This window comes from Polyodon spathula, chromosome 6, assembly GCF_017654505.1.
Source record: "Polyodon spathula isolate WHYD16114869_AA chromosome 6, ASM1765450v1, whole genome shotgun sequence".
NCBI classification, from domain to species: Eukaryota; Metazoa; Chordata; class Actinopteri; order Acipenseriformes; family Polyodontidae; genus Polyodon; species Polyodon spathula.
In genome coordinates this window covers 19,412,492-19,552,217 of record NC_054539.1, presented here as the reverse complement: position 1 = coordinate 19,552,217, position 139,726 = coordinate 19,412,492, and the positions used below count along the sequence as shown (strand labels likewise).

The following is a 139,726-nucleotide window of genomic DNA, read 5'->3' as shown; positions in this document are numbered from 1 at the left end:
CAGTATGTTAACGATGTGTTAACAGTGTGATAACTGTGTGTTACGTTTAAGTTCCCAAGTTGTGTGTCCAGTGGTCATTCTGTCTCAAATAAAGGCTTTCATTTGATTCAACTTAATAGTAATGGATAAACTGAGTCCTACTTTTTGTTTGAAGCTGTTTGAACATTGCAGCTCAGCAGATGCAACTTGTGAATATTGTTACATAGTTACCGATATTTGATTTGTATAAAAAAGAAAAAAACCCTCACCTGGCAAAATTACAAATTCTGTTCAAAATAATATTATAATAATAAATAAAAAAACTATAACAATAATCACATTTCTATTTACAATTAGTTTTATTTACACATTTATTTACACAAATAAAACAGAAAAAACATTCAAGCCAAAAATAACAAATTCAGAACAAAAATGATGAGGGTAATGGTAAATATTTTATATATATATATATATATATATATATATATATATATATATATATATATATACATACAGTATCTTATGTTAAGATAAATATAATTGAAAACTTTTTTTTACTATCACTTTAGTACACTAACCTGTGATTTTTGGTGATTATGTTGAAAACCCATACAAAAAAAATGTCTACATAAATGAAATTTTTCTTTTTCGTAAATTTCTTGGTCTAAGAATACCCTAGGGAGTCTACAATTAATACAATTCTCTTAGGATTCCTGTTTTTTTCGAATCACTAAAATCAGCAACTGGCGTAGCACATACAGATCCTAACTGCATTTAGGTGCTGGTCTAAGCCTTTGATATTGTATGGTGGAGACAATTCTGCCATAAGGTATCATTGTTTTTATATTAAAACTTTTGTATTAAAATTGTACTTCTATTATTATATATCAACCATACATCGTTTAGGTTTGTTTTATTTATTTATTTTTTTTAAACAAAGGAAGAAGTCAGGTACAGGTGGAAAAAAAGTAAAAAAAAGTAAAACAAAACAAAATCTGGTGCAGAATCTGTAGACTTGTACCGATCTAAGTGACAATGTTCGAAACAGTATTGATTCTTTCACTGGCAACAAAGACGAGCAACTGTCACAATGTGTATGTATCTTTTTAGCATATATTCTCATAATGCATGCAAAAATGCTTACTATTAAGAAGAGACATGTAATAAATTTTTGAATACTCACAGCTATACAGTAAGGTTGAGAAGGTATTTCTGAACCTTGTGTGAACATTTTACTATGGCATAAACATACTAGACTGGAGTGAGTGTACACTGAGTGTGTGAACATGTTTGAACTCCTTGTATTTGCTTATCATTCGATCCATATACTAGTAATCTGTATTTATTTTTAATGTAGAATGAAGAGACTGACATTTATGTGAATCAATATATAATGGAAGGAATGGATGAAATGCAAGAGAACAGAGGGAGAAACACAGAAACAAAAAAAAGCCTGCTATGAAAAATAAGAGTGACCTACAGTCAGCTTCTAGTAAACAGCTGATGACCACTTTGGTAAATGCACAGCCTCGTGGTTAAAGGAAATGATGCCAAAAAAACAGAGCAAGATTAGAAACACACCAGTATCTCTCTCTCTCTCTCTCTCTCTCTCTCTCTCTCTCTCTCTCTCTCTCTCTCTCTCTCTCTCTCTCTCTCTCTCTATATATATATATATATATATATATATCTATATATATAATAGCTTTTTCGGAACAATAGTTACTACCTTGCTAAAAACAAATTGTGTATTGTTTTTCTATTTTCAGTAAGCTATGTATATGTTGTATTTATGAATCAACTTACAGTATTCACAATGCATTTTTTAACCAATAAACCTTGTAGAATTCTTATTCTATTGTTATTTTTAGTAGTATCCAGGATGTAAAAAGGAAAGAATAAAACAATGTATTTCATCTATGGTACAGATTCTTGTAAAATGCACTGTGTTTTAAAACCACTGCCCATTTATAACATTTATTATCCATTGTTGCTGTGCATGTCAGCAAAGGCCAGTAGAGATCCTGGAGCAGGATCATCCTGTCATGCTCCTCTAGTTACCCTGCCTGTGCCCAAGTCTTCATGGTCCACAGTGCCAGGTGGTGTGTAGATCTTCCTAACCGAAGACTGAATATGCAGAAAATTGTGCAGAATACAAGCAGCAAGGATGAATCACTCAACGTTCTCTGGCTTCAGCTGTATTGCTTTTCTGAAAACTCTCAGACGACTTGCTAGTATGCCAAAAGCATTTTCTACACATTGCCTAGCATGTGACAGCCAATAATTGAAACTGCAAGAAGCATTGTCCAGCTGGCCTCGGGGGAATGTTATTTCAGGCCAAATGCGTCGTCTGCAACAATTAAATATGGCACCTTCAGTTGTCTTCCAGGTACTCAGTGGGTGGTGGCATTTGCAGTTTTCATTCAAAGCCTTGTACAGACCACACTTCTTCCAAACTCCTCCATCAATTACCCTTCGATTTGTGCTAACATCTATGTAAGTGAATTTTAATTCAACATCCTCCAGCACCATTAGAACTAGAGAATGTGTCCCTTCATAATTAAAATATTTGGACCCTGAGTGCTGTGGACACTCAATTAAAACACGCTTCCCGTCTAGTACCCTAATCACTGAGGAAAATGCCAAAGTTCTAACTTCTTTGCAACAGCTTTCCACTTCTCTTCAGTGTCTGGCACACACAAATAATCATTCTTTTAGATAGCTTATAATGCCTGACAAGCATCCAGTATTATATATGAAATAGCCTTTCTGCTTACCCTGAAGGTGAGTGGAACGTTTTGCCAGTTGCAAGAAACCTCAAGGTAGTAGCAAGCCTTTCTGCTGGTAAAAGCTTCTCTTAAATGTGTACCTTTATTTGAAATGAGGAGCTGGACTTCTTCCAAACGAAAGTTAAAAAGGTGTTGATCCATTCTGAGGCATGACTTGTACCTATCAGCATCTTCTAAACAGCTCTGTTAATAAATTCTCAAAACAGCCCTTTTCTCTGTAGAATAGTGTCCCCTGAAATTTGAAGCAACAATGTAAAAGCGATGTGTTGTTTATTAACGCCGTGTTTATTATCATGATTTTTCCAAAACCACTCGCCATGCAGCATAGGACCAGATCCAATGCAACTAACAACCAATTATCATCTCGGCTGATAAACTGACGATTTGTGCGGGCTGTCAAATGCTGTGTGGATGATCTTAACGGGATTCAGTTCAGTTACAAAACACCAACGTCACCATTTTTGTCTTTTTTTAACATTGTCTTATTCACAAAAAAAGAAACACCAACTGCAATGCCTAATTGATAACTCTCATCAGTCAACAATTCACACATTTTTTAGGATAATGACACAAACTGTTTTGTTCCAGTAAATAATACAAATTGTATTTGTCCTGTAGTAAACTATACGCATTTGTTTAAATGTAAAGAATGACTAAGTGTACAGTATTAAAACACTGCTCTTTAATTCAGTGTTAGTTTTCTTTATTTTTTTTCTCGCACTCGTAATGTGCTGTCATAGGCAAACATAAAACCCAGTTTATAGCATGACCCACTTTATATCAGAAATCATGATAAAGTGGGTTTATCTATCTAGTCGCCACCGCTTAGAATGGGCACTTTTGTGTTAACGTGATTTGCCTGCAGTAAGCAATGGACGGTATAAACAGTAATCAAAACAAACACGGTGCATGTGGTTAAAAATCTTTATTAAGACACTCATTACACTAATAAAAAGATGGATTATACCATAGGAATGTAATAAAAAGTATAGTAATCCGTTGCTTATCCGACTGCGATGGGACCAGAGTAAGAGCGGATATGTGCAGTGCAGTAAAAAGGCGGATAAATGAATCCTGTTTTAAATACCATTATACACAGCTCTAACAATTACTGTACTATATTATTATTGTTTTAAGATTAATTTTTTATTAGGGAGCTCCCCTAAATCCCTTGTTTAGAAAGATACAGGGTAGCCGTCTGCCGTGTGGGTGCATGCATTCGCTGCTGACAGGATGGAGATTGAGACGGAGGTTGAAGTTGATATAGCCCGCAGGCTAACAGGATTTATTTACATATTGTAGCGCTGAGCTCCTGGTTTCCAGGATATAATGAGATAATTAACAGTTGCAGTTCAAAGAAGTAGGAAACCGCATGTGCTCCTACTTAGAGATCACCTGGATTTGGTTGGTCGATTGGCACAGGACAATTTAAAATCGGCTCAGCTCTGGCAAGAGCAGCAGTACAACAAAAACTCACGCATTCAAACTTTTCAGCCAGGAGACAAAGTACTGTTGCTCCTTCCCACGTCGGAATCGATACTGTGTACTAAACAGCAGGGGCCAAATGAGGTGATTCGGGCTATAGGAAAGGTACATTTTGAAATTAAGCAGCCCGATCGCCATAATGAACGCAAAATGTATTATATCAATTTATTGAAGCTCTGGCAGGCAAGGGAGAACTAACCTTGTTGAATATGCTATTATCACTCCCCCAGGTATCACAGTCCGAGAGAGACCTTACTGGATCCTGGAACATCGACGAAGTGGCTTTAGCAAAAAGGTGTGGGTGATGCTTGAACTTGGGGTGATAGAGCCTTCCCAAAGCGAGTGGTGCAGTTCGATTGTGCTAGTCGCCAAAAAGGACAGCATCAATCGATTCTGCGTTGATTTCTGCAAGGTAAACGCTATTGCCAAGTTCAATGCCTACCCCATGCCTCGGTTCGATGAGCTCCTCCACAGACTGGGAATGGCCAGGTTCATTTCAACTTTCGACCTGACGAAGGGATACTGGCAGATCCCATTAGCCTGCAATTCAAGAGAGAAAACTGTATTTTTTACTCCTGATGGTCTGTTCCATTTTATAACCATGCCGTTTGGGCTACATGGTGCGCCCGCTGCCTTTCAGAGGCTGATGGACCAGGTCTTATGCCCACATCATGAGTATTCAGCAACATATATTGACTCAATATTTTGGATTTATTATTGGAAATGGGCGGGTGAAATCTGTAGCCACCAAAGTCCAGGCTTTGATGAACGCTGCAATCCCCAAAACCAAGTCACAGGTGAGATCTCAATTGGGGTTAGCCATTGAATGGGCTACTCACACCTTACCTTTCAGAACAGAAAATAGGAGGCACTTTTTTACACAGAGAATCGTGAGGGTCTGGAACCAACTCCCCAGTAATGTTGTTGAAGCAGACACCCTGGGATCCTTCAAGAAGCTGCTTGATGAGATTCTGGGATCAATAAGCTACTAACAACCAAACGAGCAAGATGGACCGAATGGCCTCCTCTCGTTTGTTAATTATCTTATGTTCTTATGTTCTTACAATATTACCTACCAGGACATTCATTTGATCTCGTCACGGACCATGCCCCACTCAAGTGGTTAAGCACCATAAAAGACAGCAAAGCCCAGATAACTCGTGGTATCTGGCATTGCAGCTCTTCATTTATTATATGATGCATCGTGCAGGGAAAGACCAATTTTTGTTGTAATTACTGTTGTGTTAAATATTAATGATGTAAATCAATAAAACACAATCAATACATTCATTTGAAATGGTATTTTGTCTGTATTTATTTACATACAGTACTCTACTGTTTTGGGGGGTATGTCCCCTCAGCAATGGTCTGCAGGAACTCGGAGAACATCGCCACAGTTTCCTGATGTTGCTGCTGTTGTTGTCTCATCCACCTTGACCAGTTACGCTGACAGCCCGCTGAACAGGACCTGTTGCTATTGCATATCTGGCATCGCATCCGTCTCATCTGTAGGCTTGACCGCATTTACGCTGCTGAAAGATGTTGTGATGGATGAGCTTCCGGGGGGGGGAATAGGGGGTTAAAAAAACACCATAGCAATATGCAATATTGATCGCTAATTTGACAAATGTATACAAAGTTCAATTAAACTGAAGTCACAGAAAAATGTATACAAATAAAAAGCAGAGACTCATTGTCTTGTTTTGTAAATTACTAGATGGCTAACATGATTCCGGAGCTGTCGCCAAGGGCCAGCACTAACCCAGAACAGCACTGCACGATTGTCACTGATAAACTGTATCACCCACCACGAGCACAGCTGCACACACCCAGGACTGGTGACCGTGTTAGTATTGTGACGGCGGCTTGCCGTGGGTTCAGCGAGAAAAAAAGAGACACTGCAACAGGATTTCTTTGGTGCTTGCAAGAGCCGTTCATTGCACTAGCTGTGGGCTAGGGCTGGCGCTTAAAAGTGCAGTTGGTTTGAAAAGCAGGTAAGGAAAAGGAATACAGAATATAACTCTACTCGCTGCCACTGTCTCAACACACACTCTCCAAACAGCATGCAGGCTGCAGCTTATATAGGAGTCAGCAGGGGGGAAAGAGCGCACCTGGTTGGAACCAGGCTGCAGCAGGTACAGAGACAGATGCACAACACATAATGACAGTGAACATAGCATGCAACTATTTACAAGCATTTCCTGCCCCCTAGCAATTCAATGCAGCACCAAAACCTGCCATTCATAAGTCTTGCGGGACCCGACGCTACACTGCCCCCTTCTTAAACACTTCCCAGCCTGGGAAGAACCTGCTTCAGTCCAGTAGTGGAGGGTACTCTCTCAGGCAGCAGCGTTGGAATATCTCCCTGGGCTTTAGTGATGCGGTGCCCGCTCTCGGAGGCTCTGGAAAAACAGGGCAGCCTTTCTGGTATTGGTGCTATGCTTTAGTGCGAGAGGGCCTGGGTTCATGCCTGCCCTCCACCTGTGTGTGATGCGCCTGCCTGCATTAACCAGAGATCGCTACTATATATATATATATATATATATATATATATATATATATATATGAATGGTAGCCCTACCAGTACAAGGCAAGTAAATAACTCCTAAGAAGAATATTAAGTTAATTTAACTGTTATCTGTTAGTGATACGCAGTAGTACAGAGGAGTCATCTATTTGGTTGATGACATTGTTTTTGAAAGCTATTGGAAAGGACACCAAGCTGATCAAAAGGATACCAAGCTGATTGTCCTTCAAAGGCGGGGCACTGCCCAGGGATTCTTCTGCACAGCCTCTGGTGGGAAATAATTTGTGCGTTCAGTAGTGCAGGCTACAGGTCCTGAAAGGCAGTACGACGTTAGAAATCTCACAAATTCAGACAAACACTAGGAGCGCGAAGAAATTGGGACCAGTAAGGTACCTTATTAGATAAAATAAGTTTACTCTGTATTTGTTGACATTCGTTAGTCTGAATTTGGTCATCAAATGTTGTCGTTTTTAACTGATTCACGTGTACATATACAGTATGTGTTTTACCTTGCAGCTGCATTTATAAAAATTTAAACTTTGATTTGCTGTGCTTCTACTCACAGATCAAATGCTACTATATACAACCAAGTGTGTTGGGTATACAGTATAATTTAACTGTTAGTTATAGTGGCGCAGTAACACCATACTTATGGTTAAGTAGGCTTTACATCTTAGGTCTCCCCATTTATAACACACACACACACTTGCTTCCTTCTGCTCTGACAATGTTATCCAACTCTGAGGATTGTTTTTTCCAGCAGGTCAATCAAGGTGTGGATGGAGGACCACCAGATCAAGACCCTGTCATGGCCAGCCCAATCTCCAGACCTGAACCCCATTGAAAACCTTTGGAATGTGATCAAGAGGAAGATTGATGGTCACAAGCCATCAAACAAAGCTGAGCTGCTTGAATTTTTGCGCCAGGAGTGGCATAAAGTCACCCAACATCAATGTGAAAGACTGGTGGAGAGCATGCCAAGATGCATGAAAGCTGTGCTTGAAAATCAGGGTTATTCCACCAAATATTGATTTCTGCACTCTTCCTAAGTTAAAACATTAGTATTGTGTTGTTTAAAAATGAATATGAACTTATTTTCTTTGCATTATTCATTGTCTGACAACACTGCATATTTTTTGTTATTTTGACCAGTTGTCATTTTCTGCAAATAAATGCTCTAAATGACAATATTTTTATTTGGAATTTGGGAGAAATGTTGTCAGCAGTTTATAGAATAAAACAAAAATGTTCATTTTACCCAAACACATACCTATAAATAGTAAAACCAGAGAAACTGATAATTTTGCAGTGGTCTCTTAATTTTTTCCAGAGCTGTATATGTATATATATATATATATATATATATATATATATATATATATATATATATATATTGCTCACAATATACAACAAGAAACTAGGATTTTTGTGAATACTGGTGGTGTTCTTTCTTGAGAATCAGATTGTTCTAACTAAAGTGCATTTACAAAAACTATCATGAAATTGTGCATCAATAAGAGGGGCTATTGTGTTTATTCTAATTCAACGGGTCTGCAAGCAACTTAAAGCATTATTTATTTCACAAAGGGCAACATGTACAAAGATAAATGCATTTGTATTCATGTTGTACTTTCTGTACCTTTACAAACCAGTTATTTTTGTGTGCATTGCATTTAAATCATCTCATTCGAAATGGATTTGCTTTAAGCGTGTATTAAATCAAATGTGAATGAATGCATAACTGTGAGTATCTTGCTTTGTTTAATGTGTGATGGTGCAGACCATTTAAGTTGAACATGTTTTTCCACCAGTTGTATTTTTATTTTCTGTTCATAGTTATATTCTGTGGAGGCTCTGTGGTCCAGTGGTTAAAGAAAAGGTTTGGAACCAAGAAGTTCCTGGCTTTACATCCAAGCTCAGCCACTGACTTACTCTGACCTTGAACAAGTCACTTACATTCCTTGTTCCTTGTCTTTCTTTAGGATGAGCTGTGAAACCTAGGTCCTAATTTAAGTGACCCTGCAACAGTGATTGTTGTTGCTTGTTTCACAAGCTTTAGCCTTCATAAAGTGTCTTGGATAAAGGTGTCTGCTAAATAAATAAATGATAATATTATTATATACTGCTAATATAGTTATTCATCATAAATAACATGTTTAAGCAGGAAACTTGTTTCATGTCTTCTACAATAAAATAATTTTTATACTTTTTACCCCACTCACTAAGTTATGCTTAAGTTTAAACTGAGTATAAGTAAATAGCTTGCTGCTGGCCGTTTCCAAGATTGTAATACTGTGCCTCTAGTTAGGTGTGTTAGTGCTTTGGCTCTGACTCACACAAACCTATGCATGATGACTATCATAGTGTCATGCAGTTTAAGTTTGTGTTTGTTTGTTTTAATAGTTCAGTTAGGCTGGAGCAGTGTGTTTAACATGCACTTCGTTACTGCACTATGTCAGTAGGTACGTATTTTGTATTATAGTTTACACTTCCTGCTATACTTGGTTGTGGTTGTTTTTGTTTGCAGAATATATTTATAATTGTTTCAAGTATGTTGATAAAGCACACTTTATGACAGTTTTTTTCAACTTTTATTCCTACACGTTCCTGTGTGGTTAAAATAATTCTACAGATGTGGAGACAGTAGCTAAAGTGTATTCTTAAATTCCCCTTACTGTCCAACACAGTCTGTGCTCTTCAATTAAATAAAGATAGACAAGTGGAAACGCTACCGGACCTATGCTGGCTTAAGTCTGAGTTGCAAATGAAGCTTAGAAGTGTAATAATTATTATACAATAAAAAACCTTGTTAACCCGACTAGTTTTACACACTTTGTGCCCCCTCCCCTAGAATTAATTCTAGAACTTTCTCGAAAGAAATAATTATAGGAAAACTCTTATGTAGCAAGTTTTACTTTTGTGGATGAGGAAAAAAAGTTACAAGAAACAGATGTCTACAATTATTTATTTCAGCATTTGTTTTGCAGAGGAGGATGTTTGTCAATGAGCAATTTGAATTATATATTTTGAAATATAATATAAATTGCAGTTAAAACATGCACATTTCCAGTAGGGATACCCCAAGGGATAAATCACAGGCCTTTTTAGAGCATTTTACATCATCATTATCCTGGGATTACCCTTTAGAAATAAGAGGCTGGTGCATTCCAGGTGGATTCCTCAGTGCTGTAAATGCTCTCAAATCCAGCTGTAGTTTATCCCAGAAGAGTAGAGGTTGATCAAATCAACCCCTAAGTAAACAAGACACAATATTGGCTAAATTGCATAACACAAACACAAACATTTACAGTAAACACTCCTGTGGTTGTTGGTCACTAAAAATGCCATCTAAAATGTAGGATAGTTTAGAGATCAGGATAAAGTGTATTCCGCAATTCAGATCAACCCCCATGTGCATGAAAAATGTAAATCACATTACTATCTTTTACTATTCTTATAACACTCCCCAACATATGATAGTTTTTTTTTACTTTTAATTTTTGCGTATGATGTTGAATTATTTGGATCATTGCAACAAACTAAAAATAAAAGAACTCTGGTAGTTTGAATTTTCATAGAAATTTCCTACATTTCTGTAATAATATGATTTTTAGACCCTTTGTGTTTATAGGTATGTTTTCAACAGTGCATTTGCTTCTATTATTTATTATTATTTTTATTAATTTTTTTACATAAACAGCAAATCTTTGTTATATATCTGAATGTAAAGACTATTTACAAGCAAGCTCGAGTTTCAGTTTTTAGCACGTCATTCAGCACCATTTTCCCTTAAAGGAGAAAAACAGATGTTAAAGACACAACATTCTAAATAAACCAATCTGGAATTTAAGTCACAGTCTAATAATTATTCTTACCTGCTTGATTTCTAATGTTGAAACCTTAACTGGTGTTTATTTATTTATTTAAATTGAATATGCTAATGGGAATTTGGAGTAAAAAAAGAAGTGTGAAATTCCTCCACAGTAAATTAAGGAAAGCCAATTTCTAAACATAAAACACATTTCATATACAAATATAAAAAATATAGGCGTACTTTTCCAAATGTAGGGGTTGTGTTACAGAAAGAATAATCTAACTAGATGTAGGTTTCATAACCTGTAATCAAAAACTATGTGCAGTGATTTATAATCACATTTTATGTTATATTTGTGATTCTATAGATATATCAGTTTATATCAAAATATAACATGGTTCATGTGAATCCCCGGGTGTTTAAACAAAGAAAAAAGGTCAATGTTGCTTCTAGTGGTAAAAAGCTACATTTTAATAGCCAAAACAAATCCTTCACCTTGAACAACTGTTTATTAAAGGGACAAATAAAAGCACCTGCAGTCCCTACAGCAGTTACACCCAGTCTTTTGTCAATCTCCACTGATGGAAAGTTCAGGATGGTTAGCGGCTTTGCAGGAACCTACAAAGAGCATTCAGTGAGGCTTATATGCAGCTATAAAGAATTCACATGCTTTGACAAAATACAACTGCTGATGTCAGAAAGTGAAAGGTCAGCAGCAGGCCAGCTGTGTCACGCAGGCACTGAAAGGACGGCACTGCACTGAACAAGTGACACAGCTCAGCTAAACTCACATTTACTCTCAGCTGCATATAACTGCTTTATATCTGTCATCAGCTGCCGGTATGTCACCTTTCCAAAAAATACCATACTGTTTTTATTGTAACTACTCAAGGGACTGTCTTAAAGTGATCTTTTTAAACTGGTGGTCTTTATATATAGGCTTTTAATCATTGGAAATATGGACATGGGGACACACAGATAGTCCCAACATACAGGTGGTCTTTACCACAATGCAGTTGGTAAATAGGTTTATTCAGGAGTGCAGAGTTTAGCATAGTGTTGATTTTCTGTGAAAATGCAGAGTACTGTGTAAATATACTAATATGGATTCAGACAGTTAGTCCAATGCAAACAACGTAAATCAATGTAAAGTGCTAACTTAATTTGTAATTTGTCATTATACCAAAAACAGGTCTTTATCTGGCCAGATATTAATCAAATTTATTTAACTTAAATAGCAGCCTCTTCTAAAATAATTAACATTCTTGCCTACTGGGTACCAAGCATCTACCAGTGCATGTTATTCTCATTAGTCTAAATGTGTAAAACACCAGGGGTGGTTCTGTTTTAATGAATGTAACAAAGATGTGAGTCAGCTCTACTGCTGATCAGATTGATTGAATCAATCCAAATATTTATTTACACTCGTATGTTTGTTAAAAAAAAAAAAAAAAAAAGAAAACTAGGTTTAATATAATTTTATATCCCAGGTTATTATGGTTATTATTTCTCCCGCTAATATGACTAACAAAGCAGCAAAACTGTTTTTAATCTAATGAAGCACAGTGCTGACATCTGCCATCATGCAATCAGATCCACTCTCACTGATACCGCCCAAACACATTATTATTGATGATGAGTGGCGGTTTGTGATTAATTATTGTTAGGATTTCATGTAAATAGCCTTTGAATGTTTACTTGACATGAATTGCGTATAATTCATATATTGGAGTTATTGTAATATTATTAAATAACCTGCAGTCAGACCACAAAAAAATCATAAAAGACCATAAAAAAGCAATGGAACGATCAATGCCTTTTTGTACGCAATGGATTAAGAAATGTGCACCAGAAGACACCAGCAGTAAAACTGACCTCAGCGTCACCATTCTAAATGAATCATTAATGGTATTTAACAGGTGTTCCACTTTTTAAGAAAATAAATTAATAATTTATAGAACATAACCAGTGCAAATGCACTGAATCCATAGTAAAAATAAACAAGTCTGTGCCTGCTTGTTATGGTGGCTGAAGCCATTTTAAATTAATGGCAACTTATTTAAAAACAACTCATATAATAGGTAAATTGTTGTTTTCTCACTAGCAAATACACATAGTACAAGCTGTAATGACTGCTAGTGATGGGGATAAGCAGTTGGTTCCAGGCAAGGTTTATTAAGTCAGTCCCTAACACTGTAGTTAACACTGGTGACTTGAAATGTTTTTTTTATTATTTTTATTTACTGTGGAAATTTCCCAATGCTATTAAATTAAGACTAGTATTGGCAGAGTAGTGGAGAATTATTATAGACCTCAGTGTTCAACAATGTCAGTCTGATTGCCTGAATACCATCACAGCGTTTTCTTTTTTTTGTGTGTGTGTTTTTTTCGGCTGTTGAAAATCTTAAGAGTTAAGGTTTATATTTCTACTTTATATATGCTCTATCCCTAGAATTGCATTTCAATTATACACTGTTATGCCTTTAACGGTTTTTAAAAAGTACCAAATAACAAAAAATGTGATAATTGTGCAATCATTTCATCTATCATCGATCATCACTGAAATCTACCATCGATGAACTAGTCATGGGTGTAAATAGGAATCACTTCAGTATCACAGTATCAATTGGCACAATTGAGCTTACTTACTCTTCATCATGAAAAATAATTATGATTGCATAATTAAATAATGTAACAAATATAATAAAGTTGTGTTTAACATGTAAGTCCTTTGATTTCCAAGAGATTCCAGTCGTTTGTATGTCTCTCACTTTTATGCCGTGTTTCCTTCTGCCATTGGGATTGAGTTGAACCTGCACCATTTCTACCCGCAGAGAATTCATCTGCTCCTAAACATTTACAGCACAGGTCATGTGACAGTTCTTCATGATATTAACATAAGAACATAAGAAAAGTTAGGGAATGTCAAAAGACTATTCGGTCTATCAAGGCTTGTTCCTTATTAGCACACCATTTGCCCTTACTAGGGGGATCTAATTAGCTAAGATGAGGACACAGAAATTCACTACGACACAGTTCTTCATGTCAAGCAAAGACATAGTACAATATGTTATTCTGCTTATAAATACAAGCACATGTCTATATTTAATCCCAGAGAGGTATGGTAAAGTGTATTAAAAACATGGCAAACCATGTTAAAACTATGGTAGAAAAAAAGGCATAGCAAAAGCAGTGGAAAACTGCAAAACTACCATGCAAATATACTGCGATAAAATTTTGTAAGGGTGTTTAATTGAATCTGTGTCTTCTTTAAGGGTTTTCATGGCTGCCAAAGAGAACCCTTTCTGAACTTAGCCACAAGGTTATGATCCTGTAGGTATATTTGCTGGTAACCTAACAGTAAAACAAAAGCATATTAAAGGAACTAGACCAGAGTGCCTGAACAGTGGATACAAGGTTTTAAAGAGTGTGCTGTTAGTATTGGATCAATAGCCATTATGAAACAAATAGTGACCTTTCAGTGTGTTAACAGTCAGTTATCAGGTAGAAAAGCCAATTATATTTCACTGTGCAAATCAACAAAAGGAAGCAGAAAAAAGGAAATAATATCAAGTACTGTAGTACAGCTAAATAAATGCCATGTTTTAATGATTCTTTTTTTTTTGTTAACGTGAGATAATTTGTTTAACAACAGACTTGTGCACAAAAGTAATTTAGCATTGGTACAAGTAGATGATTAAATAGTAACATAACCTCATTGAAGGCCCATTATGGACTGACACGTTGATGCTTTTAATGACTTGGATATAAACAAACAAATTAATTTGAGTTTGAAGAGTGTGTAATGTCTATTTGTAAATTACTTGGCACTAGATTATTTCTCAAGCAGAGTAAATGCAAGAGAAATTTACCTCCCTGTAGACAAGTGAGGTCCAGCTGGGTTAACTTCAAGACATTCATGTTTCATGGCACCAATCTATTCAACACCTTCAGCATAATAAATAACATGATTTTTTTCTTTTTTTTTTTTTTTTTTTTTTTTTTTTACTATTTCTAAACACACTTTATATCTTGTTGCCAATTTTGGAAGAATTCTTTGAACAACATGGACTGGACATAATGGTGGCCAGATGGCTGAAACTCCCTCTTCTGACCTTAAATCTGCATTGCAGACAACGTCTGATAACAAACTATGCCATGCCATACGGTAGTCTTAGGTTTAATATATATATATATATCTATATATTATAATATATATCATATAGATAGAATATAATTATATATATATCAGAGTCTCAGATCTAGAGATATATTTTGGAGAAGTATAAATTTTTTTATATGTTAAATAACTAGCATTTAAAGTCCACTTTTAAGGCCATAGTCAAAAAGTTTACCACTGTGCTGTTTTTGTCATTTTTTGTGAAGCACAAATCAAACTGCTACTGTAATAAAACAGTAAATGCATTGTAAAGCAAAGGTTAGCATTATAAAGCCCAGAGAGGTATGGTTAGGTAAATTAATAAAAATGGAAACTTTGGTAAATGCATAGTACAACCATTACAGTGCAAGTTTGCCGTGGTAAACTTTAATAAGGGTAGCAAGAAACAACTAAGGTGCACACAGGTAAGAGATCCTAAATAACACTGCTGACTTATTCATTTAAAGCTTTTTAATATCAAAGTTTTGTTTTGTTTTTAGAAGAAAAGCAGGTGTTAAATTCCCCAATTTACAGAGGTAAACACTTTGTGAATATGGCATCACCGTATACTGTATAAATCACAACTATAAACAGTGGTATTCATTCAAATTTTGTTAATAAACACATTATTACCATTTTTTCTTGACTCTATCGGGTCCTTTGAAAGTAATATAATATATATTGCTATTACAAGGTTCTTAAAATATACAGTATCCAGAACTTACTGAATGTTCTTTCAATCAAGAACTATGAAATAAAAATGATGTCTTGCAGATAAGCATCAGCAATAAGATTCAGGCATTACTGCTGCTTCCTGGATCTCAGTCAAGTTATCTGGCCTTCAGCATAATGAACACGATAGATGTCTCTGGACAATGTTAAAAAACGTACTTTTAATGATTGAATTAGGAAAATAGAAAATAACATGGCACTATTGTGCTATGAAGGCAGACCTGTGGGCTGCTTTATGTAGCAACCTGTTCATTACACACAACTGTGAAAACTAGTTCATCCTAAATCCCGCCAGTCCTGCCCAGCCAGTCAATCATAGATGAAGACGGATGACTGTGTGTGGAATATGGTGTTTTTCTCATGTTTTGGGAGTACATTACACTTGTTGAAGTCACAGAAAAAATAGCAATAGTACTGTGACTACGGTATAAAAGACCAGAATCAAATCTCTGTAGAGCAAACGGGAAGGTGGGGCATAACCCTGGGGTAAAATAGACCAGTCAAGAAGGCTGTCTCCCTCTAGTGGCATTCATACTGGGAAACAGACTTGACGTGTGTCTTTCTCTGTATTGGCGGATAGTAGAGATTTGTGTGCATGCCACTAAAAAAGAAAAAACAAGAAATGTTACCCAATTTTAGTAGATTACAATAACCTAATGATGTTATATGTTTATTGTATATGCAAATCACAGTTTAGAGATTCAAGGATTACCAGGAGATCAGAAATTGAAGTATTTCTTTAGCTCACCTCTGTCCATTTGCTGTATACTATTGTATCACAACCTGATGAAACTCTGGCAGAGAACAGTGTTTTAACTTACAGGGAAACTAACACTCATTTAAAGGCAGGCAGTAAGAATTCCACCAAACTTTCTTTTTAATTTCTCACCTAAATTAATTGGAACCAGGTGAAGAGCTAGACAGCCTTTGTCAAAAAATACCTAGTACCTAGTTGAACTGACAGCACAGCTACATATAGAAACACTAAAGACTAATCTTCTTTTCTGACAGTGTATCTACTAATAATAACGTATAGACATAGTTGTGAAAAGGAGTGATTGTGAAATTTCAGAAACATTTGCTGTCTAACTCATTTACAGATGTATGGAGTATATACGTCTTGAAGGAAACCCAGTCAATTACAATTGAACTGTACATATAATCTTATTATTTACTTTTTTCCTTTTTTTTACTGCAGTGATCTAAGTAGACAAAATGACACAGGTAAATGAGGTAGTGTGTCAAGCTGGCCTCAGCGGTGACAGCGGGAGCTTCACTTCTCCCCCTGGTGATGAAGTCAGGACCAGTTGTGATGCTGGGGTGGGCTACTCTGGCAGTGACCGCTGCTGCCGGGCCTTGTTCTGCCATGCTCCCCTCAGCAGTCTATGCAGTAGCGTTTGAGGAATGCCATCATCACATCTTGGTCCTGGTCATGTGGTGGAGGTGGGAGCTGCAGGTAGTCTTCCTTTGGTGGTGGTGGGAGCTGCAGATAGACTCCCTTTGGTGGTGGAGGTGGGAGCTGCAGATATAGCAATTGCTTTCTAATTATTATTATTTCATCCTCTATCTCCACACTCATTATTATTCAAATTATTCACTTGAATCTCTGCATGTGAACTAATTTGTGCAATCCCTGTGCCTAAATACATATTACAACACTCATGCTACATAGCCCAATTTATATTCCGTGGACCACTACATCCACATATAACACACCACATACAACAAAAACACAAAATACACACAGCGGCGGGGGCACCCTGCCACAGGTACACTTCTTCAGTGAATAAACCTACTTAATTAGTTGATTTGTCTAAGTTTGATCAATAATCATGTTGAGTATAACTAAACATAACCTAATTTATCAAGACACGATTAAAATAATATTTTAAAAAACTCTCAGTCTGGTAGGTTTGCATATACAGTACTGTAAAAGCTAGGACACATACCAGGTGAAGTTTACATGGATATACTGCATATTGCATTAAGCTTCAGGTTGTGAGGTTACTCAGGAATTTAATTCAAGGCCTTTAGTTATTCATCACACACTGTTTCCAGTTTTGTAACATAAAAGTGCTATGGGCTTTGTAAATTTCCCTATGGTGTGTAAACATGTGAACAATAAACCATCACTGGTTATCATCTTTGGCAGAGTACATTCAATTCATTCCAACACAATTAATAAGATACAATACTGAGGAACACCCCAGCTCTTTGTGGGTAGGAATGTCCTTGTCTTGCAGAGTCTCCACCCATGTCTATGTATGTTGTCAGTCAGATGGGGAGCATTTGCACATTCCTCATGGAATATCAGCAGTAGTTCATCAGTGTTTGGAGGGTGTGATCGTCCGTGTATCTTTCTTCTAGTACTACTCACAGTTGTTTGCAGTTTTAAATCCAGTTTGTCTTTCTAGTCTACAAAACCATTGGGAGTGTCTGCAGGCATTGTACAGTATTTCTCTAGGTTCATTCACTGGAGTGTTATCATATACTGTACTTCACAGCTTTCTTATGGTTTAGTGCAACTTCATTTCTAATGTGTGTGTGTGTGTGTGTGGGGGGGGGGGGGGGGTCCTATTCAAATCAAAGTGATGCTGTTGTTTAAATCATTAAAATAGTGCCCTCCTTTGCATTTTAAATATTTTTTACAGACTAACCATAAAGATGCTCATATGCAGTGAAAGAGGGTTTTAAGTTGGTACAAAACAGATTATATTTATCTAAACACTGGCAGCATTTGAGTCTGTCACTGTTTAAATTGATTTATTAGACTCCAGGGTGTCCCTTTTAAGAATTTAAAAAAGCAAAGCAATTTCATAAAAAAAAAAAAAAAAAAAATGTATTGCACAGCAAGTACTAAATTAAACTGCACAAGATAAAAGGTTTAACTGCACAATGATATGGAGAGCAGTGAAAAGGGCACTGAATCTAATAAAGGTTTTAGTAAAATCTTAGGGACTACAGCTAAAGCACAGTCACACATTGGGTTGTGATACTTTGGTCAAAAGCCACCATTATTTTAGCAAGTTAAGAAAATGGAAAACCCGAACAGTTTAAAAACTTTAAAAATGCTTAGAAAAAAAAGTCTTGGGGGTTGATTTACCAATACTGGCTTCATCAAGGACATCTGATTTCCAGTGTCAATATATAACTGCATCATAATAAATGTAACTAACTGGCAGCTTTGAGGACTGGATGCAAACAGGCATGCTAAGAAATCCCTTGCCCTCTGAGATGCCGTAGCTTCAAAATTGTAGTGCAGAAGAACGCACTGAATTCACATTGGAGGAAATCAAAAACTTTACACCAAAGCTGTAACCCTCACCCAAGTAAAGCGCACACTTTACTATTTTTTTTTTTTTTTTTTTGGTGTTTGGGTGTACCATCACAGAATGAAAATAAAATGAATATAATAATAAAAAAAAAAGATTGAATTGGTTGCAAAGCACCATATTTGTTTTACTTTCACTGGGTGGCCTACACTACACAGTTAAAGTAAATAGGTAAACAAATAAACCCACTGACAGAACACAAGAATACGATTCACCTGACCACTCTCTTTCTATATTCTTGCTTGTATTTGACTGAAACAAATGGCACTGCACGTGTTATATATATATATCTATATATATCATATCTATATATATTATATATATATATATATATATATGTGTGTGTGTGTGTGTGTGTGTGTGTGTGTGTGTGTGTATATATATATATATTATATATAAATAAACAAAAAGTGTTATCTCAATAAATGTTAACAATAAAACTGTATTTTTAAATAATAAAAATAATAATAATAATAATAATAATAATAATAATAATAAAATAAACCGTTATGTGGGCAATTACACCACTAAAACATTATCACTATTGTAGGCAAATTTAAAAACATCCGTGTCAAAAAACCAAATGTATTTGTTAAACTATAATGATACTTCCATATTTTTTTTTTTTTTAGTTTTCAGCAAAATTAAAACAAACAAAAAAAAAAAGGCATAGATTTGGAAGTTAACTTGGTGTTACTCTTATGCAGAATGTAGTATCATAGATATCTATATATAGATAATGTATATATATATATATATATATATATATACACACACACACACATTATACATATATCTATATATATATATATATATATATATATATATAAGTATATATTACATCTTATATTAGATATATATATATATATATATATATATATATATATACACACACACACACACACACACACGTTTTTAAATCATTTACAAAATGTCAAAATCCGACTTCAACAATTGCACAAGCACTGACACGATTGCTAGCCAGCCATGTTGTTATATTGCGAGATCTGCGTACATGTTTTCAACGGAATACTGGAAATATATAGTAACTTTTTTTCCCCCCCGTAAAAATCAGCGTTTGGACCTTTTCCTCTCCTACAATTAGACTGGTATTCCAGTAATTCAGGAGGTTTAATTCATCACATTCCCCTGGTTTACAAACCCTCCCCCATTTACAGCCAGTCTGCTCATATTTCAGATGGAATGGAACTTTTCCGTTCTAATAACCTATAATGTTTCAGTTGTGTGTATACATATATATATATATATTATATATATATATATATATATATAATATATATATTATATATATATATACTGCCATATAAACAGTATGAGATGTTTACAAAGCAGTAACATTTGTCCGTCGTCGGGGTGTACAAATATGGCAGAGTCTGAAACCAATAGTATTATAGACATTATTTACCACAAAAGCTACATTTTTAACAATGTATTACAATTAAAATGTTATAAATCAGTAAAATAGGCTGCGCCTAACTTATCTGGAAAAACAGTTTCTTTCCTGCCCTCAACATTTCTCAGCTACATTTGCTTCCTTTTTTTTTTTTTTTTTTTTTTTTTTTTTTTTTTTTTTTTTTGCTCCAATGTTACCAATTTCAGCCACTCGTCTCTATGCGTGCGTCAGGGGAGCAGCGTGGTATCCATACGCACAGGGCTTGTGCTGAATAAAAGAAAACAACCAAATAATTTATGCTAGTTGCACCTCAACGCGGGGCACATATCTCTTGACCAAAACTGACGAAGAAAAAATTGTTAACGGATGGACAGGGTAGTGGAAATTGTGGAAACGTTCGTGTTTGTTGTTGGGGACTAGATTCTGTAGAGCGGAAGGCAAAGCGGCCGGGACTCCTTCCTCGCCCTGCTTGTGTGTTGGCTGAATGGAGGAGGAGAGACTCTTCCTGGTGAATAAACAGTGACAGCTATAGGGCAGATACTTATACCCATTTCATAGCACGGGTATACACCTTATACTTTACATTTAAACAACACAAAAATGGCTTCTGACAGTAAAGTCATCGCGCAATTGAAATCTGGTGAGTAAACAGGGTTTGCAAAGCATCGGCGAAGGGATTTGTTATTTCAAAAACTGCCCCTGACGTCCCTCCTTGTATCTAATATGTGTTTTTCCCCTCAATAGAGCTGTACTTCCTAATAGCCCGATTTCTGGAAGCAGGACCCTGTCAAAACGCAGCTGAGGTGGGTAAACATAGATTGTAGGCATTTGGGGGGATTTCTGACTTAGATTATGGATAATTTAATGTTTTTATTTGCATCTGCAGGTCCTGATAAAAGAAGTGGAGGAGAATGAGGTAAGCTCCAATGTGCTTGCATTGCATCCAGCTACACTGTACTTGATGTTAATTTCAGTCAGATTTTATTTAATATTTAAAATGTCCAGCTAAGCATCTTTTTGGGTAAAAATGTAATTAAGACGCGGATGTGGTTTTTTCCAGCTGTTGCCGAAAAGAATCGACTGGACGGGGAAAGAGCATCTCGGGACTTACGAAAATTTGGTAAGGGATCACTATAACAGAGAGAAACTTTTTTTAGAGAGCAAAATATAAATTGAATTTCCCGCAATTTTCTAAAACAAAAAAAAAAAAAACACAAAAATAAAAAATAAGAAGAAACCACAAAAGATTCTGGTTGAAGGATTATGGGGAATGGATTTAAGGTGTATAAGGGTGCTATTTTGTGATTTTGGTAGCTGCCATGTCAAAAAGATTTAAGTAGTTTGGAAAAATGTACTAGAAATAAAGATACGTCATTAATGTTGTTCTGTCGGAGCAGAGAAGGACCGGGGAGGGAGGGACTAGTGCGAGCGCTCAGAGCAGCAGAACACTGATCAGTAACAAGAGATGGAGGCGCTCTAGTCAATGTAATTCAGCTGCACCGTTTAAAAATACACAACATGATGAATAACTAGTTAAAATAAGACAAACTTGGATCTACAAAGCAGAGTGACATTATTTTAAAGGGGAATTGTACATTAATCATTATTAAAGAGGGCAGATATGGGTATTATGCTGGTGGAAAGGAATGATCGCGTTTCTCAAGAGTAGAGGATGAAGACAATGTTTTAATTCCCTCAATAAAGGTCATGTAACATAAAATCAATCTTTAAATATGTGATATATATATACATGGTTTCTTTCGAGTGGATTACGTCATCAGAGTCATGACTGGCTGGCAGAATTATTGCAAGTAACAATAATGTTATTTACCGTCCATCACATTTACTTACACTATTTTAATCAAACCCCGGCCGATATCCAAAGACATTTGTGGGGCACGTTATAACTTTTTCAAAGTATTTTTTTTTTTAGGTTTGGGGAGGGGTTATTGAAGCACGACCGTGGTGTATTTTGTTCTGTGGTGTTTAGTTTACTATAGTGTTTTTTTTTTTATTTTTATTTTGTTATTATTGTTGTAATGTAGTGTGTTCTGAAGGCCTGTGCTGTGGTTGCAGATACTGCTATGAAAACGTGGTCAATATTGTTACTTTATTGACAGCTGCAATCTTGTCGTTAGTAAGAAATTAATCAATATGTATGCTGTAACAGGAAACTAGATATAAAGCCGATCAGATGCAAAGCTTTTAATAGCAGCTGGTCTTGAATAGTGCTGTTTTTACTTTCTGATGAGCATGAGATTTAGATGCGTAAAATGCACGCTTTTAATTCCGTGGAACAGTTTTCAAATGCCTAGGTAGGTGGACTTCAATACTGAAATTAAGCTGCAGGGAATTGCAATTTTTTTGTTGTTGTTTATACTTAACGTTTTTGGTACATTGTAATCAAGCATCCGTGGTGTCATCATTTTAAACCATTAATTATTTGCATGGCCTTTCGCGTAGAAGATGTATTTATTTTTATTTGGGTGGATGTGTAGACGACATTGTCATTGTGTAAGTTTTGCACACATTAGCCAATTATTTTTCTAGAAATCTATAATATTGGACATTCTGTAAGCTATTCATTTTGCAGCGGTAACACGTGTTTTTAAGTCAATAACCTAAAGCCTGAAAAATAAAAAGCCAGAATTGTAAAGCCTACAGAAGACATCATGACGTGTTTTTGTAGCTGTGAAAGCTGTTTTTTAATTGACTGGGGTAACGTTCATAAATTCTTGTGTGTTAATGTAGGCCTATTTATTATTATTATTATTATTATTATTATTATTATTATTATTATTATTGCATGTCACATCAATGAATATGAGAACTGGTCTAACAACAAGTGTTATCCGTAATAATAATAATAATAATAATAATAATAATAATAATAATAATAATAATAATTGTTATTATTTACATTAAGTGAATATAGATCTCTTAGGATATCGTTTAAACTACAAGTACAAATTAAGGCGAGCTTGCGGTTTTTTTGTCATTACATTCAGAGTAAAGCTTTGCATTCCAGTACTAGAGTGATCTAGTATTTTTTTTGTATTTATTTTGCGTTTATTTATATGACTGTGTAAAGCAACGATTGATTTATAGGGTGGTCATGGTGATAGCAGCAGCTTAGTGTGCGTTTGTTTTATTCATGCGTAAAAAACTGCAGACAAAATGCAGATTGAAGTCTCAGGGACAGTGTCTTCTGTTTATACCTTTTATTGTACATAAAATATTTAGTCATGCAGTAAAATGTGTGTGTGTGTGTATGTATGTATGTTATATATATATATATATATATATATATATATATATATATATATATATATATATATATATATATATATATATATATATATATATATATATATATATATATATATATATATATATATATATATATATATATATATATAATATATGTACAGTGAGTTTTTTTTACTAAATTTGAAATGAAGAAAACATGTAAGAAATTGATCCCCTAAAATAAGAATGGTACATTTCCTTTAATATTATTATCTCTTGATTTTAGCGGCTTACATAATATTAAATGCAGTTTTAATACATATTGTTAATTAGGGATGCTCCCATAAAGATTTTCCTGGCTGATATCGATAGCCGGTGGTTAGCTACCCATATCAGCCGCTATCGATAATAGATACTGGAGTTAAGCTATTGTAAACTACTTAAACTGTTTTATAATTATAAATGTTAAAAAAGAAGTATATCATTTACTTACTGTATTTATGACAAAAAATGAACAGGTATTGTTTACTTGTTGCATTTACTCCAGAAAATGAATACAAAGAATAACGTAGTATTATATTGTGTGCTTGACAGCAATTTTATACATTTGTTTTACAAGTTACACAAAAATAAAATTTTGCATTTGTACTAGTAAAAACACTGATGTGAAAAAAAATATATATAATGTACAATAGAACTTATGCAATGTTTGACAGCAAGTGGCTATATTATAACTTCTACCTATACAACTTTTGTCAAATTCTTATTTTAAGCATACATATACGTGACTTAAAAATGCAGCACAATTTAAATTGCTCACTTGATTAAAAATTTCTGGTTACAAAATCAAACTTGAATTTGTGACATAACAAAAGACACACAGTAATAAAGTTCTGCTTCAAAATGCCGCTGAATACAACCAATGCAGATTAAGCAAGATAAACAAAAATTACCTTTTTTAGTTTAAGTACATTGTGTAATTATTATTATTATTATTATTATTATTATTATTATTATTATTATTATATTAATTGCAAAAACATCAACCATCAGTGTTACTTAGGATTTAACCCATTTTTTTTTTTTTTTTTTTTTTAAAGCATCAGAATAATATTCTCACAGTTGATGGTTGGATTTAATGCTGCATCAAGTCTGTTCTGCTGCACACAACTCAGCTTGTCTTCAGATATTTGAAAATTAATTTAACACTGCTCTTTTGAGAAGTATTTACTGCAGGTTGATCACACGTTACACAGCACTGCAAAGAAAATGATTGTCTCAGTGTTCTTGCGTCATTAGTAAATGCGCCTGACGAAACATTAAGTTCTGTGCTGGAAGAAATTCAAGCATGAATATCGGCTAAAATAACAAAAACTGCCAATAGCCGATTGTGTTTTTTTCCTTATATCATGGTGTTGGTGCCATGCTGATACCGATAGGTTACCGATTATCGGTGCAGGCACCCCCTATATATATATATATATATATATATCTATATATAATATCTATATATATATATATATATATCATGAAGAAAAAAGTGTTTGCCCCCTGTCTGATTTTCTGCATTTTTGCATATTTGATACTGAATCTTCAACCAAATTCTAATATTAGATAAAAGGGACCCTGAGTGAACAGACAACACAAAATTTGGATACTTATTTCATTTATTTATTAAAGTAAGTTATACAACACACAGTGCCACTGTTTGAAAAAGTAACCGCCCCCTGGTTACACCACCTTCAGCAGCAGTAACTACAACCAAACTCCTCGTATAGTTATTGATCAGTCTCTCACAGTGCTGTGGAGGAATTTTGGCCCACTCCTCCATGCAGAACTGCTTCAACTGAGTGACATTTTTGGGTTTTTGAGCATAGACTGCTGGTTTCAGGGCCTGCCACAACATCTCAATGGGTTTAGGTCTGGACTTTGACTAGGCCCTTCCAAAACTTTAAACTTCAACTATTCTGATGTAGACTTGCTTGTGTGTTTCTGATCATTGTCTTGCTGCATGACCCAGCTTCGCGTCAGCTTCAGCTAACGGACGGATGGCCTGACATTATCCTGTACGATTATCTGATACAGAGCAGAATTCATGGTTCCTTTAATGATGGCAATTTGTCCAGGTCCAAGTCATGACACTACCACCACCATGCTTGACCGTTGGTATGAGGTGTTTAGTTTTCGCCAGACATAACAGGGCCCATGTTGACCAAAAAGTTCCACTTTTGACTCTTCTGTCCATAGAACATTGTTCCAGAACTCTTGAGGATCATCCAGGCGCTTTTTGGCAAACTTGAGACGAGCATTCATGTTCTTCTTAGTGAGCAGTGGTTTCCACCTTGCTATTCTGCCATGAATCCCATTTTTGTCTTTCTGATGGTGGAGTCACGAACACTGACCTTAGCCGAGGTTAGAGAGGCCTGCAGATCCCTGGATGTTGTTCCAGGGTTCTTTGCGACTTCCTGGATGATATTACGACTTGATCTTGGAGAGATTTTGGCAGGACGGCCACTCCAGGGAAGATTCACTACTGTCCCAGACTTTCTGCATTTGGACAATATGGCTCTGACTGTGGTTTGGTTGAGCCCCAGAGCCTTAGAATTGGCTTCGTAACCCTTTCCAGACTGATGGGATTCAAAAACTTTTTTTCCAGAGGTCTTCAGGAATTTCTTTTGATCGTGGCATGATGTGCGTCTAGAACATGTGTGCTGACAACTTCACTGTGAAAATGTCATTTATATTGGGGAGGGCTGGCCCAAATCGGGTCTGATTGTTAACCAAAGTATTCAGACAGCTAACCCTAATTATCCCTTTAATTGGGTTGAGTTAACCAGGGGAGGCAGTAACTTTTTCACACCTGAAGATTGCATGTTTAATTACCTTGCACACCAAACAAATGAAAGAAGCACCAAACTTTGGTGTCATTTTTTCTCTCAGACTCCCTCTATATAATACTACAACCCACAAAAAGATCTGACCAAATTCAATGTGAAAAATGTTCAGAAATGCAAAAAATCAGATGGGGGCAAATACTTTTTCACGGTACTGTATCTTGTAACTTTTTTTCCCCTAATTCACAAAAGTAAAACCATTTGCTAAAAAAGATTTTTCCTATAATTTGTATGAGAAATTTCTAGAAATTATAAATTTCCATTGGGGTATGTACATTTTTGTGTACAACTGTGTACAGTTTATTTATTTTTTAAAGTTGTGAATTTTTTTTATCGAGCGAAACAACATTTTTTCATCTGGATTTTTTTTTTTCTGTGAATTATTGTTTTTAAAATTTATATATTTTTATGTTCCTTTTTTCCTTGCCCATTTTAAAGATGATATGCTATTGTAAATACATAGCAACATGCAGTAAAGCACAGTGTGATGGTGGCTCACTATGAAAGGCAGTATATACAGATTATTATTATTATTATTATTATTATTATTATTATATTATTATTATTATTATTAAATGCAGCGAAGCAAAGGGAAGTTTGGTTAATCACAGATACAAGTGGTAAACCATAGTAAACTGTTGATAATATGTTCCAGAGCTCTTACAAAAAATGAAGGCTGAAAACTGACAATCCTAGTTTTCTGGGGATGTCTGGTAACCCTGTAGTTGTTCCCTGAGACATTTTTTAATTTTTTGCTGTATGTGTTTCCTCAGAATATGAACTGTGAAATGTTTACTTCCTAGTCAGGTTACCTTGTATAGTTAGTTTCCTATGTGCAAAAGGACAGAGTCCAGCAGTTTCACATTGACTGCAAGCGATCCAGATTGCCAAACAGATTCACGCTTCACACCAAATGTACCGAGCTGTACAGTGTGGACCAAACCCTCTAAATGGACCCGCGGCTGCTCTTGCTGCGGGTTAAAATAACGGGAGATGCATGTCAACACAGGCAAATACAAGAGAGCAAGCCCGGGCAAAAGTGTACAGGTCTGTATCGGCTAAAATGTATCAATAGGGTTAAAAAAAAAAAAAAAATCTGATTTTTTTTTTTTTCCTCCCCTCTGCAGTCGCTTTTGTATGAACTGGTCAAGGCGATGACGTCATATACGCTAAGAAAATTGTTCGCTAGGCAATTTCCATTGTATTTCTCTACTTTAAACAAAAACAAATTAGGTTTTTTAGTGAATATCTAGCTAATAGGGATAGGAATTTTAAACATTTAAACGTATAAACTCCAAAGTGGTTAAACTTTGAATAATATGCTAGACGTATAATCGTCATGTGACAAACTTCACCAAACGCATATTTTTGAATGTAATTTGTCATCATATACAGCAGTCCGTCACGTATCCTACTGCTGTGGTGCCACAGTAAGGGCGGATATTATAAAAAGGAAGGGGTTTGGCAGTTGCCTCCAGTTAGCGTTTTCATTGGTGTACTCTGGTTTTCATGCTGCAGTGAACTTGGTTTGGTATCAACTCCTTGGTGTAATAGTTAATGACAAGCGCTTTTTTCTGAAGTTTGTTATATATTTTTAATAAAATGGCATCTAAACAGAGGAAAGAAGCAAAGCCACGTTTGGAAGTATTTTGAGCAACTGTACGAGAAAACCGTGGTTTGTTAATAATTATGCCAAACAAAATTGCCATACCACAAAAACATATTTAATGCTTCACCGTTTGACACGAAAACATTAAGAAATTACTGCCTCTGGGAGTTACTGATGCCAGTAAAAAGCAAACCTCCATAATAAACAGAACACTCCAGATGGTGACAGACATTTATTGAGCCCTTACATCCATGTGAATAATGTATAACACAAGGATTTAAAAGGATTGTTTATTTTAACACTCCATAGTAAACAGAACCCTGTTAACACAAGGATTTAAAAGGATTGTTTTTTTAAATTCAAAGAACACATACGTGTAAATAAATTATGCATTGGCTATAATTTACCTGTACACTTTTACGCAAAATGATTTTAAAAAGTCATTTTATCTGTGTAATTTGTCAACAGAAGGGGACATTTAAAATAAATATAAATATATATATATGTATATATATATATATATATATATATATATATATATATATATATATATATATATATAATAATATATATATATATATATATATATATATATATATATATATATATATATATGGATTTCCCATTTGTGGCACCGATCCATGAACAGTAGCATTAATATAACAATGGGTTGGAATCTGTGCATTTGATAGATTCTGTAATATGTGCAGCTGTGTTTTTTTTATTACTGTTGGTTTTCTTTTGTTCTTTGATATAATGTAAAAACAAAACAAAAAAAGTATAGTTTAGTTTATTCATGTTGAGCCACAGGGCCATCACAGGTACATCTCAATAGTTCAGCAATAATACAGAGACACATTTACAAAGATAAAAATAATACAAGTGCTTTTAAAAAGGCCAAATTCCCATTGGGCTTCTTAAGATTTAAGATTCTATACAAAGGGTTAATTTAATCTTTCTATTTGTTTGAAGTATGCACGTGTAAATTGTATGTTTGTTTGTTTTTAACCTATTAACATAGCCTTTTAGTTTTTATATATCTTATTTAACAAGGCTTAAGAGAGAGATACAAGGTGGCTCGTAGGTTGTAGTAGTACTTTCTGTCACTGTTAACAAGCCGTTAATATGATATATAAAACTAAAAGGCTACATTAATGTCACTTTTTTCAATTTGTCAGTTTTTCGTTAAGTACTGTATATGGGGAAAACTACAAAGCGGTATGAAATTCAATATGTTAACATGACATTATTCAGCAGGTTTCATTCGACTATGAAGCAAACTTAGTTAATTCTGCAGGGTGATGCAAAACTTAAGTGTAGAAGCAGCAGTGGCGCCAGAAACAAACTAACTGGAGCAGCAACTCGTTAGAGTAAAATCTTTTCACAAAAATATGAACAAAAGAGACCTGTTTTCACTCATACACATTTACAGCAAGTGAGCGTTTTAATTGCAGATGTTTAAGGCTATTTAAAATATCTAAAGTTGGAGTAAAATTTCTTACAATGTAACTATATACATACATAACACAATAATTGTAACAAATACATTTTAGCTATTTACAGTCCTGTGAGTATTATATCTTTATTATTTTTTCTTTAGTTTTTTGTGGTTTGGAATTTTATTTGGCTGCACCTTTTAACCTCATGAAGGGGATGGATTTAGCAAAAAAGCATTCTAAATGTATGCTTGATATAAACAGGATTCTAAATGTATGCTTGATGTAAACATAGTGGCACATACGGTGCATTTACAGTGGCCGTTTTTAGGGTGGCTATGGGCTGTCTTGGGTCTTTTTTCTGGTGTAAAAGCACGTGGCCGACTCTCAGCTGTCCTAAAAACGGCCAACTAAACGTGGCTCAACGCCAGCTTAGGTCTGCCCTAAAGGCAGTGTAAACTCGCCCGTCTTTAGGACAGCTCACTCACGACGCGAGTGTCGCTCAGCTCTTCCCCCATGGAATCTAAACAGGAAGAATCTAAACTCCCACTTTGCACTTTTTGATTATAGTTGATCTGTTACACAATTGCGTTTTACATGTAATGTATAGGACTTCTGATTTTCGGTTTTAACCGATTAAAACCTGATAACGCCTGATACAAAAAAATGAGATCGGCGGATAGCCAGTAAACACCGGAAAAACTGTGGAAATGGTTAATCAATTCACGTTGACGTTACTCTATGGCTGCTTCGCCTATTTTAACAAGTGAAGAAACAGAATAGGTTTCTTTTGAAAACAAAAGGGTCTTTGTTATTACAGTAATAAACAGCACATTTACTTAATCCTTTACATAACAAATGGGTCAGGAACTGCTTTGTTGTGTCAAACACTTTAAACCAATAACTATTTTTCTCGTAGACTGCAAGGTAAGTATATATTTAAGATGAGTCACTGAGCATGTAGTGTAATTTAGATGGTATGCACACATTCGGACCTTAGTCGGCTCAGGGCACAGCCGCAGTGTAAAAGCTACGTGAAAAAATGAATCTCCGTTATCAGTTGGACCTGAGTCTGCTTCGGTCCGATATGGCAGTGTCAACGCAACAATAGATACTAAAAATGTGTTTTATCTTGTAAGATCCAACCAGCTAGCTATATCCGTGGATCTATTTTGAGCAGTTTTTTCTTTTCTATTAAATTGCGTTTGTACTATACCTTTTTTTTTTTTTTTTTTTTTTTTAAATGTACATTCACAAATTTAATGTGGTAAAACCTGGCCTTGTATGTAATTTAAGTATTTTGCACTGGAAATGTTGGTGGTATATTGAAGAATGATAAAGAATAGTTGATTTTAATAATAAAATGTATTTTACAGCATGTATTTTATAGTTATTGAGAAATGTCCTTGCAGTACCTTTTATAAAATGATGGTCATTTCTTTATCTAATCCACAAAGCAAATAGTACTTTATTTCCTGGGGCATAACTGTTATGTGGAGTATGGCCATTAAACTGGTACAACAAATTTACCAGACTTTTTGGCACCTCAAGTGCAAAGTTATCATCTAGACCACATAGACTAAGCAAATGTACCACAGTAAGCAAATCTTAAGTTTGCTGTATTAGGCTTGGAGATGCCAATTGCCATGAAGCAGAATAAGTGAAGAGTTCAGCCTAGGTGTTAAGTAAGACACTTGTCTTGCCACGTGTACACATTCACGTTTATACAAAATAAACACTGCATGGATTATTCCCTAAAATAATACTATATACAGGTTCAAATGAAAAGCAGAATGGTTAATGGATTTAAGAGAGCAAAAACAAGCGTCTCTAAAATATTTTATGTATTAATAATAATAATAATAATAATAATAATAGTATATATTTTTTTGCATTTCAACAGGTTAAGATTTACAGGCATATAGCTCCAGATCATTTGCTGCAAATATGCCAATGCATCGGGCCCGTGCTGGAGAAGGAGATTCCACCAAGTGTACCTGGGGTGCACTCTTTACTGGGAGCGGGCCGTCAGTCTCTGCTTCGCACCAACAAAAGTATGAAGTCTTACAGTTCGAAATATATATTTTTTTTATAACGTCAGTCCTTGTCAGGTTAATACATGTTTTCCTGTTTGAAACAGGCTGCAAGCATGTTGTTTGGAAGGGATCTGCTCTTGCAGCTCTGCACTGTGGAAGGCCCCCTGAGCCACCATTAAACTATGGATACCCGGCAAATATAGGTAGGATTATTTACTGTAACACACATACTAAGCTACTAAATAACATTTCATTTTATTGTGGCATATATTGTGTGGACTTTTACTTTATCCTCCTTCAGCTGGTGGGGTGATATATTTTAAGAACAATGTATTGAATAAAATATTAAGATAAAAAAATAAAACATAGCCTTTATCTTTTTTTTTTTTTTTCTACAGTGGAAACCGCCTATGGAAGACGGCTGAATGGGAGTTACAGACTTGGACAACTTGTCCCCACTGCTGTCTATCAGCATATGAAGATGCACAAACGAATTCTAGGGCATCTGTCTTCAGTTTACTGCGTCACATTCGATCGAACTGGCAGAAGGATATTTACAGTAAGTAACTCACTATAGAAGTGTGTTGTGTTTACGTACCATTGCTTTACTATTTCATAGGCTATGAATTGCATTATTGTTTGTGTCATTATTAGGCTGCCTCGTTTTTTTTGTAAATCTGTAAACCAACTGTAGTAAACTGAAAGGCAACTTCTAAACAGTATATAGAATTATATATTAATTTTTTTTTTTAAAACGCACTACTTTTCAATCTGGCGTTAAACATTTAATTCACATTTACTATGAAGCAATACATCATCCAGTTTCCCAGTAAGGAAACACATAAATTAGATAAGTTATTTGCACTGAAGACCTTCATTCTGTCAGTATAGAGCAACAGAACTAGATTTACAACTACTGGTAACCTACCAATGTTTTTACTAGTGAGTGTATCGGCTTACTAGTCACTATTTTAATAAATATATTTAAAGGGAATACATTGGTTACTTAATGTGTGTGTGTGTACGTATATATATAATATATATATAGATATCTATCTATATATATATATATATATATATATATATATATATCATCTATCTATCTATCTGTCTCCAACTATTTTAATGGTGTATCTCATATTGGTATCTTTTTATAAAACATAATGTCTTTGTAAGATATCAGGAAGAATACTGTACAGTAATCTATGACTTCTTTTACAAGGCAACAGTACAGAGTAGGCAGTGCAGAGCTGATACCTTCTGACAGGTGGGCTGGCTGCAGAGAAGTGCGTTCTTCAGACCTGGGGGTTTTGTTAAAATAATGTTAAAATAACCTCCTAAAAGTAAAACATGAGCTCAAAGTTTAGTTCCATCTTACATTTCTTTTAGTAAACAATTGTACACAACAGTCTGGGACTGAAATTGCTGAGACAGAAAACCAAACGGTAGGCTTCATTCATAAAACTTGGATGCAAAGAATTAAAAGGTACTATTTAGGAATGTTTCGCTTTCTATTGGGGAAAAGTCATTATAAATAATACAACATCGTCTGCATTGTAAATATTTATCATGTTACTATTTACTTCACACCTCTGCATAATTGTGTGCCGTTTAAAATGTACAGTGTCAAAAACATTAACCTCATGATAAAAATCAAATTAATTACTAAGTAAAATGATCCAGAGGGACTCTGTATAACTTTGCACTTGTGTTTTCCTTCGCTTTTCTATTGCAAGAAAGTAAGTAAGATGGGCCAAATGGACCTCCTTGTTTGTCATTTTTCTTATGTTCTTAGTCATATACAACATAACACCTCCATGAATCTGTACTGTTTAAATCTTTTAGCAAGTAAAACAAGTAAAGAGAGTATAATGCTAAACTAGACTAGCCTGATTGATTCATGTACACCAGCGGTTTTCAAAGTGGGGTATGCATACCCCTGGGGGTTCTCAAGTGCTCCTCAGGTGGTACGCGAGAAAAATCCTGAAATGGCGGACAACGGATTTTTATTTATTTATGTATTTATTTTTTTACAACATTGTAGTATGCGACTTAGCAATCAAGTTAACCATGTTGAATCTCCTTTCAAATAAAACCACAGCCGTACTGGTGCACGTTTCCTTTCTGTTGGGCGAGGTTAGCTATAAACACCCAAGCGGCTGCTGACAGTGAGTGAGTATTGAGCGCACAAATGGCTAAATTACATAAATAGCAGTGCGGTGGTTCTCCAGTCTGTAGGCTAAAAAAAAAAAAAAGATATATATATATATATATATATATATATATATATATATATATATATATATATATATATATATATATATATATATATATATATATCATTGTATGATGTTGCTTCTTTTAAAAATGTGTAGTATTTACTAGGTACGTTTGCTTTCTGGAGTTTAATTGTTCAGTGTTTGTAGTTTAGTTTTAATCAGTTCAGTGTGTTTTATCTAAGTTTATCGAAGTTTATTTTTAAATAAGTGTTATTGAGTTTAGCTGGCAGCTGCGCCACCCTACTTTGACAGTGAAATCCCTGCACTGGAGCATACACGACTGTGTTATCTTTACTTGCAATGCTTCTATGTGTTTTTTGACTAATTTGTTGAAGAACTCCTTTCTCGAGTAATTGCATTAGCCTACGCATGTTCGCCGCTAATTCTTAAGCTAATAAAAGCAAAACGGTATTATTATTGCAAAAATGGAATCACAGATTTTAAAAATAATAATAATAATGATAATCAATCCCTAACTCCTGGATTGAGAAGTGTCTGAAATTTGTATTCCCTACTCTAGACCTATTGTGTGTTCATATCAAATAGCAAGTGCCCATCAACAAGCTATCTGGCAGCTGATTAACATGACTATCTTGCAGTCATTTTTGACTGCAAGATATACATTGCACCTTTCTACTTTAATCAAATTTAGTTTTTGGAAATATTCACTTCAAAACAATGTGCTTATTCTGGCTGGATTCGATACTGCACAAGACACACGTAGCATTTTAAATGTTAAACCATAACATTAAATTTAAATAAATAAATAAATAAATAAAAATAAAACACAACACACACACGCACACGCACACGCACACGCACACACACACACACACACACACACACACACACACACTTAATGTGTTACTCAGTATTCACATAGTTCTGCATGCTACCAGATTTTTTAAGATGGCTGTATTTGTAAATTTTAAATAGTTTTTATGCAAAATGCCCAGTCTGTTTTCTCTCTACACTTCTGCATTTGTTTGAAGAAATGCATGACTTTTGTTGAATTGCTTTCTGATTTTGTTTTAAATTAGAACCCTAGTTTTGTTTTCAAAAGATAACCTGTTTTTGGACTTTTTTTTGCCACTTATTGGTCTGGATTTAGCATTTATAGTTTTAATTTTATTTTAATTAGTTTAACAGCAGTTTTCCATAATTGGCTGAACTCTAGCCCCTCTTCCTTCCCTATGCCTTCTGAGCCAGCAAATCGAGTCCTGTTTATTTAGTTTTTTTAATGACCCACTTAACATTTTTTGTAACTTGAAGTCCTATTCGTTCATTTTAAAATACAGAATAACATAACCTTGTCTAGGGGCTGCATTGTTTACTAATAGGGGTGTACTTTTACTGAAATCTGTATATGTATATATGTGTGTGTGTATATATGTATATATTTTTCAGTAAACATTAGTCAGTACTTAAGCCTAGTAATTTGGAAATACAATTGTTTCCTGTTTTCATAGGTATGTTATAACCCTATCTCAGATGGTGGTACATGGCATTATATTTTTGCAGCTTCTTGCAAATGCACTGTAATGACAAAATAAACAAGCAGCAATTAACTCCCTTTTGATCAGCTTCTATCGCATTCTTGTTTTGTGTGTTATCTTTGCTGTGACTTTGTATAAGTAATATGCACTGGGATTCACTTATTTAAACTAAAAGAACGAAAGAAATTACAGTAAAGGTAAACCCGCAAAGAGGTCGGGGTGGCGATGTGAAAGATGTTTCAGTAAATTGGTGGCATTTCCTCCTTTTTGTTTTTCACTTCTTTAAAACGCTTTCAACATTTTGCCTGTCCGCCTTCCAACTAGGTTACTGTTGTCATCTGGCTCCAAAATAGTTCCACACCAAGCTTCTCTCTCCGGCATTCACCATGACTGTGGCAGTTATTAAATTTTCCCCCAAACGCGCAGGGTAGTTGGTCACAAAATGAGTAAGCTTAGTTCATATTGTCTTTAAAGCACACAATTACAGAGCTTTGTTTTAAAATCTCAAAAATCACACAAAAAACAATGGTATTGGGTCACATAGGATTCTGGTATCATGATATACCGTCTGTACGAAACTCAAAGATGCCTGTCTGATGCAGCCTTAAGAGGAGGTCAGATGTGGCATTTATTTTCTGTAGATTATATATCGGTGCCCATAGAAAGTCTACACCCCATTAAACTTTTTTAACATTTTGTTGTGTCAGTGCCTCAGAGTTTCATGCATTTAAATGAGGATTTTTTTCCCACTTATCTACACACCATACTCCACACTCTAAAGGGGGAAAAAAGTTTTTATTGAGGAAAAATTGTATATTAAAAATACAAAACTGAAATAGCATAATTTGATAAGTCTCCACCCCCCTGAGTTAATACTTGGTGGAAGTACCATTGGCAGCAGTAACAGCTGTGAGAATGTTGGGATAGGTATCTACCAACTTTGCACACATAGATTTGGTAATATTTGACCATTCTTTACAAAACTGTTCAAGCTCTGTCAAGTTCCTTTGGGAGTGTTGATTGACAGAAATCTTCAAGTCATGCCACAAATGTTCAATTGGATTTAGGTCAGGACTGGTCCTCTCAAGGACATTTACCTTTTTGTTACTTAGCCACTCCAGTGTAGCTTTGGCTGTGTGCTTTTGGTCGTTGTCGTGCTGAAAGGTGAACTTCCGTCCCAGTTTCAGCTTTCTTGCAGAGTGCAGCAGGTTTTCCTCAAGGACTTCTCTGTACTTTGCTCCATTCATTTTCCCTTCTATCCTGACAAGTGCCCCAGTCCCTGCCAATGAGAAACATTCCCATAACATGATGCTGCCACCACCATGCTTCACAGTAGGGATGATGTTCTTTGGGTGATCTGCTGTGTTGGGTTTGCGCCAGACATAACGCTTTGCATTTAGTCTAAAAAGTTCCATTTTAGTTTTTGCTCCAAGGGATATTCAAGGCCTTTTGATGTGTTTTTTTTTTTTTTTTTATTAATACCTATCCCCTGATCTGTGCCTTTCAACAACTTTGTCCCGGAGTATTTTTGAAAGCGCCGTGGTGCTCATGGTTGAGTCTTTTGCTTTGAAATGCACTACCCGGCAGAGGGAGCCTACAGGAACTGCTGAATTTTATCCTGAAATCGTGAATCACTACAGTTTAACACAGGTGGAGGCCACTTAACTTGGCGTTTGATTTTGAAGGTGATTGTTTACACCTGAGCTAATTTAGGATTGCTGTTACAGGGGGGGATGGGCACTTATCCAACCAAGCGATTTCAGTTTTTATTTTTAATTAATTTTCTACAAATTTCTAGAATATTTTTTTTCTTTGGAAGTTGTGGAGTAGGATGTGTAGATAAATGAAAAAAAAAAAAAAAAAAAAAAAAATAGTTTAATGCATTTTAATTCCAGGCTATAAGGCAATAAAAGGTGAACATATTGAAAGGGGGTGTAGACTTTTTATAGGCACTGTGCGTGTGTGTGTGTGTGTGTGTGTGTCTATATATATATATATATATATATATATATATATATATATATATATATATATATATATATATATATACACACACACACATGCGCTGTTCAAAATATTTTTTTTTCTGTGTAAAAACAGGTTTAAAAGGCACTGCATGGCAAAAGGACATCAGTATTGCATCTCCAACCAAGCCCCACCCCTTGTTCGCTGTATTTTTCACATACCTCTTTAGACATGCATACTGATAAATCCTCTCCTGATCACTCGTTTTAACACCAAACTCCTCAATAATGTGATCCAAGTCATTATTTTATTAGTATAACCTCTCAAAGCTCTGCAAATGTCCGTGACTTGGTTTGTATCCCCCTTTTTTTTTTTTTTTAATTTTTTTAGGCTTCATTCGGCTCCTATCGGTCTCACTGGAAAACCGCCATTAAAGATTTTCTCTGCTTTTTACTTAGAAAAGAAATGACTAAAAACCTGTGCTTTGTGTCTTTTTGTTGATGTCGGACAGGAAAGGCAAAATTGTAATGTCGGACCTGGTCCAGCAAAGGGTTAAACAAGCAGAACCTTTGCTTTGTGAGCCATGTGGCATCCCAGTTAAAACCTTCCATCTGTGAGACATTAAGGGCTCGATTCTGATGAAACCAGTGCAATTGCGGATGCATTGATTAGGGCGTGGCTTCTCCAAATGTGCGTTTCTGATCAAAATAAAATCCCAGCGCAAGCACGTTTAGTGGACCAGTGACAGCGCCTAGCCAATCAGTACTGAGTATGTTGGGAAATTTGCTGTCCAATCAGGGCCAGGCAACAATCCCTTTAAGAGACAGAATGCACTTGCGTTACCATTTTGTATGTAGAAGTGGCGATCATGTCAAGCGGCAGTAGCACAGAGTACGAAAGAAAAGCGCAAGTCAGAACAGCAAGTAGTAGGTCACTTGTCGGGAATGTGTAAACCATGCTTCACGGCACAGGAGATTGCTATATTAATAGAAGAGGTAGAGGCACTTAAGGCAGACATGTATTATTTATAGTAATTATACAAGGTACATTATTTCATGGCATTGACATTACTACATGTAAAGTGTAAAATACTTACTACCGTCCCTGACCTGTCTACCAGTAGCAACAGCTGATTCATCTTCTAGCGGGGCATGAAGTGCCGCATCATGTTCCCTCTGAGCTTGTAATATACTAGAGCTTCAGTATAACCAGGGCTTAAATTCTCATGGAATATTTCCCAGAGCCTAACTGTCCCCTGTCTCCTACCCTGTTTGTGAAAAGATCATGTAAAGAATAAAAGTACAGCTAACTTTTTTTTTTCTTTTTTTTGTGCATCTGTGTACGTTTCAGTATTGGAGATAATGTTAGGTCCTAACATTTTATTAGCAAATAAAAAGTAAAAAGATTTAGTAGTTAAAAATAATATAGTTATCTGCAGCATGTGTTAATCCTGATCATGCTGTTTTATTCAGTTATTTGTTCACAGTGTGTGTTCAAAAAGTCAAAGCCTCCTTCCCCTGGCTTTAGAAACGTGCCCGTGTTTTTATTGTGATATGCTTAAATAAAGTTGCTTAAACAAGAAGTGTGTTATTGTCCATATCCCAACACAGTTTTCAACATAATCCTGATTGTCTGACATTTTTTCATTCACATATCATGGGTAGTAAATCGACTGGGGGAAACATTTCTTAGCCACCAGGAGAAAGAGGACAACAGTGTTTATTAACAACATGCAAGAAAAAAATAAAAATAAACTGGGGGTACAGTTTAAAAATATATTTATATGGCTTCCAGTCTGCCATGTCTAGTTCTTAAACAGAATATGTTGTTAACCCTTTAAGGAATACGATTGTGTAATCACGAGCATATTGAAGTGTCATTTTGGGCCCGTGATCGCGTAAACAATATAAACGCACTTCATAGCCTTGACTTACTGGGCCACCGTACTTTGCAGTACAACAGTACTGCAGAGTCAGTTTACAGTAACACACAGAAAGTAAACATCACAGAACTTTAAACAAACGGGATTACACTGTAAATCTGATGTATTTAGACTTAGTTATATGAGAACATTTATTCTGTTATGTGTTTTTGATAACGAGTGAATATAAGCAGATAAACTAAATTGATCAGGTATGTTTTTTCCTTATTGATAATAATGGAATGAACTGTTTTATTTAATAATATTTATTTTGTGAAAAGAAATTGAGAGTAGTGGCCATTATTGCATATAAAGACCCTGCGAATAAGTGTTTATTAATGGTTGATGAATGTAAGCAAAATGCTCTTAAAACAGTAACCTTACTTTTAATTTTCAATATGTTTTAGAAAAATAGGATAATTTGGGATACACTTTTATTAGCAGCAGCAAAAAAGAGAAATTGCTACTGTAAGGATGAACATGTAGTTTTTTGTGATTCCTAGAAGGTGTGTGTGTGCATTGTTCTGAAGTGAAGGAAGCAAAAGCATACTATTGATAGTATCCTACCAGGATCACAGTAAATGGACGTATTTCCTTCCAGAGAAGTGTGTTTGTTGGCTTGTTGCAATCAGTCTACCAAAATAAACCCATACTTTTTAAGTGTAATTACATATGAATGCAGTTTTAAAAGAACAAAACCAAATCTATGACTGAACATAGCCAGAAAAAGTATCAGGGCTCTGCTCACATGTAAAAATAAATAAATAATTTACACACAGTTTTCCAAAAATAAGTATTAGGGCCCTTTCATGCCTAGTTTGTTTGAGTGGCAGTGGGGTTGGGTAATTTGCAATAGAGTTCAGTTAACACCCAAGTTGGGTTTGTATTTACAGGTGTGAAATGTCCAAAATATTTGTTTCACTTCAGTATGCACCAAACAAGGGCACTCTGAATCACTTGAAAAGGTGGTCTTGGCTTGATTTGAGCAGGGACTCTCATTGGTTTCCCCCTCAGTCAGGCTGTGTGAAACCAGTCGCGTTAGAATTCACAACACAGCAGAAACCGAACCAAATGGTGATATAACGCATAACCCACAGTCCACATGAGCCAAGTTATTAAAAGAAAGGAGGCATAAATATAGTTTCTCACACGAGGAGCCGTTTCAGACAAAAGTGTGTCAGACATGCAGAGAGAGACCAAGTGATGCACAGAGAGAAAGACCAAAGACATTTATGTATGTAACATCAGGACACATTTATAAAGCCTTAATGGGTTTACTTGTTTTACCAAGACAGGAACATTATTTAACATGCATGTTGATTTTTTGCAATATAAATGGGGCTTCAGGTTTTATTTTTGATCATGTGATGTCGCTTTAAAGCTTATTTTGAGCTGATTTGGTTTCTAATTAAACTCCTGAAAAAGCTGTTAATTACAAAACATGGCCTTCATATCTTGATTGAGCCTCTGTTCACCTTATTTTTTATTTCAAACAGAGCTGATAAATTACATTAGTTTCGCATCCTAACTCTCATTTAATTTGTGCAGTCCCCTAATTTAGCCTCCAGTGTGTTATTTAACATTCTGCTTTTGTTATTTTCCCCACTGGTTTTTAATAGAGATGTCGTGACAGGTTTTTATTTTCAGCATTAGGCTCTAGGGAGTGTACACTGATAGCAAATCTTCATTTGTAGCAACAAAAAAAAAAACTCCTAAACCCAGTTTGCAATGAGTAGTTAAAAGTTATCTTAATTAGGATGCAGAGACGACTTATTATTATTTCAAGGGAGACAGAGGTGGAAAATGAACTAAAATGTAATCGCTTTATATAAAGCTACAGATGCACGTCTCTGGGGGAAGCTTGATGCCTATAAATAAACATTAGGAGTACTCTATCACCCACAAAGCTGGCGCCTGTGTGAAATGTGTATATATATGTACAGTCTTTCTACATATTTTTATATATTTTTTTTTTTTTTTTTTTGTATTGAGGCTTTACAGTACCGACTTATTTGCAGTTGATCTTTCTTTCCCCTTTTTACATAGCACGTGCCGAGGTTAATACTTCTGCATCAACAAAATACATATAATAAACTTTATTTACAACTTAAATTATTTTTTTCAGCTACGGTTTAACAAAAATAGAACCTTTTCAATTAGAGGTTTTTTTTTTTTTTTTTTTTTTTTTTTTTTTTTATCAACAGAAACAATTTTTTGGCCTTTCTCTGTAGTATGGTTTTCTAGAAAGTTTTAATTGCACAGTTGGTACAATCACATTCTGCATCTTTTAGCTTTTTTTTTCTAAGGTTACATGTCTAGCTACACATTCACAAATATTAGACACGCATAAAATCTCCACAAAATACACAATCTTGTAAATAAACAGTAACTATTACAAACTGAGTTCAAAACCCAAACGTTAGCCACGTGCCTCGCTCCTTAAGACCAATACATTATAAAATCTGCTTATTCAGGTGCTGAGACTGGGGCACTTTACATCATCAGTAATAAAATCACTGCTGCCATTAACATTGCACTAGTCTGATAGATGTTTATGGGGGGGGGGGGGGGGGGGGGGGGGTGGATTGATTATATATATTAATAGTTCAGTGTGTTACTGTAGCACCTCACAGAAAATGTGTTAGTGTTTTATTATAACATGCCAGTTTAAATTTTAATCTAAATTTAAAATTAAAAAAAATGCAGGATTAGATGAACATTTTATTATTATTATTATTATTATTATTATTATTAAACATTTTATTACCTGGAGACATGTTGAAGGAATCCTCATTTTTACGTCTTCCAGTTCTGTACGTAAAGTAAAAATGCCCTTCTAACTGTCTTGCAAACCACACATTTACAGGTAACGGCAGTTTATAGTCACAGCAACAGCTTTAAATTGGGCACACCGTAGAGCCCTGGGTATATCTTTTTGTTAAGTGGTTACCATATGTCAGGCTCGGAAGAATCACTGGATGATTACAGGATATTATCTTGAAATTAACCCAAGTTATTTGAGACTGGGTTTCAGATTTGAATACAAAGAATCCATTTGTGATTAGTAGTGTGCTGGTGTAATATGCAAGTCATATTGAAAGTGAAGAAAAATGTTGACTGTGTTCCAAAAAGGGATGGATTTAGAAATTAAGAGTAATTCTCAAGTTTTTTTAAAAAACATTTTTTAAAATGTTTTATAGACAAACATGGATGTAGATCTAGCACAGTGTAAATGTATTGATATATAGCTGCAACATATGTGAAAATAGACACAAATTCAGAAAACTGGTTCATGGATTTGGCAACACAGTTTCTTCAAATTGCAACCTTGCTAAAATATAGTTAAACTGTACAATCATTCTTAGCAAGCAGATCTGCAATATGACCCACATTTGGGGTCTCCTATACAGCACTGTAATCTGAGAGAGAAGCAATTTTCTGAATGCTGAAATTGTGCTGGCTGTTTTCACATTGTTGCAGCTACATACTATTATTGGGATATGTTGTAACAAATATACCTGTAACAAGTTTATTTGCTGTCTAGATTATTTTAAAAGAAATACATTTGGAATCCCGGATTTCCATGTTGAAATCGCTTACGGCTATGGTTTTGAAAACTCCCTGCACGATTGGTGGGTACAACAAAGTTTACAGTTTTTCCAAAGCAGGTTGAAATCTGTGTTTTTTCGTTCCAGGATTTGGTGAGCAGTAACGACTTAACAAAAAAATTAAATATGATTAGTTTTCTCAGAGAATGAGCAAAAGGCTTGGCTGCTAGATTTCAGAAACTAGTACACAGAAGGATCAGTTTGTTTTTAAATAAATATGAACAATGGAAATCCAAATAATGGTGTTTTCAGAAAATAAAAGTACGATACTCATCACTTGGATTATTGTACAAAATGGTATTTCTTTGTAAAGAATTCCTTGCTCTGATTGCATAAATCAGTTGGTGACTTCCAATACTTTGAGGTCCCAGAATGAAAAGGCGGGGATGTGGTCTTTTTCTTCTAATCCCTCTTAATGGGTAATGTGTGCATAAGGTGTCTAGGCTTAGACCATCCTCTTAAGAACAAGTTTGTTTATGATCTGTTTTTGCTTTTCCTGGCGCCGCTAGCAGAGTAGTAGTGCCAAGACTGTCTTTGTATGTGTGCCTATACGTTTTTACTCCTGTCTATACTTTGTCTGTGTCCAAGATATCATTTAACACTGTGGATTAAAGGAGATTAGGACAGCCATCTTGACTTTAGAACCATAAATTAAAGTTATCTGTTAACAAAATTTGGAAGTAGAATTTAATTAGTGTTTTGGTAATGTAGAATAAAAAAAATAAATAAATAAATAAATACTCCCTCAGAGGCTTACAGGGATTATGAAGAAGTTTATGCAGAAACCACACATTGAAAGAATTAAAAGCTGATGGTATTATTTTTTATGTGTGTAGAGAAGGCGGCCGTGTCTAAAAGGCATGTAAAAGCTAGTTGGAGAAGTAATCCATTGCGCAGCGATATGGCAGACTTGTTTTTGTATCTGCAGTCTCTTTTTTTTTTTTTCCTACTGCAAATTAGATGGCTTAGTTTAAGTGATGACGGACAAACGGTACAGTGGTTGTATTGTGTATTATACAGTGAGGCACAATCAGCAGCCATATAAACTGGATATTAAATGGACATACTGAAATGTATTTTTTTTTGTTAGCTATTAAAGCAGATTACTCAGTGACGTGATTTGCTATTTAGTTAGGGGCTGTCTAAGGCAAGTAGAAGAGAGATCAGGCACAAGCTGTGTGTTGTATTGAAAGCAGTAGATGCTGTGTCAGCATAGCAAGAAAAGAGAAACATGCCATAATAAAAGGTTATATTGAGGTGTGTCTGACTTTTAAACCCGTTTTTGATCCAATTTTTGTTTTATTATTCTCTTTTTGTGGCCAAAATGAGACAGGAACTTGTATATTATAGGAATAGATTGTTTTGCACTTTCCTACATATGTACATGAAGATTACAAAAAAATATATTTTTTAATATATGTTTGTTTCCATGGCAGCATAGAAATATATGATTATAATAGCTTTAAAACATCAGATTTTATCAGATGGTTGCAAAGGATCCTCAATTTATGTGCACAACCCCAATCATGATTTTATTATGAATATTTTAGTGAGGAATATAGAAAAATATCAGTGGCATTTCTTTGCAGACTGTCCTGGCATCTTTGCACTGGGCTGTGAAGTGCTGTAAAGCACTGTAATGATGGTGACACTGTATATTTACATACAAATGTGTATCTATCCCTTTTTAATACTGTTCTTGGGGAATCAATCTGATTTTGTGCATATTATGTATGAAGCCGATATTAGAAAGATTACATGCAATTTGGATTCTTCTGTCAGCCTTGTGCTGACTGTAGTTTAGCAATGACCTGAAAGTATTTATGTGGTATGAAGTTAAACTCGTGTCACATGATCTCAAACTAATTTTTGCAGCACCAGCAGTCAAATGTAGATGGAACAGAAATCGTTTTTTGTATTCTTTTGCTAAAAGACCACTTTTTTTTTTTTTTATTAACATTTGCTTTGTTTATCTTTTAGTTCTGACTTCAACATATTAATTTATTTAACATGTATGGTCTATAATTTGATCTAAACAACAGTGGCTATAATAGATAATAAAATGTGTGTACCAAGATAATGAAAATCTAACGCACTTGAGTCTATAAGAAAACGCCAGGGGTGGTCCGATATTTCATAAATGTGTATAAATGTTAACTTGGTTTGAATTTATTTTGTAAAATTAACTGGAAAACTATGCAACCTTTTATTTTGTAAGGCTAAACAGTGCAATTTTTTAAACAGTGTGTCTGGTCTGCTTATAACACATTGAAAGAAAGAAACACATTTTACTATAAGAATAAAGAATAACGGTTTTTGTGGAAAATGTGAGTAATTTCAGTTTCACAGTTCAGATGCATGCAGCAGTGTGACAAAGATATCATCAGGCTAATGATTCACAATTTCACCCCGCCATCCCCTGCCATAGCACTCCATCATACAGCGCTTTCTTACATGACTAGTTAATTAATCTAAAAATACATGTACCTGAGATGAAAATTGATGTGGAAATGTTTCTCATATTGTACTTTAGTATGTAGTGGCACTACTTCCTTCTTACCGTAAGTGGGATGGATAACCTTTTGAATTATTCAATTAAAAAAAAAAGGTTGTTACTTTATATCCTGTAATTGTTGTTTGCACAACAAAATAAAAATGCTAAATTTTAAAATTCAGCTTTGGTTAAAAGGTGAATTAACTTAAAATGAACTCCTATACAGTTTTTTAATTTTTATTATTTACAGTATTTAAGAAGGTTGTTGTCGTGTTTTGTTTTGGAAACCATCTGTAGTAAGCTGAAAAGCTAGTTAAGTTAGTCTAGATTAATTAACTGAACTGTGACATTTATAGCTTTCAAGGGGCAGCTTTACTTGTTTTAATAAACAACCATATATATATATATATATATGATATAATTTTTATTTGTTTTCTTATTTAGCTTGCTTCCAAGCTACAGTAGAACTTGTCATGAGTATAACCACTTGCTGCAACATGCAGTAGCTGAAGAATGGTGTTCTTACAGTTCATACTAGTGGCAGCCAAGTTAAGGAGCTTTTGTGTCTGCAGCTGAAACTACCTTTCAGGGAATTCCAACAAGCTGGTCTAATTTCTGATGAAGTAAAAGTGCACAGGAGGTTAAAGAAGGTTCTTATTGGATGAGACTCAAGATCAAAGGTAAACATAGATCCACCATAATACTTGCCTAACACCACATTTAAATGAATAAGAAGTGATCAATTAACAGTTCAAGTTGTTTCCCTGTGTTCAATTTCCAGTGTTAATTTTTAGGCCTGTTAATTTAGTAATTCCATCATAGCATGTCCCTAGAGATGCTATACAATGTTCTGCAGTCAAATATATACAAGTAGGGAATCAAAGTTACGAAACCGACATCTGGATAAAATTTTAAACTGAACGATACCGACCAAAAGATTATTATTTTTTTTTTTTTTCTACAATGAAAAAGCTTCGGCAGTCTTAGCATTTTTGGGAGCTTGTTGAAATCTTTGCTACATGTATCCCTTCATTTTAATATGGTAACATAAATCAAGTTAAAACAAGACCTTGCCTGATTGCCCTCAGTAGGGGTAACCGCAGCTTCAGATTTAGTCTGGGTGTTCAGATGGCAGGGTCTGTTTTTCTTTGTAGGTTTGTTGATGAAAGCTGTTGCTGCTAACCTAAATCTTTCATTTAAAAAAAAAAAAAAAAAAAAAAAAAAAAAGTTAAAAAAGCACCCTAAGAAGTAAAAAGCTGGTGCTGAAAGTTTGAGTTAAATCGTTGAGTGTGTAGCATCTGTTAAAATACCTTGTAGACCTAATGTAAAATGAGTGATGTTAAACTGACTGGCATAGAGTCTACCAGCCTGTGGAATTCTGCAGGAAAAATGCAGCACCATTCTTCCACGAGAAAGTCAATCCACTCACGCCTGGTTGGTGGAGGTGGAAAACGCTGTCTCGGGCGTTGTTCCAGAATATCCCATAAATGCACGATTGGGTTCAGATCTGGTGACTGAGAAGGTCATGACATATGGATAACATCGGTGTCATGGTCATCAAACCATTGGGTGACCACACATGCTCTGTGGATGGGGGCATTTTCATCTTGGAAGACATGCTGCAACATGGGGTGAAGATGATCACTTGGTACCATTAAGTAGCGATTAGCATTGACTTTGCCATCTAAGGAAATGAGTGCAACCAAACCATGCCAGTAAAATGCGCACCACAACATTACAGAACCACCAGAAACCTTCACAGTTGGAACCAAGCACTCAGGACTGTAGAGCTCTTTAGGTTGGCGCCACACGTGCACTCGTCCATTTGTCGAGAACATGGTGAAGGATAATTTATCTGTCGATATCACATTTCTCCACTGCTCGGTAGTCCATTGCCTGTGCTCTTTGCACCACGGGACTCGCAAACGTGCATTGCCAGGTGTGATGAGTGGTTTGTGCACTGCAACCCGACTATGGTATCCTGCTCTGTGGATTTCTCGGTTGACCGGTTTTTGATGAAACTGGCTGGTCGCTCCCCAGGTTGAAATTTGTAGTCAATTGATCTGCAGTTGCTCGCCTGTTTTGTTTTGCACTTGCACGAATTAATGCGTGCATATCACAATCCTGGAGTATGCACTTCTGCCCACTGTTGCCCTTTGCTGATGGTGTCTTTTCCTTGGAGTTCCATGCTGACATCACCTTAGACACTGTTGCTCGTGAAACATCAGCAAGTTGAGCTGTCTTGGTCACTGAAGCTCCTACCAAACACGCCCCAACAATCACCCCTCTTTCAAAGTCGCTGAGGTCTCCTCTTGCAGCCATGTTAGCCATAATTATAGGCAACCAGGCTTGTCCAGCATTTTTATACATGATCCTAAGAATGGGGCAGACGGTGGGGGCCTGATTTTTATAGCTTTAATTTTTTGCTGCTATCTGTGTGACATTTTAAATTGGAAGGGTTTCCACATCAGAAACTGTTTTAAAATGCTGCCAAACAGTAACACTGTTACTTTGCAGTCAACATGTTAAATAATACAATTTCAAAAGCCACGAGCTGCAGTTCTACTCGGACGTGATTTTCCTCTTACAACCAACCAGGACTACCAGGAAAATAATAACTAAGAAACTGAATGTCTCAATACAGTAATTTTACTCTTTCTACATTATGTCTAATTGTATTATACAGCAGTATGAGTGGTGCAATAACACTGTTGTGCTTATTTATCACAAATGTGGTTCGGTTTTATTGAAAACCAGTTGGACGAGTTGATAAAAAACAAAAAAAAAAAACCCAATCATAACTGACAAGCATCCCTGTAGAAGTATGCAGTGAAACAGCTGGAATGACTAACAGTAACTCTGGACTTCTTGTGCTCTAATTGATTTCAGGGCTCAGATGATTGTTTAGTTAAGATCTGGGCAACTGATAGTGGCCGGCTGTTAGCCACACTGAGAGGACATGCGGCTGAGATCTCTGACATGGCTGTGAATTATGAGAACACAATGATTGCTGTAGGCAGCTGTGATAAAATGATAAGAGTGTGGTGTCTTCAAACCTGTGCCCCCCTCGCTGTTCTAGAAGGCCATGAGGCGTCTATCACTTCACTGCAGGTAAGCCAAGGCAATAGTGTATTTTTGATTGATTTTTTTAAATCATGTTGTTTTATGTGAGAAACATTTTGTATATGTGGAGCAAGTCACACGTCTGTCCATTGGGTAGAAGTAGTGACGCTGTGCTGTGTAAGTAATTCGTATACAAGAACATTTCTCAGTCTTTTTGCAGAGTCACTTGGGAACTAATCTGCGATGGCGGAGAAATTAAATTTGTCTTAAAGCATTAACTAGAGTGCAAGCTGTGTAACACATCATACGTCAGTTCTACCTACCAAACATCTGTGCACTGTGACTGTGTCCCTTATAGTTCTCTGTTGTTGTTCAGCCTCTAAATGTATTGTATAACTTTAAAGACCACTGACAGAAAAAAAAAAAAAAAAAACGCCGAAACATTTTGGAAAGTAACCTAAAACAATAATTTCATTCCGTATATAAGCCTAGAGAAGAGGGGGAAAAAAAGGAAAATTACATAACTCACAAATAGCTAAAAATAAGCACCGAAAAATGTAATTAATAAAAAACGAAAATCAGAAGCCCTATGGATAATGTATGATAATTAAAATAAACACTATCAAGAGCTATATGTTGAAAAAAAGAAAACTCTTCAGCTGACAGCCTGACGTAATTAACTGGCATTAGTTAGCATTTGCAGTTAATTACACAAAAGCATACCTGCACACATGGTAAATGCCAGTTTCTAACAAAATTAATTTGTTATTCTTGTAAACTTTTTCTGCTAGCTACATATTTTGACCCTTTGTCCAGCACCAATCCAGTCCTGACAGCTCAGCTTGTACAGTAGAATTATACTGACAGTTGTGAACACCTGCCTCTGGTTTTGTTTCTAGTTTTCTCCACTGTGCAGCGGATCCAAGAGGTATCTATCTTCCACCGGAGCAGACGGCTCCATTTGTTTCTGGCAGTGGGATGCCAGGACATTAAAATTTAGGTCAGTTGCTAATTATACCTATCTTATATATATATATATATATATATATATATATATATATATATATATATATATATATATATATATATATATATATATACACACACACACAGTACCAGTCAAAAGTTTGAGTACACTTGCTGGAAACTAGGTTTTTTCCATAATTGAAAATGTTTTACATCATACACGTTTCTGTAAATACTTGAAAATGAAAACACATGCTACAATATACAAAACAAAACGTAAGGAGTATCAAAGCAATGTTTAAGAAAATTGAAAATGTTCTCTAAATCTTGGATTCCTCAAAGTAGCCACCATTTGCCTCAATAACAGCCTCACAAACACAAGGCAAAGTTTCAGCAGGAAATCACCCGACATGTCTTCCCAGCTCTTCTGCAGCAATTCCCAGAGATGTAGAGCACTTGTGGGTAGCTTTGCTTTGACTCTTCTGTCCAGTTCATCCCATACAAGTTCTATGGGATTGAGGTCTGGAGACTGGGCAGGCCAGGTCATTAGATTGAGTTGTCCTTCACTTTCCTTCTTCGCCACATAGTTCTTGCACAACTTTGAGGTGCGTTTCGGGTCATTATCTTGCTCAAGAATGAAGGACTGCCCAACTAGCCGTAATCCTGATGGAATGGCATGCCTCTGAAGTATGCTGTGATAGCCATGCTGGTTGAGCTTGCCATGGACTTGGTAAAGATCACCAACTCAGTCACTAGCAAAGCAACCCCAGACCATGACACTGCCTCCTCCATGCCTGACAGTGGGAACCACACATGCAGAACTCATGCGCTCACCCTCTCAGCGTCTTACAACTACTCGGCGGTTGGACCCAAATATTTCAAATTTGACTCATCCACTCCTCAAACGTCCAGTTTCTGTGGTTTTTTTTGGCCCAGGCAAGTCTCTTCCTCATATTCTGCCCTCTTAACAATGGTTTCTTTGCAGCAATTCTTCCAGTTAGGCCAGCTTCACGCAATCTTCTCTGAACAGTTGATGTTGAAACATCTGTACTTCTAGTAGCATTTAGCTGAGCTTGTATTTCAGGGGCAGTTAATCACCGGTTTTGCAGACTTGCGACTCAATGAACTTGTTCTCTGATTCTGAGGTGACCCTTGGCCTGCCTGATCTTGTTCGGTCCTCATGAGTGCCAGTTTCTTCAAATCGTTTGATCTTGGCCACAGCAGTTACAGACACTTGCAAAGTTCTTGCGATTTGTCTTAAAGATTGACCTTCATTTCTTAAAGTAATTACAGACTGTCTTTTTTCTTTGCTTAACTGAGCGTATTTTGCCATTTCCTGCTCCCTTACATTCAGGAATGACAAACTTGTGCCTATGCTACCTATATTTATAGTAATCATGGACCCTCACCTGTTAGCAATAATTGGTGACAAAAGGTTAATTAGGAAACATGCTAGTTAACCCAGAGAACATCTAACAAAGACACTTATGCTCTGGCTAGTGTTCTAACACCGTGTTATGTACATTTCAGACTTTTAACTGACTTGGGCTTCAGACTGAAATCCCCTTGCTTTGGGTGACCATTTCATTGAAATTGACAAGATTTACATTTTCATTTAAAAATGACAATTTTTAATGCAGTTCACTTACAATTATCAGCTTATATAAGTACATGTATCATATAATGAAATCTTAAGTGTTTATAGACAAGTTTATATAGTTAAAAGCATAGATAATCATGAAAAACCTGGTTTCAAGCAGGTGTACTCAGACTTTTGACTGGTACTGTGTGTGTGTGTGTGTGTATGTGTGTGTGTGTGTGTATATATATATATATATATATATATATATATATATATATATATATATATATATTATATAATATATATATATATATATATGGACACACACACACACAGTATTACTCTACTAGGTCACAACATGTGAAACTGAAACGGCACTTGAATTTTGTTAATGTTTTTGTAGGGATCTGATATTTTCACTTCAGCGCTGCAGCTGGTATAACTTTGTAATCAGGTAGCCTGGATACAGAAGTTAAAAATTAATACAAGATCTTAAACATGCTGTGAAACTGTCACCAGTTGTGTTAATGCTGTGTTACTCATTAATAAGTAGAAAAATTGCATGCTTGGTACAGTGTGTTTACAGAAGTGATTGTGTGCATGTTTTATTGTCTGTTTAACTGCTATTTAACAGGATTTACAAAATGAAGCAACATCAGAAGAAAACTCAATCAAAACATTGATTTATTTTGATTGTCTTTGGTATATATATTTTCAGACGCATACATACTACTTTAGTCATCTCATCATTTTGCCTATGTTGATGCTTATTCAAGAATTTAACAAAAATCTCATAAGCCATTTCAGATGTAGACTTCATATGTTCTGTATTATTGAAACTCAATTGAGCAAAATGTAATAGTACATTTACTTCAGTCTTATTTGGCTGCCATATTGTGGCCATGTGATGTTTTGCTTTCTGGATGATATAGACCAAACAGTTTGAGAGATGCTGTCAAAGCACCATGGTATTCTGTGGTTCTGTTAGTCAAGTTTATAAAAACCGTCCAGTAAAAAGTTTTTTCAGTAACCTTTACCTGTTGGTAGCACCCATTTTATGGCTGCATTTATTTTAACCTCTCGACATAGTTCAGAAACTGATTAAGTTATTTACAAAGTTCATATATACTTTTTACTCATTTTACTGATTTTTGTCACATATCCATTTAATTAGCATTTACATATCATTCTTTTTTTAGGTGCCATTTCCTCTACTGTTCCCCCAAAATGCTCTTTTTAATAATAATAATAATAATAATAATAAAATAATAATAATAATAATAATAATACATTTTTTTGTTTATTATTATTATTATTATTGTTGCTAATTGACCATGAAACTAAGTTGAAATACTGTTGTGATCGGTAAGAGTTGATAATGCTGTAGTCAAAAACACGTGGACCCCAAACGTATATAATTGTGTTTTATGTTTCTTTACTGTTTTGTAATGCAAGGCTGTGTTGACTTTTACTTTTTGTCTCACTGCCACACAATTTCAGCCAAGAACTCTTGGTTTCAAATCTCTGGCCCTCAACAGGGGGGATGATTTACTTATAACTGAATTACTTACTTCCTTTTATCCCTGCCCTACCTAGATGTAAACCCGCAGTACATATCAGGAGGAACCATTTGTTTTGCTTGTGTATTTTGTACCGTTTTTTTTTTTTTCTTTTTGTTATGCACATTTACTGAACTTTCCTTTTGTGTTTTTAGTCAGCGAAAAAGTAAATTTACAGAAAGGCCAAGACCCGGAGTCCAAATGATCTGTTCTTCCTTCAGTGCTGGTAACACTTTCACACTTTATTGTACTGTTTTTGGTTTTAGATTTCTAGTTTGTCCTCTAAAGCTAAGCATCTGAACTAGGACATTTGAAAACCAATGCTGTTGTGTGTTTTTTTTTTTTTTTCCTTTTTGGCAAATAAAAAAAAAAAAAAAAAAATTCGGGGTGGGTGTGCTAATGGCTTTTTGTTTCCTGCTGCACTGGTTTTGACCTGTTGTGAAGCATATGCATTAAAAATGTTAAAGAATTGATAAACATGTGTACTGTAAACACTATGGACTTGCAAGTTCTTTTCTTTTTTGCATTTATTGTATCTTCACAACATTTAACCTTATTTTTCATTTAAACTCTTTTTCGTACTCAGTTTCAGGTTATTTGTCACATGTTTGCTTTGAGTAATAGTTATGTAAATTGCACTCAAAGTGTGAAAAGTAACGTTACCGATTTTTTTTTTTTTTTAAGGTGGAATGTTCTTGGCTACAGGAAGCACGGATCAAATAATTAGAGTGTATTTCTTTGGCTCGGGACAGCCTGAGAAAATATCTGAATTGGAATCTCATACTGTAAGTATGGAAAACTTGTGCTTTCAAAGTAAATGGACCATAAAGTATACAAATGACAATGTGTTTTTTGTTTCTGCTTTTGATAGGATAAAGTGGACAGCATACAGTTCTCTAACACTGGTGAGAGGTAAGCGTTCTACTGTAAATACATTAACATGTATTTAAGACATCTGTTTTATCACATTTATCCTGTTTTGGGCTTTATAAATACAGCAGGTATCAAGATCCAATTGGCATAAAAAAACCCTGCATATAACAATCTGGAGTATTTATACGTTTCCAGCAACTTCAAATCATTAGCCCTAAGGGTAAATAAATCACGCTATAGTTTGCCAAAATACCCAGCAAAAAAGGTAACATTACATTTCACACTATTAACAATTTACATAACTTTATTGTTCAAGGCAAACAACATGTGACAAATAACTTGAAACAGAGGAAGAAAATTAGTTCAGGTTAAATGTCCAATGTCTGCCATCTAATATTGTGCAATGTACCGCAGCAGAGTGAAGTAAGTTGTCATGCCATGAGAGTATCAAAACTAGCCTGTCCTTTCAAAAGTCCTGGCATCTTCACTAGCTTCAAACACTGACCCCTTACAGCCTTAGCAGATGTTTTTATATATTTTTATAGAATTTATTTACCTATTACTGTACAGAATAAATCCAAATATGATCACTGCGTTTTTTTTCTAGGAGACAGCAAAAGCTGTTAAACATACTGAAACATTAGGAAACATCCAAGAAGAATAATATTAAAGGGAATACCGTTAAGTGATTTTATATGACAGTTTCTACCTGCAGCAAAAATAGCAAAGCATACCTCAGCAGTTTCACTACCTCAGTTCTCCAAATTGATGTGCAGCATCAAGCACTTGCAGTATCTCTGTTGTGCTAAGGGAAGACCACAATTAAGAAAGTGCAGCTACAGAAAACTGATATTCTATCTATCCTCTCAGGTTCGTCAGTGGGAGCCGAGATGGAACTGCACGCATCTGGCAGCTCCACCAACAGGCGTGGAGAAGCATTTTGTTAGACATGACTACCAAGTTGTCTGGGTATGTACTGTAACATGGGAAGTATGTATTAGGAAGCATTTGCAACAGTCTCACTACTGTTTCTGCCCTTGTGTGTACTATGATTTGGGCATTATAGTGGTATATTCTGTTTTTCGGTTTTAACCGGTAAAACACACCCGATACAAAAAAATGAAATCGGTGGATAGCCAATAAACACTGGAAATGGTTAATAATTCACGTTTGAATTTTCCCAAAAAAAAAAAAACCTACTACAAATATAATAATAAATACATTTCCCAGTGCTGCTGGCCAATGTCCTGCCTTCCTGACTTGCATCTGTTGTTGATTGATTCATTCTGAATACAATGACAGCACATTCCTATATTTCTATTGGAGACTCTGCTTGCGAGATTTAAAACAAGATTAAAATCAGAATGGAGGCTTGTTAGTGGGATTTAAAGCTGTATTACAGTTAAGATACAGAGGATTTCAAACAGAATTGTGGCGAAATGTACACAAATGCCTACACACAAAAACCCCAGAAGAATGTGCCCATAGGGATTTCTTTGTGGAAGACAGCAAGGGAAAGAAGGTGCAACTTAAGTGTGCAAATACTGGCAAGTAACTACTATACATATTTTGACATAAAAAAAAACGCTCAGGCATTTTGGAAAGTAACCAAAAACACTTAATTTCTTACAGTAAATGAAAAACGAAAGCCCTGAAAAAAACAATTTACATAAAACTCAACCAACAGAAGCCCTAATTATATGCCATGGACGCAGAACACTATTGAAAATATGTCCTTCTAATCTTCATGTACAGTACTGTGCAAAAGTTGTAGGCAGGTGTGAAAAAGTGCTATAAAGAATGCTTTAAAAAATAGACATGTTAATAGATTTATCAATTAACTAAATGCAAAGTGAGTGAACAGAAGAAAAATCTAAATCAAAGCCATATTTGGTGTGACCACCCTTTGCCTGCAAAACAGCATCAGTTCTTCTAGGTACACTTGCACAAAGTCAGGGATTTTGTAGGCATATAGTCAGGTGTATGATTAAACAATTATACCAAACAGGTGCTAATGATCATCAATTCAATATGTAGGTTGAAACACAATCATTAACTGAAACAGAAACAGATGTGTAGGAGGAAAAAACTGGGTGAGTAACATCCAAACTCAGCTAACAAGGTGATGTTGCTAAAGACAGTTTACTGTCAAAAGTCATACACTATGGCAAGACTGAGCACAGCAACAAGACACTAGGTAGTTGTAATGCATCAGCAAGGTCTCTCCCATGCAGAAATTTCAAGGCAGACGGGTTTCCAGATGTGCTGTCCAAGCTCTTTGGAAGAAGCACAAAGAAACGGGCAACGTTGAGGACCGTAGACACAGTGGTCGGCCAAGGAAACTTACTGCAGCAGATGAAAGACACATCATGCTTACTTCCCTTCGCAATCGGAAGATGTCCAGCATTGCCATCAGCTCAGAATTGGCAGAAAACAGTGAGACCCTGTGTGGAAGGGTGGTGGGTGATTTACTGACACAAGAGACAGGACAGTTGTACTAGGAACGCCACCCAGGTGCCAGTTTTATTTTCGGCACTTTTACCGTTTTACCCGCAGAGGGCACTGTTGTCCGTGGGCTGCCTATCAACAATGATAACCAGCACCACGGTAATACCAAAGCTGGTAAATTGAATTAACTGCAGGCGCACTCGTAGGTGCTCAAAATAATACAGAGAACAGAAGGCAAAAAGAACAAGGGAAAATAAAACAGTAATAAAACTACAAATAAAAGGTGCTGCACTCGGCAGCGTTATCCCGGTCGTCGCTACCTGCCCGACCTGGATCACCGACCTACTCTAGCGGCTCCCTGCCTGCTCTAAACAATACTCCGGGGGTCTGCCCAAGGGTTCCCCGCTGTCACTGTCTGGCTTGTTCGCCACTGTCGTTCTCCCAGCTGGTTTCTCGGTCCTCGACCAGCACTTCTGTACACACAGCGCATCTAAAAGAGCAGGCCTGAGGAAACAGTAGAACATTATCTTATAGGGCTACCAATCTCCCCAAGACCCGCCTCCCAGCCACTCAGAGAGAGGGAAAGTCCACACACCCCCTTTCCCACCTCCCCTTGTCACTGCCATGACTCGCAGAGGGTTGTTGGACGACTGCTGCCCTCCTCCTGCAGCACTGTGAATACGCCAGAAGAGTCAGCACAGATCTCCCCCTGCTACACCCTGGTACACCCATCTACTGTCCGGAGTCTGGTCAGAAGTGGCCTTCGTGGAAGACTTGCGGCCAAAAAGCCATACCTCCAACGTGGAAACAAGGCCAAGCGACTCAACTATGCACGAAAACACAGGAACTGGGATGCAGAAAAATGGCAGCAGGTGCTCTGGACTGATGAGTCAAAATTTGAAATATTTGGCTGTAGCAGAAGGCAGTTTGTTCACAGAAGGGCTGGAGAGCAGTACACGAATGAGTGTCTGCAGGCAACAGTGAAGCATGGTGGAGGTTCCTTGCAAGTTTGGGGCTGCATTTTTGCAAATGGAGTTGGGGATTTGGTCAGAATTAATGGTTTCCTCAATGCTGAGAAGTACAGGCAGATACTTATCCATCATGCAGTACCATCAGGGAGGCATCTGATTGGCCCCAAATTTATTCTGCAGCATGACAACAACCCCAAACATACAGCAAAAGTCATTAAGAACTATCTTCAGCGTAAACAAGGAGTCCTGGAAGTGATGGTATGGCCCCAACAGAGCACTGATCTCAACATTATCGAGTCTGTCTGGGATTACATGAAGAGAGAGAAGCAACTGAGGCTGCCTAAATCCACAGAAGAACTGTGGTTAGTTCTCCAAGATGTTTGGGCCAACCTACCTGCCAAGTTACTTCAAAAACTGTGTGCAAGTGTACCTAGAAGAATTGATGCTGTTTTGAAGGCAAAGGGTGGTCACACCAAATATGGATTTGATGTAGATTTTTTTTCTGTTCACTCACTTTGCATTTTGTTAATTGATAAATATAAAATATTAACATGTCTATTTTTGAAAGCATTCTTATTTTACAACATTTTTTCACACCTGCGTAAAACTTTTGCACATTACTGTACATACATAGGTACGTGCCAAAAATCTAGTCCTATAATACACAAGTTCCTATGGCTGGCAGCTTAATTTAAAAACAAACCACAGCCATTATCACTACAACAAACACTGTACAACAGAGAGAAAATAATACATTCAAAATAAAGAAATGTCCATTCAACCAAACGATGACGAGGTTCAGATCAGTGCCTGAAGAATTTAAGTTGACGTTTGTAAAAATAAATAAATAAATAAATAAATAAATAAATAAAAATGCTTGCTGATATAAACCTGATATAAACTAAATAAAACAACACAAAATCACATGTTGATATGATAGGTTCAATATAACTACCCCCCCCCCCCCCCCACACACACACACACACACTTTTGTTTTACCACCATCAACATCCCGTATGATGATTTAACTCTGTATAGGTTTTGTCAGTAGCGCAGAGTATAGCCGTTTGGTCAAGCATACAATGGGCGCGGATAGGGAGGGTTAATAAACAAAAAAAAAAAACCTTTAATTATACACTATTTTAATCTATAAGATTTGCAACTGACAAAAGTCTGATAAAGAAACGTTGGTGCATTACTGCCCAAGACAGACCCTGCGCAAATCCAGTTAATGTGATCGGGGCCTTGTCGAGAATGCAGAGGAAACTCAAAGCTAGCAACAGACACCAACAGGCTGTTAAATATATTTATATAAAACAACAGAGCTGCAATTTTTTTGTAGCTGTTGACAGTATGTGCAATAAGTAGAACTTTTTTTTTTTTTTTTTTTTTGGATGGTCGACAAGCCTACAACTTTTAAAACGCTGCAGTTGGTATCAGACAGCTAAATGAAAATAATATTAATAATGCGTGCCCACTTAAATATTTGTATTTCAATTGTCCACATATATACATATATATATTATTTATAGAGAGGACAAAGCAAGCACAGGGAAGTTTACAGTACACAACAGTTCTCCAGCGCCATTCATTAAAAGATAAGACATTGATATATGTAACATTCCTTTTTATCAAAAGTGTGTAAAATATGGTACACAAGTAGAAAAAATTAATATAAAAAAAATAGCATAAACCAAAATGAATCTCTGTAGTCAGTATTCAGATCTCTCAGCTTCAGTATAAATGTACTATAATAAAAAGCATTAATTAATTGTCTATTTTTGCCTTTTCTAGAAGAACTAATACCACTCAAGTCAGCAGATATGATATGAATATGCAAGCATGATCACTGTTTGAGTAAATGAGTCAGTAAATAATTTAATTTAAATTCAGTGAATTCTAATGAATGAGATATTACGAAATCATACTCAATTCTTTATCAATCTGTTGTTAATTCAGTATTCTTTAAAAAGAACCACGGCACACATATTTTAACACCCATTAATTTGTTCTTTAAGAAAAACCCTGCACCTGTTATGCAATTCAATAGCTTACTATGTTATTCTCTAAGTTTTAGTTGTTAAATTACACTCCTCAAATGTTAAACTAGCCCCTTTTAGAATATATCCCTTTACATTTTACAACCATCAACTTTCCTGCAAATATGTACATTTATTTAATTTCCCAAGTATAGTTTCAATAATTTATTTCAGAGTTGATGCAATAGCAGAGCGATGGCTTGGTCCATTGTTCAGACTTATTCTGGAGAGCAGTTATATACTGCAGAACTATCCTTTCCTAGTCAAGTAGCCCAGTCTATTTAATTATTATTAATTATTGTCTTCAATGGTAATCCAGTTAATGGACCTCCTATTAAGTCCTTTAAACAAAATGTGAGTTCTTTTACAAGTTAATTGAATCTTTCAGAATTCTTTCTCTGAATGTCATTTGCAGCTGGCAGTTCCAGTTGTCGTAAGCTGCAGTTAATGTATTCTGATTATTGGGTGCTTTCTAGATGATGTGTGCAGCTGGCAGCTCAAGTTGGTATCCACTGCACTTCATTTCCCTGACTGACTAACCAAACTCTGTGAACTAAGAAAGGCTCTTTACTGACCTTGAAGTTACTTGCCTGGGAATCTTAGCCGTCTTGGTTGAGCAGTGGGCCTCGCTTTATCATTTGTTGCCGTAGTTACCAAGCTAGCCCTGCTCTCATCTTCTTGTTACAATTTTGAAGATGCAGTGTAATTATAAATATATTTAAGCCAAAAGAACAGGGTTCTCACTTTATCTCTCAGGTTATCATACTGACAAGGCCAGCAAGTCTTTAACTCACTTCTTAATTGAAATTTCCAGAAAGATGCAGGACTCCCTTTACCTTTTGTTATGGTCCTACAAAGCTGTTTCTAGTGGAACTGACAGCATTGATACCAGATAAAATGCTATGGTAGTCTATATCTATCTATCTATCTATCTATCTCTATCTATCTATCTATCTATCTCTATCTATCTATATGGATTACTATTGAGATATCTGCTGATTTCAGTCCACGATGATACATTTTCTCAAGAGTGCATGACATCACAATTACTGGATCTTCTTAATTTTACTTTCAAGATGAAAAATGAAAGTTATGAATTTTAGAGAATTTAAAATGTAGTTCAGGATGTTTTCTGATTTAAAAACTTATATGGGAAAGATAATGTTGGTTTACAAATACCGCTAGTAACCATGCAATTCACTTAAATGACAACCACTGACACTCTGAGGTATTCAGTTAAATACTCCCTTAAACTGTCAAACCAGGAAGTAGATCACTTTATATAGAAAAACATTAATGTTAATTTTTCAAACAAATGTTTGGAATTGTCTGTAAAAAATAATGCTATACAACCAACCACAGATCATAGTCTCCTTTGTTTTCATTCTGGCAAAGAGAAATGAAAAGTATATAAACTTATTACAGAACAATACAGATTTACTACACCATACGTTTCTCAATAAATACAATATGTATTGCACATGTTACAATTGCAGTAAATAAACATGTGGCTCCTCTCCAGAATCTGTTGCAGGATCCTTTACAGTGCACGTTTATTGATGCTCTGAAATAGTTTATTCTTACAGTTCATCTAACCATAACTTAGCTGCACCAAGTCTACCAAACAATAATTTCTTAAGCTTCCTTGGCTGTAAAGAAAATTATAAAGCAGGAAATGTACTCTGCTGTAGACACTGCTAGAAAGGAAACCTCTGCGTTTGCTGTTCTAAATATAGAACACCCTTTACTAGGTGGTGAAGGGAAACAGTTTCTTTAAGATTGAGAAACCTTTATTTGTTGAACTTTCATGCATCATGTCTCACACAATACTAATATGTGTTTTTAGTTGGCTAATTCTTAAATCAGTTTTAGTTAAGCAGTATCATCATTTATTATAGAAGTCTCTGTTTCTAAGATTGCTACCCTTTTTATTATGATTTACATTGTAGATTTACTCTAGTTAGATTAAGTGGCATGAGGCAGGGAGATTTGGTTGATTTAGGAAGAGAAGAAAAGCTGAGAGGGAGGTTTTATATATCGTAGGGTTTTTGGTAGCAGCAGCACCAACTTAGTCTTTTTATAAATAACGGCATACATCACTACAAATTTTAAAAGCTCACGAATTACGAATGTGTGGCAATGTTGCCCCGCCCTTGTGTGTATTTCAGTTTTGTATGTTGCGTGTTGTGTGTTAATGTTGGTGTATAGTCATTGGTACATGGAATGTAAATGGGTCTGTGGAACACAAGTTGTTTAAAATGTATGTTTGTATATAGGCACGAGGATTGCACAGCACTTCACATGCAGATAAAATGTGAGCATGGGGAATTGCACTTTATTAATTCACGTGCAGTTGTACCGAGACTCCAATTGAATGATTGATTAGCAGCCGAGTCTCGGTATAGCTGCATAAAAGCAGCATGTTTTCATTCACTTGGGGTTTCGTGTTTTATGAGTGGAGAATGGGATTGGAGATGGAAGTAACAGTTAGTATAATAGTTAAATCATAATACAAGCTCACCATGTTTTGTCTGTTTTGTTTGTCTCTTTATTTTGGCTAAAATGCCGTGTCCTGTGTCTTGTTTGTCTTTCAACCTTTTATTTTCTGTCTGTTTCATTATTAAATGCTGAGCAAAACCAATCGCACAGCTTCACCAAACTCCACCTCTCTGTTTATTTGTTGGTTCCTGGTTCTGGTCTGACGTCACCCACTACAGCCGTCTTTGTGACAGAATGACAGTGTGTTTTTTCTGTAACATTTATTATGTGACATTTCTAGCTTAATATAGGAGGTGAGAAATTACATTATTGACTTCATCTTCTAACGTTTATATTCTAGGAACAATCCTCCAGGGTTGGAAGATAAAGTAACTAAAGTGAAAGTTACGATGGTGGCTTGGGATCGACATGACAACACTGTAATTACAGCAGTGAATAACCTTACACTGAAGGTTTGGAACTCCTATACTGGGCAGCTGATACATGTCCTAATGGTAAGGGACCATATGTGCAAAAAAGATAAGACAAATAAAGTAATACATGTCATTTTAAAATTATGATGTGTTTACAGATCACTAAAACATTACATTTAGGGGAATGAGGGGCTGTGGTCCGGTTTAATGTAACATAAACAATAAGGCTAGCATAACAATGTATTTGTTCAAACTGATTAGGATGTAAGACACGGTTTATTTTGGTTGCCTATTTGAATACACCATAGTTCATGGAAACCTAGTTTGAAATGTGATGGATCAGGTTTTGCAAGGATTAAAAGAAGTGTCTATTTATAGGGTATATACAGTAACCAGAGCCTGATGTGGAAATGACTTTTTGTGTCTTTGCAGGGACACGAAGATGAGGTTTTTGTACTTGAACCTCATCCATTTGATCCCAGGGTGCTCTTTTCTGCAGGGCATGACGGGAATGCCATAGTGTGGGATCTGGCAAGAGGTGTCAAAATTCGGTCCTACTTCAACATGGTAAAATAGATTTCTCCCCAAAAGTGAATAGTTTCTTTTACAGTAAAACAGTGTTTTCCAATACTGGAATTGCAACAGTCCATTTTACTTTATTGTGAAAATAACTGAGGTTAGACTTGTTCGACTTTGAGTAAACACCTATCAGTTGTGTTGGTCTTTTTTTTTTACTTTTTCCAAAACGAGTGTTGTCAGCTGTCCGCTTTCTTCGCTCTACAAGCCTGCCATGCAGCCATATACAGAACATGCAGTGTCCAAGGACCACACAGTTCTGAATTGTGTACAGGCCTGCCTGCAGGCGCTGGTGTGTGGTGAGCCGAGGACTCCCCAGGCAACCTAATCCCTACCTGCCCAGGCAGTGCTTGGCCAATTGTGCGCCTGCCCCTCTGGGTACTCCCATCCAAGGTCGGCAGTGGTATAGCTTGGATTAGAACTGCAGATCTCCAAGCTGTAGGGCACATTCTGCACTCCGGGTTGAGTGCCTTTACCAGATACGCCACTTGGGAGCCCCACTTTGATCTGTCTCAAAGCTCTGTTTTAATTGTTAACTATACAGTGGCTTGCGAAAGTATTGACTCCCCTTGGCATTTTTCCTATTTTGTTGCCTTACAACCTGGAATTAAAGTGGATTTTTTGGGGGTTTGTATCATTTGATTTACACAACATGCCTACCACTTTGAAGATGCTAAATATTTTTTATTGTGAAACAAACAAGAAGACAAAAAAAACAGAAAACTTGAGCGTGCATAAGTATTCACCCCCCCAGAGTCAATACTTTGTAGAGCCACCTTTTTCCCAGGAATTACAGCTGCAAGTCTCTTGGGGTATGTATCTATAAGCTTGGCACATCTAGCCACTGGGATTTTTGCCCATTCTTCAAGGCAAAACTGCTCCAGCTCCTTCAAGTTGGATGGGTTCCGCTGGTGTACAGCAATATTTAAGTCATAACACAGATTCTCAATTGGATTGAGGTCTGGGCTTTGACTAGGCCATTCCAAGACATTTAAATGTTTCCCCTTAAACCACTCGAGTGTTGCTTTAGCAGTATGCTTAGGGTTATTGTCCTGCTGGAAGGTGAACCTCCGTCCCAGTCTCAAATCTCTGGAAGACTGAAACAGGTTTCCCTCAAGAATTTCCCTGTATTTAGGGCCATCCATCATTCCTTCAATTCTGACCAGTTTCCCAGTCCCTGCCGATGAAAAACATCCCCACAGCATGATGCTGCCACCACCATGCATCACTGTGGGGATGGTGTTCTCGGGGTGATGAGAGGTGTTGGGTTTGTGCCAGACATAGCGTTTTCCTTGATGGCCAAAAAGCTCAATTTTAGTCTCGTCTGACCAGAGTCCCTTCTTCCATATGTTTGGGGAGTCTCCCACATGCCTTTTGGCGAACACCAAACGTGTTTGCTTATTTTTTTCTCTAAGCAATGGCTTTTTTCTGGCCACTCTTCAGTAAAGCCCAGCTCTGTGGAGTGTACGGCTTAAAGTGGTCCTATGGACAGATACTCCAATCTCCTCTGTGGAGCTTTGCAGCTCCTTCAGGGTTATCTTTGGTCTCTTTGTTGCCTCTCTGATTAATGCCCTCCTTGCCTGGTCTGTGAGTTTTGGTGGGCAGCCCTCTCTTGCCAGGTTTGTTGTGGTGCCATATTCTTTCCATTTTTTAATAATGGCTTTAATGGTGCTCCGTGGGATGTTCAAAGTTTCTGATATTTTTTTATAACCCAACCCTGATCTGTACTTCTCCACAACTTTGTCCCTGACCTGTTTGGAGAGCTCCTTGGTCTTCATGGTGCCGCTTGCTTGGTGGTGCCCCTTGCTTAGTGGTGTTGCAGACTCTGGGGCCTTTCAGAATAGGTGTATATATACTGAGATCATGTGACAGATCATGTGACACATAGAGTGCACACAGGTGGACTTTATTTAACTAATTATGTGACTTCTGAAGGTAATTGGTTGCACCAGATCTTATTTAGAGGCTTAATAGCAAAGGGGGTGAATACATATGCACGCACCACTTTTCCGTTATTTATTTTTTAGAATTTTTTTAAACAAGTTATTTTTTTCATTTCACTTCACCAATTTGGACTATTTTGTGTATGTCCATTACATGAAATCCAAATAAATTCCAGGTTGTAAGGCAACAAAATAGGAAAAATGCCAAGGGGGGGGGGGGGGGTCAATACTTTCACAAGCCACTGTACATTATGTTTTATTGTGCTGTTTGTCCATAACCCACTTCTACAATTGTAACCAGCTACATGTTTGATTTATATAAAAGCAGACACACGCACAGATATGCACACAGAAAGTTAAACTTATTTGCTTAAATTGGCATCAGTAATTTTACCACTTCTGAATAATAATTTTCATACATAATATGCACAATAATGCTTTTTGATACTGTGTTAGGCCTTTTAAATTCAATGACGTCCTCTCCTTTGTGAATGATGCGTTTCAGATTGAAGGCCAGGGCCACGGTGCGGTGTTTGACTGTAAATGCTCACCGGATGGACAACACTTTGCATGTACTGACTCCCATGGGCACCTCCTCATCTTCGGCTTTGGCTCCAGCAGCAGATACGACAAGGTAGAAAAGTAAAATGGTATATACTATGTATTTATATAATACTATGGTTTTTATTGCTGCTTATATAATTATTTCTAATGCGTACTAACTATTCCAGCACAAATTGCTTTTTAAAAAGGCCTCTCAAGGCTGACTGTGGGGAATCTTTTCATGGTAGGCATGGCAGATATTGTAATAAGCCTAAACAGTAGGGAGCCACACAGAACATGCGTGATGTTATCCCTGTAAGGTTGAGACACTTAAAATAAAATAAACTGCAGTTTGTCTCAAGAATATAATCTCTCTATCAAAAATACAACTGGTATGGCAGATTAATCCACTAACCACTGGCACTTCCCTCTCTTACAGATTGCAGACCAAATGTTCTTCCACACTGACTACCGGCCACTAATCCGTGATGCCAACAACTATGTGTTGGATGAGCAAACCCAGCAGGCTCCACATTTAATGCCTCCTCCGTTTTTGGTGGATGTGGATGGCAACCCTCACCCTTCTAGATACCAGAGACTGGTTCCAGGACGGGAGAACTGCAGGGACGAGCAGCTCATTCCCCAGATGGGTGTCACTTCCTCTGGTATAGTAAAGGGACCTATTCGAATGTTGTGTTCACTAACACCAGTTGCTTGAATTATCTTCTCTCACATTCTTTCAATGTCTCTCTCGCGCTATTTATAGTATTTATTACATTTTATTTGACATAACAGATTTTAATATTGTTCATAAGGAATCCACCCCGTAAGATATCACTATAGAGCCTGTCTGCTAAAACACTGGCTCAGATGTCAATTTGTTTAAGCAGCATTTTATTTTGTGTAGTATGTACTCAAGATCAGATCTGCTCTAAGTTTTGAGGGGCCATTCTTGTAGATGCTAAACTGCTCTTTCCTGTTCGAATAACTTCTGGAGTTTTCAAACATCTAATCGGTTGCATGTCCAGTCCTGAGGAAAAGAAAATGCTTGTACTATTTAACCCTTTGCAGTCCTATGCTGGACCAGGTCCGACATTACAATTTTCCCTTTCCCGTCTGACATCATCAAAAAGACGTAAAGCACAGGTCTCTAGTCGTTTTTTTCTCTGGAAAAAGCCGAGAAAACCTTTCAATGGCTGAATGAGACAGATAGGAGCCGAGTGAAACCGAAGAAAAGGGTGTATCTCATAGCCCCATGCACTACAGAGATAACACGGACATAACAAAGGAGGTAGCTGCTTCTGCATCCAGCAGAGCTTTTTGGAGATGTTGTAGTAATAAAATAATGACTTGGATTGCATTATTGAGGAGTTTGGTGATAAAAGTAGTGATCACGAGAGGATTTATCAATATGCATGTCTATAAAGAGGTATGTGGAAAATATACTGAACAAGGGGTGGGGCTTGACTGTAGGTACAGTACTGAGTGTCCTTTTGCGATTTCATTTTAAACCTGTTTTACTCAAAATGTTGGCATTGTTTGGAGAAAAAGATGTATGTCATAAGCAAAAGAGGAATACAAATTTGACATTGTGTTTTATATTGTAGAAAAAGAAGTAAAGGCTTAACATTTTACCCATTTTGTTTTTTTAATGATGATACATTAATAAAATTATTTACATGATGATTATTTCTTTATTTTCCCCTTAGGGCTAAATCAAGTTCTTAGTCAGCAGGCAAACGACGGATCAAGTCCCCTAGACACCATGATTCAGCGGTTACAGCAAGAGCACGATCAAAGGAGCAGCGGTTTGAACAGAGGAAGCAGAGGTCATTTCTCAGGCTGTTACACACTCTGTGTGTGTCATATATATATATATATATATATATATATATATATATATATATATATATATATATATATATATATATATATATAATGCATGTTACTGTTAATATTAGTGCTGGGACAAATATCAGAATATTCTTACATGTATTCCACTACAAAAATCAGATGTTCGTATTTGCTACAAATGACAAAAATATCTTGCACTTATTTACCGCCTCACCATGATTTGCGCGACAGTTCAAAAAAAATTGAAAATGAAAAAGAGCTCTGTGTGATATGTGAGATTTAATGTATGTAAAAAAAAGAAAAAAAAAACAGTCAACTCGGTAGCTCTTGAGCCTCTATTTTTAAGTTTTAGAGAGCAAAAAGTAAACAAATCAGATTACGCACGCGCATGCATAGTGGTCTCTACAGACATCCATCTTGGACAAAAAACGCGTTGTGCTATTTTAGAGCGAGCCAGAATCTCACAGGACAGAAAAAAGGGAGCACGTCATTCTGACTCGCATAAACAGTGTCCAACTTCCTGAATGTTGTGTAGTGATTTTTTTATATAGATTGTATATATTACCAAGGCTTGAAGTTCACATATATTTGGTAACATTTTGCTACCCAAAACTCTAAATTTGCTACGTTGTTTTTTTTTGTTTTTTTTTTCTGATACCTTACACTGCAGCATATGACCGATCTAAAGTGAACACATACATAATTACCGGTATTAGTTTTTAACATGTACATTATTAGTATCTTTCATAAAGTGAAAAATCAATCAATCAATCTTTATTTTATATAGCACCTTTTATAGTTGACCACCATCACAAAGCGCTTTACAAGATAGTGAGGAACAATGCATAATACATTAAATACAGGGCATAGTACATTCAATACAAACAGTAAAAAAACAATGCAAATACATTAAATACAGGCATATTACATTAAATACAAGGCTAGGATGTGAATTCTAAACATTGTGGATGTGCGTGTCATACAGAATCATATGAATAAGATAGAGTGAAAAAACCGAAATGGCAATTTAGGCAACAGCTAATAACAGGTGTCAGGCTTGAAGAGCATTGAAAGAAAGAGATAACAAGAGGGTCTTTAGAGTTGATTTGAAGCGAGCAACTGTTGGAGCTGCACCCACTGGGGCCATGAAGCTAAAGACCGCTCTCCTAGTGTGGTGCACTTTTGGCTTGGATATAACAAGCAAGCCAGAGTCAGAGGACCGCAGCTTGTGTGCAGGGACATAGCGGGTCAGCAGGTTGGAGAGATACTCTGGACCTGTGTGATGAAGGGCCTTGTAGGCAAGCAGGAGAATTTTGAAAGTAATCCTGAACTTTACAGGTAGCCAGTGCAGCTGGGCAAGACGGGGTAATGTGGTCGTGTTTTTTACATCTGGTAAGGATCCTAGCAGCGGCATTTTGAACCAGCTGCAGTCGGTTTATGGCGCGTGATGGAAGACCACCATAGAGAGAGTTGCAGTAGTCGAGTCGAGAGGTGATGAATGCATGACAGTGTCTCTGCGTCCGGGAGGGAAAGGTAGGAACGGACCTTTTGAGATATTTTGGAGGTGGTAGAAGGAGGATTTGTCTACTGAGGAGATTTGGGCATCAACTGTAGAGACTGAGGTTTGTACAGCCCCACGTAGATATGAGCAAGGCCCACAATGCAAATCATATTGGACAGTGGAGTACAAATACCTACAGTACTACAGAACAATGTGGATACAATTTAAAGGTATGAAGTTTATTCTATAGACCAAAAGTAAAATTTAAATAACTGATAAAAACATACAGATTATATTAGATAACGGGCAGTGACCTAATAGGATATTAAGATTGTTCAGTGTCTATAAAATGCTAATTTAATCTCGTCTTTAACTAGTGAAACGTATGCTTCAACACAATGTTACACGCGCACACACACACACACACACACACACACGGCTAACTGATGTCACTGTTTAATAAAACAAACCAGTGTATTTTTTTTTCATCCTTTGCTGATATCCCTTATTCTATTATTAATACTTAGTTAATTTCTTCAAAATTGTACAGCATATAAAAACACAGTGAAAAGGCAGGGTGCAAGCGTACATATTTATGAACAATCCAGTTAGTACAGCAAGTTGGAGTTAGCTTTCATTTTCAGAACAGCTTGGTTGCGATTGTAACTTCATAATTTAGAAGGTCATGCAATGCAGGATAGAATGATATTGTAGAACACATTACTATTTTTTTTTTTTTTAAATCGCTGCCTTTATGTTTGAATTTCTATATTCGTAGGACTATCAAAAAAAGACCAACAGGACAGCTTTTTGTAGCTCAAGGCAAACCTGTCTCTAAACAGACAATCTCTAGGTGGATTACATCTTGCATCAAGTTTTATAACCTGTACAAGAAACTGGCTGCAGGATCTGTGAGCACAATATGTCTATCCCAATTCAAGACATTTGCAATGCAGATACGTGGGCCTCTTCCAAGACCTTCATAAAACATTATAACTAAATGTGTCTTCATAGGCAACCTTTGCTCACTCAGTACTGTCTGTGGCTTTGGGCACTAATGTCTAATCTACCCCCCTTTGTCACTTCCTATGGTAGAGTTCACTCGGTGTGTGTGTGTGTTAATCATTCGAGGTTAGGAGACTAAGATTACCTGTAATATTGTTTCTTCGTACAATGATGAACTCCATAGATCTATATCCTACCCACTTTTGTGTTTGAATGGAAAGTGATGCTCTAGTAGTCGAATGGGTCAAAGTTCAAATATATTTTCCTCTAGAGGAATTGTCACTTTTTGACGTCGCTACTGTGGTATTTTTTTAATGGCTGATGATGCAAATATAACCTTCATCCGTGTGTGTGTGTGTGTTTGTGTGTGTTTGTGTGTGTGTGTGTGTGTGTGTAATGAGACACACAATGAAGGATACAGCATCACTCTTTGAGTCCACTGTTTTCAACTGTAAGGCAGTTATTGAAATCATGCATTTCTCTCCGTGAAATATGTTGCTTTCTTGCAGAGTGAAATTAGTGTCCCTTTTGATTCTTGCTCCTCAGGTTCTGTGAGCTCTTCCTCAGAGGTGCACTCACCACCCAACGTGGGGCTGAGGCGCAGTGGTCAGATTGAAGGGGTACGACAGATGCACAGCAATGCACCAAGGAGTGAAATTGCCACTGAGAGAGACCTTGTAGCCTGGAGTCGAAGAGTACTGGTACCAGAGCTACCTCCAGGCATATCCAGGTAGGACTAGTCCTCTCTGGCTTAGATGTTATAATATATGGAGCCACATGTATGCTGCAATTGAAATTACCAGCACTGGAAGTGCCATGTTGCTACAGTACAAGAACTGAGATATTTTTAATGTTTTATATTTCCAGTAAGCAGGAACAATTGAGAACTGCCAAGGGAGAAGAGGAGATAAGCATTTACAAATTAGAGAAGAAAAAGAGGACAATGCCAAGTCATATTCAGAGGGAAGCTAAGGTAATTTCTACTCAAACAGCACTTCATTTACCCCCTCCATGATACAACACTGGACAATGATTTTGTTTGACACCAATAGAGGATCTGTGCTGATCTAACTTGTATCAAACTGTATTTGTTTATTTATTTTTTATATAAAGGTTTTATAATATTGAAAAGCTTTGGTTCAATTAATCAACCTATGCACTGTTGCAATAAGCCACAAATGTAGTTTGTAAGGAAGGTGGAGTTGGTCTGTGTCACTGTATAGTAAGTGCTTCAGTTCATTCGATTCGAGAGGTCTGTATAGGTAAAAGTAAAGTTGTGCTTAAATTTCTTTCACAGTGTCAAGAAAAAGTTTGTGTTACATTTTTTTTTTTTTTTTTTTTTGGAGGGGGTAGGAATGTTTTTTTTTATATTTTTGTGAACACCATTGTCTCTGTATTGTGCGGAAAAACAGTGTTTCGCTGAGGTTTGGGATTTTTGAAAAGTTTATTTGATTTTAAAAAATATTTATTTTTGTTGTGTTGTGTAATGCAATTATGGCTGCTCCGTGACTGTCTGTGTTTACAGCGTTCAGTCACTGTATATTTCCTTAGAATAGCACGTAGTGCTGTTTGTTCAACCCAAAATCACAATTATTTAAATTTATTAAAAAAGGCAGCATTTCTCTGCTTTGCCTACACTTGCCTCAGTAAATGCATTGCAGAGTTTTTAAATTATTTAATCGTTTTGATTGGTACATTTCACTAGCTGTCTGATTGTGAGATGAGACATTTGTAAAAGATAATTTCTTTCGATTTTCTACTACTGTAGCTCTTTATAATAGTTTTTGTGTAATATTGGTTCTGCTTTCTCAGCATTGTAAACATTTGACCAAAAAAAACAAAACTTTACATTATTGTTCATTCCACAATGTGTATGCAACAGAAGCCACTGATTAGATTACAAAAACGTTTAATTAAACTTAGGCTAGGTAGTTTGTTATCTTTAGTATGTTTTTATTCTCTATTAATTAAAGTTTATTCATTGAAAAGGCAAGACAGAACCAGATCATTATTTTTTTTACGTTTGGTTTAATATAATATAGCAGGCTAATATTCCTTTTGAAGTAGGCAACAATAATTTTTTTTATTAAGTTGTCGTTCGTTAATGAAATTAATGTTCGGCTTTCAGATTTTGTTGTATAATACTCATTTAATCAAACCAAGTAGTGTAAGAAGCTGCTTGTATTGTTCATGACGTTTATCAAATCAAGTAAGCTTATTTGTGTATAAGAAACAATAGTTGCAGCCAGTGTCGTCTTACTTAAATGCGCTAAATTTTAAATCTTAAAGTAATTTTAAAGTAGGCTACAACCGTGGCAGCGGACGGTCTCTCTTTTAGCATGCAAGAACTTGTAGACTTGATACAGCTGTGAGAATTTATAAAGAAAACATTTTATGAGATTTTTAACTAGAGGTACAGGGAATATGACTCAGTGGTTATTGTGGTTCCATTGCTTATTGTTAGGGCTCTTCGTTTATGTCATCAAAAATAAAACCTAAAAACAAAGAGCCCTACTTTACAATAGAGCTTGTTTACAAGACTAGATTGCGCAGTATATATATTATATATAGTATAAGTGAAGTTTGCATGTGTGTTGCATTGAAAGCTGCACATTGTTTTGTCACTCAGGACATTTATCCAGTGCAAGGGTAAAAAAATTACAGTAATATAGCTTTAAGGTTTTTGCCTTTTTACACTTTTTACAGTCTTCTTCCCAGTTACTTGTTTTATGAGTGTGTGTTTAAGCCAAGAGCATTTAGATGTAACAGTCGATCGCTTCTCTTTGTAAAACAGCATGGAGTAAAGTGGTTTACCCTTATGTTCTGTGTGCAGTTATACTTGCAACTCCACTACAAAATAAAACTTGATGGAACAGAGAAATGCCTCCATATTCTACTGGGAGTGAGAGAGACGAATGTTTACATACCCCAATGTGTGGAAATACACGTACACTGGGGATTTAAACTGTTGACGACTATCTATATATAATATATATTTATTTGTATTTTATTAGATTTACAGTCATTCAATATGCATGTAAATACAATTTCTCTTGCCTATTGCCAGAGTAAGTTAGGAAAACGTCTTTTTAAGACAGAAAAGGAAATGTCAAACAGCAGATAGAGAGAAGCACAGGGACATTTGAGAGACTGAGAGAAAAGGAAAGATCAAAACAAAAAAAATGTATAGACATTGGTTCAGTGTAGTAGTGCAGTAGGTAAAGGGTCAGTTGGCATTAACAAGGTGTATTTTTTTTTTTAATTTGATTTCTGAATAATAATTCCTTAAGTGTACAATTAAAAAAATAATGGCCAGAAAGCACAAACTACCTGTTGACTAGGTAAAAGAGTACCCTGATTTCAAGGTTCTTTGTGAAGACAGTGGTACTATGCCTAAAGAACCTGTTGTATGCAAATACTGTGCATTAAAAATATCAGTTGACAGCGAAAAGAACCCATATGACAGGATAATAGAACACCTCCATAGTGCATGTCACATTTCTCTAAAACAAGAGGCGGCAAAACCAAGCGGTATCACAATGGTGCAATGGAAATGCAGGTCAGGCAGAGGGCTAAAGAGAAAGAAGGTCATAGTGCAATTCACTCAATTGTTGAAGCAATTTCCAAAGCTGGTTTGAGTTTACAAGTGGCTGATGGGCCTTTAGGAAAATTTACAAACCCTTTAAAAGGGTATCATGAAATTGCATTGGTAGATGTTTCTAATGTTGCTGTCTCAAACAGTGTCAGCATTGCTTTGGTTCTTGCAAAATAATTACCTCATTATGATAAGTGGTCAGGTGTCATCGCCACTGTATTTGATTCAGCACAGTACATGTTAAAGATGGTGAATGACATACGTGTTGGTGAAGGTGTCAGTAAACTCCTGCACGTCACAGATATGGCACATTTAATTCATGTTGCTGTTGACACTGCCCTTAGCTGCTCAGCAATGTCAGATGCTAGAAAACTGGTAGTCAAATTTGGTGTCTTGTTTAAATATGCCTACAAATTAGAACCACTGTGCAATGAAGAGTGTGCTAAAGTTGGAATTGCAAATGTATTGAAACTGCCAGCTGTTGTTCCTATCAGGTGGTTCAGTTTCTTTGAGAGTCTGCGTGTTATGCACATGTGGGCTGGCCTGATGGCTCTCTTGAATAATATGGCTGTCCCTGACAAAAAGCTTTCTGACCCTAAAATAAATAATTCCCACTCGCCAACAAACAGTCTATGCCAAGCTGGTGATTCTGGAAGAAAATCTTGAACCAGTGTTACCTGTGCAGAAAGAACTGGAGGGAGATGGTGCTACACTACACAAAATGTACCACTTTACTGATGTCAGGCTTTCCATTTGCTTGGAACAGAGCACAGAAGTTGTACCAACAGAACAGTGCAGTACCATTTTTGAGAATGCTGCCACCTGAAGATGCTGCTTATGTGAGGCAATCCATTGATGAATTCTGTGTAGCCCTGACTGTGAGAAATGAAAAAGAACAACTGCAAAGAATGTATCTAACACTGTAAAGAAGCTATAGGCGCAAGCAAGACTGCTTTATCTTTTCCTGAAGTCATCTCAGAGTCAGGAGTTTGACAACTACAGGGATACATTTTCCCTTGTGATAGTACTGAAGCTGTAATCTCAGAATCTAGTCAATCCAGTCACAATCCAGAACTCTTGGCAGTGAGATTTTGGAAGGATGCCTCAGCCAGATACCAGAGTCTGTCGGATTGATTGTACTTTGCATTCCGGCTGGAAAGTGCTGTAGTAGAGCGCTCTTTGAGTAAATTGCGCTATTTTCAAAGACCAGAGCATAGTACAATGTCAGAAAATACACTTAAATAACACATGATGATAGATGTTAATGGGCATCTGTAACCTAATTAGTGTAGTACAGCTGTGTTAATGTTTTGCTGTTTCCCTCTTTCTGAAGCATTTATGTTTATTGCTTTGGTGATTTTAAGATTAACAATCCTGGAGTATTCTGTTTATATCTTATTCAGTAAGTGTAGGATGTATAAAAAAAATAAGACAAAGTAGTTTTTTTTTTTTACATTTCAGTAGCGATCTCCATGAGAGCCACATAGGTTCAGTATAGTCTGAAATTGCAGTTTACAGTTGGAACAGAGAAAATGTCATGAAGTCTGTCAAACCTGATTTTTAATTTGATCTACCTTCTACATGAGCAGTCCTGTACATCCTGAGCCTTTTCCATGTGCATTGTTTTTGTGAGCTCTAGTTTCAAGGTATCTCTTGTGAAACTGCAAGTTTGAGTAGAAAGCCGCAAGTTGTAAAAAGCTTGAACCCTGAAGCTGTAGGTCTGTCTCATCTCACAGATATACTCGGATGGATGCACTCTTTAAACACTGTCAGACAGGGACGGCCAAACAGCAATGTAAAAAATTGAAAGATTTAGGGCTTGTATTACAGTAAATAAAAAAAACAAGACCACTAATTTTCTATCTACAAGTATTTGTCTTTGTTTAAGCTGGTTATATAAGAGTCAGTTGTTCTGAATCTAAAAACAAAAAAGAAAAACTCAGCAAAAAAACAAAACAAGCCCAAAGCTGAGCCCATGGTGTAGAAGTTGTTTTCTCTATTTAGAAAGTAAAACAGATATACTGTTATTGTACAGCACAGACTGTTGGATGCAAGAAAGGAACAACTAAAGGATTGTCTGTAAAGAAGCTATGGATGCAAGTGTTGTAAAATGTCAGAAAATACTATTGAGCAACAAATGATATGTTAATGGGCATCTGTAACCTAATTAGTGTAGTACAACTGTTTTATTTGTTTTTGTTGTTCTTGTTGCACTTTGTGCTTAAGCATTTGTTTTTCTTTCTAAATAAAACCTGATTTCTACCTGAATATTTATTTATTCTTTCTTGATTGTGTATTAAAAAAATCCACCTGATTTCACCCGGTTTTTAAAAAAAAGCATTTGCTGAAATTTGGACAACAATTTCACCCGAAAATCAGAACCCCTGTACATATCGTGTTGTGAACTCATCGTATACGTAGCGTATCGTGAAGTCACCCTAACGAGCAGCATCGTTTTAAACTTGTGAATACAGGGAGACTGTGCTTCTTAATGTTCATTTTGCCTTGTTCATGTGTGCTGCTGGCTCTTGTTTGAATTAGTCTATCTTTAATGTCGGGTTGCCTACATGTAGTTCTATGTTAAATATTTCCTTCAACCAAATGCCTTGCGTTACTCTTCCCAGAACCACGGACTTGAATCAGTGAGTGACGGCGTGGAGACGAGGAGAACGCAGGTAAACCAGCACAACTACCACACGAGAGCAGCGGTGGAGGAGACTAGCAGGCAGGGCGACACAGCCGAGGAAGAGAACAGCTCCTCAGAGGTAAACCGCCACACAAACAATATCCATATTATGAATAGGGGGGTCCAGAAGTACTATGGACAGATGTAAATGTACTTGCTTTCCTCTTGTTGGCATGAACCAGTCTGATCAAGCCTGTTTTGTATTATGTTTTGTAACAGCGTATGGTTTAGAGTAATATTTAAATATTTTAAACAATGACAGTGTTTTGTTCACACATTTTAGTTTTTTTTTTTTAATTTTGTTTTAATTTTGTAATGTCATTACAGGTACATTTATATACAGTAGTGCTGAGACAAATATCTGAATATTTGAATTAATATTATTTGACATGCATTCAGATACAAAAATCAGATGTTCGTATTCGCTAGAAATGACAAAGATGCCTTTATTTACCACCTCACCAGAAGCTGCACTATGGTTTCAAAAATGGCAAACAAAAAATAAAAATACATTATCAAAAAACACAGGATCAGCACAGCAGCTCTTGAGTCTCTATTTATAATTTTTAGACAACAAAGTGTAAATTAAACCAGATTATGTGTACGCACACATAGTGATCTCTGTGGAAAGCCGTCTGGGTCAAAAACGGTTTATGCTGCTTTAGAGCAAGTCAGAATACCATGGGACAGAAAAAAAAGCAAGCACGTCATTGAGTTTTTTCCCCCTTCAGTATTTAAAGTTACATTGTGGTTTTCATTTCCTTGTTCATCTACCAAAAGGCACAAGTAAACCTCCTGTTATTACTTTATGAAAAAGTGTCTATGGCCACTGTTTTACTGCGAAGAAATGACAAGGAATACAAAAAAAAAGTTTGGTGTCATTAGTACTATTTCGGGAGTAAACAAAACAATGTTTAATTTGAGCTGCTATTTGGCATCCTTTGTTTTGTAGTTAATTCAGTGGGGTAAAGTTAGGCCTACACAGCGTATTCGCTACTCCTGGGATATTTATTTTACTTTAACATGTTACATATTGTACATAAATAAAGGCACACAGACAGGGTCCACGCCCTGCCCCCGCCCCTGCTGCTGCTAATATTTAAATTATGAGCAAATATCCGAACATGAAAATCCTGTGTTCATCCCAGCACTAATAAATAGCAGTCAGCAGTGTTTATAAAATGAACAAAATAAAGGAGCTTGAATGCACACTGGAATTGACAGAAATATGGTAGAGAAAGAAAGAAGTAGAAAAGGAAAAGAAAAACAGCAGAACTGTGTGTGTGGTGTCTAAAGTGTATATACAGTGACATTTACAGATGCATGAATAGGTTAGTGAGCAAAAACAACACTCAAACTGCTTTAAACAAGGGGAAATTCTTTGCTTTAAAAGTAAGCAAACCGAAACAAGATTAATTAGTTTACAATATAGTGTTGCTGTGCGGTTTACTATAAGCCATCTCCATGCAAAGCTTTTAAAATAAATAAATAAATAAATAAAAAAATAGAAAGCAAACTGTAACCTGCAACTGATGGCTTCTTTCTTAACTTGAAGTCCCTGCCTCCCTGGTTCTGCTTTCTTAATATCTCTGTCACGGTACTTTGCACTCTTTCTTGACATTGCCAACAGCCGATAAGAATGTCAGTTTAAATATTGCTTCGGCTATTTTAAACAAACAACCGATAAGCTTGCTTTATTTAATTCAAAAGCATTTAAAAGCTACAACAACACACTGCCAATATCTGCAGCTGTGCACTCCATCATATAAACACATTGCACAAAAAAAGGGTGAAACACAAAGCTTTCTCAAGTGGTGTATTGAAACGTCACTGCTACACACAGCTGACTGACACACGCACACAGCCTGTCTCTCTTTAAAGGGGAACGCACCAAAAGGCTGACTTGCTATAACACTTGCTTCTGTTTCAATCACGGATGCTGCCAATGCCATTACTCTCATGGCCTAATTTTAATATTTATTTATTTAGCGGGGTGGTTATGTGAGGTCAGATATTCAATGTTCCACTGTATGGTAGAAGGGATATCACATTTTACTTGTTGACATTTTTTTCTTAAATACAAAAGACAACACAACAATCGATACATTTGTGTCTAAAAGAGCATTTACAAGTAGCATCAGTTTGTAGATTGAAAGGTTGAGTCAAAGAACTGGTGATTTGCTAAAGTTAAGACCTCATAAGTGACAGGTGCGAAAGCAGTAAATAACAATGCCCTTGTGATCTAATTTGTACCGGATTATATTTTAAATGACAGGAGGGTGAAGTTCGTCCGGCAAGTGGTGAAACCTCAGACGAGGAGGGGAAGGCCTGGCCAAGTGACAGCAGCAGCTCCAGGTAGGTGGAGTTCTGATATTTATATATATATATATATATATATATATATATATATATATATATATATATATATATATATATATATATATATATATATGCTCATAGCTCATGGAACATGGTACTCTAGGCCATATAGATTGCTGCACTGGCTAAGACTGTTAAAGGAACAGCAACATTAAAGGGATTATTATAAGACTTCTTGTATAACACCTTCAGCATTCAGTCACCTGAAGTAAAACATTTAGAACATTTTAAACATAAAGACTAATAATCTGCTGTTGCTGATCCCTAGAGAAGAACGTGATACTTCTCTTGGTCGATTCTCATCTAATTAACCATCTAATGTACCTATGTCTGTGACAACCAACCTTAAGACAAAGGGCTGTCCTATTCAACGTATGATTTGTTAAACTGATGCCGTTGTCTCAACACACAGAATGCTGTGTTCTACTGCTTGTAGCTCTATCCGTTTTGAAAACACAATTGATGTATATCAAATAGGTTACTGCTGTTGCATGAATTTCATTACATATCTAGTTTTCTTTGTTCATGTTCAAGATACAACTTAATATGCAGAGTCTAAGCCACCTAAAACGGTTTTCCTGGCTCTCATTCTTAGTTTTGTGTTTCAGTGACTACACAAGTGATTATTCTGATTGGACAGCAGACGCTGGCATCAACCTGCAACCACCAAAGAAAACTGTTCGACACAAAAAGAAAAATGCAAGCAGTTCAGAGGAGGATGGGGAGAAGAAAAAGGAAAAAGAGAACAAAAAGGAGAGGAAGAAAGAAAAACGAGACAAAGATGGTGCGTTACCAAAGAAAAAGAAGCCAAAGGAAAGAAGAATGAAGGTATCTAAAAATACATTTTAAAAACAAATGCAAAATAGATGTTAAATGTGCGTACAATTGATAGTTTAATTGCTGGCATGGTGAGTTTAAAAATCTTTACAGATGTACTAAACAGTGTTTTTAGTTGTAAATGGTTCATATTTCCACCCCTTTTAGATTGATTATTACTATAAAAATGATACTGACATAAATTAATTTAAGTTTTGTATCTTAAACCAAGCTGACAATAATGCTTTAAATTTGAAATTGTGCCTGCACTGAGCTGTGTTAAGCCTAGTATTGAGGCATTTTGTTAACTTCATCAGAAAACATTTTTTTTATGATCTGAATAAATGTAGTAGAAAAACCCAGTAACACGTTACAGACATTTACATTTTATAATGGGAATCCTCATTTAAACCTAAATCTGGTATAGTGTATCACAAATTTTTAATGCTTTTTTTTTTTTTTGTAAACTTTTTCAGAGACTTCCAGCGGAAGAGTTCCATGATCAAGGTCTGACTCTGGAGGAATGGCTGCCTTCGCCGTGGATCACAGACACTGTCCCACGGAGATGCCCTTTCATACCACAGATGGGAGATGAGGTATGCCTCATTTGATGTGGTGCACATTTATAAGTGTAATGGCAGTAGTATTAAGTCTGCTGTTTTAAGTCATTAAAATAGACTCATCTGTCTAAGTGGGCATTGTTTTGAAAATGTCTTTGCTAAAAAAAAACATTTCCCCAGCTACCTTACAAGTATTTAGCACCACAGGAGACCAGGCTTGTGTATTCCTTAAAGCTATACACATCAATCAGAGATACTGTCATAAAAAAAAAAAAACACATCAGTGGTTTTTAGTGAAGGAATTGTCAAATTGTAAAATTCCAAGACAGCACTGTAGTTGTCCAAGAGATGTGCATTCTATTTCTTCAGATAGTAACCTTTTGAAATGTTGCTTTCCAGGTGTACTATTTCCGTCAGGGTCATGAAGCATATGTGGAAATGGCCAAGAAGAACAACATTTTTAGTATAAACCCTAAAAAGCAGCCCTGGCACAAGATGGAGTTAAGGGTAAAACACCTTTACAAACTAATTTCATATACATAACATTGCAGAGTTTAGAATGCACGAAAGTGTAGAACATGTCATATATTAACAAACATGGGAATTGCAGATTAAGGCATTTATAAAATATATTTTGTAGGTAAATTGTTGATTTTGTGAGAAGTAATAAATCATTTTAGTTGCATCTTGGGGTGCAGTCGTGACCTCCAGTGCAGTAGTTAAGTTGAACTGGTGTATTTATCCCTAGTAGCTTAAATATATTTTATAATTGTTTATTTATTATAGGAAATCTTTTAGTCGTCAACATAAACAGCTGTTTTCACAGACCCCTATTATAAACGACTGGTTTCACGACCTTACCTAAAATAACATTAGGTCAGCCAAGATTAGTGAAAATCGGGATTTATAAAACCAGCGCCAAATTATATATTTGACTTATTATTAAGTTGTAATACTGCGTAGTTAAAATAAACAAGGTACAACTCATTTAGAATGCAATGTTACATTTTTGTCTGCAATGAAACATTTACATTAAATTCATAGCCATTATATTACAAAGCACTGCTTTTATTTATTTATTTTATTTATTGAACTAATGTTTAGGCTAGCAGATTGACAGGGTATTAGTTTCAAGGTGCAGTTTACTTTGTGGGCTACAGTGAATTGTAAAAACTACTTTTTAAACTATTTTAATATCATGTCTAACATGATTATTATTATTATTACAAAGTAAACATAAAAATATACATTTTCCATTAATGTGGGTGTAACATATACTTCTAGTAAACAGGGCTTGTAATCATGTTCAGGATTTTTTTTTTTTAGAAACAGGTTCAGATTTACTTCTAGGTCTGCTGTATTGTCTAGTGCATAATGCAGTTTTTTATCAAGGAACACAAGAAAGTGTCTGAAACAGTAAGTTGTGAAACAGATGGCAATTGTTAAATATGAAACGTGCTTAAATAAATGCAGTTGTGTGCACATGTCCGTGTATGAATTTAACAAAAAGCTCTTGGACTGTCAGTATGTGTTTTGTCAGATATATTCGATAGATGATATGTAATTTTGTGTGTGTGTATGTGTGTGTGCGTGTTAATTTCATCAACATGATTTTCATGCTTCAGCTGACAACATCAAGGCTTTTCAGGCAAAACACTCTATAGCTCATGTTTTGCAAACTTGAATGGCCACCAAATAGCTGGTATGATCCGCCATCGAGAAGGCCTGGTAAATGTGTTCCTGAAAAAATTTAAATTTCTAAAATATAATTCTGCTAAACTTAATATAATTATGTACAAGTATAAACTATATATGGGATATGTTATAGTATACCCACCATATATAAATTATATAGGGGTATTAGTGTCAAGAAGGTGTTTTTTAAGCAAAGTTCCTGTTCCTTTAGCCAGAGCATTTGCAATGGGGAAAAATTTATTTCACCAGAAAAGATGTTCCCTTAGGCGAAGTGTTCTCTTAGGTGGTGTTCCTATATGCAGAGACAACTGTAGCTCTGAATAACTTCCTTTTCATTTAGATATATCTCAGTCATTTAGAGAGATCTCTAAATGGTCAGGAAGTCCATTCAAAACATTCACAGGAAGTCATTTAGAGAGATCTTGAAATTAGTTCTTGTTCATTTTGAGATCTCGCTAAGATTTGTTATATTGTTTTATAAATGCTGCATAAGAGCAACTTCAAAATTGTCTTTAAAAAAGGAACTGTGTTACCTTCTGACGACCTATTATTATTCTACAATGTTAAAGGGATCTAGCCTAGCCTACCCATAACAACAAAAACATAAGTTTGTATAATTTGTGGAAATTACTACTTTTAGTTCTATCCCTAAAGGTAAAACTTCCATGCATTATCACTCCTTCCATTTTGCCGTACTTTAAATTACAGGAATTCTTTGATTTGTTGCTGAGGAATAGAAACGGCAAACTGGAAAGCTGTCGTTTACAGCTTCTCAGAACGCACATCTATGTTAAGTTTCAAATGTAATCTACCCCTGGGTCAGTATTTTCATAACATTTTAGGTAAAGGTATCTTAAATTAGGTAGATACATTTTTTGTACATAGAAGTAGTATGGAAGGGAGGCAAGTTACCTTAAAGTTGCTTATTATGCCAACTTAGGAAAACCAAGTTATGTCTTACAATATCTTCACCTGTCAACTCGGGACCACTTGTCACAACATTTATTTATTTGTTTATTTTTTAATTTGGAATCGAGAAATTGTTTTTTTACCCCATTTTCTCCTCCAATCTGAACTGCCCAATTTAAGCCTGGCTCACTGCTGTAACCCCCATGTTGATTCGGGAGAGACAAAGACGAGCACACGCGTCCTCCGAAACATGTGCCATCAGCTGTCCACTTTTCACTCTGCAGGCCCATGAAGCAGCTACCTTGCAGCTCTGGGCCGTTTGCAAGCAGGCATGCTAGCGGCCGGCCAGTCTACAGGGGTCGCTGGTGCCCTCCCCACCCCGGGTGGCGCTCGGCCAATTGTGTGCTACCCCCTAGGAACTGGCCTTCATGGTCGGCAGTGGATTTAAGCCTGGACCCGAACCGGCGACCTCCAGGCTATAGAGCGCAGCCTGCACGCCACCCGGAATGCCTTTACTGGATGCGCCACTCAGGAGCCCACAGCACATTTTATACAGAGAATTGGTTTGTTCTTACAGGAGCAAGAGTTGATGAAGATTGTTGGGATCAAATATGAAGTGGGACTGCCCACCCTATGCTGCCTCAAACTGGCTTTCCTTGACCCTGATACTGGTAAACTGACAGGAGGATCCTTCTCCATGAAGTAAGTATAATTTATAGAATAAGACATTTGAGGGGTGGTTTCATACACTAGCGCTAATCTGGGACTACTTTACATTCCCTAAAGTATTATTATCGAAGATTACTGCAAATCTAAGTTGTGATATCATCCAGAAATTATTTGTTGGCATTATGCTCGCCAGTTCATGACATAATTCAAGCCACTACGAAATTGAAGCCATAAGGGCTTTGTACAAATAGGTAGATTTGGGTTTGACACTAAAACCGCTGAGTTTTTGGACTTTGTACAACCACCGAACCTTCAAAATGTACAGCTTCATTTTAAAACGGCTTTGTTATTTGTGAACATCATACACAACATTTTCATGGCAGAAACTGTATTTATATTGAAAATTAACCTTTTTTTTTTTCAAAAACAGCACATATAAACATCAAAAACTGTAATAAAATAGACTTTACGCAATAAACTTCTGTGTAAAAGTGTAGGAAGCTGTCTGCACATATACAATTATAAAACATAAATAACTAGTTATAAAAGTAGCGTAAAACTAAAATATAACATAACTTATGCAAAGTGAAAGCGCTTTGAGTGAAACAGAGTTCAGTACCAATATCAGTGCATTTGCTACAGACTGCCTTTTCACAACAGGTGCAGACATCAAAAGACATATGTTTTTATTGCATTTAGCAACCTGGCATTGTCTTTTATTCCGTGTGCCAGTGGGCGCAGCGCTGGCTGAAGGTTGAGGGGCATTTGCCAGCCGGCTTTCATGTCTCTTATCAAAATGTTTCTGCCGTAGCTCCAGGGCTAGCTGCAAAATGAAGTCCCTCAGAGTGATTGTATTGCCGGTGCACTCCTTATACAAAACCAAAGCGTTGATGGCTGCCAGGTCCAAAACATTATAAAAAAAACAGCCACAGGCCACCTGCGAGTACCACCATTGACAGACTACAGCTGTGCCATTTAATCCAGTATGTCCACTTCATAATTTTTATTTTTACACCTGTACACACTCAGGGTGCAAACTGTCGTTCTGCCTGAGGAGTGTAATGGAGTGCAGGGAGGCTCGCGTGGCTTGAGCTGTTGGTGGTAACCCTATTCAGAGGACAGGCAGATGAGAAAAAGTAGAGTAGCTGTAGCACACTGTATTGTGATTCAACGTGGATATTTTGTGTCAACTGCTAATAAATAAATTAATAATAATAATAATAATAATAATAATATATGATGTGTAGAATGACTTTCATTAGTGTTTCAGCACTCGACAGGAGTATGTAATACGTTTTTTCACAATGACTTTGATTTTACTTCAAAGCCCAGACTAAATTGTCGGCTATATGTATTGGTTTGAATATGCCGCATAAACTGAGAGTCTGGCGGTTGCAGAAGCAAGTGCTTATAACTTATTTCTTTTTACGATATTGCAGCTGAAACACCGTATGGGTATTTAATTCAAATATTTAGTAACACTCAACGGGCATGCACGAGATATTCACGTATGCAGAAATTTTAATTGCAAAAGCCGTTTAAAAAGCGGCTATGTCAGTGCTAGTATTTAATAAAAAAAAATAATAATAATAAAAAAAATCATACTACAGCTGGTACATTTTTAAAGGAAAACTGAGATTAGAGAGTATAATATGTGTGCAATGTTTTAATTGGTGTAAATGCATTATTTTTATTGTGTTATTTATTTTTTTATTTTTATATCAATAGGTACCATGATATGCCAGATGTTATTGATTTCCTAATTCTTAGGCAACAGTTTGAAGACACAAGGACAATACAGTGGCGCATAGGTAGGTGCCTCAACTATAGTATTATATTGTCTTTTTTGTGGGATTTTTGTTCTAGAGATGTAATGGAAGAGCATGTACAAATCTACATGTGCCTCAAAAGTTTACACATCTGTAAAACTAGGGGATAAATTGAGGTCTCTTTCTGTATGTTTTTTATGTAGGAGACATTCTCTCTCTGTCTCTCCTGAACCTCTTGTGGTAATATGTATGTTAGTGACATAGTGAAACTTTAATTCTCCACTTTATAAATAAATTAATAAAACAAATAAAAATAATCAAGTAATAGATGTAGTTTGGCATTCAGATCACAACCTAGAACTATTTGTAATATTAAGACCATTAATACATTGAATAACATTTTCAAACTGGAGTTGCCAGCAACTTTACGGCTTCCAGTACCAGTACCAAACACTTTAGCAAATAGTGCAGAGTGAATACATAGGTTACTATATGTGTTCCATAGTAACCAGGGTAAATCAGGAGTTATAAGCCAGTTTTTCATTTGACCTTTAGGAGAGCTCAAAGGTCACTGGCAATGACATTTTTTGATAGAGCATACATGGGTTATTATATGTTTTCCATAGTAACCATGACCCTGTCTGCACTCTATAACGAGTTATTAGCCAGTTTTGTAAGATGATGATGTCATCCAACATGGCCACCATGTTTTTTTTTTGTTTTTTGTTTTTTTTTTTTTTTTAAATTGTACCAACTTCCCTTGAACAAAGTTTAAAGACAACCACTCTGAGATCATGTGTGCCAATTGTTGGTTCAATCGGACTAGTGGTTTCAGAGACGACTCTTTTTGTAAGCCGCTTTTGTATGTTATTGATGTCATCCAGCGTGGCTGCCATGTTTTTTTTTTTTATTGTAGCAACTTTCCTTGACCTAATCTTATGCTAGGATAATGTGTGCCAATCTTTGGTTCAGTCAGACTAGCAGTCTGGGAGAAGATCTTTTGTAGTTTGTGATTATGATGTCTGTACCTTGTGATTATGATGACATGCAGCATGGCCACCATACCACACAACCTGCTTCTTACGAACACCAGTTAATCTTGGACTATCCCTCAACAAGTATACCAACTTTCAGCACTCTGCAATAAGTGGTTTTCAAAAGAAGAATTTTTATATTTAGGCAAAATGCTTTTTTTTTTCCAGTCCAATATGGCAGCCAATCCATGTAATTTCCGACATATGCTCAATTAACATCTACCAGCTTCCCATAAGCATCTACCATCCTACTGAATTTTCGCAGTTTTGGAGCAACTTTTGACGGAACGAAAAATAATAATCCCAGCAATAACAATAGGCTTCCCAGCCCTATGACCTGGAACCCTAATTAATGGTAATCCACTTAAAACAGTGTAATTATTTAATTATCCCTAGATTTTGTAAGAGCAGTTGACAGCCTGAGAGATGTGCCTATCCAGATGAACAATATTTATCAAGAGTTATTAAGGGTACTAAAATCTGGAGGTATATGGAGTTTGTCTGTCTCCATCTTTGTCATATTTTGGGAGACACTTTTTCAGTTTAAAGTAAACTTAAATTTATCACAACTGAATAAGTCTGGGTTAAACGTGTTATGTGCATTTAGTGTAAGACATGGTGATTTACTTTTTCATGGTACTGATGGACCCAGTTTTGTATACAAAGCTGAATCTGGTGCTTTCCCTCATTAACCCAGACATTTCCATAATATACCATTGCAAGAACAATAATAACAAAATACAGTAATTCCTAAAACTGAAAGGCTGTATAAAGGGAATTGTAAACAGTGTTATTTGTAATTATATAAGGTAGCCAAACTTCACTCTAGAACAGGGAATGTAATAGCGTAATGCACAATTCATGTCAGATGGTATTTGGTAGTTGATTACAGAGCTGAAATAATGTAAAACTCTAAAATCCAAGTGTAAGTCACATTCAGTCTGCCACAGCTTTCAGGGAGATGTAGTTAGCCAGTGGAGTTAAATGAAGTGGCGAGTCAGAAAGGGGAACAACAAAGCAAGTTAACCTTGCATATTAACTTCGGTGGCTTTAAGTGTTAACCCTTAGCGGTCCATTTATTCAGCGCTTGTCAGGCATGTCGGGTCCAATTTATTTTTACACGCCCTGTTTACATTTTTTTTTTTCCCCCCAGAGTAAAACAGGTTTAAAAGGCACTGAATCGAAAAAGGACACTCAGTACTGCATCTCCAGCCAAGCCCCACCCCTTGTTCACTGTATTTTTCACATACCTTTTTATAGATGTGCATACTGATAAACCTCTCCTGATCACTCGTTTTATCACCAAACTCCTCAATAATGAGATCCAAGTCATTATTTGATTACTATAACATCTCCAAAAAGCTCTGCAAATGAACGACATATTCTTTGAGCGCTGGCTGCAGAAGCACCTATCTCCTTTGTTTGTTTTTTTGTTTTTGTTTTTTACGGCTTCTTTCGGCTCCTATTGGTCACACCATTGAAAGGTTTTCTTGGCTTTTTCCGGAGAAAAACGACTAGAGACCTGTGCTTTACGTCTTTTTGATGTCGGACAGGGTTCCACATCGGACTGAAAAGGGAAAATTGTAATGTCAGACCTGGTCCAGCATAGGACCTCAAAGGGTTAAAAAGGCAGATCGGATCAAGCCTAAGACCAAGATACATTCATCAGATGATGCTGTAAACCGCGATATGCAGTAATTGTGCTGTATGATAGCTTTGGGCATGGATTGAAATATTTGACTTTGGGTTGTATAACAATGTAAGATTGTACTTGGGTGAGAAGCCAATAGAGTGGTGGTTTGTGTTGTTTTGCCCCCTTTATTAAATGATCGCAATTCTGCAAATATCCACCATTACAATGCTCCTACAAGTCATGTCACAGGAAACCCTGCCTCATTTTGATTCCCGTGGGTGGTTCTGTCAAACCATATAGCTGCAATAACAAATGAATTTTTGATTATGTAAACTGGGTTTTGTTTATGACTCTTAACAGAGTGTCTTTCATCAACATGTAGGTGATCGCTTCCGTTCTGTGATTGATGACGCCTGGTGGTTTGGAACAATCGAAAGCCAGGAGCCATTTCAAGCTCAGTATCCTGATAGCTCATTCCAGTGTTACAATGTCTGGTGAGTGCAGGGGCACGGGAACTAGGGGTTCTGGGGGTTTGGCAGCGGCACCAGCTGCTAAAATCAGCTAGTCACAAGTGCCGCTAACTGGGGTTGCCGCTTTGTGAAGCAATGCTAAAAAGTGACACAGTGGCATTCTGGATGCGCCATTCAACTTATCAGCAGGCACTGGAGCACAAATCAACCTCCTGAAGTTTTCTGACCGTCCTTGTCTTCAACGACTACTATAAATAAAATAGAGCTGCTCAACCTGTTTTTACAAGTAACCCATTCTAAATTGCAGTATTTAAAGTGTATTATAACAGTATACACTACTTTTATGATTTGTTTGTTCTACACGTTTTATGGTAAGCATGTTGTAAACTCTGTAGCAAGGACTGTGGTTAAACATTTACTTAAATAGATAAACATGTGTTGGTGCTGCTTCGTTTTATTAACCTGTTTAAAATAGCAACTCGATGTATGGCTTCCATCATGTACAGGGGTTACAGTTTTGTTTAATGGCTTTCAGCACCCTCACTATAAAAATTGTTCCAGCGCCACTGGGTGAGTGGCAATATATTTATTCATTTAGATACAGTGTGTTTTACGGGATGACAGCAAATTTATTTGTAGAAAGAAAATATTTTATGTAAATATTCACATTTATTTATTATTTATTTCATTAATAGCAAATGATCATCAAATTCTGAAACTGATAATGGCTCCATGCTAGCACTGACTCCCCAAATTGCAGTTATTGAGTTAGTTACAGTCTGATTTAGTGCAGTTTCTCTGATCGGGTATGTCCTCTCTGTTTTATTTGGAGTCTATTATAATGATCTAAATGTAATTGGTACTAAATATCATTCCCTCATTGGTAACAGAAAATAAGTCTGTTTATGGAAAAATAAAATGATTTAGTAGGAGTAGCCTTCTAATCAATAAATTATATTATTTGTTGGTAGTATGGGTCAGTGAAGACACTTGCTATTTATGTTATATTTAAGGCCAGTGCTACAATAATGTGACATTTGAAAAAATATATTATAAAGAATGCTGTACTGAGAAATGTCTGTAGCTGTGTATTTTTGCGGTGCATGCTTTGTAATATTATGTATTTTACATGTTGTGAAAGTATTTTTTTTCAAAAGTTTGGGTACTGAATGTTGCATATCTTCAGTGAAGTATAGTTAGGTGCCTTAACTATAACATTATAGTGACATTTCTTGTGAGATTTGTATTCTAGGGAAATAATGGAATAGCCCATACAGATCTACATGTGCCACATAAGTTTAGACTAATCTGTAAAGCTAGGGGGATTGATTGAGGTGTCTTTCTGTATGACTGTATGTGGGTGACTTTCTGTCTGTCTGAACCTTTTGAGGGTATTTCTATCTGTAATGGTGTGGGAATCTGCTGCGAGAGATGAGAGACAGGTAATGGATTTGAAATGCTGCACCTCTGCCCAGGTTTTTTTACAATAATTTAGTCGAGCAAAGTTAGACCTTTTGTAATATTGAAAATACAAAAATAAATAATTAACGCTTGCAAATATATCATTTCCATATTATAAATGCTGGAAGAAGATGAATTAATTTTAACTTGAGACAGTCTAGATGGACATTGTGTTACTACTTACTGACTGTACAAAAAACTTGTAAATGGTAAAGGCAAAAAATGAAATGTTTGCGATTTTCTTTTCTTTTTTAAGTTCAGTTTTGGAGATATATCATATTCTTTCATATGTGCAGTTTGATCAGATAGAACTACAGATGTCTGTTTGATTTTTTTTTATTTGATTCTTTCTGTTTTTCTTATAACTTTTATATGCATTTGTTTCAATTTTAAAGGGGAACCTTAAACAATTAAAAATCTCTTCACCCTTTTAGCTGGGATAATGGTGACACAGAGAAGATGAGTCCGTGGGATATGGAAATCATTCCTAATGATGGTATGTAGCTCATTAGGCTCCATTCGAAAAATTTCAGTTTTGATGTAATGTCTCATTTTTATATATATATATTTAAGTGGCAACTTCACATTTTTAATGTGTAGGAACTGTGCAGGCAAAATCTAACGGTGTCCTTCACTTCAACCTGTGACCTCCATTTTGTGGCTTTTTGGTTTTAAAAAGATTGAACGTTTCAAGATGTTGCTTTCATAATCTGTATGTAGGTGTATTCTGTAATTCTTCAGGCTTAGTTTGATTGTGGGTGTTCTACAGAAAAAAAAATCTTTCTCTGCCGCTGTGCCAAAGCCTTGTATCTCAGGAACCATTTTTTTCAGTAGTTCAAATATGAAGTTTTAGTTGGCTTTGTATTTGCAGGGTTATATTAACCCTTCAACAACATTTAGCCATTCACTAAACGTTTAAACTAAATTCAGAGATGTCTCTCACTAAACGCATTCAGTGTTATCCATGTGGATTATTGTTACTTAACAGGTTTTTCAATGCATTCTTTATTTCTTGCTAAATGAGTTTAATTACACAATTCCTCAATGTTAGTTTTACATTTTCTTTGTGTGCGATTGTTGCAAAGCACAATCAGTAAGTGTCCAAGTGACTGGTCATGTTAAAGACTTCGTCATTGTGTTCATTTATAAGCAGTTCATGTATTTTCATTGGATGATTTAAAAAGTAATTTACAAAAACATAAAGGGTATTTCAATCTGTAATTTTCCTCAGTCATAGTTTCAGTGCCCACACAAACCTGCTGGAGTAGAAATAACAAAGCAAACACCACAGCAGTCATGTAAATGAGGGGAAATAACAGCACTTTCCACTTCAGAGCTGTCACATATCTCACAACTTGTGCCGTGCATCAACCGTGTTTATCATTTACACTGTATTAAACAGAGAATCAATATGACAATATACTCCTGTAACAGCTTGCATGCTTCTAACAAGGCTGCATAGGCACAGTAATTGCAGTTTATTACAGTCATGCTCTGAAACAATATCTTGTAATTATATATAGAGGTGGCTGCTGATGGGTGTCGCAGAAACTATATCATGTATCGTTCTACAATTTACCTTAATTTTATGGTTAACTGTATCTCTTGTATTCATCAAACATTCAATTGGTAATCCAGGCAAACCTTTTTTATTTTGGGATTAACAAATCAAACTTCAAAAAATGGTTTAGGTAGTTAATATAGTGCCAGAATATGGTTTTAGAAATGTTCTGATGTTTTCACACACACACACACACCAACAGTTAAAAGCTGCTCTGTTTTTTTTTTTTTTATTAAAGAGCTTGCCTTCTTTATCCATAGCTGAAAGCTTGTGCAAATGGCATTGCTTATTTGTGGGGTCACATCACCACATACGACACACCAGTGCAGATATTTATAACAAAACGCACAATAATAGATGATTCAGTTATACTTTTAATAAACTTTCAATTCCTCTTTGAAACTCTGAAGAACATCAGCTGTAACAGTATGAAAGATTGCAAAACGATGTACTGTATGTCAGTCAGTTGTGATTGATACATGAAGTCCCTCTTGCTTTTTCCCCATTGGCTAACAAGTCACTAGAACAGCACCTAAATATGTGAAGGATGCTCCACAAACATGCATTGAGTACTGTAGGTATTTACAGCTCAGTAGAGTGAGGATGGCCAGATGTCATATACTGCGGTAAATTACTGTATTGTAAAATGTAATATTTTTTTTTAAAACCAAAAAAAAAAAAAAAAAAAAAAGATTTCTGTGGAGCAGATTCCATTTCTTAATATGTAACTACAGTTAGTTTTTTCTTTTATTCCACTGTAACTCTGTGCTCTGTTTTTCCAGCGGTTTTTCCAGATGAGCTGGGGCTAAGTGTCCCTCTTACAGAGGACGAGCATCGGCAGCTGCTTTACATACCTTTAGAGGGAGAATGGGGCCCCCGGACCAGGGACGAGGAGTGCGAGAGAATCATTGCCGGAATCAACCAGCTAATGACACTGGGTATACTAACATACTGACATAGTTGCTGTCTATTTGGTTTTTCGTCACTGAAATGTAGCTTAAACCCAAAATATTGTATTATTACTATTCCATTGTGCTCAAATACAAATAGTTAACTGCTGTAAAACCTGAAAACTGTATGCTCAGAATATTGTGCTTCTTTTATAACTAACAAGTTTTTTTTTTTTTTTTACTAGTACTTGATGATAATGTTTTAAACACTTTATACTGAAACGTTTTATGGGAAATGGAGTCCTGGTCATTGTGCAGTTTTGAAATATGAATCAAACTAGGTTTATATCTACCATTTTTCATTCTGACACATCTTAATCATGTACTTTTTTTATTCCAGATATTGCTGCACCATTTGTAGCACCTGTGGATCTTCAAGCATATCCTACATATTGCACTGTAGTGGCATATCTCACTGACCTAGGCACAATACAAGAGAGGCTAGAGAACAGGTTTTACAGGTAAGCTGAATCCATTCTTTCATGACCAGGTATTGTGTTTCATGTACTTTCCAGATGTTATTCTAGTGTCATGAACAACTTTAAACACCCAGTTATAAGGTATTTAGTTTAAAAAGTATAGTACAGAATAAAAGTAGACATGTTTTGTTCTATATTTTTGTGCAATATATAGGTTTTGAAAGACTTGTTTTGCTTATCTATGGAATGATTACATTTTGTTCTCTCTTTTTTTACATGGGGCACAGGCGTTTGTCTTCACTGATGTGGGAAGTTCGATACATAGAGCACAACGCGCAAACCTTTAACGAACCTGGAACTCCTATCGTAAAAACTGCCAAATTTGTTTCCGACCTAATGCTGCAGTTCATAAAGTACGTTTTCAATATAATTTATACAGTACTACCTCTGCAGTCTAAAGCTGTGCTGGAACGCATGTAGATCAGTTATACAACATGATTTATGGTGGGATTTCAAATTGATGTCTAGTTCCCTTTCCTCCTATGTTAAATGTTTGAGTAGATGTAATCATAGCTCATTTTTCACACCTTTTGTTTTTGATGTTCAGTAAAGCTTAAACAAAGGAACGGTTCTAAAACACCAACTAGATGCTATGTTAAACCATGATCTGTTGTAGCCATCTTCCGTCTTGTTTGTGACCTAAGGCTAAATTAAAGTGTCTTGCAAGTTTAAGATTCTTCCCCTGCACTTACCACTGGTATTCTGTATTGCACTAGAGACCACAGCTGCACAGATATCATTCCACTCTACAGTAGCATGAAGAAGAAAACCTTCTCAGACTCTGAAGAGGTGGTAATTTTAATATTTTCTAAAGAACTATGAATCAAATGGTTTACATTTTATTTAATTTTTTTAAAGAAACGCTATTGGAAATATTTATTTTAAATCTGTTGAAATGTATTTTATTGATCTACTGCAGTTTTATATTTGAAACCATTGCATGTTGAAAGGTTGTTTCTGTGTACTCTTTTTGAGGGCAATGAAAATTAAAATAAACAAATTCATAAATAAAGTTAGCTCTATTGTCTAAATATTATCGCTCATTAACAGTTCGAAAAAAAGATTTGTCAGGAGTTAGCTCCTTACATTTCTTTTAATGTAAACCTAAGATAGGTGACATGCTAAAAGAATCAAGCTGAAATTCTGAAAAGATACTTGTTGTTTTGTTGTGCTTCAGTTTCATAGCTTTCTTCAAAAGTGTGGTTAATCAGTTGAGTTGTCAAGGCTCTTGAACAAGGCAGCACTGGAAGTGCTGACTTATTTCCTCAGATTTTTGTGTGAAATACAAACCTAACCTTGTTTGAAATCGTGTGTTATGGAAAATTGCACTCCTGATCACTGGTTTATTCGGAACACTGCAGCTCCAGCATAGCATGCTTTTACCTTGTAAATGACATCTTCTCACACTACAACAGGAAGTGTGCTCAGCCACTCGTCCAGAATTGGGACAGGGAATATTACAGGCCTGGGGCGTTGATAGCCTTCTCTTCTCAACCATAAAGATGGTGTTGAAGACAAATTGTCCCACTGGTTTATTATCTCTGGCAATACAATAGTTTTTATCAAATAAAATATTCACATTTTCTTAACTAAAGGATGAAGATGAGGATACAGATGCTCCAAGTACTTCAACTAGGAAAAAGAAGGTAACCCTGCACTGTCCATGTCTTTCTGACTGTTTTAATAGTGACTGCTTTTGGCTTGGAATTTGTCCTTTATTTTATATATTGTTTTTTTTTAAATGATATAGTAAAGAGAAACTACTAAAACATTTCAGTTGATAATTTCATAAATCAGTTAATACCATGTTGAGATATGCTGTAAAATTCCGACAGAGTTGCCCTTATTTTGACAGCTAATCTCAATGACTTAGCTGTGGGGAAAAATTGTAATACAGTATACAGCATTTAAATTCTTGTGAATGAGACTTTTATCAGCAGCACTGAGTCAGATCTGAATAGTTGAGCTGTGCTGTGAATTGTCTGTAAGCTGCTTTTGTTTTTTCCCCCCCCCCCCCCCCCCTCCCTCCCAAGGAGCACAAACCCATAAGGAAGCTACGTAATAATGCCCAGGCTTATGATAACCAGGCGTGGAAAACTCAGTGCAAAGAGCTGCTGGATTTGATATTTCAGTGTGAAGACTCTGAGCCTTTCCGGCAGCCTGTTGACCTACAGGAGTATCCGGTATGATCGTAATTATTTTATTACTCTGCATTCATTAGTTCCTTCGATAACTTGTCTTTGCTTTAAAATACTCAAAAATACTAGAAAGGAGCAGTTAGTCTACAATACAAGTATAGAATAGAAGTTCAAAGAAAATAAATATATTTCACTGAATTTTATTCTTGTAAACTTCCAAAATTAGTACAGTAGTACATGTCCAGACAGTACAACAAAACTACAACAATAAACACATTTGTAATTTCAGTGAGTGATGTTGAATTAAGAAAGGAAAAGAGCACAAAACAATCTGTAATCAAGCCAAATTCAGTTAAACGGCTGGCAAATAAAAATAGATACTGAATGATTTACTGTAAAGGAGGACTCTTATTCTCAGTATTCTATTGAACTAAATGGTCACTATTTGGATCTTTTTGAAGCAAAGAACATTTTTTTACTTTTCTTTCTACACAGTTTTTGTCAGAAAAATGATATATATACACACACATACATACATACATGCATACAGTGCCGAGAAAAAAATTGTGAATCCCAGTGATAATTATGTACATTCCATAGTTTTACCATGATAGCCGCCTTAAATATCTAATAGGGTTTACTTTAACCACAATGATAAAATGATGTATGAATTAGTCATACAATGAGTAATTAAAAGTATGTGAAAAAGTAAGTGACAACTGGTTTTATCAGCTCAATTAAGGAGATAATTAGAATCAGGTGTTTAAATAATTAGGTTGATCTTCAGGGGTGAGTTTGCTCGTTTCAGGTCCTGCCACAACATCTCAGTGGGGCTTAGGTCTAGACTTTGACTAGGCCATTCCAAAACCTTAAATTTCTTGTTCTTCAACCATTCTGATGTAGACTTGCTTGTGTGTTTCGGATCATTGTCTTGCTGCATGACCCAGCTGCACTTCAGCTTCAGCTCACGGATGGATGACCTGACATTCTCCTGTAGAATTCTCTGATACAGAGCAGAATTCATGGTTCCTTCAATGATGGCAAGTCTTCCAGATCCTGATGCAGCAAAGCATCCCCAAATCATGACACTATCACCACCATGCTTGACCGTTGGTATGAGGTTCTTACTGTGGAATGCAGTGTTTAGTTCTCGCCAGACATAATGGGGCCCATGTTGGCTTAAAATTTCCACTTTTGACTCATCTGTCCATAGAACATTGTTCCACAACTCTTGAGGATCATCCAGGTACTTTTTGGCAAACTTGAGATGAGCATTCATGTTCTTCTTAGTGGGCAGTGTTTTCCGCCTTGCTACTCTGCCATGAATCCCATTTATTGTCTTTTTGATGGTGGCTTCATGAACACTCAACTTAGCAGAGGTGGGAGAGGCCTGCAGATCTCTGGATGTTGTTCTAGGTTTCTTTGTGATTTCCTGGACAATTTTACGCCTTGTTCTTGGAGAGATTTTGGCAGGACATCCACTCCTGGGAAGATTCACTACTGTCCCAAACTTTCTCCACAATATGGCTCTGACTGTTCTTTTTGGTTGCACCCCAGAGCCTTAGAAATGGCTTTGTAACCCTTTCCAGACCAATAGGCATCCAACTTTTTTTCCAGAGGTCTTCAGGAATTTTATTTGGTCATGGCTTGATGTGCCTCTAGAACCTGTATGCTGACAACTTCACTCTGATGGTAAGGGCCAAAGTTAGTCAGATTTATATTAGGCAGGGCTGGCCCAAATCAGGCCTGATTGTTAACCAAGCTATTCAAACAGATGACCCTAACTTATCCTTTAATTGGGTCGAGTTAACTAGAGGGGCAATAACTTTTTCACACCTGAAGATGTTTGATTTACTTTGTACACCAAACAAATGAAAGAAGCATCAAACTTTGGTGTCATTGTTTCTCTCAGACTCCCTCTATATACTGCTACAACCCACAAAAAGATCTGACCAAATTCAATGTGAAAAATGTTCAGAAATGCAGAAAATCAGATGGGGTGTGTATAAATAATGAATAAGGTATAAGCACTTGCTGCTTCAACTGCCAGACCCGCAATTTATGTGGCATATTGAAATCAATACAGTATAGCTGACAATTTAGTCTGAGTGTTGTAATTAAATCAGCGTCATTGTGAAATAACGTATTATAATCCTGTTGAGTGCTTGAAACACTGATGAAAGTCATTCTACACATCATATTTATTATTAATTACACTACATTTCTCAGGCAGAACGACTGTGCCAACCTGAATGTGACTGTGCACAAAAAAAAAATGTGCGTATTCTAAGCGCTTCACAGATCAGTGGCCATCGGGACTGATGCTAAATAAAAGCCAGAAACTTTCTGGCTTTCGTTTACAACACAGCGAAGTACGGTGTGGATATACTGGATCAAATGCCACGGCTGTTTTCTGTCAAAGGTGGTACTCGCAGGTGGCCTGTGTTTGTTTATTTTTTATAATATTTTGGACCTGGCAGCCATCAGCGCTTTGGTTTTGTACAAGGAGTGCTCCGGTAATACAATCACTCTGAGGGACATCATTTTGCAGCTAGCCCTGGCGCTCTGGCTGGCAAATGGCCCTCAACCTTCAGCCAGCGTTGCACCCACTGGCACACGGAATAAAAGACGATGCCAGGTTGCTAAATGCAATAAAAACAGAACTTTTGATATCTGTGCCTGTTGTGAAAAGACAAAGTCTGTGGCAAATGCACTGGTACAGTTGTAAAGCTTGTTTTCTGTGTAGATTGTACTGAGAAAGCTGTAATAGAACTCTGAACAGACAAACAGAGCCTTTGAACTCTGTTTCACTCAAAGCGCTTTCACGTTGCACAAATTATGTTTATGCTATTTTTATAACCATATATTTGTTTTATAGTATTATGTGTATACAGCTTTCTACACCTGTTTACACAGAAGTTTATTGCGTAAAGTTTATTTTATTAGTTTTTCATGTTTATGTATATGTGCTCTTTTTCAAAAAAAATAAGAAAAAAGTTTAATTTTCAACGTAAGTAGTGTTTCTGCTCTGAATGTTATGTATGATTTTCATAATTAAAAATATTAAGTTGTATCCGATTGTTTGTTTTTCATTTTCATGTCGAGCCTCACATTTTGCGAGTGCGACGGTTGTGTGTAATCCACAGTTTTTTTTTCTTGTAGGATTACAGGGACATCGTTGACACTCCAATGGATTTCAGTACGGTGCGAGAGACTCTTCAGGCTGGAAACTATGAGTCACCGACAGAGCTGTGCAAGGATGTGAGGCTTATATTTAGCAATTCCAAGGCTTACACACCAAGCAAGAAGTCAAGGGTAAAATGATACCTTTTAATGATATTGCATGCTCTGTGCTAGACTGCTCCATTTTACTCCATGTTCCTCCAGAGAGATAATACTTGAAGCTGTTGCTTCATTTTGTTTGGTTATATTACCCCTTATATTACTTCTTACTTTATTCCATACATTCTTCTTGGCCATACATTCAGATTAAATTGACTAAATGCCTGGAAGGTATATATTTGAATAAACTGGACAACCGTGAAACCCTAAAGGTAACACTGTGGATATCCAACCCAGTTATATTGTTGAAGGACTGGGGTCATGTTAACACGATCATACATGATTTAAAAAAGCACTTACTGGGCCATCTTACTTTGCAGTACAGGCGTTAAACACATATCACTGGATAGGGGAGGGGCTGACGTTCACTTCCTGATAGTTTCTTGTGACATCACTGAGAGGGACATTTAGTGGCTAAAGGACGGGGACAGTTTACAGCAGCCAAGCAGAGACAAAAGCAGAAAGAAAACATCACAAGAACTTGTTTAGAGCTAATAAAAAAGTGAAATACTGTAAATAAAATGTATTTGAATTATATTACAACATGTATTCTGTCCGTGTTTTAATATATATGTTTTTACAACATTTATAAATATCAAGAAACAAGTGGATATAAGCACATACTATTTCATGAACTAAATGTATCAGGTACATTTTTATTCTTTATTACTGATAATAATGAAATGAGTAACTATTATTTCATTTATAAATATATATTCTGAGAAAATAAAGCGAAAGTAGAGTCCATTATTGTTTATAAAGACCCTGAGAATAAATGTGTATTATGTCATTGCAGTCACTCAGGTGAAACAATGTCTTGCCCAAAACATCAGTATTTTTCAACAAAACTTTCAGGAAGTATTGTAAGGTCCCTCGGGTCATAGAATAACATGTTTTTATACATATATCTCTAAACAGAATACATAATAAAAATTACTATTAAAAAAAAAAAAAAAAAAAAGTTTGCATGGCTCCTGAAGTACGTTATAATGTTCCCCAGAGTGTTCTGAAAAAAGGACACCATTTACAAGATGCTACTGTAAAAAGTAGATTTTTAGTGAATTTACAAGGAGAGAACTACAGCTAAAAAGTGCCTGGTCCTGGGGGAGCATCTCACTGAAAAATGCTTTGTCCTGAAAGGGTTAAAGAGGCATCTTCAATCTTTTCCTTTTTTCAGATTTACAGCATGAGTCTGCGGCTGTCAGCTCTGTTTGAAGAACATGTCACTGTTATTCTGTCTTGCTATAAGTCTGCTCATCGATTCCATGCAACAAATAAGCTAACCAGACAGAGGAAGAAAAGGCGAAGAAGTGCCTCCCCTTCCAGTAGTGCAGCTTCCAGGTTTGTTTCCAAAGCACTCGGAAAGGGATACGGATACTAACACCCTTTAGAATGTCAAAGCAGGTTTGAGCAGATAATTGACGATTGTATGGACAGTCTGCTGACTTGATACTAAAAAGCTAGTGTGCAATACAGTACTAACAATGTTTAACAATATTGGAATGGATTTGGACTTTAATAAACAAAAATAAATAAATCTGTTAAATGTGTATAGCGTTTTGACAATGATGTAATGTGCTTCAACATAATAAATGTAAAAGTGCACTTAAATGCATTAAGCTAAAAGAATAGCCTAATATTTAATCTGGCCATAAAAGTTCAAAACTATAAGTGATCAACCTTTACATGTGTGTACTGATTATGTTTACAGACTGTTAACTAAGCTGTACAGGGTTAACAGCTGATAATATCTTGTAGATTAGGATTCCACACTACTAAAGTAAATGCTAATTAATGAGATCCACTGTTCTCATCATGTGTCGCAAAGAGAGACGTCAATGAGGAATTTGGGGTACAGAACAGCACTACAGGCTAGACCAGCAGAATAAATTCAAGTTGAATTTTAGCACAGCTCATCAGCTTTGCCATTTGTTTTCCTTTTCTTTTGCTGCCAGACCAAAACATGGAAGGAAATATGTCTTGCTGCTGTCAGTATGGCATCTGTTGCCCCCTTCCTTATATAGACTATGTATGAAGAAGCAGGAATATCATCCACATTTTTCAACAGTTGTCTCTAGTGTTGTGATGTGTATTGCACAGCTTCATGTTTAAAATTTGAGTTCTATTACATATATACATACTGAATGAGTCAGTGACTTATTAGGTTTGTGTTTGATAAGAGGGCATTCCGATATTTGAGAAATTCCCAGAATACAGCTGCGTACCAAACATTCAGTTCCATTATGAGTTTTGTCAAATAAAAAAAAAAAAATCTTGCTTCCCATCCACAGCCCTGAAAGGAAGCGACGTGCCGTGAAGTCCCAGATGAAGCCAGAGCCTTCTGCCTCATCTCCTTCCCTGGGTGCCTCTCGCTCCCCATCACTCCGCCAGGCTGCCGCTCAGTTGAACGGGAAGGCTGTGGAATCTGCAGCTGTGGTTCGGACAAGAAGCACCAGGCGGTTTGGAAACCTTTCTGTTACTCCAGCTACATCATCTGGAGCAAAATTATCTACTTCAAAAAACAATACCTCCCACACTGCACTCGGAAAGCAAGGTAGTTGTAATTTCTGTCCATCGCCTAAAGAACCTCTTTCTGTCAAAACTGGATTTTTAATTGGGTGAAAAAGCATCCACTATAGATATACACACAGTGATGGCACAAATTTGACAACAAATGATTTAAAGCAATACTAAGGGTGGAGATTGTGTTGCCCATTTTTCCTCACTTTCCTTCTCATGTTTAGTGAGAAGGTAGTCTGAGAAAGTTATCTGGGAACAAACCCCCCATCCTCAGTTGTACCGTTTTCCTAGAAAAAGGAGCACATTTTCGGGTACCATTTTACTTCTGTGAAATGTCTTGCTCAGTAAACATTTAGTATATTTTTTAAAGAGGAGACTATTATCTATTCAGGGATACCAATATATTTAGTAAGTAAAGGGTTGTTGTTTTCTGCCTGGATTGCTGCTGTTCTATCATTTGTCAATAATGTTGTGTTCTTTTTGAATTTGGGAAATTGTGCTTTGACCAACATCAAACTCAACTGCAACTGACTTACTTTTTGTTTATTTTCTAACCTATTTAAAACTTCAGTTTGTAAGTGTGGTATACCTCCTCTTAGGAGTTGCCATATCTGCACGTCAGGTTATTTGTGGTCACGCAGTCAACTCCTCAACCAAAGCAGCTATCCAAACTAATTATACAGATGCATACTGGTTGTCTTTCATGCAATTAAGCGAATTGTACGATTATCTGATATGCAATTAAGTAGAGTGCATTGTGTGTGTGTGTGTGGATATATGTGTGAGAGAGACAGACAGGCAGACACACACACACAGATTTGTGGGTGTGTGGAACCAACTCCCCAGTAATGCTGTTGAAGCTGATACCCTGGGATCCTTCAAGAAGCTGCTTGAGATTTAGGGATCAATAAGCTACTAACCTCCAAATGAGAAAGATGGGCCGAATGGCCTCCTCTCATTAGTAAACTTTCTTATGTTTCTTCAATAATAATGGCCTCCTCTTGATTACCATTTACCATTAAATATTGTACAGTATTTATTGAGATTACTCATGACTTCAAGGTAATGTATTTTCAGGGGGTAAAATCCAACATTTTACTCTCTGTGTTAAAATTAAAGAGCAAGTTACTCCCAGACCCAAAACCTTATCTGGAGCGCTGTATACACAGTCAACCTTGGTTAACCCTTCACCCCAAGGGGGTGCCATTTAATGTTGACTTATCTAAGGTGTCGACTTAACCACCATGAGCCATGGCATTAACATGCATATAAGTAACAGAACTCACACGTTTACAGTATAACTGTTTACAAGTTTATTTTTAGTTAAATGTCCTTATGAAAATGATTGAAAGAACTGCAGTGAGTGAATCAATTAAATTATACAGTACTGTACAAACGATTTGAAATAAGAATTAATAAAATAACTACAGCATTATTTTTACGAAAACAATCAAACCACAAACCGTCACAAGCTTGACTATACTTTGTGTCGAATTAAGTGAAGGTGTCGATAGTGTGTGTGTGTGTGTGTGTGTGTGTGTGTGTGTGTGTGTGTGTGTGTGTGTGTGTATATATATATATATATATATATATATATATATATATATATATATATATATTTTTTTTTTTTTTTTTTTTTTTTTTTTTTTTTAGAAGTATTTAGTTTGTCTGAAACAATATTACCGTTAATTTGCATTTATATTTAAGATTCTACACCGGAAGGCAAATGCACCCAGTATAACACTTTCCTTTTCTCAGTGACAGATAGTCCTAACAAACATCTCAAGGCCCAGAACACTGTATCGTCTCCTTGCCTCTCAAGTGATACTGAAAACACAAGGAGTTCCTCCACTGCAGAAAGTGCTGGAGAGCAAAGGAAGGTGAAACAGAAACTGAAGGCATCATTAAGCCAGCAGCAGGGTAAGAACTAAGAAAACAAAGGCCAGTAGTGCTAAAGGTTTTATAGAGTGCTTATAAAGTCAGTTGACAGCTTTGCACTATCATATTTGAGAAATATATAAAGGTGCCTGTGAAAGTTCTGCATTCATTAAGTTCTCCTCCATTCAACTAGTAGTGCTGTTTTAAGCAGCTGTTCAGATGCATATCCTGCGATTTTGTAGTCCTAGTTTGTTGCTGCCATCCTTTTAATTTAATGGTTTTATTTTTTAATTTTTAGTCGTCGCCAATGGTTTTTACCCTGGTTTTCTCCCCAATTTGGAATGCCCAATTATTATTTTTTTCCCAGTTCACTGCTGCAACTTGCTGCATGTGTCCTGCCAAGCCGTCTTTTTTCGCGCTGAAGGTCTGCAGTGAAGCCACCAGACCAATAGTGTCAGAGGACAACACAGAGTGGTTTCTACAGCAGACCAGCAGACGCTCTATCGGCCACAGAAGTCGCTGGTGCGTGGGGAACCGAGGATTACCCTGCCAACCCAAACCCTCCCCATCCGGGCGGTGCTCGCCCAATTGTGCGCCTCCCCTGGGAACTCCCGGCCACGATCGGCGATGGCATAACCTGGACTCGAATCAGCGATCTCCAGGCTATACAGCGCATCCTACACTCCATGTGGAGCGCCTTTACTGGATGCACCACTCGGGAGCCCCTGTCCTGTTAATTTCTGAGAATATAATTACCCGTTGCAATAAATTAACTCCAGATGTTGGAGAACACCTTCCTAAATATATAAAACAATGCAGTGATGTCAGACATTATTTGCACTGACTCTTGACCCCAGTATTAGTAGCATTATCCTCCTTCTGAACCTTGCACACAGTGGACTGGATTGTATTGCCTATATAGGATCAAGGAGTTTAGCGCTTTGTGGTCCTATGTCGGACCAGGTCCGACATTACAGTTTTCCCTTTCCAGTCCGATGTCAGACCCTGTCCGACATCATCAAAAAGACGTAAAGCACAGGTCTCTAGTAATTTTTTCACAGGAAAAAGCTGAGAAAACCTTTCAGTGTTTTGCAGAACGTACCGGTACATTCGTACTCCCTGGGGACCATTAATTCATTGACGTACCGGTACATTTGTACTACTCAAAGGGTTAAACAAATTATTAAAACCTAGTTGTATTACGTTCTTCACTTGCACTCTCACTCCATTGAGTACGCTCTCCAAGTCTTTAGATCGCTTGTCATAAACACTGCCAATTGTGAATCCACGAATCATTCGTGTTCCACCCAGTAACTGCATCCATCTCTCTGAATGGACAATTCACTACAAGTCATTATTGTTGGTTGTTATTATAATTAATAATAATAATAATAATAATAATAATGTCCTTTTTATAATAGAACTTGAGGCAGCCAATTATAGAGCTAGGGGAGGAACTTGAACAGAGGGAAGGTCTGCCTGTCACTCGGAACAGGAAGGAAAGAACAGAGGGAGTGATTTAGACTATCCGAGAAGCAGTGGGTAGACCACCTGGTCAAAGCCCAAAATAAGTTATCTTCATTTTTATTTTGAGCTTTGCCCAAAGTTAGCGGGCAAATCACCCAGGCAATTTGCCAATTGCCTGCATTTTGGGGTTTGCCCGTATTTTATATATATATATATTATATATTATATATATATATATATATATATATATATATATATACATATATATATTATATACATACATACATACATACATACATACATACATACACACACACACACACACTGCCTATAGAAAGTCTACACCCCCTTGAACTTTTTTCACATTTTGTTGTGTCAGTGCCTCAGAGTTTCATGCATTTAAATGAGGATTTTTTTTCCACTTTTGTACACACCATACTCCACACTGCTTAAGGGGGAAAAAGTTTTTATTGAGAAAAAAATAGATATTAAATATACGAAACTGAAAGATCATAATTGGATAAGTCAGCACCCCCCCCCTTTAGTTAATACTTGGTGAAAGCACCTTTTGGTAGCAATTACAGCTGTGAGTCTGTTGGGATAGGTCTCTACCAACTTTGCACACCTAGATTTGGCAATATTTGACCATTCTTCTTTACAAAACTGTTCAAGCTCTGTCAAGTTTCTTGAGGAACGTTGATGGACAGCAATCTTCAAGTCATGCCGCAAATTTTCGATTGGATTTCGGTCAGGGCTCTGAAGGGCCACTCAAGGATATTTATTTTTTTGTTCCTTAGCCACTCCAGTGTAGCTTTGGCTGTGCTTTGGGTCGTTGTCATGCTGAAAGGTGAACTTCCGTCCAAGTTTCAGCTTTCTTGCAGAGGGCAGCAGGTTTTCCTCAAGGACTTCTCTGTACTTTGCTCCATTAATTTTTCCTTCTATCCTGACAAGTGCCCTAGTCCCTGCTGATGAGGAACATCCCTATAATATGATGCTGCCACCATGCTTCACACTAGAGATGGTGTTCTTTGGGTCATGTGCTGTGTTGGGTTTGCGCCAAACAACGCATTGCATTTAGGTCAAAAAGTTCAATTTTAGTTTAGTCAGACCACAAAACTTGGCTACAGAATTTCCAGAGTGTTTTTTTGCATACAAATGGAATTCAAGGTGGGGTTTCTTGAGTAATGGCTTCCTTCTTGCCACCCTACCATACAGGGATATTGTTGTCACATGTACACTTTGACCAGTCTTGGCCATAAAAGCCTGTAGCTCTTGCAAAGTTGCCATTGGCCTCTTGGTAGCCTCTGTGATCAGTCTCCTTGCTCAGTCATCCAGTTTGGAGGAATGGCCTTATCTAGGCTGGGTCTTGGTGGTGCCATACACCTTCCACTTCTTAACCCTTAGCGGTCCGTTTATTCAGCGCCTGTCAGGCACGTCAGGTCCAATTTATTTTCACATGCGCTGTTTATTTTACACATGCTGTTTAAATCCACCCCCCCCCCCCCCCCCCCCCCCCCCCCCGAGTAAAACTGGTTTAAAGGGCATTGCAATGCTAAGCGACATCAGTACTGCATCTCCAGCCAAGCCTCACCCCGTGTTCGCTTTATTTTTCACATACCTCTTTATAGATGTGCCTACTGATAAATCCTCTCCTGATCACTCGTTATATCACCAAACTCCTCAATGATGCGATCCAAGTCATTATTTTAATACTATAACATTTTAAAAAGCTCTGCAAATGTCCGTGATATTCTTTGCGCGCTGGATGCAGAAGCAGCTACCTCTGTTTATGCCTGCTTGTCTCTGTATGGTGCAGCTGCTAGGGCTATTGCTCACACGTCCCGTTTTTTCAGTTTCATTTGGCTCCTATCAGTTTCACATAGCCATTGAATGGTTCTCTTGGTTTTTTCTGGAGAAAAAACGACTAGAGACCCATACTTTACGTCTTTTCTTTTTGAACCACAAAGGGTTAATAATCGGCTTGACTGTGCTCCAAGGGATATTCAAGGCCTTTGATGTTTTTTTATACCCATCCCCTGATCTGTGAGTTTCAACAACTTTGTCTCGGAGTTCTTTTGAAAGCGCCCTGGTGAGCTGAGGGAACCTACAGGAACTGCTGAATTTATCCTGAAATTATGTGAATCACTACAATTTAACATAGGTGGAGGCCACTTAACTACTTGTGTGATTTTGAAGGCGATTGGTTACACCTGAGCTAATTTAGGCTATTACAAGGGGGGTGGACACTTATCCAACCAAGCTATTTCAGTTTTTATTTTTAATTAATTTTCTACAAATTTCTTAATATTTTTTTTACTTGGAAGTTGTGGGGTAGGATGTATAGATAAATTTAAAAATAAAAAAACTATTTTAATGCATTTTAATTCCAGGCTATAAGGCAACAAAAGGTGAAAATTTTGAAAGGGAGTGTAGACTAATAATATATATAATGTGTGTGTGTGTGTGTGTGTATGTATGTATGTATGTATGTATGTATGTATGTACACACACACACACACACACACACACACACACACATATATATGTATGTATGTATCTATATATTATTTTAAAATAAATAATAATCCCAATGTAATTCATGCCTTAAAACTATGTTATGTTGGTGATTTGTGCCACTTGTAACTTGGTGGTTTCGAGACAGCTGTTTAGTCTAAACCCATTGACTTCTGAAAAAACCCAGAAAGGGCTGCCTAGAGGCATATTAATATTTTAAATTCTTCACACATTTAAGGTATTTAAATTTTTTGGTAAATAAATAAGTCGTACTGGTTTCTTAATACATAAACCTGACATTAAAGAAATTTATCTATAAAAGTAAAAGAAAAAATAATAATACAAATTTATAAAATTACCCTGGCACTAGAATCTTGAGCCATAGTACCAAATGCGTACCCCTTTACAAGTTATATTCTACTTTTTTGCTTGTGTTTTGTTCGACTGGGAGGAAGCAAGTAGATTAAGGACAAGTAGATTTTTCTAGCATTTTGTCCCTTGGACAATACGTTTTTTAAGAAAATCCACAACTCTGTGACAGCCTCATAAGCTAACTTAATTTTCTGTTATTTCCAGTGAATTCCCAAGATAACACGAGGGCACAGAAAAACTTACAGCTGAATGGACACGATGGACACAGTTCAAATTACGTGGAAAGAAGAGGTAGAAAACCAAAGGCAATGACCCTCGCAAAGGCAGTATCCGTTATAATGCCAGAAACTGATGTGAAGCGTCCTGGCAAAAAAAGGGGACGTAAAAGCAAAAAAGAATTGGAAGCCATGAGAGCAAACAAGCTACAAAATAGAGCTACAACAACAGAGGAAGAGGAAAGGGACCAGTCAACAAGTGATGAGGCAGGCACCTCTTCTGCTGCGGCAGACACTGTCTCTGAGCAAGGTCCTATAATACAGAAGTCCCGCCGAGGCAGAAAACCCAGAAGCATGAAGAAGCCACCAGAAATGCCTTCAGCACCCACTACAGTGAGCCCAAAGATGCAAACAAGAAGCAGTGGGAGGATTGAAGGACCCGTGGAGCAAATGGAGGAGGATAATGCGAGGACCGAAGAGGAGGTTGAGGGGGTTCAGGAAGAGGGCAACGACAAAAGCTCTAAATTCCCCATGAGAACCAGAAATCAGGGTCGAAGGACAGCTTTCTACAATGAAGATGACTCTGAGGAAGAGCAGAGGCAGCTGTTGTTTGAAGATTCGTCTTTAACCTTTGGGACTTCCAGTAAGGGGCGAGTTCGGAAATTGACTGAAAAGGCAAAGGCAAATTTAATTGGCTGGTAAACCACAACTTAAAACTAAAGAATAAACTAACAGAAAGACTTGGTAACTTTTGCTCTGTGATATCCAGGTAAAAGCTACGGCACTTGAGGACACTGCAATTATTGCTGCTAATTTTGTATATTCATTGGTTAACCTACCTATTTTGGGACCAAAAATGGGCCCTTTGCCCAAACTTTGATATACAATATTTTCCCCTTTTTAATTAATTAATACAGTTTTGAACGTGGTAATACTAAATACCCAGAGTATAAAAGTATGTTTTATAATTAACTGCCAACAAGCTTTTAGATACAAGCAGACCTGTTTAAAATTATGAAATGTTGGTTAACAGTAAATTACACGTGAAAAGCTTTTCTGTTATCTGTTTGAAAACAGCACAGCTCCTTCTTGGGTTTAATAACCTTTACTTGGATCAATATACATTTTATAAGCTAAGGACCACGTACCAATGGAAGAGTCATTCCAAAAGTGTTCCCTTACCTTTTCAGAAAGTTTAGGAGTTCAGTTGTATGCTCATGTTGAATAAGAATGTGTATCCATTTCCCTGTACACCATTTATAGAATACAGAATGTATGTGATCTACTGAAAGTCTGTCTTTGCAGCAGAATACCAATCAAAGGCAGTCATTCACCGGGCCTTGTCAGTTATGTGCACTGAGTTTTAAGACTTTAGTTTAAAATATTTGTAATCAATCATATACAGAATCGTGTTTAGTATGTGCTCTTAGGTGAAGCTGTAGACGTGGCTCCCAAAAGTAATACATTTTTAGTTTATGCTATTGTTTTTTTCCATTGAGGAATTGCAGATAACCACCATTACAAGGGAGTGCCACACAGGTTGTATGTACGTACCTTGCATGTTGCCACATTTCCAGATTGATGCTTTTCTTATGTTTCAGCTGATGGCTGAATGGACTTGGTGTGTGATCAACATACATATATGATATAAACAAGGAGGAGCTGTTTTTCAAAGATATAGGAAAAAAGGCAAGATGCAAGAAAAAAATATCCCTGCTTTCAAAACTTTTGCTGACCCAATTAAAGGACTGTAAAAAAAAAAAAAAAAGAAGTAAATGTGATAAACATAGATAGCACAATGTTCAAGTACTTCAATCTTAAGTTCTATTCTTTTTGTGAAAAAGCCAGCTGACTTGAACATCATATGCCACAACAACTGCAGTTCTAAGGATACACGATTCCAGGGATGAAGAACATTTTATGCCAAGCTGCAGCTCCTGACTTCTGCTAAATCTATGGACTAGATCTTATATCAGTGTTGAAACTGTTCAACTGTAAATGTAAAACAGGAACTTTGAATGGCCACAGGCAGGCAGACAAGCACTTGGGTGAAGTCCTGCAGCAAACATCCTCTTTCAAGATCCTAGAGAGAAGATAGCATCATCTTTGGCTTGCCTGCAATAACTGACATACACCAAGACATTTACAACTTACATTGGAGGAGTTTATGAAAAATGTGTGGATTTTACTGTAAAAAGAATTGCATTGATGCTACCCTAATCACTGGCAGAAAATTAATATCTCACATTGGTGAATACAAGTAAACTTAAAAAAAAAAAAAAATTTATGGACATCTCTATTTTTGGTTCTTGGCACATCCTTAATGAGACAGAACTTTTTTTTACAACACTTGGTTGTGTATGTAGGAAAAAAAGAACTAGTAAGAAACCGAATTTAGAGAACACAACTCTTGAGTATCATCACCAAAAAAAGGTACTTGGTTCCATGCATACCAACTGAATGTTTTACAGTTTGTATACATATCATTCAATTGAAGGTACAAGATGCAAACATTACACCACTTGAAAGTATTGTCAGCATATTTTGCAAGAAAAACTCCTTTGAGGTGAAACATATTGGATACAAAGGTGTTGTAACACTAGCCATGGAAGAGCATGAGCATTTAATGTAAATATTACATTTGTATAAAATGTGTTGGCAACCTCCGAACTTTCACCCACCAATCAGGAAGCTCCGTTGCTGGGCTCTACCCCCAGTAGGTGGCCACAGAGCATTCAGATTGAATGTCTAGTTTTTAAAAAAAAAAAAAAAAGAAAAAAAATCCAAAAGGGAGTAAAGGAAAGGAATTTCAAAAAAAGAAAAATAACTAAATTACAGAATGACTAAGCTTTTGATTCAGTGCAAAGTGAAATAAAAAAAAAAAAACCCTTCAATTTTTCGTAACTTTGAAACTAATGATTTTGGGGGCCGGGGGGGGGGGGGGGGGCGTATAAGAGCCTATACAATAACACATTATTATTGTCTAGTTCTGAGACATTAGTAATTATTTTTATTTACCAGTTACAACAATTGTTTTTTTGATATCTGTGACACAGTGGAAGGCATGGAACGTTAAGCCATAAAGCCTATGATAGAGGCCCACGCTAACCCAGGTGCAAAAACTTTTGTCCTCTAATGGTAAAAATTTGTGTCTTCTCAGCCAAAGAAAACCGCATACAAAATAAAGGACTAAGGATAACAGGATTATCATTTCTGAAGGGCAACTGAAAGAAGTTTCTCCCAAGAAATCTTCATTTTAGTAGGCGTACAAAGAGATAGCGAGGTATTGGAGGATGTCTAAACTGATGGTGTCTCTGGAATGTGGAAAAGGTCCATTGGTGCAGCTATATCCAGCTGTGCAAGAGCAGACTGGAAACCATGGAACATCATTAAAAATCTAAACCCAAGACCTTCATTATATTGATGGTGTGCTGCATGTACCTCTGTCATTGAAACTTTTATTTATGGAGTGCAAAATATTAGCCACATGATGGCAAGCAAATCAATTGAAATGACATAATTCTAGTACAAAACACCCTTGGCAAAAAAAAAAAAAGAAAGAAAAGGCAATGGAGGCATTTGAAATGGCACTGTCATGGATGGAAAATCGGGAGATTTAAACAGGACTGCTACATGCCGAGACTCATTGTCCGCATGACATGAAACGACCATGACACAAAAAGGAAAATCTGTGTTAATAAAGTGCAAACCCATTTTTTCAGCCTTTTGGTTATCTTCATGAAAATAATTTTTGGGATGTTTTCAAATGTTTAACCTGTTCACTGAACATAAAGTTGGATTTCCTGTTCAGTCACACACTCCCTTGTTTTACCTAACTACTTGTATTATTTCCATTATCACCAAAACTTGACATTTTGCCAAAGACTGAAATTCAGAGTAGACTCCCTCAAGTGTATTTATGTGCCTGGAAGTCAGTCGCCAGAAAAAGCGCACTATATCCACAAGAATACCCATCTCTGATGAATATCTTCAATGGCAAAACTGAACACATTGCACAGACTTTGTTTGAGTGTATATACCCTATAGACAACAAAAAATAAGGGGTTTCCCATTAATTTAAGAGATTTTATTCAGCATTTTAACTAAATAGTGACTGGGTCTGGAGTTTATGATGGACAATAGCAAGTGGATTTTGTGATTGTGTTCACATGTATCATAACAATGTTATGCTGTATTTAAAACATTTATATATATATATATATATATATATATATATATATATATATATATATATATATATATATATATATATATATAGTTGTTTTGAAGACTGCAGAAATTATGGGAAAAGATACACATTAAATTATCCTCTGTATATTTTTTGTAAAAGCTCACTTTATTTTTAGAAGATTTTTATTTCCGTTTTTTATTGTTAAAAGTGGCCAAATCACTTTTATATGCAATCATGTTTCATTGAACATTGCATATTCTTTATCTGCACTTTGTCCTGGCATGTGACTTATCCTGACACAAGAAAATATATTCCCAGAAGAATTCTGTTTAATGATTGTGCCTTGTACATTTTAGTGTTTCTACTCAAGTCTACATTAATGTTCTGTAGACAAGGTTATTAAAGAGATGATTTTTTTAAAGGGCCTTTTAAAGAAACGATTGCCACTGAAAGAAACTCTTAATTTTTTTTTGTATGCATTTCCTTTATGTGGAAAATATGGTTTATTTTTTTCATTAATGAGCAGTCAATCATTTATTAGACCAGACCATCTTTTTTATGTAGAACACTGTAATACCAACCTCATTCAAATTCACACTCATTTTGAATGTCTTGGAGGTAACCAGTCACATGCTATGCAGTGTAATGTTAAAAAACTCCTTCGTGCAAGTGCAGTTTTACCAAGAACACAATAAACTCATTGTTGGTATAACACTGGAAAGCATTTATTTAAACACTACATGTGTAATAAACTTCACAGGGTTGTTCTGCAAAAGGAAATGTTAAGTAAAACATGCAAGGTATTTTATCAAGAGGGCTGTTACCTTGATTTTAATGCAAACATCAGCTTACCTTGCTGTTGCAATGACAGCTGTTTGGTGGTTTATTAAATGGGCCTAAAACTAATATTTTCTTCCACCTGTCCTGCCAGTTACAGTTGTAATGTTTTCAGTTAAACCAACCTACCACCGCCTGTTGTTCTGTTGCATTGTAACATTTTAAATTTGTAAAATACTATATATGTAAGATTTATTTGTTTTGAAACACAAATTGTGCTTATGATGTAAAATGGGGGGGGGGGGTCGGCCTGCCTTTAGTCCAAACATGTAATACTTAGAGTGGACTTTGAAGAAGAGGGTTGCGGTGAATCCTGTACAAAACATTGTATAAAACCTGCTGTATGCAACAAACAGACCCCTGATGAAAGGAGAGCTCAGAGTTTGTATGTATCACTGTATTCCTTGTAATCTCCAGTGAACTCCTTTCATATTAGCTGTTTGGACAATTGTTTGACCTGTTGTGAGACTTTCTATGTTAGTTTGGATACTTTTATAAAACAAAACAACAAAAAATAGAATGTATGTGTAGGAAGTATTGCTATCATATTAGAGTACATCTGATATTTTTAAAATGAAATAAATTGTGTTTTCTTATTTGTGTCTCTAGGTTTTTTTTTGTTTTGTTTTGTTTTTTAACTAGCTGGTTGCATCTATTTTATTGTTTTGGTTTTGGGTGTGTTATGAAAGTAAACATTGAGCTTTTATTTGTTAGTACTAAATTATATTGTGCCAGCCATTAGCATTTGGGTTACAGAATTGTTTATTTGAAGGTGAAGGTGTAGTTCACAAAAAAAAAAGTCTTATCATTGTCCCACAATCCTCCTTATTGGACTATTTTATATATAGGGTCATTTGTTTTTTAAAGATCTGTTTTAAAAATGTATGGCAAATAAATTATGTAATAAGGCCAGCCAATAATAATAATAATAATAATAATAATTGTTGGTCTACTGTAGCCTTATGCAGGTTTTGGAAAGTTGTGTAAATAGTACATTTAGTAACCTGTAGTAAAATATGCAGGTATGAAGTTAACTTTTTCAGCATTTCAGTTTAATGCAATTAAGGTGTTGTGAGAGAAACCGGTTTTTACATGTGGTTTAGATACAGGTTAAAATGAAGGATAGGGCAGGATTCAGCAAACCAAATTATTTTATAATGGCTTTAAGAAATATACTGTAGATGCTAAGTAAAAAATAACATCTAGAATGTTAATCTACATATATCTAAATGCATCTTTGTTTATTTTGAAAATATATATTCCGTTATAAGAATAAAATATATTTTTGTTTTGATTATTTTTGTAAAAATATTTAAATAGAGATAAACGAAATGTACTTGGCCCTGGATGGGGAACAAGCCTAAACTTTATTATCTAGCTGTAGCCAACATAACATATCTAATGCTGAGTCCTTAGTATGCAGTACACACTGGTATCATGCATATACACCTCATTTAATACAATTATCATATATTCTATCCATGTACAAATTTGAAAATGATGTAGATTCCACAAGCTTAAGTCTGCATATTGTTATAATTATTTGTTTATTAAGTAGACGCCTTTGTCCAAGGCGATTTACAGCGACTAGAGTGTGTGAACTATGCATCATCTGCAGTCACATACAACAACGTCGCTCCCGATAGACAGAGAGAGCACAAGGAGGTTAAGTGATTTGCTCAGGGTCACACAGTGAGTGAGGCGGGATTTGAACTGTTTACAAACCCTTTCTTTAACCACTGGACCACACAGCCTCTGTAGAAGGAATGGAAAGTAAAACACGGTTGTTCATAATAATAGTAGTAAGTTTAATAATTTAATATTTATTTATTTATTTTTTATTTTTATTTTAAACCTTCACAACAATTAATATATGGAATCTGATATAACCGTTTTCTAGGGCATGTTAAATAAAATCAATTTAAAAGTAAAGCATATGTACTATCATGCATTCTGGGAACCGCTTTTCAAAGCTTGTTATACAAGTGATTTATTATGTACAATATTTATTTCATATCAAACCTCTATTTATGATTTACTGCGCATGTTGTATCGCACATAAGTTTGCCCATGACCTAGCAGACACGAGCGAAATGCTGCTCCCTTGTGTCTCTAAGTAATACTTCGCATTTTAATAGGTCTGTCTTCCTGAATCGATTCGAGGCACTGTTTCCTGACGTGGCGAAGAGAGAGAGGAGCTGTTCGTTTTCGTGGTTCATAACTATTGGGCGCTTTGAAAAAAATCGTTTAGTATTTTTAGCAAAGCAGCTGGCATATTGAAACTACGGCTGATGTAAATATAACTGCAATATCTTGACACTGTTTTTTACGTTAAGGCGGGGGACTCTGCCTTTGTACTTACACCTTAGTAAGTTATCTGTAAAGTTCGTTGTTGATGCAGAGCACTTACTGCGGCTTGGGAAAATAAATCTCAGTGCCCTTGCTCTCAGTAATAAACAAGTAGCTGTTTTATGTGCATCGGACGACCTGCGTATCTGTTAAAGAGGTAGGCGCAATGTAAACGCTTCTAACACAGCTTCCAGCTTGAATAATGTAATGGCTGCTTATATGAAACTGACATTTATACACAAGTTCCGCACTGTGAAGTTGTAAGTGGAGTAAGGTGTGTTTTTTTTTTTTGTTTTAAAATTAATTTAATGTACCGCCGGTAGCTAACCTACTCATTGCACCTTTATCATATTTAAGAGTATGGGGATAATTACAAATCCATAGTATTTATTTATTTACTTACTTTTATGGGATTTATACAATATTTAGTAAATCTATTTCATATCAATTGGCTGCTATATGTTGCAGAATTGTTACGACGGTAAAGGAACTTCATCACACACCTGGCCCTGTTTGTTTCTTAGTTTTCTTTTTGAAGAGGGGGGGGGGCATTTAAAAATGTAGTTCCTACTGCCAAGTGAAGGCATGGGTTCCATTTGGAATATATATTTACTTAAAGTCGAGAGCTTTTTGTAAATTAATGAATGCATTTGAATTCTTAGAAAGTTCCCGTGAAGCCGGTCAAGGAGATGCCGCAGATCAACGCAGTGGCTGTCATTCAGATTAGTCTGCTGCTCTCTGCTCTGCCCGCTCAGTATCTCATTTGCAAGTGGACTGGGAGTAATGCTGCTCAACAGCAACGTGCCACACGACGGTATGTCTTCAGATGGTTCTAATTGTACTCCACGCATGGCTGTAGAAAGAAGTCCAGTCTTCTGACAATGGTGCTTTAGTTCTGAAAAATCCACTGCTGCAGCTAATAAGATGACCCTGTCTGTGAAACAGGATAAACTGTGTAGGCTATGCAGTGGCAAACTTCGTGTTGCCCTTTATACTATTCTCTTACAAATATTTGGGGAGTTGCTGTTGTGACTTAATGGGTGACATTTTGCCATGTCTAGTTAATCAGCCTGTCTAAAATAAATGACCTATTTTCTTTATACAGACTACTCGGCACTTGGAATAACTTTAGAACGTCCTATTTAAATCTGGATGCCTGGCAGGACTGGCTGAGACACTGGGTTTCTAAATTCACGTGAGTTTAAAACACTTAAATCACACTTAACTACAAGCCATGAACAATGTTTTTCCATTTTTGTATGATTTATGGGCATTCAACATGGCAAATCCACAAAGCTGAAATGGCTATAAAGGGCTTTGTGACCTTTAAATTATTCTGCAAAGATGGGGGTGAACATGCAGCAAAGTAATCGACTGTCATCCATCTCTCTGCCAATATCTACAGGATTCTCTGTCTTGTTCCCGTTTCACAGGCAGATGCATAATAAAATAATCATTCACGTGAGGAACAGACAGCTCACATACAAGTGTATGTCTTTGTGATCAAGTGTTCAAAGGTATGGATGAAGTAGAGCAATGCTCTTGTTTCTCTGATTTAGGTCCACTGAAGCTAGTGAAGAGGATGATCCCCAGGGTGAATCGCCTGCACTGGAGGTGTTGCTTTTTCAAAATGAACAGGGGTATTTTGGAGGTAGATTCATGCAGTTTGGTGTGTGTGTGTGTTTTACTGCACAGAAGTTGCTGTCTTGTTGCAGATGACAGTTTTAATTTGCAGTGATTGCACACTACCCTGCTTTTGAAACATTGTATATACAGTTATGTGTATATTAAGCATTATATGTACCAACTCAATAATGCCCAAAACCTCACTAGAGACATTTTTAATAATTCTAGACTGGTTCAGTTGCCTTATACAGTAGTATATGTTTTATACTGATACTACATAGATACAGCAGGCATAGGTATAGAGCATCATGTGAAACAGTCAACTTCAAAATACTGGGCATGTTTCTGAATATTTATGAGAACTTCCCTTTCCTTATTTCAGCTATTACTCAAAAAGACTATACTGTAGACACTGACCCAGCCAGTTATTGTAGAGCTGAACATTTCAATTGTTAGTGCAGAGTAGTTTGCACAGAGATTTAATCATGGATATTAGCTTTCAATTGCTTGGCGATTTATTGCTTTGTTTAAACATTTATTTACGTATAAATACATACGTGTACAGCTATGGCCAAAAGTTTTCCATCATCCTATAGAATTAACACATTTTACCTCATTAAGTCAAATGAAACCTACATATTGAATTACATACCGCTTTGTAGTTTTCCATATAGTTAACAAAAAACTGACACAAAATGGAAAGATGTGACATGTCGAAATCTAACATGAAATTCTGTACTGCTATTATGGCTTCCGGTAGACTTTTGCAATTATCGTTTTATAGTTTCTTTGATTACATGGTGTTAAATAAAATATTTAGATTATGTTCAAATACTAAATATTTTTAAATGATGTCTCAATCCTAAAATTGTCGGGGCTACAAAACATTTGTCCATAGCTGTAGATACATGTACTACCCATGTTTTACAGTTCTAAAAAAAAAAAAAAGCTGTCTAGTGTTTTTCAGCTTGGCTAATTTTATCATTTAAAATCTGCCCCCCTAATCACACCGGACACCTTTCCTGCTCTGAACAGGTTCTACAGACATTCGCAGTCCAAGGTCCCCAGCAGTTCTGTATCGGGTGGGACAGGTGGTCAGGGAAAAGGACAAAGAAATGATAGGAGTCATTGTGGCCTGGGATGAGAGATTAAAGGCTCCTCCAGATTGGACTAGGAAAATGTACTCTAACAAAAAGGTCAGACCACTAGGAATCTGTTACTGAAATGAATTAACATGGTAGATATAACAAACATTAACATGGAGCAGTATTTTTTGAAGTCATGCTGTCAACTTTCAAACTGCTAATCTACATTTCTGGTCGAATAAGTTAAATAAAGTAATGTTGCATGCCTGTATTAATATCAACATAGACTGGACCTCATTTGAAATACCATTCTTTAATTTAACTAAGTTTGTGCAGCAGCCAAGATCTGGCTGTATATTGAAATCTACCATTGTATTTACAATTGACCACTGCTTTTCTTAATTTAGAAATTTCAGAGAAGACCTACAAAAACTAAACGTTAGCTTTACATTAGTTACATTTGAGAATATAAAGTCTGTAATACAGTGTTTGCATTTGTATTTACAGCATCTTGAACATGTTCCGCACTATAAGGTTATTTTCAGTGGACCCAACCCAAAGGCAATACTAGTGGGTTATATTCCACAGACCGCACTAGAGAGTGTTATAGGCATTAAGGTACAGTATGTATTATATTATTACTCAAACCAGTCACGTTTAGTTTATTTTACTGATGGTTTATTGTCTGAAGCTAATGTACTGTAATATATTTCTGCAGGTAGTCTCATTTATGTTCTGAAAGTTGTGTGCTTGTTGAGTTGAATTTAGGAAAAACTTTTTTTTTGATATTGAGTGATGTATTTTTTTTTTAATTTGCTTGTGTTCTAATTGTGTATTTCTATGTTTTAGAAATTTACTTTTATCAATAATGTATTTAATTTAGCTCACTTACATGATTGGGCCTATGCCCTCTCTAAAAGCACTTAATTGCTTTAACGGCTCAGAATATTAATTTGATATTTGGACAATCACTGATGTAAAATACCAACACCTAACTGTTTTATATATTGTTGTTAATTACCTTGAGGAATGAAACAAATACAGTCTTTCATATAATGTATCATTTTTTTCCGGATCAATCTCTACAGTACCTTTACAGCTACAAACATGTCATTTTTGCCATTTTAACTGTAACCTCTTCAATCATGATTATTTTTTTTTTTCTTTTTTGTTGAGTGAAATCCAGTAAGTGACATAACCACAACTGTGGCCCAGTAAAACAGTATTGTTACAACATTGTTTTATTGGGTCAGATTTAGCAAGTTTTTAAGTAAGCCAAAGTGTTACTTACACCATTTTATTGCAAAAAGGAAAATCAAAGTGTTAATTATACATAACTAGTAACACATAACATTACTAGTTTTAGGGCTCAGAATTGTGCCTAAATAGTTTACTAGTTTTGTAACACTAATGGTGTAAAACTTCGTTTTGGTATGCACACCTAGATAAACAGATCCATTATGTTCTCGTGTGGTAGGCAGATTTGCATGTTTTTCATTTAAAATGCTGCATAGTAAGACTCTCCAAAGTGTCTGTGCATATTTATAAAACATCAGTGAATGTATTAGTAAAGGAAACATTCAATGAAATTATGCACATAACCTGTTTTAATTTCTTACAATAATCTTGTCTTGATTTTGACAGCCAGACATCCCCACTTTGGAATCTTACTTTACTCACTTTGATGGAGAGCAGTTTATCATGCAGGCCTGGCTGAAGGCTCTCTATCCTCACGACTGAAGGAATTGCTGCAATCAGATCACTTCAAACAGGTATCTGCATGGGGCAAACTGCATTGACTACTTTGTTAAAATAAAAAGGACCTTTTGAAATCCCTTTTTAATGAACAAAAGGAATGGAAAGATTAAGCCAGAAAATTGTCTCCAGGGATTACAAGACTACTGATACCTTGTGCATGAATTGTGATAAAAAGCACATTGCTATTTTTAACAACAAACTAAGATTGCAGAATCTGTTCTGGCATTATTTTGCTATGCATTTTTTTTTTTTTGGTCAAAAAATTAAGACAACTATAACTGCATTATGTTGACCTTTTTTCTACCACTGTCCAGCAAGCCAGTATAAACTTACTGTTTCATTAAAATATTTTTGGAAGACAAAATAGTATACAAGGTCCTATTCACAAAGGCTATAAAATAAAGATATTTGCAAGCATTCAGTGGGGGTGCATATTTGCATCACTCACATTTGTGTCTGCTGCACAAAATGAATTAGTTTTTGTTTGACAAACTTTAAATAGTGCACAGAGTGTAATATTCTTAGCTTCTGATTCATAATGACTGCCTGGCAGCCATCTTGGAGGTTTTGCTTGTGGTAACAATATCTCAATGACTGAATGGAAACCCTCAAACCGCTATTGTCATACCTATAAAGGTCACGGTTTAGATTTGGGGTAGGATTGGATAAACAATGGTCAACTGTCCCCTTTATGTAATATCTTGCAGTTTGAATTCCTACTGGAAATTGTAATATTTACCCTTCATTTGAAGAAATGTTAATTATCTGCCAGTGCAATGTATATTAATGCTCGAAAGTTGATTTTTTTTTTTTTTAACAATCGTTTAATGTGTCTGCATATAGTAATATTAATTTACCCCATTATTTACTTGTAACAAACTATGTGGAGGTTAATTTCATTCTATATTACAAGAACAAAAAGCTGTCACACCTATGACATGTACAAGAACTAGTAACTTATTTTTAATTGCATAATTGTGTAATACAAACCTGGGAGTAAGAATGCCATTTTATTTCAGACCGAGATACTTTTCTGCCCTATAATCTATATAGAAACTAAAGAAATTTATAAAGATGATGCAAAGTGTTGTAACTGAAAACATTCTCTTGGGATAATCTGGAGCTAAGATCCCAAACTCTTTTGGTTACATTTTAACCAATATATTTTTCTGTAGGTAGCTAAATAAGATATTGTTAAGGTAAATTAGGGCAACTAAAAACAATGTCTTACTTCATTAGAGAGGTACCAAACATAATGCTGCCCAAGGTTCCAACTTATCCTTCAAGCTTAAACCAAAGACAGTACAAATTGCACAATATTAACTGTATATTAAATTAATTTTCTTACTGAATTTTAAATGGCTGTAAAATTGGATTTAACACATCTCAACTCCTTTTCAGTTAAATGAATAATACTATTATAACACAAAAAAATCAACAACACTGGAGGTTCCAAATTTGTGCATTTATTACATAAAAGTACATTTTAATAAAAGTTTGGGTTTAGATACTGTTTGTACAAAAATACTATATTTATAAATATACATTTGTTCTTGTCATATGGATATTTATTTTACCAGTAAGTGGAGTTATAAAACACTTATTTAAAGTAGCGTGTAAACTAACAGTTCTTCTTTCCTTTTGCCTTTATCTCAAATGAAGCAAAGACTCTTGACGAAACAAATACAGTTGCATTCTTTATTTTCTGGTTTATAGTCGGTTGACTGGAACCTCCTGACTGGTTTTCTGTCTCTTCAGACTGACCCTCCCATTCTTTGGTTTCCTCTTCCTTTATAACTAAAGGTCTCCCTAAAGACTGCCCAACCAGACGACAAACCTCCTTCGCTTTGTGTCGAGCATTCCCCACAGCAACAATGCAAACCTGACGCCTACAAACAAACAAACAAACAAAAGAAAGGTCAAAACAATAATACAATAATGATGAAAATTTAATTTGGCAAAAAATATCAATATTAAAGTGGACCCCCAGCGATGCTCCAAAATGTTTGCCAAGTACAGAAAACATTCAGAGAAAGAACTGAAATCATCAATGCTTGTTAGGATTTGAAAATGTTTGTCCAGTTGCTACAAGCTGAATTTGATTGTGGTATAAACACATTGCAGAATGCTGAAACTGTCTTAGGTATGCATTCTAGTTTTGCATGCAGTGCACTCATAACACTTCTATTGACTTTCTTGCTGATTATAACTTGATGCATTTTTTTTAAGGACAAACTCTTTCAACCTGTTTAATCCATCCCCTCTACAAACCACCATTCTGTATAGTTAGGCATGATTTTTGGGTCCTGACCAAATCTCTATTGAAGTGAATGGTGCAATACCCTCTACAATCTGGAACCTGTCTTTTCTGGAATCTTGAATGATTTTTAAGTGTATTCTGCCTAAAATCAATGTAAATTTGACTGTGCAATCTAGCACAGTCATGTGATCTTTTTTTTGTTTAAACTAGTGGCTGTGCTCACTTACGCATATTTTCCTAATGCTGCGCAAATTCTGCACAGATTTTGTGTAAAACCTGTCAAAGTTCGCCATCTGCGTGAACTCATCTGGAAAAGACGTCACCAGGTCACGCATCCCCCGAGCGCAGATCGCGCATCTCCTGACAGGTACTGCGCTGGAGCAGCCACGGCTTCAAACAACAGAGGAGCGGTAGCTGACAAAAGTGTGTCTGCAAGCAAACCCGATCCTCACTCCAAGTGCTACTAGGCAGGAGGTGTGAATAATACAGAAAAGGAGCTTGTATAAGTTACCACTATTATATAACTCAGTGGTTTTGAACCCTGATCTTGGAGTACCCAATGTACTCTGTGCCTCTGCTGGTTTTTGTTCCAACCGAGCTGCTCTCAATTATTTCATTCAACCCTTAACTAACAATCTGCCTAATCAGAGCCTTAAAATCATTTTAAACAGTTGGGGTTTCAAGTTAAGTATAAAACTGTATAAGGAACTTGAATCCTCCAACATTTTATAAGCTGAACTATCCAAAAAGTCAAATTAAGCAAATTATTAGTTAACATAAGGGTTCAATTAGCAACTGTGAGCTTGGTTGGAACAAAGACCAGCAAGGAACAGGGTAGAAAACCATTGATATAACTTTTATATTGTCATTAAGCAGCCTTTGGGGAAATAGAAACACCTGATACCATTTGATAGATGTGGTGTAAATGTTATGTAATGAAAGCAGAAATGTAAAGTTATGATTTTCTAAAAGTGGAAAGTCTAAGGAGAGTAAGTTAGAATGTTCAACTAAATCGGCTTCCATGTTTGTTCTTTCTGCTTTGCAGCTAACCTCCAAATTGTGTCCAAGCTCTGGCTACACAGACCGTGACGTCAGACGCAGACTCTCTTCTGCAATCCAGCTGTCAAAAAGTATTGTGAACGTAGCCAGTATAAAAGAACAAAACAAAAGCAAGACTTTACGAATATTCTCGTATGTCCTGCAGTTGTTGGACAGCAAAAAAATGTCTACACTTCCACACTAGCTTAGTTCTTTAAAGAAAAATTGCACTTATCAAAAAAGCCGTACGTTTACCAAAACCAGCACAGAGCGAAGTGAAAATTTCAAAATCGCAAGCAAAGCATTTCAGATATTCTGAAAAAATAAAAAAAATACACCTACTTAAAAATAACAGAGAGAACCTAAATGGCTGAATGTTAAAGATTTGTCGTTTTACCTTTTTTTTTTGGTACAGCAGGGCTCGAAATTAACAACAGCCATTGCCATGGGTGCTCTTCTCAATGGTCGCAATGCCCATCAAAACGTTTGCCTAGTCCATTTTTTGTTTACAACAGTGAAACCAAGACAGTAAGAAATAGTATTCTACATCATTGTATTAGTGTTTATTATCATTATTTGTCCATCTTATGATAAAGGGAAGTTTGTTTTTTCGGTTCCTCTATAAATGCAACACAGTGCCCCAGCCCCAACCCTGATATTTCAGAGTTATGCTGATGTTAAGCTAAAAGTACATCTAATTTATAATACTGAAAGTTCACATTTTAAAAATACATTAATAATAGCGTAAGTAATCACATGGACAAAATGTAACGAACTGCTGAAGCATGAGCATATCTCAAAATAATGCAAAGCGGATGGCCAGTAGTGTTTAATGCAGCATGTAAATAGCGTTTGCTACCTAAACGCCAATCAATGGAATAAAATAGTTAATAATACTTTAGTGTGTGGTTTGCCTACGAGACTGACAATGACTGGTATGCTGTCACAAGGATGGCTTCAAGGGGCGTAGGTGGTGACTTCAGCATCCAGGAAGCAGCACACAAACAGAGGTACGGGGCTGAAACGGCTGTAGCCATATATTTATTAAATAATAAAGCAAAAACACTTGCACAAAACACAAAAAGAAAAGGATGCTCTGGCCAAAACAAAACAAAAACTTAGTGCAAAAACAAGTACCTTCCCTTCTAATGAGCCCGGAGTGGGTCTAATTATATTCTGAGGCTGGAGTTTTAACTACGTATTAATCAAATAATTACCTTATTAATGCCCCAGCCACATTCCCACGAGATTTACAGGGACACCAGCTACATATTACAAGACCGTTTTTTCACCGGTCTTAAAAAATAAATAATAAACGATTGACGGTTCCCATCCACCTGCACACAAACGTCAATAATAATACAAATGAAAACAATATTAATACATAAATAAATATACACAAGAGGTGGGCACCCTGTCAGATATGCATAGGGTTTGTTGTATCTTAATATAAAATAAACTTGATTATACTTCTTTTGTATTTTTAGCAGTATTAGCAATAACAAGTATGTCTCTGCACGCGTACGTGACTTTTTTTAATCCCACGATATCGCGATATGGGAATTATCAATATCATATAAATATATAGATATTGGTGCCCATCCCTACTAATTATTATTGGTCATTTTCCTGGTCACTGGAAGAGGAAACTGGAAGCCCACTTTATGAATTACATCACATCCACATCCCAGGACTGAGCCTCATAAAATATGACATGACATTAATGTGTTGGAAGAACTATTAATATTATTGCTAGTCTTACCTGATGTTTTCTAGATTCTCTGTAGTGTGATAAAATTGAGGAGCACTGACAGTGACCGAGCTATCAAGCTTTTCAACCAGTAAGTTGCTAATGTTCTGCATCTTTACAAAGTCAGATAAAGTAACACAGACCTGCAAATAAAACACATCATTTTATTTTACATTAATTGAAGCTTAAATTAATTAACAAGGTGTACAATTCCTCCTTTTCTTGTGTCACAGATTTTTGTTTTACTAAATTTTTTATACTTTAATTCAGCTATATTGGTTTTTTTGAGAACAATTTGTTCAAAATTGAAGAATGCAAAACAGCAAAGATGACAATGGGGCTAAATGATGCTGTTAGTAAGAAGTAAGAAAATGCTATTAGAATACTTGGTTGTCACACCTTTGAAGTTGTTAAAGCTACAAAATAATACTACATTCTTACCTGCCATGGAATTTCAATACTTCTCAACATTGCAGTATATCAATTTTAAATTATTATGCATGTCCACGCAAGTAATCTAAACGGTGGTGGATCTAAATACTGCCCTTTAAATCACTAAAGTAGGACTCTAGTGTTTAACATATTTTTACAGACAGAAATGTAATGTTAGACAGATATTAATTATCAGTTGTGTTATTTAGGCTAGATCTGCCACTGTTTGTATTAATTGAATAAACCCTGGGATGTGACATTGAACTTGGTTAAAGACGGGTCTCATTTCCCTTGCGCTCAAAAAGAATGTTACTGTTTCACTTCCTTGGTCATTTTCATCAATTTTAGAGTCAAAGCATGCCAATCAATATGGGTAGCAGCTGGTTGGATAAAGAAAAAAAGGGTTAGGGACATTTCAGTCCGCCAGTGAAATGACCAAGTAAGTGCAACACATATAGTTTTCTCTTGCTCCAATATTGTATTTTAATGTTTTTTTTCTCCATCAATATCCACCTTACATTATATGTGCCTTTAAAAATGTACTCATTTTAGCTGGCAAATAACATTTACATCCTTTATTAATTAACAGTGAAAATATTGTACATAAATTGACTTTCATGCACTGCTAAATTGCAACATTTGATGAAAAAAAAACTTGGCTAAACCTATGAAGTGCTGTACTAAGGGTCTGCAGTTTTCAAGCAAGATACTGCCAAGCACAATTTGCAATGGAGAATGAGATATTACATTACAGAACATACATCTCGGCTTTGAAAGATGATGCAGGTTTTTTGGGGAGGGTTTTTTGTGGCAAATGTTGAAGCAACATTCTCAAGCAACTTTCCACTTTTCAAGCTTACTTTACTAAGATGAACTTCCGATAAAAGGACCTTGGCTTTTGGCTGCAGTATTTTACAATGGAGGAAGAATAAAGTTAGAAAGAAAGAATGAACATGTACGTTTTACCTCTGCTTCCATGTAGTAAGCATTTTCAGCTCTTCGAATATCTTTGGTTACAGTAACATTTTCCTCCTAAAATAAATGGTAGACATTAGGCCACATGTCTGAATTTAAATATATTATTTATCAATTTATTGCCCATCCTGGACTGCTGTATATAAACTACAACCATTTGGTGTGTTATTACATTCTCTGGACACAGAAGTCATAACTTCTGGTTTCTATATCCATTACGTTTTAAAAGGCATTGGTGCAGTGGATTTAAGTTTCCCATTAGTGCCTGGTGAATACAATTATTATCAGCAGTGTCAATGATCCCTTTTCATTTATTTTATAAGGAACATATCACGCCCCTTTAGCTAAAGTATGTCGCTAATTATATGACAATTTATGTAAAGTTAATGAAACAAACATTTTAAATTAGTCTTTGCGGACCAGAATCGTTTCAGGTAATCACCCCTTGACCATACTGAATATGAATTAATAATTATAAGGCCGTTTTAGATGTGTGTATTTTAAAACTGTTACATTGACAGTATATGAATAGATCAGGCTGTATTCACATTTTAATTTAATTAGAATGCATGTACAGTGTGTTACCTTTACTCCTTGTTGTCTAAGTGATTGAAGAATGTATTCTAGTCTTCTGGAGACGCTATTCTTTGCCTCGGTTACCGAATCTTTTCTGCTGCTGACCTGCAGGCACAGCCGAGCTCTGTTTGGGCCAGAGGAAAGCTCTGCGTTGCCGGTTACCTGAACCTCACGTGTCGGTGTTTGTTCACTATTCCTCTGAACGGTCCGAATCATCCCATCGTTTTCATCCCTGTAAACATCCCCAACCGGGATTACAGCCGCAAACACTCGAGAAGGGTTCACTGCCATTACTACTACTGCCTGTGTGCAGCTAGCAACAGTTGCTGGCAACACTAAGCAACTTCCGGTAAAAGCAGTGCACATTAACTTCAAAATACAAGCCCCTTGTGGAAAGCAATTGTATATACATTAAACAGTAAAATACTTACAAATAGCTTTGGTTGATTAATATAATATGGGCAGTTTAAAAAACAAAACAAAAAAAAACTTTCACATCTGCTCAAAAATAATCAAAATAATTACATTTTTTAAAAGTATCACAATAACTCCCTGAATAAAATCTGTTTAAAATACTGTAACGGCAGGTAAGTTTGGACTGCTTGAGACTGGGCGCTAGGAGGGGAGCGGGAGTGTTAGTGTTAAGCATTATTGGTATGTCCTGCCCTGTCTTCCACACCGTGTATGTGTCTCATCCTGCGTGAGTCTGTGAGTGGAAGTGCGTTTCGTGTCTGGGCAGTGCTGCGTGCTGCCTCAGGTGTCCCGTCACATTGCAGCTGTATGAGGGGGGTCTGTGTTGGCTGCACTGTGATTTGTGTTGTGCGTGTGAGCCAATAGGGCTCGAGTTGGGGTTGGGGTCTGGGGGGAATATATTTATTAGGAGCGACCTACGTGCAGCTGGGGGTTGTGTTGTTTTGTGACGTTGGAGATGTCTACTGAGCTACTTAACCGTTTGACAAAGGCATTACTCTGAAATTAAAAGTAAATAATTAATTCCCATAAGAAGTATGTCACCAGCAAACAAGTTACATTTTATTAATATAAAAAACAAAACGCTGTTTATTGTTATCCGATGAATCATAATGTAATCTAATTCTTGCTTTAAAGGACGTAAACAGACATGCATATTCTGACAGTCTGAATTAAACGGCAATGTATATTAGCATTCAGAGACTGATGAAGAGGTGACAACCATGATTCAAAAGTGTTAAACCAAACAATGTAACTGTGGGATTTCTGATTAAATACAATATTTCTGTGAAAGTTAATGATAACTTTCACAAAAATACTGATAAATTATAATACTTAATAAATAATAGAAATAGTATTATATGTGATTTAACCTTTCACTCAGCTGCAGACATGTAAAAATGAACATAAAATCATATATTGGTAAGTGTGAGAATGGAAGAGTTTCTGTTAAGAATTAAAAACATAAGCAAAACTAAAAACATGTTTATTTCTAGAAATTTACATCCTACTGTTTATTTATTACACCCTTTATCTTTAAGGATGAACGTGCAAGTCCACATGCTGATGAATAACTGATTTATCCAGGTGCTCGAATTACAAAATCTGAAAGCATGAAATAGCCCTTGAAGACTTGCTGTCTTTAATTAATTTGCATTGCCCCACAGATTCTGATGGCGTTCCTAAAAGCAAACATGTTTTTCTAAATGGATGGATGAAGTTAACACTTGTACCTGTACAGGACTCAAATACAATTCCTGCTGGACTGCCATTAATCCTGCAGTACTCAAATACAGTTCCTGCAGGACTGCCATAAATCCTGCCTGCAGTACTCAAATACAATTCCTGCAGGACTGCCATAAATCCTGCCTGCAGTACTCAAATACAATTCCTGCCATGAATACTGCAGGACTTCTATTTGGGTCCTGCAGGATTACTTTAATTCCTGTAGAACTGAAGTACAAGTCCTGCAGGATTGCTCTGATTCCTGCAGGACACCTTCACAATTCCTGTACATTCCTGTTAGAATCCTGCAGGACTTTTTTGTAAGGGTACATATTAGCAATTTCTGTAAAAATCTAAGGATTGTAACTCAATAAAAATATGAACTAAAGACATAGGGGGAATATCAAATAATGTTTTTTTATATCAGATTTACGTCATTGGGATTTTAGTATGGAGTGCAAGCTGAAAATAGACAAAGTTTTCCATTGCAGCATACATATTGCCTATTTCTGAGGAATCGAAAGATTGTAGCTCAATAAAAGCGGGGTAAAATGTAATGTAGAGACGCAAACAGATTAGGAAATAATATTGATTTTAGGATTTGAGGAATTTATTTGTATGAATAATAAAAAGTGGCGGAATTTTAAAGAGATTATTGTATAATATATACTGCACATGCACATATTATAAGATCTACAGGAAGAACAAAAAATACTTGGGTAGAAAGACACAAATGTGCACTTTAAAATGTAATCAGTCTGAAAAATTGAAAATGAATGTGTGTAGATACAGATGCAACTTAAGAAATAATAATAAGATACCTTTTTTTTTTTTTTTTAAATGGTCATGTATGATATTGACTGACTGTCAAAAGTATGGGGCGAGGAACTTTTATTTTACACAGATCCTCCACTATTTTCTGGTATTCCGGAAGTTAGTAGCACCAACTGGAAGTGAAATTGTTGCTAGACTCACACAGCCACTATAACTGATCGCTATAGTGACATCAATCAACAACTTAAAAAAAAAAAAAAAAAAAAAAATAGGTGCATCATACGGGTTGTAGTTTGTATTTGTTTAACATACTTCAAGTCCCAGCACACAACTTATCATTGTGCAATTGGCCATAAATGTCCAGTAGATGGGGAATATTGCATTAGCAAATGGTTAGTCAATACGAGCTGTACATCACCACTTGACCTGTATGTAACTTGCCCAAGAGAAAGATATTGAAAGCATGCAAATGGATAACAAAAAATAAACATTAATTAATTTACTCACAGAAATAACAACAAACCAATTGGTCCCAGTTTCTGTGTAGTTTAAGATCTGAATCTTAAAATCACAGTTTTAAAGTTCATTATATATCAGTAGTTCCACACTTACAATTGGTAGACACATGTTCTACTGTTTTGTATAGTAATCACTATTAAACATAATAGAAGCTGATAACCAGAAACATGCTCGAGTATATAAATAATGTCAAAAGGGAGTGTTTTTTTTTTTTTTTAATGTACCAAATCTTTTTGCTCTACTCTTGTCCCCCCTAATTTGTAAAGTGCATATGTTTCAAGTACACCACTAGCGATTGCTGCTGCTTCCTGGAGTTGGAGCTCACACTGTGGTGTGGTAGGTCAGTCCATTATTAAAGGAGCTGCAGCATGTACATTAGGGGTGCACACATTTGGTTCTTAAGGTCGTTGTTCCATCTGTTTCCTAATTACTAATTAACCAGTTTATTCCAGTTCTTCATTAGTTCATCATTAATGATCCCTACACAACCTGGAGGACTCCAGCTATTGAAGTCTGGTTATATGCACCCCTAATATACTGTTGAGGCACTCAAGCATTGCTATACGTAAAGCCATTCAAAAATAAACAGCACAGCTACCATTAAAGGTACTTTAGTTATCAGTATAGTATAAATGCAAAGTCAACATGTACTGCAGCTTCTCAAATAATATAAATCTACACCGGTAGATAGTATGAGATGGTCACCTTTGTGAACTGAAATGGTCTAATTTATTTATTCATTCCTTCTTTAACCAAGAAAAAAAAAAAAAAACATTGAGACAGAGGCCTCTTTTACAAGGGTGTCCAGACAAGATGACCAGAAACAAACTGCAGTAATTTCACATCCCTACAAACAACATCACTCTAATAACACAATCTCATCATGCATTATTACAGTTTTACCTATATTTTGAAGATGGCTTCTACTGAGCTACTTATTTTCTCCAGTAGAGGTCAGTAAAGGATAAAGTAATGAATACAGAAGTACATTTATATTCAAACAAAGAACATAACCAGCAAGGTACATGTAGCCACATTGTATTTGGCCTTGCAGCATCGTCTTTTCCAATCAGATATTGTTTTAGCAGATTATTTTAGTAAAGCGAAAAGGGAAAAAAATAGTTTTGACTTTATTCTAAACTCAAGTGTATATGGGTATTTACATTCTGCTGATTTACAGTTTAATAATACAGAGATGGGGTTTATACAAATAATATATCATTTGAAACCCATTAATATGGTTAGTTATTTAAAAGAATACATAAATTATGCATTTAATAAGGACATTTTTCATTTGTAATGTTGAAGGCTACTTAAATGTAAATATTTTCCTGACACAGGCCCTCCCCTTATTATCACTAATGGGTTCCACCATGTAATTGAGCTTTCTCACTGGCTCAGGTTTTTTGGGCTCTAGGTTGTGACAGTGTTAGGGTTAGGGTTAATATTTATAAGTGTTTCTGATTTGTGTTTTAAATGTGAAAACAGTAAGTTAAGGCACTTCCCTTGAATTAGAATCATGGTTTCAATCTTCACCATTACATAAATCTAAGGTTCCTGGATATTCTATCATACTCATGGGGCATTCATTTTAGATGTTAATTAAAGAGAAATCAACAACAAAAGTATTCAGATAAAACAATACAGATGGGTTCCCACGCAGCTGTTTTTTTTTTGTTTTGTTTTTTGTTTTTTTTCTTGAAGAAAACATTGTGCAGTACAAAGCACAGCCATAAAACTGTCAGGCTGGTAACATGTTTAATTTCGTAATTACAAAAATTAGTGTTTTGCTGTTTTTGTCATTTGAGAGCATGGAGACTGAGAATGTAAAGCTTTTTAATTCTATAGAGACTGCAGAGCGTTGGAATGGTAAATTATCAGACTGAGAGGTGGTGATGATGAAGTTCCTTAAACATGACTCATTTCTAAACAGTTACACAGCTTTTTATTTCTCTTATAAATCATTATAGCTTCCAATTAAAAAAAATGCAAATAGTTGTAATAAAAATAGATGTTTGATCCCTCTTATTTATCTTTCCACTGCTCCTATAAAAAAAAAAAAAAAAAAAAAAACATAGTGGCTGGAACACAGAAAAAAAAATATTCCCCTCCCCAACACTTACCTTCTTCACAGTATAGAAATTGCACAAGTAGAGCAGGGGAATGTTAAATGTGTGTTTGCATAAAATGTATGGAAAGGAGGAAAATGCTTTTAAAATGTAATACGGATAATTTTAGTGGACCAGAAGAGCAACGCAGATCAAATAGAGAACAATTTGACAAATTTATAAAGAATGACAAACATTATGATACTTTTAAAAAATATTCATTATTCTGTCCTAAGACTCAACTAACATACGATAGAAACGGCAGGAAGTGTGGTAACAGTTTTGCTGAGTTTGATTACACCCCCCCCCCCCTCCCACCCCTCCCCCAATGAAAGAGGCTAACTGAAGGTGTTGTTTGGGGAGGCAGAGGTCAATTAGGTGACTAACTGATGTGTGACATGATGAGTGATTTATATGGCGCTGGGGCATTCCTTTTCAGGAATTGCTTTCTGTATTAGCCTCAGCCTCTATGAGCCTTAACAAATTTACAATTTTTCAGGATATCTGCACTAAGAACAGCATCTGTTTTTTCTTGGATATCCTGCACTATTTTAAATGGAAGAAATTCAATTCAGTGCTCCCTTTTTAGTTCACTATCTGTCTTACACATTGAACTAGTGAAGGGTCACTATACAGGGAACTATAGGACTGGCAGAGCTGGGGCACTGGTAGAGTTCTGTACCCCTTACTGACTCGCCTTCAAATAATACATGTGTTTTTGTGCAAAATACCAGTCAGTTTTATTACAGCTGTAAATTGCAGTAAGTTGGTATTTTTAGGACAGTGATAAACAGTCATAAATATCAAATGTACTTGCAAATCTTTTTGTAGGTTGTTGTCTGTCCCATTTTTAATTGAATTGCACCTTTCATTTATTCAATGTGTTATTTTATCTGCAGTCATTCTGGACCGTCTTGATAATGAGAAAGCTTTATCTTAAAGTCCTAACCAAGGTTTTAAAATTAAATTATTAGCACTAGAAATATTATGTGCGTGTGTGTGTCCCAAGATATTTCAAAGGCAAAGCTATGGATGAAAAATTGTTGATTGCTCGTACCTTAGACCATGCAGCCTACAGCAGAAGTAATATTTAAGCAATAGTGATCAAAGCACAAGGCATTTCCTGGGGGTTAATGACCGTTCAGGCGAGATGGTCTCCTTTCCCCTGGAAATGCCCTGTGCTGCGGTATTATAAGCTGTCTAGTAAAATACTTGTGCGACATAACTGTTGGCCTACAGTATGTGTTTTGTGAACACACGTTAAGCTCTGTTTAATTGTGATGTCAATGTATTATGACCTGTTTAGTAACCAATCCGATTACTTGTTTTAGTTGCCAATGTTCTACCAGGTTTATAATTGTTTATAACAAGCAAAAAATAAGAATATGGACGGACAGACAGTAATGCTGTTAATAAAACCAGCACTGGTTAAAACACCCTTAAGAGTTCTATTCTGTAAACATAAATAAATACATTTGATTACTGCATGGTTATTTGTTAATTTACCTTAACTGGTTATATTAGGGGAAAGAAAATAAAAATAATAATTGCCATTTTTTGGCTTCTGGTAGTTTGATTCATGTTCTCATACAATGGATCGTGACAAAGAAACTTCTTAAGCCAGTACTGTTTGTTTGCTTTTCCTCCAATATTAAACTGTGAGCCTTTCTTTATAAGCTCATCTACAAATATGGTATACATATTTATTGTTATTGTCTCAAATTTCATATATCTGTGAGTTTGGTTTTGAAACTGTATATCTGATCTGTTCCCCTTGCCAAAATATATATGGTGAGCTTTTATTTTTATACATTTGGAAAAGGGCCATCCTATTGAAGGAGCAGATCTTTCCAACTGCTAGGAGGGAACTCAGCCTAAAGATGGTGCACCCTTTCTACTCTTCAAAGCCATTGATATGAAACCTAGATAAATGTGGATTTAAGTTTGGTCACCCAGATTGGGGAAAAATACACATTTTAATAACCAGAAGAGCACGTAGTTGCCATTAAAAAATATTATTTTCTATTACAATGTTGATGAGGTCATAACATTTACAGGACAGTGGAGCCTTTCTCACAGAAAAGGTAAAGCCAGAACAGGCTTTGGTTGGTTTGCATGTAAAGCATTTTGTTCATGTTATGATCACTTAGATTGTCTGTATGGCAGTTGGTCTGGTAAGTTTGTGTTAAAAATATAGACTTGGTTCTGTACACAAAATATATGTGGTTACTTTCATGTACTAAATATATTTAAAAAAATAAATATATAAAACGGTGTAAGCAAAGATTTTAGGTTTCTAATAACAGTCTAGTATTTATATTGTGCTTTGTGTGTGTAGTTAGCTTAATATGTGATTAGGATACAGAAACTAAAAATGCTTATTTGGATGCTTGTTGGATTCATTATAACAGTTATTTTTTAAATAGACCATGAACTGTGGCATTGTGTTATTGCCAACACCATCTTTAATGTGTTGGATCATGTTGAAAATGGATGGATTAGTCTTTTTTTAGCATTAGTCAGAGCTTATATAATAATCAGAAAATGACCACTGAACCGTTTTGGCCAATACAGTAGGATTTCTGAACAACAGATTGCATGCATGTTTTCCATTTTATTTTCCATAATCTCAGTCTTCTTGACCCATGTTTTTTTTCTTTTAATTTTCTTAATATAATTCATCATTATTTCAACACTGAGGCTTGAGACTCTGTTATCTAATTATATAGTATTATAAATATACATTATGAACACACACTGGCGCTTCTTTAGATAGCAGGCCATGTTTTAATTTAAAGACTAGAATTGAAATTCGTGCTTTAATTCATACTTAATCTTGAAAAACAAACATGTGCCTGAACAAATATACTTTAAAACAAACAAATTAAAGGAATCTGTTGTTTTCTGTTGAAACAGATTATAACAGCATTATGATACAAAGAATTTGCAGATGTTGTTGGATTTAAATATACTGTACTGTTTAAAGATATCTAAAACCACCTGTAATTAGTCTGTAATTATACAGTATTATACTGATATGTTCTTATTTTAATCTAGGCATGCTTTTGAAGTTTGTAGGAATACAATTTTGTTTTGTCACAATAAACTACTGTATAACACTGTTGCATAGATAAAGACCCAGAATATTAGGGTCCTTAACTTAGGGGTTGATCAACCTGTAACCCTGGCAGAGCTGGATTTGTTTTACACAATAACAGGGAACCCCTTGGTTTTCATAAACCGCTTATTTTTAGGATACCCGTGGATAGGTGGCTGATGCAAACCAGGGTGGTTCATGCTCAATAAAATCCGGCTGTGGCTTATCCCAGCAGGGTAAAGGTTCATTAAATTGACTCCTAAGTTTTGCAGTAGATTATTTTAAGTTACAGATAATACAATAAAACGATTAAACAATCTTGCATCAAAAATCTCAATGCTTAAATGTGTCTGCTGTTAATTGTCTAGGTTTGAAACTTGTCATTAAGTAAACACCATTTGTATAGTTCTGAACACAGAATTCCAGTAATAACTAATAAAAAGAGTAAAGCAGGACAGATTTGACTGACCATATCCAAACGTGGTAAAAGTATGTTAAAGCATGGTAAAATTGGGGCAAAGAGTGTGAAATTGCCACTTAATACCTTATATAAATGTTCATAGGACAAGCAGAACAGTACAATTAAAAATGCATTTAATAATTTTGATGGCTCTCTTTCAGGTGTTAGCAGTAGCATCCCATTTGTTGCCTTTGAAATGTTGAAACATTTTATTTCTTGTCAAATACGGGTTAGGGACTAAAATTAATTGCTGCCACCTTTTTTTTATATGATACCACCTATATTTCTCTTTGACCTTTTTATGGATAGCTCCTTGTTTTCTAAAGAAATACGTTGAATCCTATTGGGGGAAATGGGGAGCACAAGTCTTATATCATTTTGGGAAGCCAAGAAAGTTTTAACTTAACAGCAATTATTAAGGTGCTGCCTTTGATTTCTCCAACTAAGCATATGGCCAAAAACCTTGGAGTAGAGGGACAATGACACTGGCTGCATTCAGGCACAATGTTTCCTCTCAACTCTGCACCTTAGTCCTATCTTGAACACACATTGCTATCAGATCTGGGCCTCTCTCAAGGAGAGACTGACAGTTGTGCCAAATGCCAGGTGGCTTTGTAGCTTGTGACTTACACTTTTTTAAATGATTAGGTCATACTTTGCATTTAATTTAAACACAGACAAGAAACGTAGGCACATAACTGATTGTAAGATACATTTTATTGTTTGTTTGTTTCTTTTTGCGCAATGAATCCTAAATGTTATGTTATTATAAAGTGATGTGGTAGGAATATATTGTCTTTCACTGAAGGGTGTAGCAAACATGTACAATTTTTAGAATTTGTTTAATAACATAAATATAACATTGAAGAAATCACAATATTGATGACGACATGTTTCTATTATACTGAAAACTGAATTATTTGCTCCTGAAAAGTTTCACAGGGAAATACATTTTGCACCAGATTTGAGCGTAGACCTTCTGAGGTTAACAGCTTTGTGTTTTTATCTCATCTTATTAAAAAATGTGTAGGGAGCTATCAAGTACAGTAGTTACACACCCCACAGACACAGTATATGACTTATATATTCTGATATTCTTTTAACAAAATCCTGTTAATGGATTTATCTATATCCAAGTGAAATGCGGTAGTTGTAGACTAATATTGTCCTCCAAATCTTCTATTGAGCTATTTACCTGAAACATATCCAGTGGTGCTCAGTATTTCATGATTTTTTTTTTTTTTTAATTTATAGCATTTTGGATTTGTATATTAACCCTATTACAAAATAGTAAAGATAGCAGCATGGATCTATACTTTTTCATTCTCTACATCTCTGCTCTACATTGTGTGTGACTAATAAAGGAATACTGTAGATCTCACAATTATTAATGATTTCTGCTGAGAGGTGGTTTAATGCTAATATTGCATCTCGATAACCATTTTTAATTAATTTGGTTATAATAACAAATTCAACAGGATATTGCATCTTAACCTAACCAAACTGGCTGTAAAACAATATCTATGAATTAAAGCTTTCACAACTAAAACATGTTGGAGGCATATAATTCCACTAAATAAAAACGTTGCATTGGCAGGAGTTCTTTTCTGAAGAAGTTCTATGCACAATGGTCTAACAAGCAACTCTTTTTTTGTTAGATGAAAAGGTGAACACGAAGTTAGGAAACTCGAATCTGTTATTTACAGATCGCTTTTATTATCAAGTATGGTTACCGGTACTTTTTCACCATCTGAACTCCTCTGTTGGGTGCTATAAGGATCAAAAAGCCTTTATACGTAAAGAAACATACTGTACAACGCATCTTTTCATGTTGGTAGGTCAGGATATAGAAGAATTGGACAGTGCATGGTGACTAGCAGATTAACTAAAACAATGCCTTTTTAAGTGATCTGAGGTGGTCTGGCTGCACTAATCTTTAAACTCTATCAGTGTTGTAATTATCAATGGAAATGTAGTTGTCATTGATCTTGAGGAGCATATCTTTAATAAACTGTTTGATGTAGCAGGTCCCAGGAGCAGCCCTTGAGGCTCCTCACTTGGTTATTTTTAGTTCCCTCAAAGTCTGGGAAATAAAAGTTCTGACCCCTTGGAACGGACTAAAAGAACCAGATTCAGCGGGGGCCTCTGAATCTGATTAGATAAAACAACAAGGAGAGGTTTGGTTGGGGCAGGAGCCGGATGAGCTAGGGTGGGTGGCAAGATCTGTCAGAACCGGGGGTGAAAAAGGTTCTCAAAGTGGCTGAAATAAAAGTAGGGGGACAAAAACAACATAACGTCAGGGGCTGCTGAGATATTGTTTTCCCACGTCTTACTTTGCTCTCCAGTGGATTTTAATTAACATCCTACTTCCCTGCTTTTATATTACGTGTTTGTACAGTATCATATTCTTTGCTTTCAGGAAGGTTTTTCTAAGGAAAAGAAAGAAATGTTCTTACATACAGGGACCCATCATGCTGCCTTTTTAACACCATAACAGTTCATGGCAGGAAATAGAATATTCAGAGTACTGAGCCATCAATGAATCTCACCATGAAATCTGTTTGATTTATTCCAGCTACTTTTGTGTTCTGTAAATCTCAGGTTTCACCATTGGTTTGTAGTGAAAAGGAAAGCTACTTTTTCTTCTCTGCCATAAGGGACACTCCTAAGATCCTGTGTTGTATTAGGAGTCTAGTCAGCAATTCCAGTTGACAATTCTGAAATGTCTTTGGATAATGCATGTCAAGAAGTCTAAACATTCAAAATGGATTTGGATTTTAATGACCCAATTACTCCACTGCTTAGATACCTTTCCTTTGTTGTATTTAATGCACTGACAGGTAACTTCAACTTTCTTTATTATTTTAACTTAAATAAAATTGAGGTGCAATGTAGCTAGGACCAACAAGATGGTATGCATGTCCTGAATCACTTTGTTAGTTCTAAACAATTCTACACTGCAATGTCCTAAGGGTTAAATTCAGTACAGGAGAAGAATGTCTAAAGCTCAGATTATACTCTTTGGGATTCAAAGTGTCTTAGTTACAATTGTTCTCAAAAAAGGTAGGTGTGGTATTTATAAACAAAGCATTTCTGAAAATTGCATTTGTATTTCTAGGTTCAGCGTTCTTATCTATAAAAGAATAGGACCCCGATTATTAGGCACATTAATGCTGGTTTGCACAATTACCACATTTTACTGAAAAAAAATCAGGGCCTACAAAAGCAGTTTTCACCTGAAATTTGGCCCACAATAGTACATGAGCCACTTTCTTGCTCCCAAGCAGAATATCTCTTTGTAAACTATTTTGTAAACTCTTTATGTTGCATTCACCAGCTAATCTGGGTGTCTATATAATAATATTACTATCGCCTAATTAACATAAAATAAAAGTAATACAAAGGTTGCATCTCCCACTCCTCACGACAGCACTGTGGCCGGTATGTTTGCTTTCGTGGTCGATGTCGACTCATCTTCATGCTTGCTTTTCTTCACAGTATCCGGATATTTCACCTCACATGAACAGTCCTCACTGATCCTGATTCCACTCTTTAAATTGTCAAATAGGTCTTTAAAAAATGGAGAAAATAATGTCCTACCGTCACACACAGCTATAGAAGCACAGTCACGCTCAAGAGCAACGACACAAAGATAACCAACGAATCAGTGACAACTTACTGGAGTGACAACCAATCACCTAAGTGATGAAGATGGTCGATTATTGTTGTCTCCTGTCTCCTCCTAATAAAAGAAGATGAAAACAATGATTGAATATAAATTAATTTCTTCAGATGTGATTACTCTATGGACCTTCCTGATAGGGCTGCTCTGATTAAATCTAAAATCGATGTTTTGATCTATTAAATTTATCATTATATACATTAATATACTGTATAATCAATTAAATAATTATATGTGTAGTTAATAACATCATCAATGAATATGTACCGAACGCCCTGCCTTGCTATTTATAGTATTTCTGCCAGACAAGCAGTGGCCATGCTCTTCTTTTCAAAAAAACTTTTACAAAAAAACAGCATGCTGAATCCAGATAAAGGAGACAGTCTTATTCCTGGGGACCCACATACACACATAGTATATTATATATATATTATATATATATATATATATATATATATATATATATATATAGCTCCACTTTATCAAGGGGCCATGAAAACACACCCCACACCATCACACCACCACCACCACCAGTCTACAATGTTGAGACGCGGCATCATGGATGCATGTACTCATGTGGTTTTCTCCATACCCGAGTCCTCCCATCAGCGTGAAACAGCAGGAACCAGGATTCATCAGACCAGGCAATGTTTTTCCAATCCTCCAGTGTCCAGCGTTTTCGTTCCTTAGCCCACTGCATCCTCAATTTCTTGTGTTTTGCTAAAAGAAGTGGTTAGTGGTAACCGAGAAAGCTCTGTTAGGTCATCAGCTGCCATACCCCTTTCGTGTCAAGGTACGACAAGTTGTGCATTCTTTTATGGGTCTTTCGGCACCAATATTGTACTGGACTCTCAGTTAACTAACTGTAGCCCATCTGTTGCTCTGCACAATTTATGTCAGCCTCCTTTGGCCTCTTTCATCAGTGAACCACTGGCCTTCCGTTGGCTGGATGTCATTTGGGTGGTGGACCATCCTTGATACACACGGGAAACTGTTGAGCTTAAAAATCCAGCAGCATTGCAATTCTTGACACACTACTACCATACCCCCTTTCAAATCATTTAAATCTTTTGTCTTGCCCATTTACCCTCTGAATGGTACACATACACAATCTATGTTTCAGTTGTGTCAAGGTTTAAAAATCCTTCTTAAACCTGTCTCCCCTTCATCTACACTGATAGAAGTGGATTTAACAAATTACATCAATAAGCAATCAGAGCTTTCACCTGGATTCACCTCGTCAGTTTATTTCATGGAAAGAGCAGGTGTTCCTAACGTTTTGTACACTCAGTGTGTGTGTGTGTGTGTGTGTGTGTGTGTATGTGTATATATTTCTACTGAGTACACGTTTTACTAAGAATTTATGTGTGTGTGTGTTTTATTTAGAATTTACTATGTGTGTGTGAGTTTGTGGAACATCTAAAAGTTAAATTTCATTAAAGCTAGAACTGCCTTTTAAAATACATGTTTTTATTTGGAATATAAACCTACAATATTCATATATATATATATATATATATATATATATATATATATATATATATATATATATATATATATATATATATATATATATATATATATATTATATATTGAAGCCAGCAATTCCTTAGTTTTGTACAAGAAATGCACCGGGGAAAATATAAGTAGGAGAGATTTCATCTTCAAGCTTACCACGGCGCTTCAGCAGAAACATTTCGATCAGAAAACTGCAAAGCTGCAGGCTGCAGCAGCTCAACCTGTATTCAGTGGTTTGAGTGACACACACACAAGAGAAATCATATGTTACTTTTGTTTTAGATTAAAAACTACTTTTGTTTTTACAGTTGTGTATGTACAGAAACCAGTTTACACACTAGTCTCTTTTGGAATGTTTTTTTTTTTTTTATTGTAGTGCTTTATATGTTCATTTAAATATGTTGTGTTGGCTGTGCAGCTGTTTGATATGATGTGCTTGAATAAAACTTTTGAGTTGTATCTGATAGTTTGTCTTTCATTTTAATATTGTTGTTTAAAATGTACCGTGATAATGACTACCGTCGGCGGCAGTAGGTATGAGTATAACTGCAGCCGTTCTAGAGTAAAAATAGTTCATAATGTACATTTTGTGTGTGTATGTGTGTGTTTTGTATGGCGTTGCTGCTGGAGGTTACATGAGATTAAGTCAGAAAAACTGGATCTTGACTGCTGAAACCCCTTGAGCCACAAGCAAGATTCCTACTCCGGTTTACATGGGTTTTTACAGCTATTTTTATCAAGAGAAAGCGATTGACCCTGCCCTTGAAGTTGCGCTGTCAAAAGAACGTTCTTTTGCTGTTTCATGATGTATTCGCGTGACAACGTCACACAGT

The 139,726-nt window shown here is 36.1% G+C and overlaps 3 protein-coding genes across 5 annotated transcripts; 2 read left to right on the top strand and 1 right to left on the bottom strand.

Annotated features, from left to right (window-relative positions):
- The first annotated feature begins 20,444 nt into the window (after nt 1–20,444).
- On the top strand, nt 20,445–108,445 carry LOC121316976 (pleckstrin homology domain interacting protein). Of its 2 annotated transcripts, XM_041252433.1 has the most exons (40): nt 20,446–20,868; nt 20,973–21,031; nt 21,115–21,144; nt 21,289–21,348; nt 31,320–31,470; nt 31,557–31,655; nt 31,851–32,011; nt 48,105–48,326; nt 49,178–49,278; nt 52,541–52,611; nt 53,070–53,170; nt 53,257–53,297; nt 54,129–54,227; nt 61,556–61,709; nt 62,061–62,195; nt 64,653–64,781; nt 65,130–65,355; nt 66,400–66,519; nt 69,597–69,780; nt 69,918–70,023; nt 75,270–75,410; nt 77,607–77,686; nt 78,319–78,538; nt 79,003–79,122; nt 79,486–79,593; nt 82,268–82,392; nt 84,088–84,170; nt 87,178–87,289; nt 89,161–89,222; nt 91,070–91,225; nt 91,578–91,698; nt 91,944–92,069; nt 92,433–92,505; nt 93,312–93,362; nt 93,750–93,899; nt 97,017–97,169; nt 98,374–98,537; nt 99,488–99,750; nt 101,475–101,636; nt 106,152–108,445. In XM_041252433.1, the coding sequence occupies exons 1-40, from the start codon at nt 20,829–20,831 to the stop codon at nt 106,862–106,864; spliced, it is 5,472 nt and encodes a 1,823-aa protein (XP_041108367.1). In that variant the 5' UTR covers nt 20,446–20,828; the 3' UTR covers nt 106,865–108,445. The 2 variants fall into 2 exon arrangements, with proteins under 2 accessions (XP_041108369.1, XP_041108367.1); XM_041252435.1 differs by lacking the exon at nt 101,475–101,636 and having other exon boundaries at nt 20,445–20,868.
- Nucleotides 108,446–113,372: 4,927 nt separating this feature from the next.
- Nucleotides 113,373–123,064, top strand: si:dkey-261l7.2. 2 transcript variants are annotated; one of them, XM_041252432.1, is made up of 8 exons: nt 113,373–113,697; nt 114,203–114,354; nt 114,646–114,735; nt 115,100–115,191; nt 116,202–116,362; nt 116,759–116,869; nt 117,896–118,023; nt 121,315–123,064. In XM_041252432.1, exons 2-7 carry the CDS (start codon nt 114,230–114,232, stop codon nt 117,989–117,991), a joined length of 675 nt encoding a protein of 224 aa, XP_041108366.1. In that variant the 5' UTR covers nt 113,373–113,697; nt 114,203–114,229; the 3' UTR covers nt 117,992–118,023; nt 121,315–123,064. The 2 variants fall into 2 exon arrangements, with proteins under 2 accessions (XP_041108366.1, XP_041108365.1); XM_041252431.1 differs by having other exon boundaries at nt 120,532–123,064.
- On the bottom strand, nt 117,998–125,399 carry irak1bp1 (interleukin-1 receptor-associated kinase 1 binding protein 1). Its single transcript, XM_041252430.1, has 4 exons — nt 125,050–125,399; nt 124,456–124,521; nt 123,070–123,200; nt 117,998–119,898 (listed from the first exon to the last, which is right to left on the bottom strand). The coding sequence occupies exons 1-4, from the start codon at nt 125,329–125,331 to the stop codon at nt 119,631–119,633; spliced, it is 747 nt and encodes a 248-aa protein (XP_041108364.1). The 5' UTR covers nt 125,332–125,399; the 3' UTR covers nt 117,998–119,630.
- Nucleotides 125,400–139,726: the final 14,327 nt, after the last annotated feature.

Excerpts from the sequence above, each read along its gene's own strand:
- si:dkey-261l7.2 (XM_041252432.1), top strand. The coding sequence starts at position 114,230 with ATGCCGCAGATCAACGCAGTGGCTGTCATTCAGATTAGTCTGCTGCTC. Across the intron at positions 115,192-116,201 it reads TGAACAGGGGTATTTTGGAG|GTTCTACAGACATTCGCAGT; the intron begins GTAGATTCATGC and ends TGCTCTGAACAG. Across the intron at positions 116,363-116,758 it reads AAATGTACTCTAACAAAAAG|CATCTTGAACATGTTCCGCA; the intron begins GTCAGACCACTA and ends TTGTATTTACAG.
- irak1bp1 (XM_041252430.1), bottom strand. The coding sequence starts at position 125,331 with ATGGCAGTGAACCCTTCTCGAGTGTTTGCGGCTGTAATCCCGGTTGGG. Across the intron at positions 124,522-125,049 it reads TTAGACAACAAGGAGTAAAG|GAGGAAAATGTTACTGTAAC; the intron begins GTAACACACTGT and ends CATTTATTTTAG. Across the intron at positions 123,201-124,455 it reads CTTACTACATGGAAGCAGAG|GTCTGTGTTACTTTATCTGA; the intron begins GTAAAACGTACA and ends TTTTATTTGCAG.
- LOC121316976 (XM_041252433.1), top strand. The coding sequence starts at position 20,829 with ATGGCTTCTGACAGTAAAGTCATCGCGCAATTGAAATCTG. Across the intron at positions 52,612-53,069 it reads CTGTTCTTCCTTCAGTGCTG|GTGGAATGTTCTTGGCTACA; the intron begins GTAACACTTTCA and ends TTTTTTTTTAAG. Across the intron at positions 65,356-66,399 it reads GATGGGTGTCACTTCCTCTG|GGCTAAATCAAGTTCTTAGT; the intron begins GTATAGTAAAGG and ends TTTTCCCCTTAG.